The sequence below is a fragment of the Chenopodium album genome, chromosome 1, assembly GCF_948465745.1.
Source record: "Chenopodium album chromosome 1, dcCheAlbu1.1, whole genome shotgun sequence".
Lineage (NCBI taxonomy): Eukaryota > Viridiplantae > Streptophyta > Magnoliopsida > Caryophyllales > Amaranthaceae > Chenopodium > Chenopodium album.
In genome coordinates this window covers 89,654,768-89,795,576 of record NC_137834.1, presented here as the reverse complement: position 1 = coordinate 89,795,576, position 140,809 = coordinate 89,654,768, and the positions used below count along the sequence as shown (strand labels likewise).

General features: G+C 34.4%; 15 protein-coding genes, 1 long non-coding RNA gene and 3 pseudogenes across 27 annotated transcripts in view; 11 read left to right on the top strand and 8 right to left on the bottom strand.

Moving 5' to 3' along the window:
* LOC145626198 (kinesin-like protein KIN-14R) overlaps positions 1–2,484 on the bottom strand; it is a 6,328-nt pseudogene extending 3,844 nt beyond the window's left edge. Inside the window, exons 1-4 of the transcript XR_014110971.1 lie at positions 2,115–2,484; positions 789–1,355; positions 624–691; positions 353–536 (exon numbers count right to left, since the gene is read on the bottom strand). The product of XR_014110971.1 is annotated as a kinesin-like protein KIN-14R (transcript). The remainder of the gene's footprint in view (positions 1–352; positions 537–623; positions 692–788; positions 1,356–2,114) is intronic.
* Positions 2,485–3,743: 1,259 nt separating this feature from the next.
* LOC145562513 (methylmalonate-semialdehyde dehydrogenase [acylating], mitochondrial-like) lies at positions 3,744–17,102 on the top strand. Of its 3 annotated transcripts, none has more exons than XM_081622823.1 (20): positions 3,744–3,867; positions 4,893–5,446; positions 6,412–6,479; positions 6,609–6,683; positions 6,763–6,924; positions 7,002–7,080; positions 7,206–7,360; positions 8,031–8,094; positions 9,812–9,891; positions 10,116–10,181; positions 10,982–11,032; positions 12,071–12,222; positions 12,355–12,445; positions 12,719–12,799; positions 14,446–14,523; positions 14,626–14,661; positions 14,773–14,816; positions 15,072–15,150; positions 15,255–15,342; positions 15,827–17,102. In XM_081622823.1, exons 2-20 carry the CDS (start codon positions 4,930–4,932, stop codon positions 16,681–16,683), a joined length of 2,823 nt encoding a protein of 940 aa, XP_081478949.1. In that variant the 5' UTR covers positions 3,744–3,867; positions 4,893–4,929; the 3' UTR covers positions 16,684–17,102. The 3 variants fall into 3 exon arrangements, with proteins under 3 accessions (XP_081478949.1, XP_081478941.1, XP_081478954.1); XM_081622815.1 differs by having other exon boundaries at positions 15,824–17,102; XM_081622828.1 differs by lacking the exon at positions 12,719–12,799 and having other exon boundaries at positions 15,824–17,102.
* A 96-nt stretch (positions 17,103–17,198) lies between these two features.
* On the top strand, positions 17,199–20,378 carry LOC145562533 (uncharacterized). 2 transcript variants are annotated; one of them, XM_081622844.1, is made up of 5 exons: positions 17,199–17,629; positions 17,971–18,274; positions 18,935–18,985; positions 19,528–19,827; positions 20,313–20,378. In XM_081622844.1, the coding sequence occupies exons 1-5, from the start codon at positions 17,334–17,336 to the stop codon at positions 20,361–20,363; spliced, it is 1,002 nt and encodes a 333-aa protein (XP_081478970.1). In that variant the 5' UTR covers positions 17,199–17,333; the 3' UTR covers positions 20,364–20,378. The 2 variants fall into 2 exon arrangements, with proteins under 2 accessions (XP_081478970.1, XP_081478965.1); XM_081622839.1 differs by lacking the exon at positions 20,313–20,378 and having other exon boundaries at positions 17,200–17,629; positions 19,528–20,112.
* A 1,138-nt stretch (positions 20,379–21,516) lies between these two features.
* Positions 21,517–23,439, top strand: LOC145562544 (uncharacterized). The gene is made up of 5 exons (XM_081622856.1): positions 21,517–21,669; positions 22,348–22,404; positions 22,573–22,656; positions 22,748–22,914; positions 23,120–23,439. Exons 1-5 carry the CDS (start codon positions 21,651–21,653, stop codon positions 23,213–23,215), a joined length of 423 nt encoding a protein of 140 aa, XP_081478982.1. The 5' UTR covers positions 21,517–21,650; the 3' UTR covers positions 23,216–23,439.
* A 962-nt stretch (positions 23,440–24,401) lies between these two features.
* LOC145562503 (dynamin-related protein 3B-like) lies at positions 24,402–33,991 on the top strand. The gene is made up of 20 exons (XM_081622805.1): positions 24,402–25,059; positions 25,790–26,072; positions 26,299–26,327; positions 26,412–26,513; positions 26,627–26,695; positions 26,818–26,877; positions 26,944–27,057; positions 28,144–28,192; positions 28,364–28,473; positions 28,653–28,745; positions 29,180–29,272; positions 29,376–29,513; positions 30,314–30,427; positions 30,524–30,643; positions 30,839–30,881; positions 32,386–32,525; positions 32,612–32,758; positions 32,896–32,948; positions 33,082–33,181; positions 33,516–33,991. Exons 1-20 carry the CDS (start codon positions 24,679–24,681, stop codon positions 33,642–33,644), a joined length of 2,367 nt encoding a protein of 788 aa, XP_081478931.1. The 5' UTR covers positions 24,402–24,678; the 3' UTR covers positions 33,645–33,991.
* A 6,591-nt stretch (positions 33,992–40,582) lies between these two features.
* On the top strand, positions 40,583–42,433 carry LOC145638707 (uncharacterized). The gene has a single exon (XM_081689705.1). It carries the CDS (start codon positions 40,583–40,585, stop codon positions 42,431–42,433), a length of 1,851 nt encoding a protein of 616 aa, XP_081545831.1.
* Positions 42,434–44,160: 1,727 nt separating this feature from the next.
* LOC145626187 (uncharacterized) lies at positions 44,161–45,815 on the bottom strand. The gene is made up of 3 exons (XM_081678620.1): positions 45,612–45,815; positions 45,290–45,430; positions 44,161–44,579 (listed from the first exon to the last, which is right to left on the bottom strand). The coding sequence occupies exons 1-3, from the start codon at positions 45,665–45,667 to the stop codon at positions 44,372–44,374; spliced, it is 405 nt and encodes a 134-aa protein (XP_081534746.1). The 5' UTR covers positions 45,668–45,815; the 3' UTR covers positions 44,161–44,371.
* An 8,331-nt stretch (positions 45,816–54,146) lies between these two features.
* LOC145626177 (uncharacterized) lies at positions 54,147–55,474 on the top strand. The gene is made up of 3 exons (XM_081678614.1): positions 54,147–54,251; positions 54,861–54,974; positions 55,240–55,474. Exons 1-3 carry the CDS (start codon positions 54,208–54,210, stop codon positions 55,418–55,420), a joined length of 339 nt encoding a protein of 112 aa, XP_081534740.1. The 5' UTR covers positions 54,147–54,207; the 3' UTR covers positions 55,421–55,474.
* A 14,350-nt stretch (positions 55,475–69,824) lies between these two features.
* On the bottom strand, positions 69,825–70,268 carry LOC145626166 (uncharacterized). The gene is made up of 3 exons (XR_014110969.1): positions 70,209–70,268; positions 69,944–70,007; positions 69,825–69,854 (listed from the first exon to the last, which is right to left on the bottom strand). It is a non-coding gene; the product is annotated as an uncharacterized LOC145626166 (long non-coding RNA).
* Positions 70,269–76,881: 6,613 nt separating this feature from the next.
* Positions 76,882–82,062, top strand: LOC145626150 (putative glycosyltransferase At5g03795). The gene is made up of 6 exons (XM_081678613.1): positions 76,882–77,096; positions 77,185–77,466; positions 78,759–79,045; positions 80,512–80,744; positions 80,998–81,155; positions 81,726–82,062. Exons 1-6 carry the CDS (start codon positions 76,953–76,955, stop codon positions 81,825–81,827), a joined length of 1,206 nt encoding a protein of 401 aa, XP_081534739.1. The 5' UTR covers positions 76,882–76,952; the 3' UTR covers positions 81,828–82,062.
* A 1,083-nt stretch (positions 82,063–83,145) lies between these two features.
* Positions 83,146–90,680, top strand: LOC145626134 (2-oxoglutarate-dependent dioxygenase 21, chloroplastic-like). Its single transcript, XM_081678612.1, has 7 exons — positions 83,146–83,299; positions 84,797–84,902; positions 85,860–86,087; positions 86,169–86,710; positions 87,200–87,447; positions 89,137–90,060; positions 90,583–90,680. The coding sequence occupies exons 4-6, from the start codon at positions 86,378–86,380 to the stop codon at positions 89,714–89,716; spliced, it is 1,161 nt and encodes a 386-aa protein (XP_081534738.1). The 5' UTR covers positions 83,146–83,299; positions 84,797–84,902; positions 85,860–86,087; positions 86,169–86,377; the 3' UTR covers positions 89,717–90,060; positions 90,583–90,680.
* Positions 90,575–93,453, top strand: LOC145626118 (2-oxoglutarate-dependent dioxygenase 21, chloroplastic-like). Its single transcript, XM_081678611.1, has 4 exons — positions 90,575–90,808; positions 91,346–91,593; positions 92,787–92,910; positions 93,010–93,453. Exons 1-4 carry the CDS (start codon positions 90,575–90,577, stop codon positions 93,361–93,363), a joined length of 960 nt encoding a protein of 319 aa, XP_081534737.1. The 3' UTR covers positions 93,364–93,453.
* A 2,462-nt stretch (positions 93,454–95,915) lies between these two features.
* Positions 95,916–100,015, top strand: LOC145562492 (1-deoxy-D-xylulose-5-phosphate synthase 2, chloroplastic-like). Its single transcript, XM_081622796.1, has 10 exons — positions 95,916–96,248; positions 96,469–96,645; positions 96,859–97,023; positions 97,443–97,593; positions 97,679–97,950; positions 98,043–98,316; positions 98,423–98,730; positions 98,815–99,096; positions 99,234–99,518; positions 99,629–100,015. The coding sequence occupies exons 1-10, from the start codon at positions 96,159–96,161 to the stop codon at positions 99,770–99,772; spliced, it is 2,148 nt and encodes a 715-aa protein (XP_081478922.1). The 5' UTR covers positions 95,916–96,158; the 3' UTR covers positions 99,773–100,015.
* On the bottom strand, positions 98,950–103,064 carry LOC145562473 (pentatricopeptide repeat-containing protein At5g65570 pseudogene; annotated as a pseudogene). 3 transcript variants are annotated; one of them, XR_014094389.1, is made up of 2 exons: positions 100,686–103,064; positions 98,950–99,070 (listed from the first exon to the last, which is right to left on the bottom strand). The product of XR_014094389.1 is annotated as a pentatricopeptide repeat-containing protein At5g65570 pseudogene, transcript variant X2 (transcript). The 3 variants fall into 3 exon arrangements; XR_014094391.1 differs by lacking the exon at positions 98,950–99,070 and adding an exon at positions 99,902–99,913; XR_014094388.1 differs by lacking the exon at positions 98,950–99,070 and adding an exon at positions 100,390–100,526.
* An 11,472-nt stretch (positions 103,065–114,536) lies between these two features.
* Positions 114,537–118,422, bottom strand: LOC145626102 (KH domain-containing protein HEN4-like). The gene is made up of 4 exons (XM_081678610.1): positions 118,316–118,422; positions 118,132–118,211; positions 115,529–115,640; positions 114,537–114,980 (listed from the first exon to the last, which is right to left on the bottom strand). Exons 1-4 carry the CDS (start codon positions 118,364–118,366, stop codon positions 114,831–114,833), a joined length of 393 nt encoding a protein of 130 aa, XP_081534736.1. The 5' UTR covers positions 118,367–118,422; the 3' UTR covers positions 114,537–114,830.
* Positions 118,423–119,878: 1,456 nt separating this feature from the next.
* On the bottom strand, positions 119,879–121,874 carry LOC145638699 (KH domain-containing protein HEN4-like). The gene is made up of 2 exons (XM_081689695.1): positions 121,362–121,874; positions 119,879–120,253 (listed from the first exon to the last, which is right to left on the bottom strand). Exons 1-2 carry the CDS (start codon positions 121,872–121,874, stop codon positions 119,879–119,881), a joined length of 888 nt encoding a protein of 295 aa, XP_081545821.1.
* A 2,806-nt stretch (positions 121,875–124,680) lies between these two features.
* LOC145562464 (RNA-binding KH domain-containing protein RCF3-like) lies at positions 124,681–130,569 on the bottom strand. Its single transcript, XM_081622759.1, has 7 exons — positions 129,975–130,569; positions 128,517–128,804; positions 127,546–127,785; positions 126,564–126,797; positions 126,396–126,478; positions 125,840–125,951; positions 124,681–125,180 (listed from the first exon to the last, which is right to left on the bottom strand). Exons 1-7 carry the CDS (start codon positions 130,488–130,490, stop codon positions 125,049–125,051), a joined length of 1,605 nt encoding a protein of 534 aa, XP_081478885.1. The 5' UTR covers positions 130,491–130,569; the 3' UTR covers positions 124,681–125,048.
* Positions 130,570–133,652: 3,083 nt separating this feature from the next.
* On the bottom strand, positions 133,653–139,521 carry LOC145562437 (uncharacterized). Of its 5 annotated transcripts, none has more exons than XM_081622742.1 (7): positions 138,961–139,521; positions 138,795–138,862; positions 137,546–138,291; positions 137,128–137,257; positions 136,253–136,599; positions 134,707–136,172; positions 133,653–134,586 (listed from the first exon to the last, which is right to left on the bottom strand). In XM_081622742.1, exons 1-4 carry the CDS (start codon positions 139,274–139,276, stop codon positions 137,176–137,178), a joined length of 1,212 nt encoding a protein of 403 aa, XP_081478868.1. In that variant the 5' UTR covers positions 139,277–139,521; the 3' UTR covers positions 133,653–134,586; positions 134,707–136,172; positions 136,253–136,599; positions 137,128–137,175. The 5 variants fall into 5 exon arrangements, with proteins under 5 accessions (XP_081478868.1, XP_081478860.1, XP_081478852.1 ...); XM_081622734.1 differs by having other exon boundaries at positions 133,653–135,532; positions 135,891–136,172; XM_081622726.1 differs by having other exon boundaries at positions 133,653–135,532; positions 136,042–136,172.
* On the top strand, positions 133,919–135,296 carry LOC145562428 (putative UDP-rhamnose:rhamnosyltransferase 1 pseudogene; annotated as a pseudogene).
* Positions 139,522–140,809: the final 1,288 nt, after the last annotated feature.

Sequence of the window (140,809 nt, the reverse complement as noted above, 5' to 3'; positions counted from 1 at the left end):
ATTTAAAATATTTGGAGAATATACTTGACTGAATAATCACAATATCAATTCATAATTTGCCAAAACCACACAGAAAATTATCAGCAGAAGGTTCATACATAAAACTCTCATTTATGAAAATTTTCAGTGAGTTGACATAAAATAAGGACTTAAAACTAAGAAGCAATATCACAATTTGTTTCAAACAAGAAAAAAGCACCGGAAGAATTACGAATCAGATACATGAAGATGCCAAAGTACTTTTTCATATATTGGACATCAGATGGCAGAAAAAATATATTAAGGTACAAATTTATAGTGTCCTGTTGTACTTAACATAATTCCATAAACAAGGGCTTTGTGAAGTTTTTACCTAGAGAATAAGACTTGAACACTCTGTTGTCGAGCTCCATTCTAACCTTTTCCAGCTGCTCGTTTGCTGCTGTCAAAGACATCCAGGCTTGATAGCATTCATCTGTTTTGCGCTGACACTGCTGACTTAATTCTTCTATCTTTTTCTCATACTTAGCTGTTGATTTAGGTCGCAAGCCCTTTTCCTGATGTGAAGTGTCATTACATGATTCAGAAATAGCAATAAAACCTTAACATTAGAAATCGAGAACTGCACTGTGCCCATTCATTACCTGAGCTAGAACTTCTATTTCAGCTGCACAATTCTGACACCTAAATACTTCATGTGTCACCTGAGAATCTATGTCCAAGTAGAAGTAAATATGATAAAATTAGAATCAGTTGCATCTTTGTGAAGTTAGATTTGGAATAACCCATAAATTCTAGGTGGAATCTACCTGCCAATTTTGGTGCTTTGCGAATGCAAATTCCACTAACTATTGGACTTCCACTAACACCTTCAAACCTTATTAGGATCATACCATCCTCCTTAACAGTGACTCTACAGTCAACTAGCCGAAGTGGCTTGTTTGCTCCAGCCACAGCAAATATATCAAAATCAGAGAGAACCTGCCAGTTTTATGACATTTAGAGCACAATTATTAGTACACTACAATGATTCAGCATAAAGAGGTCATATCAGAAAGATTTCAGGCTGAAACTTGCCTTCTCATCTTGAATCACGACGTTGAATACTCTCATTCCTCGAGGCCCATAGATATACATAATCTCAGCAAAATGAAGGTCAACAAAGTAATCCCCAGGGGGAAGATTGTTGAACTGGTAGCTAAAGTTCCCAAATCGTGCAGACTGATATACAAATGGGTAATCACCAGCCTCAATTATGCATTCATCTGTCCTTGTAACATCCCCGCCTAGATACTTATCATCCGCTGAAAATTCTACACCCGATTCTGCTTGACTTGAAGCCTCACAGCCAGCATTAACAAATGTGACAATGTCCTCTAGTTACAAAAGGCAAAGAGTCATCAGCAGATGAGGAGAAAATTCTCTAAGCCCTTAAACAATAATAATTGTATAATCACTATTAAATTTTCAATATTTCCTCTATACTATTGATGATTGTAAAAAAACTTTTGTTGGGTTGATATTAATTTTACGAAGGGAGAAAAAAACACTCTAGGGATACAGGGGAAAAAAACTTTTGTTGGGTTGATATTAATTCTTCATTCTAGGAATGGGAGCACAGTTTATCTCCTCCCCTCCTTCCCCTTCATCTCACCTCTCTAAATTTTTAGCAACAACAAAGTATTGAGAAATAAGTTTGAATGCTGATTTTTGTAGCATTAAACAGTATTTCCTAAAGAAAATAAAATTTCAGTTCAAAATACTTTCCTTTCAACCCAATCAGCATTACTAATCAAAGTAACTGAATCACATATACAGCTCAAATATACAAATTTGATGAAACATGTAGCATACAAATCATTCTTCTTATCCTTATTGAAATTCATTCATTTAGCTGTGTATCGCACGGGTTTAAAAGCTAGTCATGTACATTAATTACATAAATATAAACGATTTCATCAACCTTCAGACAGCATTTCCACTAGACATTTGACTAATTCATACAGTAAATTACAAACACCCCATTTATATTTATTTATTTAATAATTTCCAAATGTGATCACTTTAAATTAAAACCCAAGGAGCTAAAAAATAACCAACAATAATAATTGGGGAAAAAATAGAAAAACCCTAACCTGTACAACACGATCTTGAAAACCCATTTGGAACTAATTTCGAACTCGGGTCGCAAACCATAGAATCCCCAGAAAATTCTTGAAAATCGTTCATTTGGGAATCTTTAAATTCTTCAATTAGGGTTGTTTCGACCATAACATCTTGTTGGTGAATTTCAGGTGGATCTTCCTTCTCCCAATCCAAAACCCCAGAAGACGAAATGCCAGGGATTAGGGTTTCTTCGATTTGGGTAAATTCATCGAATTTGCAGTTTTCCATGAGAGAAAGAAAAAAAAAAAATCAAAAAATTGCTTGAATTATTGTTACTCAAAAATGTTGATGAAAATTTTCAAATTATGAATTTTGGAGATAAAAAGAGTAAGAAATGAGTCTTTTTTGGAGTTTCCTTTTTAGTGCGAAGGGTGTTCAAAATTTGCAATTTCGACCGTTGGAGAATGAAGATTGGCCGTTACATGGAGGTGATATAAAATAATGACAGACAAATCAGTAATGAATACGTTAGCGTTTCATGGAGGTGATGTAAAATAATGACAGCCAATTCGGTATGGGCCATACAGTTTCGGTAGATTTGGCCCTTTTGATTTTTCCTCACGGCCCTACCGAAAGGCCCAAAGACACATGGAACAAACTTGGAAGTTATTATCGGGTCGGGTGTAGGTTATTGTGTGTTGATGGATTTAGCCACTTAGTAACTTTAGGTCGGATTTGTGTGTAAGAGATTGTCAACTCTAATCAGAGCGCTATTAATCTACTATGTTAGAATCCTAAGTTAGTACGTAACATATTTATAGATTACTTTATTATAGGTGAAAAGTGATAATGTGATTACGACTAATCTTGTAAATTCAACATATATTGATCATGTACACATTTCATTTGAGAAGTTTATTCAAAATCTAACAAACTACACTTATCTTAGTCATTACCAAAATTGTGTTTGTTATGGTTGATGATGATCAATATGATAAAATAAGTTATAGATATTTGAGCAATTAGAGTTTCTTCTTGTAATGTATCAAAGAGGCCAAAATGAATGGCCTTTGTTTCAACTCCCATGGCTTTAACTTAACTTTCAAAGACCATTTCATAAAGAATTCCATAGTCTTATCACTTTATCTTTCTCATTAACACATGATTTCACTATTTTACTTTTTATTTTTAACCCTAATCAGTCAACAAAATACTAAAGAGGGTAAATTGTGCATGATGTATAGTTTAGTAACAAAGAGTAACCATTAGTCAATATATAGGATGAATAAATATATAGACATTTGTTAATTTTGCTAATATTTAAGGAAAATAACTTAGAAGATCTTAAATCACTTAAGACCCACAATATTGATAGTTCGACAGGGTGTAACAAATTTCTACATTATTTTTATGATTATAGGTTTTAAATATTTCCTTCGTTTCTTAATAATCGCAATAGTTTGACTGACACAATTGTCAATTACTTCATATGTATTGAAAAAAATTACGAAGTAATACAAAATGTTGCAATTATTATGAAACAAAAGTACTAATCATAGTTTATGACTTTCACATTGAGAGTGGTAAGTCATAAATGGAAAATGGTAAGTAGTAAATCAAATTTTAGAGTGTAAAAATCACTCATACCCTAAAAAAAAGAAAAAGAAAAAGAAAAAAAAAAAGTCTCACAAGTCAGTTCATTCTTCCTCAACATCCAAATTGCCCTCTCTATTCTCTGTCCCCCATTATCAGTCTTTTGTATGACTAATTTCTGATCATCAGGTAATAACTTCAATCTTCGTTACAATTGGAGTGCAAAACCATTAATATTTGCGTCAGAATTATAGTTTTAACACATGAATTTGATACATTTAATATTCTTAATTGAGGGCTTTTGTGTTCTTCATATTTGATGTTACGATTTTCTGCTGGGAAATTCTTCAATTGCCATTTCCAATTCGAATTGATTTATTAAAAGTTAGAATCTTTATTCTGTGGTATTGCTTATTTACACACAGTAGAAATGTAATATTGATGCGCATTTGTTTGCTTGATTGATCATTGTAATTACATTCTGGGTAGTAAATGTTATGATTTTTGTGAGAATGTAATACATATTATCACAATCAATTGTATTATTAGTTTATTATCATCATTATCATAAATTGTGGCCTTGTGGGTGTGTGGGCGACTTTTGAACTTTCTGATATGCTTAATGGGGTTGCCCTCTTGGAACCTTGTAATGGAGACAATGAAGTGGTACATGGTACTTTCTAGCTAGCCACACAATTGTTTTTTTCGGGAGCGGGGGCGAGGCGGGGAGGTGGGGGGACATAATGAAGGGCAATCACTAGTCCAGTAGCCCTGATCATAGCATTTCATGACCAGCTTTTATTTTGGTTGTGGAAGGAACATTTTAGTTATGTTCTCTGCTCCTAAAGAATTTATTCTTGTTAGAATCAAACCGGAACAAAAAGGATTCAGTCTAGATCACACCAAAACAATGAACTTATTTTCGTGTATTGATTATAAAATATTTGGAAATACACATCGAGAAAAATTTAACAAGATCCTACAATCCCACATTATAATGTTTTTTCGAATAAATTAGTTTTAAAATCTATTAAATTTAAGCCCAACTTAATTGTTGGCCCTCTGCCTATGACTCAGGAATGAAGTTGACTTTGCTTGTTGACTATTTTTTTTACTATAATTTCTCTAATGATGTGCTGGAGTTGTAGACTTATATGACTTTGTGAATGCTGCAATGGGAAAAACTTCCTTTTGATATATGCCTATGTTTGCAGAATTTTGCATAAATCTTAATCATCCATGTAAAGAGCCATGGAGAGCGTTCAGCCAAATGTGATGTGCCCTCCTCCACCTCGAACCTTCAAAGATAGAGAGGAACTTATTACATATGTTCGTGATTTTGGTGTGAGCCAGGGTTATGTGTTGACTATCAGGAAGTCTAAAAGAGACATCAATGTTGTCCTTGGCTGTGATAGAGGAGGAGGTCGTCGCAATAGACACAAGTCTGAGGCTCCTAAGCGCAAGAGAAAGGAAAACTCACGCCTCATAAACTGCCCTTTTGAGATCATCGGTAAAAAAGAAGAGGATGTTTGGGTGCTTAAGATTAGAAACGGAGAACACAACCATGAACCCTTAAAGGATATGTCAGAGCATAGATTTAGTCGTCGCTTCAATGAAGAAGAGGCTAGGCAAGTTAAGGAAATGATTGAGGCAGGTATAAAACCACGCCAAGTGCTTGAGACTCTGAAGCAAAGTAATCCACAACTTCAGTCCACCCCAAGGCATTTGTACAATCTCAAAACTAAAATTCGTGAAGGAAATTTCTCAGGTTCTACGCGATATTTTCTCATTGATATCTATGTTTTGTTGGTAGTTATGTCAAATGCACCTTGCACTTGGTAGCTCTCCTGGGCTTGACTTTTATGGCTGAATATAAGTTGATAACCTGCATGTTAAATTATTTTGAGCTATCTAATACTTATGCTTAATTTTTACAAGTGTCCAATGTCTGAAAATATGAGTCTGTTGGGGGTATTTTGTTGTTATCCTAGTGGACTGAAAGGTTTTGGCTTTTAAGTGTCTTCTATACTTTGTGCTTATTATTGTATTACGACATTAACATTATCAACTACTGTATAGTGCTTCATAGTTTTACAATAATATATATTAGGAAACAGTGTTAAGAATGAGGGCGCATAAAGTGAAGGAAATCTGCAAGAATTTTGGGGTGAAGACATTGCATTAAGCATGCTCATTTATGCATTTGAGATGTTAACCTCTGAAGCATACCTATATCAAGAAACTTTTATTTTTAGTGTAGGTACTATGAGTTAATGTTGTTAGTTATACAATTATGCTTATCATTGAAGTGAAAAAGCACAAGCTCATGTGCTATCATTGAAGTGAAAAGGCACAAGCTTATGTGATTAAGCACCCACGTGGTATTGGTAATTTGCTAACAATTTTATTATTTAAGTGATAATATGAGTAGATGATAGTGCTTTGTTGTATGGTAATTAGAATGGACGGTTTGACTTAGGCATGACAACATCACTACTATTTGTCCTTGATTTTACTGCCGACAATGTGAAATATTTTTGTGATGATGCCTTTTGTCTTTGGCAATTTTTTTTGAAGGGGTGTGGTGAAGGAAGGTTTGTTGGTGCATTTGTTTGAATGAAAGATCAGCTATCTGATTTACAATGTGATTCATAGGCAAATCATAGCAGCATAATTCAGGCTTGTTGAAGCAAAGACTCCTATGAATCTTACCTTATTATTTTTTTGGAACAGAAAGAAGTTTTAAGTCATGGAGGCCTAATGCATCTTCTGTAGGCACTTCCAGCGACAATGTGGAGCAAGTAAGGTCTCACCATAAAATATATGCTACTGTGTGTGCTTATAAGCTTGTAAATGGTCATAGTTTCCACAAGCAACTGCTAAAACAAAGTGTATCTTACAGAAAGCATTTTCTACTCCAACATTTGCAGATGAAGGTATCCAATTTAATTGGTGGAAAATTTGTGGAATCACAAGGAGTTGTCTTTGTTGATGTTATCAATCCTGTGAGTGTACATTTTCTGCTCGTGTTGCCTTCAGTTTCTTGTAGCCAGTCATGGTGACTAATTGTGCATCTTCAAGCAGGCAACTCAAGAGGTTGTGTCTCAAGTGCCTTCAACGACATTTGAAGAGTTTAAAGCTGCTGTTTTTTCAGCAAAAGAAGCTTTTCCTTTGTGGAAGAATATACCTGTTTTCACTCGACAGCGTATTATGATGAAACTCCAAGAGCTCATACACAGAGACAAAGTGAGGGTGCAAAATTTGTATGTTCGCCTTTTATTTTTATTTGATATTTAGTATTAATTATAAAGCTTCTTTTCCAGGAGAAGCTTGCCTTGATTATCAACACTGAACAGGGGAAGACAACAAAGAGTGCTCATGCTGATATCCTCCATTGGTTAGGTAAAGATTGTTATTTTGTTGCTTGAAAGAAAAGAATCACAACTCAGAACAGCTAATCTTTGTGTTGTTGTTTTTTTTTTTTTTTTTTTTTTAATTTTTTTTTATATATATATATATTCTTCTAGAGGTGCTTGAACATGCTTGTGAGATTACAACTGTACAATGGGGGGAGTTTATGGCTAATGCTTCTAATGCGACTGATATGTACTCCATCAGGGAACCTCTAGGTGTTTGTGCTGGGATATGCAATTCTAACTTCTCCTCTATGGTCCCCTTGCGGGTATGTTTTCAGTATTTTATATTCTTCTTGCATTAGTTGCTTGTCTGTGATGAATAATTGGGTAAGCATCAATCTAGCTACTTGGATACACTTTGTGAAACTGATTTTCACTAAGATGTGTTATATTAGGATAGACTTTATTCTTTACAGATATAGACAGCAGATGTTGAGGAGAGCATCCATCTGTTATGAAATTATAATAACTCAATAATCACAATTCAAGGAACATGAATCCTCTATTTTGTATCAAGCTAGCAAAAACATTTAAAATTTTAGAAATGTTGAGTGCTGACTCTTGAGCTCGCAGACATCACTTCCCCCTCAAAGGATGCGCTTTTGCAAATAGTAACCATTTAGTTTACCTTAATTGTGCTTTTTGATTAGTTAATTGCTATAGAATTACGGATACCTAACATCCTTAAACTTAAAGCTTGGTTATTTGAACATTTTATTCCCTTTTTTTTCATATCTTTTTTTAACTACGAATCTTATGATGATATCATATAAAAAACTTATTGACCTTTATCCCAATATTACTCTTCTCAGCTCCTTATCTGATCCTGCAAAACCTCTCACTTCACCATGTAAATATTAATCCAACATGCAACGAGTTTTGTTATCATGTCGAAATGTTGAGATTTTTCTTGAGCCATGTAGGTTTTTTTGGCAGATGTTCTTAGTTGCAGTTACATGTGGGAATACATTTGTCCTAAAGCCATCTGAGAAAAATCCAGGTGATTTGTTGCTCTTCTGCATTGTTATTACATTGTAATATTTTTGAAATTCAAGTGTTTTGGATAGAAAGCTTATAGATTTGTGCTATATATCCAGCAGAGTAGGAAATTGGCAAAAAGCTGTTTCTGATGATGATATTTAAGTGTACTGTTATGGTTGTGAGATTATTGCCTCTCAAAAATCCTGGACATACACAGAACTACTTAATGAAATAATGGATCTCTTTTACTACTGACATCATGTATATTCTTTTGGGCTTTTGAAACTTGATGAGTTGTAAATCTATCATAAGCTCTTAAGATGCTTTGCTTTATACACCTAACTGCGAACGATGTGATACTAAATTCAGGGTTATTAAAGTGGAGCATATGATTCAATTTATAATGAATATTGTATATCCTATGGTTTCTAAAGATGCTTCCATTAGCTTCTTAGGGTCAATTTATATTATCTTATTTTAAATTATTTTGTAGCAAAAGAAGTTCAGATAATTCAGCCAAAATTGTTTCAGATGAAGCAAAAAAGATAAGTTCAATAGTGAAAGTAAGTTAAGATAATACAAGTTTAGATATAGAATAATTTGAAAAAAACAAGGGAGTGGGTGTATTTGTCTGTTATTATGAGTCCTCAAGGATATTCAAGAAGGAGATTAAGTTATCATTAGGTGAGGAGAGGTCAAGGAGGGGATGTAGAGCTACCCTATTGATTTGGCTTTTGAGTTCCATTAAGGGTGAGCCTGCCACTTTATGCAAAAATCTTGGATGACTTGGTAGTCACCAGGATGATACTGGATGATTTCAGCGTGTCCTGTTTGCTGATGACATTGTTTTGGTGGATGAAAGATGAAAAGATTTCCAAGGCTGAAAATGTTAGTATAAGTTTAGAGTAATGCTTACAATCTCAGTAATTGTGTTAAGAGATATGAGATTTCTTTTGCGACTATTGTGATCAGTAAAGGTTTTGGTGAGTTAGGATTGGTAGAGAGATGTACTTTAGAAGGACTGCTTGAGATAGCTTAAATATCTGAGGATTCCAGAAGATACATAAAGTCACCACAACATTGTGGAAACATATTGAATTCATTGGAAAGTATTTGCTGGTGGCTCAAGGCGAGCTTACTTTACAGTGCAAAGGGACCATGGAGCAAGTTTTGGTCATAAGCTACTAATTTCGATGATAGGGATGCTTCATTTTATTTGTGGCTATACTAGAAATTTAGGAATTGATGAGCTCATTTGGGCATGGCTTTGACTTTTAGTACTGGAATGCTGAATGTGAGAGGCAACAATCAAGGTTGGGGCACTGCAACAAAGAGTGACAAAAAAAATTGAGACTACGGCCAAGTGCTTCACTTGAGTTCTCAACAGGTACATGCCAATACTTGAAACGTATTTATGGCACTCTAGGATATTATAATGGACATTTTTGGGGAGGTCTTTCCTCCTTTGGGTAATTTGGTGTTATAATCCTTATAGATTGTATGAAAAAATTCTTTTGCTCACCTTTTGAGTGCATGTTTACTCTCTGTTTCCAGAATACCCTTCTATCTACATTTTCTATCATCTTGATCTATCCACACCTTTCTTCACTACAAATTTACTGTTAGTTTACTATTATAAGGTGGCAGATAAATATTATCATTGGATGCTTGGTATTGTCTGTAATCCCAGTCATAGACTACTGTTAGATACATTCTTGCATTTTGTTTTATCCTAGGTGCTTCAATGAAGCTTGCAGCATTGGCCATAGAGGCAGGCTTTCCTAATGGAGTCTTAAATATTGTTCATGGAGGCAATGTAAGCTCCCCCCTCCCTCCCCCCCTCTCTCTCTCTCCCTCCCCCCCCCCCCCCCCCCCTCTCTCTCTCTCTCTGCAGGTTGTGATGCCAATAAAGGTCATCATGATAACTATTTCGTTTATGTGTGCCCTAGTTATTTATATTTCCTTTTATTACATATTTTGATTTCCTGATTTGGGTTCTTTAAACTAACCCAATTACTTGATGAAAAATTACTTGAACAGGACATCGTTAATTATGTATGTGATGATGACGATATAAAAGCCATATCATGTGTTGGCGCCTATAAGGTAATTTATTTCCTTAATGTTTGAGTAATGACTTCATTGGTTGTTTCAAGTTTCTCAGAATATCAGCAAATTCTGATAAGATGTTATAATTCAACATTAGTTTTTTCAGCTTTGAAGTGCCTGTATCTATTCACTGACCTCTTTGTGACATGCAACAAGATATTCTGTTCTTCCCTAGAGATATCATAGGTTGTTATTCTTCCTTTTAATGTTAGATGATGGGAAATTATGAGTTGGAATATGTGGTTTTATGAATCATTGGCCAGAACTCCAGAAGGTTTTTATTTGGTGTGTGTGTTTGTGATGACTGTGACTTTTGTGACTTGTGATCAAATAAATTCTGCTAGAAGTATTAATTGTCCAAACGGTTGTATTGTTAGCTCTTCCTAATTTGAATAATGAGTCCGAAGTCTTAATCCATTTGTGTAATCAAAGAACAGTGTTAGGCTTTATACAGAAGTCAAACGTCTTACAACCAATCAGAGGAAAGACAGTTAGCAGTCTTAGAAATCTTCCTAAAATATATAAAGACAGCTACTACACAATCATAGCATATAATTGTACTATACTAACGGCTGGCAGAAAATACAGAAACACATCCTGACATGCACATATTATTGGAATCCCTGGCTGGGCTTGACTGCATTTAAGTTGCGACTAGCTTCTATGCTTCTGTAGACTCTTATTGTTACAACCTCTATGACTTCTGTCTAATGTTCATTCTGCTTCTGCTACTCATTCAGTACACGTATTACATGTTTATTTACTACTCTTTTCTTTATAATTATCTTTTGTCTTAGGATTGTATGGACATATATGCTAAAGCAACTGTCAGAGGGAAACGTGTTGAGGTAAAAATTTCAACCTATATCTTAGCAAGTTATTTTTGTACTTGTCCACTCATCATTTTACTGTTGAAATGTGTCATATAAATAACAATATACGAAGTACTTCATAAGATTAACCTCTGTGTTACTGATTACTGAATCTAAGATGGCCAGTTTTCTTGGTCCAGGACATATCTGGTAACTTAATTTGTTTGTGTAGTGGTTTATTGATTTGTAACTTGTTAGAAATTGGATGTTGTGTATCACTCCCTTTGATTTAAAATTCTCACTCATTTGGTTTGGGCACATTTATTGAGGGAGTACAAGGTGGGCCATGTGTTTAAAAAATAAAAAATAAAACAGGATGAGTATTGTGCAATAAATTAAAATGGCAAATTTGGGTGAGTATTTTGCAATGAAGGAAGTATCTTGACTGTCTATCTAATTAATTAAAGAAAGATGCTCAGAAATTTCATGGCAACTGTTGACTGCAGATTTACATAAAATGATCTGAATAATGGACAGAATAAAATGCTATGAAATTGGATAAAGCATAGTTCGGATGGAAATTATCTCTTCTGCTAACCACTGAAAATGGATCTTATTAGACTTCCACAAACATTATCCAAACCTCTAGCTTTTATCCTGACACTGCATTTTGTTCAAAAAAATTGGGTTGATTAAATGATTGACACTTGTATGAGTTATATCACCATCTAATTTATACAAGCACAACTCCTAAAACTAGTGCTGGGCATACTCTATTATTAGTAATATTTTAAACATTGGACTTTATACTTGTCTTCTTTTTCTTACATTCCTTTATCTTTGAAAATGTTATATTGTGAGCCATAAGGCAACAACCTCGAAGTTAGTATTGACTAGTTTGGGTAAGACTTCATAAATTCTCGGGTTTATGGTTAAATAAAAAAATTATAATTTATTATTTAAATTGAATATAGTGTGCTCTCTGCAGTTCTGAAGGCAGAGATCTTATAATGTGCTTGTGAATTGTTATAGAATCTTGACTCTTCTTTCTACTGTTTTCCCATCTTTATGTAGGTCAATTCAGGGTCCAAAAATCAGGCTGTTGTCATGCCTGATGCATGCATGGATGCTACGCTTGATGCTTTGGTTGCTTCTGGATTTGTTGCTGCAGGAGATCCCTACATGTCACTCAGCTCAGTGATTTTTGTTGGAAACGCTACACCATGGTTTTGAAGCATTAATATTTTGTTTTTTTTATCTTTGTTCGTAGCATATATGATATATCTAGTTAGGCCAATGGCATAACATTCTTGAGCCAAAACATGACATACTGATGCAGGATTGCTGGAACATTTCAGGGAGAAAGAACTTGTCAAACGTGCTAAAACCCTAACAGTATCTGGAGGAACAGATACAGGAGCAGATGTGGGTCCAGTACTCAGCAAGGAGGTACGAACAAGTACTTGTTGTGCATGTTTACCTGTGGTTTGACTTCCTCTATATAAGTTGATATTTGTCACATTTAATCAACTTGTCTTTTTTTTGGTGTTTAACCTCACTATTCTGATGTATACAAATTTTACTGTATGATATATATATATATATATATATATATATATATATATATATATATATATATATATATATACACTTCACTTTTATTAACTTTATTCTATCCTCCTGTCACCCCTGTCAGACCAATGTGCTTGTGTAATGTTGCAGGTGAAGGATGGAATATGTAGATCAGTACAAACTGCTGTTGAAAGTGGCGCTAGACTTATTCTTGATGGAAGGGACATCATGGTACTGTCCCCATATTGTTTTGGGTAGGAATGGCAACGGATCGGATTTGGGTCGGATGTGGCTAAATCCGAATCCGATCCGTTTAGTAAACGGACCTTGGACTCGGATCCGAATCCGAGTCCGAATTGGAAAAATCCGAGTCCGAATCCGATCCGACTCGTAATTTTCGGATCCGAATCCGGTCCGCTTATACGGACCTCCGAAATGATCCGAATATTTTTATTTTATTTTTTGTAATGTCATATACCTATAATTGCTTGTATTGTCATACCAATTAAAGTATAAACATAACATATTTAAATTATAAACTAAGTTACATAACAAAATTATGCTACAAAACAAGCAAAGAATTGTCCCAATTTATAGAGCATATGCTTATACTCTCGGATTCGGACTCGGATCGGACTCCGTCGGACTTTGCGTAGGGTCCAAGTCCGATCCACTTCCTATTCGGATTCGGATCTATTTTATCGGATTCGTACTCGAACTAATTTTAAACGGATTCGAATCGGATTTTTTCCTTCGGATCGGATCGGATTCGAATCGAACTCGGATTAAATTGCCATCCCTAGTTTTGGGCTAATAATATTCTAGCTTGCATCTTCATCTTTGAAATATAAAGTTCTGTTGTGTAAATAAATGGATTAAGTACTTCAAGGCAGTCTCTACCGTAATAAGTCTCATGTTGGTAAGTATTGGCTACTTAGAGTCGAAAAAACGTAAACAAAGTATGTGTTTGGACTTTGAATGGATGTGGCAAGTCGCTTTAATGGATGATATTATCAAATCAGGTAAAACAACCTTTTCTGCCACAACCACTCTATTCTTTCCCAAAATCCCTAACCTTGGAATAACCGAATAACAACAATGAAGAAAATGGAGGGAAAATATGCATATGCTTGCAGCCTGGCATGAATTTGTTGTGGATACTTTATGGTCTTGGTACCTTTCATTTGAATCTGCACATATGTTAATCCAAAAGAATTTTGGATTTTCAGGGAATAGGGACATTTGTGAATTCTTTCCTCAGTGATTTAAGAATTGGCTGCTTGAAAAGATGTTTGCATAGTCTCTATATTCAAACTACTCTCATCAAGATCTTAGTAGTTTTACTTTCTAGTGTAACTCTCTTTTCTTTCTTGCCCCCCTTTCTCCCTGTAGTGTAGCGCTTTCATTTACCTTCATCAAGATCGATCACATAAATGCCAACATCTATTCTCATTATCTGCTTTCATATACTAGATATGGAAACAATGAAATCTCAATTTGCAGTTGTGTGCTTATCTTTGACTCGGTTAACTGGGGGATAGGTTGGTGTTGTACATGTACTGCTCTGAAGCATGCCTCAGTGAACATCTGCTGATTTTATTTTATCGTTAACCAACTACAATAATTATTCTACCTCATTTCTGCTCCTCCTTGTGCTCCATTTCCATTCGGTGACTGAGTTCATTGTTGATTCCTGAAGCTGTCCTGTATTGATGAGTGTCAATTTGAGTTGAGGGAATATGCTGCATATATCTTGGGTGTACAATTGCTTTTAATGAATCACATGCTTACATCTAACTGTTACTAATCTTTATCGGGATCACTGTATAGTGTTTACAGTCTTTCTGAAGAATTGTAAATTTTTTGGTTGTTCCCAGGTTCCAGGATATGAGGGTGGAAATTTTGTTGGCCCGACTATCTTGAGTGACGTCACAACTAGTATGGAGTGTTTTAAGGTGCCTGTATCATTGCACCCTCCTCTATGCTAATTGTGTTAAATTAAGAATTGCTATTTGGATTTTCTTTTGTATAATAGTATTCAATTTTTTCATTTCCAGGAAGATATTTTTGGACCAGTATTGCTATGTACACAGGTAACATTTGGTGACTTAAAAATTTTTCTTCTCTTTCAATTTTTCCACCTGCTATGGAGTAATAAGGGTATTACCTTTTCTTTGTGGCATTTCAAATTTGTTTGAATGCAGGTCCACAGTTTAGAAGATGCCGTAGCCATCATCAACCGGCACAAGTACTTCTCAGCTCTCTTTTGCATTATCAGCTTTTGTTGAAGTTTGGGTTTTCCAGTTTAGTTTCACTATTTGGTTTATCCAGCTTTTATTGAAGATGGTTTGCTTTATGTCTGGATTTATATTTGATACCTAGTCATTCAAAGTAGTTATCTGATGATTGCATCTTGATGGAGGCTCTGAGGTAGAAACTTTTAAAGATATAGCTCAGTATATTGTTAAAGCTCTTCATCCAAAGTATTGTTTGCCTCGTTTAGGTTTGGGAATGGAGCATCTATTTTTACTACATCTGGCATTGCGGCAAGGAAGTTTCAGAATATTGTTGAAGTAGGGTTGGTAAGCTCCTGTCTTATTTGTGAAACCAAAATCGGCCTGCTTAATGTTCATGTTTCTTGGCCATTGCCAAATTTACCTGCTACAATGCTCTATGATTGACTCAGATTGGGATCAATGTTCCTGTTCCGTTTCCATTGACAAATTCTTCAGCTGGATCAACAGAATCCTATGCAGGCAATATCAATTTTCATGGTCTCTATCTGTCTTTTTTCCTTAACCCTTTCCCCATACTCTCTTTCCCCCTTGTATTTACACCGCACTCTTCTACCCCCATCCCTTACACCTGATGTGAATGCACTAGTATATATAACTAAGTTTGTGTTTGGGTCATAGGTAACAGTTTAAACTGAAATTTCTTTTCTACGGAAGTTTTGGTTTCAAAGTACATTTCCTTAGAAAAAGGAAAAAAGAAACTGAGGGGGAGAGGATGGAAGAGAGAAGAGAAAGGTGAGGCTATGGAGGAATATATTGCATTCCTTACACGAGGAAAATATTTTCAACCACTGTAATAAACAACCTAATAATAATACTTTTCACCCCTTAAAAAACCCAATCGACTTCTTGTCGAGTAAAGGAAAATCTATGTTTTTGTATGCTAAGCTCCTTAGGCTGCTCTCAGACTACATAACTGATTCATTTTTTGTTTTTGTTTCAACTTTAATAAAAAAAAAAGTAGGGAAAGCAGGTATTCATTTCTATACACAGGTGAAGATAGTTGCACAACAATGGAGGGACCTAACCTCCAAAGGAATCTTATCAAGCAAAACCTTGACATCTGAGGAGGGAGCATCAAATCAAGCTGACCTTCCAGTGACCGTGTCTTCATCATCAGATACAGATTCTTTCAGCCATGAACCCTCGGATTCAGTCCCAAAATCATCACGAGAAATTACAGATCTGAAAAGGCCAGTAAATGGACCTTCCATTCAAAATGACCTGTCCTGCACTGCAACATCAATGTCATTTGCTAGCACATCCGGAGTGAATATACCTCAAACATCTACATTCACTGAGGTGTATCCCTCCACAACTCAGGGCCTCGACAATCTTTCCATGGATCTAAGTGCAGAGAGAGGAAATTTGTCAATGGAGTCTCAAAGGAATAATCTAGACCCACAGTTGCTTGTTACTTCTGAGAGTAGTTACATGTCAATGGTATCGCATGAGATGGGACTTATTTATGAATCTGAAAGAGCTTATACAGCTGCAGCTACAATTTCTGAGCAAATGTCTGTACCTACAATGAGTGTGAAGATTGAACCAACTCCGAGGTTGTCACATATGCCTGCAATGCCCCCAAGGGCTTGTGGTCACCCTATGGTTGGGGATACTAGTCATGAGACTCATGACCAAGCACCATCATCGGTATTACGTACAATAGAGAGTGTGATGATTGAACCAGCAAATCAGAGGTTGTCATATATGCCTACAATGCCCCAAAGGGCTTGTGATCTAAACCCTGTGGTTGGGGATACTAGTCATGACCAAGCCCCATCATCGGTATTGCCCTCTTGTGAAAGAACAAACTTTTAGCATTAGGCATTCAGCTTCATAGATTGTGTAGAACAGGAGACTTGACATTAGATTTTATTGTTGATTCTTAACCAAGTTATTCACAGAAATTGAACGTCCTTCTTGGGTGAAAGGGAGAGGACTGCGCTTTGGTAACATTTATTAAACGCTGATTATCATGTTGCCATCTCCTAGAGTCCCAGTCTCCCACCATTGCTGTCCAAACACACCATAACTGTATGTTATATAACCTTGTTTTGATTTGAGTAATGGTACCCACTCTTGTGGTTTTTATCTTAGAAGAAAACAGGTGAGATATGAAAATATGATCATCGACTCATTTTCTCATTGAAACATTTTTCTATCAACCAAATATATCAATCTCTATGTACTCCGTATACTAATTAGTTTTTAGTTTTTGTTTATGGCAGTCGTATACAAATAAGTTAAGTTCGGTTATTTTTGTATTGATTCAATTAAAGCAAAGTGACATTCAATTTTCCATTGATATTTTAAAGAGCTTACATTTCGCCAAACCATGTTATTTGATCGTACATACGCCTCTACCATTTTATTTGCATTATGCAAGTGTTGTTAGAAACTGAGTGACTAAAACAGTCAATTCTCCTGGAGAAAGAGAGAGAAAAGTCAGAATTTAGTGATTTGGTAAGATGCAATGCACAAGCTCAAACTGGTATTCCACTTCCTACAAACTTCAAGTAGCAAAAGTTGCCCCTAATATAAAAACATCAAATTACCAGACAAGAATACAGAGAATAAAAGCTTGTCACAATCTTAAAAATGGCAGCAATTGCTTACTCACTGAGTCAACTCGTTCACCACCAACTGCAAAATCAATCACCAGCACTTCAAACCCATTTGTGAAGCATTGCGTAAAGCTCCGTCAGAGTTCTTCTTATCGTCACTCTCATGGTTCTGTGCTTGTCGTTGGCACTACCCTTATCAGGTCATTTTTCTTCCATCAATTTTCAATTTCCTCTGTATTTTAGGGTTGTAATTCTGTGTAAATCGTGGTTTTTTTTTTTAATCTGGGTTTGATTAAATTTGACCTGGAATTTGAAATTATGAAATGGGTATTTCTAATTTTAAATTTTATTAAGTTTGGTATAATTTGTGTTTTGTTGAAATTGACCTGAAATTTGCAAGTTTTGAAATGGGAAATCACTAATTCTGATTCTATCCAATTTTGTTCTTAATTTGAATGATAAATGCAATGCTAATTTGTTCAAATTAGACCAATTTAGTGTCCTGAATTTTGTGGGAATTTTGCAAATTATTTGTACACAGGGAAATTCATGAGTTTCATAAGTTGAAACAAGAGCAAAAAATGGCAGTAGAATGTCTATTTGTGCTTGATAAAGCTGAAATTCCTGAAGGATTATGTGATGTGCCTGGAGAGAGAGTGTATGTGAGCTCTTTGGTGATGAAAAAGCTTTCTGGGGTTCAGTCAACTGAATCAATTGAAGTTATAGCTCTCATGAAGATGCCTAATTGTTTTACGGATTTGAGTGATGATCGTCTCGAGGTGGATTGTACAAGATGGTTTCGTTGTGCCGGTACTCATCGAATTCTAGTCCTTGAAGGGATTCAGGTTTTGATTTGGTGCTTGCTCTCTTAGTTTGTTTACTAGGGTAACTTTTTGTTGCACATGGAGCCTTTGAAATTTCTACATCCTCCTCCAATAATGAAATGTGTTAAATTCCACCACATTTTTTTTTTGTCCTGGTTTAATCATTAGATAATTTTTACTATCTGCTAGAATCATTCATCAAGAATTAAACTGTCTTTTAAGTTTCAAAACTGTCTTTTAAGTTTCAAAACTGTCATATGTCAAAATAAATTACTCAAGAACTGGGATTTTGGTGAGCCAGTTAATGTATATATTTGGTGTAAAAATATATACTAGTAGTTCAATTTTTAGAGTTTCTTGATGTGCCTATGGTATAAGAATGAGAGCAACCTACTATCAACCCTGTTTCAAGTACTGCGATAATGGATTGAGATTTCGCTGTTTTTTTTTTTTTTTTTTTTTGTGTTTCTTTATATTTCTGCCATTTCAAATCTATCAAACTTTTACCTTAGTAAATCAATGGATGATCTATATAATAGTGTGTCTGGCTTGGTGTGTATACTTAAGTTTTCCTACGTGGTGCCTTTTCTTGGTATTACCATTCAATCTATCAAGTGTAATGTGCAGTTTTCACTGTTTGACTACCTGGTCTTAACTTCTGTAACTTGATGGTTGATGCAGGATCCAGGGAACCTTGGTACATTGCTTAGATCGGCCCTGGCATTCAAATGGGTAAGTGACTATACATCATTATGTGCTTCTAACTTTACCTCTTATGTGTGGTTGCCAAAGGTTTAATTGTTGTAAAGAAGAATAAATAAAAATTGTGAATATTATATAAATTTCCAGTTTATCTGTTTCAAGTACTGCAAAAATTGTGAATATAGATTTCCAGTTTACCTATTATCAACCCTGTTTTATAATTTCACAGTGCATGTAATTAGCAACGTCTGCTTCACACTTTATAGATGTAGCATGTAGCTGGTCATGAATAGTTTTCATAGTTGGTCATGCCAAAGTAATGAAAATGCAATTGAAAAACCAACCCGCTTTTTTCATTTTAAGATTTCCAGCTTACCTGAACATATGTGCAGTATTAAGTTTCTTATTCTTTAATTAAATTGTAGATTTGGGACTGAAATACTATAGAAACTTTTGTACTTCTTCTTCTATTTTAAACAGGAAAAAAGGAACTACAGCATTTAGTTATCAACCTATAGAAGAACATATGTAAATATTTGTTTTCATGTTTAACAGAATGGTGTTTCCTGCAGAATGGTGTTTTCCTGCTTCCTGGATGCTGTGATCCTTTCAATGAGAAGGCATTCAGGGCTAGCAGAGGTGCTCCGTTTCAGCTTCCCCTAGTTTCGGGAAATTGGGCACATCTTGAAGCTTTTAGCAATGAAGTTCAAGTGAAGATGTTTGCTGGTCACCCTGCCAGTAGCAATGGATCTAAGCCTGTTCATAAGTTGTCCCAAAGGCTTGCACATTCTCTGGCTGATACGCCATTATGTTTAGTTCTAGGCAGCGAGGGTAGTGGTCTTACGGAGAGAGCAAGGGAATTCTGTGAACTGGTAAGTATACCAATGGCTGATAATTTTGAGTCTCTTAATGTCGCAGTGGCAGGTGGAATATTTATGTTTATGCTACAATCTGAGTTAGAGGTTGCCCAGACTTGATTTCAGATGCAAGTCTCTAGTAGACCGGTGCCTTAGTTCCACATGCGCAGCTTAGAGTAACTAAGTGAGAGAGAAGTTAGAAATGAGTGAACTATATTGTAGAAGCAGTAATTGTGATCCACGAGTTAAACAACATGACTACTTTCATTGATTGATTTGCCATGGTCTTTGGTATACAAAGATGCTTTATTGCTCTTCGTTATAGGGGCACTTCCACCAATGATTGATCACCAATTCAAGTACGTCTAATAATGCTTAATAGTCTTGGACTTAGAGACACCCTTTATAAAAGAAAGATTATTCCTTTTAATCAATAATCTTTGTACTTTTTGTTCTGCTTATCCGGAATCTCACAATTACTTATTTCTTACTTGTGATAGGGCCAAAGAAATTTGGAACCACACTTTAACCCAAAGCTGATTGTCCGGTGAACTTCCACCTACAGACTTAAACGACATTATCTACGCTTCGGAAAAACAACTCCTCCCTTCGAGAGGTTATCTTCCTTTTATGGAGTATTTGGAAAGAACGAAACTCTATTATTTTTAAGAATGAGACTCTTGACATCCCTAGAACCTTCCACCAAGCGCAATTTGCGTTCAAAGAGTGGAATTATCGCATTCTCGTAGATACTCTTTTTAACTTCGGGGTCTCTAATGTAGAAATCCCAAACCCATCATCTTTCTTACCCAAACCACCCTAACCCACAATTAGTTGCATGGGAAGCTCCTCCTCTCGACTCTTTCAAACTCAACTTCGACGATTCGGTAAAAAACAATTTAGCAGCAGTAGGAGTCATCATCAGAGACAGTGACGGTAAATCCATTGCAGCACAAGCTTTCAACCTTAGAACCACCAACGTCTTTGTAGCTGAAGCTTTAAGGGAATTATGCTCGCCCTCCAACAAGGATTACAAGATCTTTAAATTGAAGGGGACATTCTCCTCGTTGTCAACGCAATGAACGATATTTGGTCGACCTCGTGGCAAATTGATCATGTTATAGCGATATCAAATCTTATTTCGCAGATTTCCCCATTGGAAAATTCGGCATGTCTACAGAGTAGCAAATTGGATTACAAATGTTGACCATCTTGTCATCGACAAATTAGATATTTCTTTTTGTACCTCTTCAATGTTCAGCTTTATACCCCATTCTCACCTCAAATGCTTTAGGATCGCGCCCTCGTGAGGAGGGGGTCCTAATTCTTTTCTTTTTTTTCAACCTTACAACAAACAAACCAAAAAAAAAAAAAAAAGTGAGGTACATAAAAAATGATATAATCATATCACATTCAAAATTTGAATATTACGAACATAATTATTAATTCTTTAAAAAAAAATACAGTAGTATTAAAAAAAATGAATGCATATGCTTTCAGGCCATGATTCACGCAAGTAGATTAATCTGAACCAAAAAACGAACTCATCTAATTTCCAATTTCTTGTACAATAAGACACTACACTTAAAAGAAAGAAAGAAAGAAAAAGATAAATACGGATTATTCCTTTGACATATTCTAGAACCAAAGTGGGCCGTTGAATATATAGAAGCTGGGCCCAAATCCATTAGAATAGTGCGAACTTCTGACCCTCTCATTATATAAGACTCTCTCTCCTCATTTCAAAAGCATTTCACAACTCCTCAAAACGCCGACGTTAAGCTCTCCCTCTCCTCCAGAACCTTCTTCTTCGTTTGCTTCATTTCTTCATCGCAATCATGCCTCGTCGTTCTGGTGGTACTTTCTCTTTCTCTCTCCTCTTTCCTTTTGTTTTCCCCTTTATTTTTATTTATGTTTTTACCGTATTTTAGGAATTAGGGTTTTTATTTTTCATCTAGAGTACAATTCCATTTTAAATTTTTAGGGTTTTTTTGTTACTTATTTGTCAACGCTTTAATGGAAGTAGAAATTGATACTGAATATTAGATGATTGAGATTAATTTGTATATTTTGTTGAAGTTTAATTTGTAATTCGTTATGGCATAATTTTGTATTGTCAATGGCGAGAATCAGATGAAGTTGGATGTTTTGACATGATTTTATTAGGGTTTGATGAATTGTAATCTAATTGTATGAGATGAGCTTAATTAGGGTTATTATGATCTCAGCTGGATTGTGTGAAAATTTTTAACTGTTTTAAGGGGGTAATCTAATCTATAAATTAGGTATCCTTTGATTTGGTTTTCTCATCTTTGCGGAAGATAGCTGTAGAAATGAAATGTCTGCGCAATTATAAATCTGTAACTCTTTTTGAACGTTAGAAATGTGTATGTTGAGATTGAACCTGGTTAATTTCTGTTGCTCAGATGTTCTGCGTTTAATATCTTCGTGCGAAGACTGATACTCTTGTTCAGTGACGTGTTTTGAATTGGATTTGTTTTAATAGTATCTAGTTGTTTTTCTTTGTTGAATCAGGAGGAAGATCTGCTCCTCGTCCTGCTGCTCGGCCAGTTCGTAACCCTCCTCAGCCAGGTACATTGGCTTTCTTCTCTGGATTCAAATTACTTATCCCTTTTTGAATAACTCAAGTAGAACTTGCGATAATCAACTGAAGTTAACTGTAGTAGCTGGCATCGAAATGCTAATTTGTAGTTTTTACTCTCTTGTATGCACTGCTCACTTGTGGTTAATTATTTGCAGCTCGCCAGGCTCCTCCACCTGCCCCTGCTCCTGCTTCCAGCGGCGGATCTATGCTTGGGGGTCTCGGTGCCACTATAGCTCAGGGTATGCAAGTTATTTTGTAGAATGGTAGCATGAAAATATTAAGGGCTTATTCTCAAATTTCTTATTTGTTTTCTTGTTCTTGCTTCTGTAGGTGTTGCCTTTGGAACTGGTAGTGCCGTTGCACACAGGGCTGTGGATGCTATTGTTGGTCCTCGCACAATCCAACATGATACTGTTGTTAATGAGGCAGCTGCTCCAGCTTCTGTTAACAACAGTATTGGTGATGCTTGTGGAATCCATAACAAGGCCTTCCAAGATGTATGTTATTTTCTCGCTTTACTTAGAAGTTTGATATTATTAAAGAATCTAGCTGGATTTTTATCTAACTACATCAATTAGCGACAGACCATTTCCTATTCAACGATGCGGAGTAATATTTTTTAACTGCTGAAAAATGAAGTAAACAAGGTTGTGATTGTAGGCTGCTTGCCAATCTCATTTTTGGTAATTTTTCAATGTGCAGTGCCTGAACAATTTTGGGAGTGAAATCAGCAGATGCCAGTTCTACCTTGATATGTTGAGCGAATGCCGCAAGAACTCTGGTTCTATTAATGCTTGAAGTCTCTTCGGATTGTTTTTTATGACGAAATTCTTGAGACTATTGAAGCTCAAAACTTTTAGTGGTGGTTTATATATTTAGTACTGGTGGGCTGATGCCTATTGTTATGCCACTTTTTAAATGCTTTGATGTCTATGGTATTGGTGACTCCTATTCATAGCCTGGTGGATGTTTCAGATGCTACCAAGCTTTGTGATTGAATAAAGGTCTCTTTGAACTTTCTATATTGTTTGTTACGAGTACATGGCTTTACATTCACAATGAGTTGACTGTTTTAGTGTTTTTGAGTGTTCATGACTTGCTTTCACAATGGGTCGACTGTCGTGTAGCTGCCTTCTCATTCCAACATTCAAGGTCTTCTGCACTTCTGTTTTGATTCGCCTGGAGCTTAAATGCTCAATATATTCATTTTTGTCAATCACAATTTTACAAGACACGAGGTTTTCTAGTGCTAAAGAAAATATACTCGTACTTTGGAGTATGAGAGTGTTTGGTCATCTGATTATTTACCCCTTCTTTTTGGGTGAATTCTAAGGTTATATTCCGTAAAAGGCAATTTTGTGCCAATATTGGGATTAAAGCTTATACTTTCTCCATCCCTAATATTTTGCCCTATTTGACTTCCACAATCTTCTAAGTTATAAATAAAAAAAATTAGGCACAGAGGGAGGGAGTATGTACAAAGTTTTTGAGTTCAATTTTATGATTTAGCTTTCCTTTTCCTTGAAAAAGAAATGTTTATGATTATAAAAGTCTTTCACTTAATCATAAACATTTCTTTTTGATGTTTTTGATTAATGTTTTATATTTTAACTAATTTATTGAAATATTTATTTGTTACTCGTAGACATTAGTTAAAGATACAAGTCAAAGCCGTTAAAGTCAAAGCCGTTAAATAAAGAGTGCAAAAGTCATACTATTGCAATTAAAAAAAATAGTATGGATTATTTTGTTGAGTTAAATAATGAATATGGATTAGGAGTATTTTGTTCCATTTTAAAATGTTTAATTCTATTGCAAATTTGAAATACTCCGTAATAAATTTTGATTATCAATTCAAATTACATCTTCATTAATAATGGAAGTCATTAAATTTCAATTTCTTCAAAAAAAAAAAAAAAAAAAAAAAGTCATTAAATTTCAAAATTAAAACTATTAAATCTCTCCACAGAAATTAAACCAAAATTATTTTTTTCTTGTATGAAAAGCAATTGAAACAACAACCTATTACCTATCTAACTCTAACTGAAAAAACAAACTGATCCTTCGGAGCCCAATCTTTTTACCCGCGAATTAATCAACACATTTTTGTTTGGAGAGCACGAAATCAATCCACCACATTTCACCAGAATTCCTCTTCTTCCTTCTTTCTCTTTCCTCTGACTCAAAACTCTCAATTTTTTAACCTAGGGTTTTCAATTTATCAATTTCCAGCTCAATTCAATTAATAAAGCTCTGCAACAATGGCGGAAGAAGACGAACAACCGCAATCGCCGCCGCAAAAAGCTTCATCATTAGGGCAAACACTTATACCAGTGGTGAACAAGCTTCAAGATATCTGCTCACAATCTGGCGTTTCGATTCCGATCAATTTGCCGCAAGTTGCGGTTGTCGGGAGTCAAAGTAGCGGTAAATCGAGCGTCATTGAAGCTCTTGTTGGCCGTGATTTTCTTCCTAGAGGTCCTGATGTTGTTACTCGGAGACCGCTTATGTTGCAGCTTATTCAAACTAAGGTTAATAATGGCGGTGCTGATGGTGGCGTCGGCGAAGTGGAGTACGGCGAGTTCTTGCATTTACCTGGCAGGAAGTTCTATGATTTCTCTGAAATTCGAAATGAAATTCAGGTATATTAATTTAATTTAGTTTTGATTAATTTTTATTTTTAGGATATTTTGTATTGTGTAATTATTATTGATTTATTGTTTTGCTGATATTTGGCAAATTTGTTGTAATTTTGTATGATTTGAACTTAGGAGGATTGTTGCTTGCTTATAGGGACCTAAAATGGTAGTATAAGAATCGAACAAAGTTATTGTCCGAATCTCTCATCGCTATTGTGTATGTGACTATTATTTCCAAATGGAGAAATTTCTAGTTGATTTGTTGTAGAAGACATTTAATATGCCACTACTGTCGAGGCTTTTCTGTTAGTCTAGCATATTGAGAATTAAGAGGGGAAGGACAATGTAGTACTGTGGGCAGAAATCTACCAAAGTGGTTGTGGTTGTCTTCTTCATATCATAAAACTTATCTATGCTTTGGTATAGAGAATCGTTAGCAAAATAACCATTGCTATTCTTGGGCTTGTTTCATGGCTTGACAGTGGCAAAGCTACATTCCTGGGACTTGTTTTTGTTTTTCATAACTCTCTCGCTAGTCGCTTACCTTCAGGATCACAATCAACTAATGGCACTATCTGCCTTCTCATGTCCCATCCCTATTATCTACACTTCTCATTTGCTTATCGCCATGTTTATCTCTGGGTCTCAAAAAACATGACCACATGTCCACATCCACTTTTGGCTGTTAGTTATGTACTAATTGTTGGGAATTTCTCTTGTCTCAATCATTTAGGCCGAAACTGAAAGGGAAGCAGGAGGCAATAGGGGCATCTCAGAGAAAACAATTCGTTTAAAAATCTACTCTCCCAATGTTCTTGACATCACTTTGATAGATTTGCCTGGAATAACAAGAGTTCCAGTTGGTGACCAGCCTTCTGATATTGAGGCACGAATCCGCACAATGATAATGAAATACATACGACATCCTAGCTGCCTGATATTGGCTGTTACCCCAGCAAACTCTGATTTAGCCAATTCTGATGCTCTTCAAATAGCAGGGAATGCTGATCCTGATGGTAAGCTTGCTTTGCTTGTTTCTCTTTTTTTCGGGTCTTTGATGTTGTCAAAAGAAATATTTGCTTGATGTTGTATATTATAAATCCATCATCACTTATGTATACTTTTCTTTCAATCAAATGAGTACAAGCGGATTGGAGTATTTCTGTAGTCATGTTGTTTCACCACTTTTTACTCTATACTTCCTACATTTGCTTAGCTATTTCCTTTTTTTCTTGTTTCCAGGGAAGCGGACTATTGGCGTTATTACAAAGGTTTAACTGAGCTTGATACAATATGTTATTTATTTTGTCATTGCAAAGTGGAAGTATTTTACATTCTCTACCCTTTGGTTTCAGTTGGATATCATGGATAGGGGTACTGATGCCCGTAATTTATTACTTGGGAAAGTTATTCCTCTTCAACTTGGTTATGTAGGAGTGGTTAACCGCAGCCAAGAGGTAATGCTTTTGTTATGTAAAAATAAACTTGGAAATTTACATTGACTTTACGAGTTTTGGGTTCTGTGGTGCCATTTAGAAGTTGTTGGTCACATTCTTCGTTTGATGAGCAGGACATTATGCGCAATCGCAGCATAAAGGATGCCCTGGCAGCCGAAGAGAGATTTTTCCGCTCCCATCCTGTATGATTAAAGTTTTGAATTTCATTTCGTTCTATAGTGGTGGAGTCTGTTTGGATCCACACTCTTTCACAAAATTTAATGGCTGTCTGGACCTTAGTATCAATACTTATCTTGTTTTGCAGGAATATGTTAATCTAGCCGATCGTTGTGGAGTTCCACAATTAGCAAAGAAGTTGAACCAGGTTCTTATCTTGACATTATGATCTATTCTCTTAGGTGTGAATTTTGCTGACTGCCTTTATTTATAGATTTTGGTCCAACATATCAGAGAATGTCTTCCGGCATTAAAGTCAGCGATAAGCTCACAGCTGGTCACTGTGACAAAGGAATATGCAAGCTATGGAGAGACTCCTGATACAAGAGTAAGCTCTCCTCCTTTTGTTGGTTCTTATATATATTATTTTATGTTTAAATTCAGTCAAAAGGAGACTAAGGTGGTGTCAAGCCTATAATAGGGTTATGTACAAAATCATCAAGCTGTTGAACATGAGAAAGTAGCATTTAGAGAAAGCCTAATGCATTCATTTTCTTATCATATTTACAAAATGCTAAAAGATAATAGCGCTCACAATGAAGCACATGGCTCCAGTCACAAAAACCTCTCTATAACAGCGCGAAGCCTAATTTAATTATCATATTCTTTCTTTCCGCATATGTAGGAGTTCAACTTCAACAACCCATCAATCCATTAACCTTTTATTATCGTGCTTCTGACTCATCTTTGACATTGATTTGCTTAAACAACCTAGGACATATTGACAAAACCTGCATCTACTAGTGAAGCTGAATTTCTCTTTGAGAAAAGCTTTGGTAGGGACTTTTTCTTTTCCAATGGCCAGGGAAGAAATTGTTCTACTTCTTTGCACATCATAGAATTTCTTTAATAGAATACGGCATCACATTTATAGTGTATTAGGTTCTTGTGTTGCTTATAGTCCTATACCTAACTTCTCATTTGCACTTTCAATACAAGAGAATCATATCTTGTCATATCATTAGACCACCTGCACAACTTTGGGTGCTTGGTGAGATGTATACAACCTTCTTAGTTTCCCAGTTTTATTAAGTATTTGCAAAAAGGACGGTTTGTTATTAGAATTTAGACCAATTGATAATGTAAAATAAGACGCATCTGACTATTATATCCAAAGTAACAATGAATTTAATAAGAACAGTTTGATGCTATGATGAATTTTCTTCTTCAATTCATTTCTACCCCCCCCCCCCCCCCCCCCCTCTCTCTCTCCTTTTACAAGTTGAGCTTGATGGAAATTGGATAATATACCTATTTCACATATTGTTTTCTCATTGTCATAGGTATCAGCTAGCTAAAAAACCGTGATGACTATAATTAAGCTGACATAATTTCTTTTAGATGCTTTTGATATATGTGCTGCAATTTCTGTAATCTCAATTCATAATTGTTTCTATGTTCCTATGTGCTGCAGGCTGGCCAAGGAACTCTCCTGCTTAACATCCTGTCCAAATATGCTGAAGGTTTGGATTGACATGTCATTTCTTTTATCATTGAAATTTAACTATCTGTTATTAAAATGCAGTTATATTGTTCACACTTCACAGTGTCATTGCTATCTTCACCTGAACATTGTTTTGTTTCATTCAATTTTCTGCCCTTCAGAGACTCATACATTGGTTTGCTTATGACAGCATTTTCTTCTTTGGTGGAGGGGAAAAGTGAAGAAATTTCAACCTCTGAGCTGTCTGGTGGTGCACGAATTCATTATATTTTCCAGTCTATCTTTGTAAAGAGTCTGGAGGTAAGTACTCTTTTCTTTGTGTGTACTGTGTCTGAAAACTTATTTGGACAATGAATTCTATGATCCCATTGACTTAAATTAGCCAGATCTTTCTGCAATGATGTATGCACTACAAATCACCCATTTCCCCGGTAAAGTGGTAATGTCTAATGTAGTAATGTTTATAAATGACCATGTAGGATGTTGATCCATGTGATGGATTGCCAGATGAAGATATTCGAACTGCGATTCATAATGCAAGGGGTCCAAGATCTGCTGTATTTGCTGCAGAGGTTAATCTCCTCTTTTTACTGTTTAATGGATACCTTTTGTTTTAGATTTCAGATCCCCACCCATGTCAACTTTTACCAGGATAAATAAGTACAATGTTTGCTTTTACCACTGGGCTTTTCCAGTTTTGAACCTAGTGATAGACTTTCAAAATTATTTTTTTAATTTTTATTTATTTTTTTATTTAGTTTTATTTTATGGGCATTAGAAGGCACTTCATTTCTCCTTTCCTACTCCAATTCCTTAGAATAATGACTGGCATTTGCAAAGGCAAAGATGTAAAAGTTATTTGAGCTGTATAAGTTCGTGTTTTTTTACTCAAGTTAATGGATGTTGGAACTTGGAAATGCATACAACCCTTCTGTTTTATACTTGTATATATGCTGCCTTATTCTGCTGTTTAGCTCTTTAATTGCTAAGTATAATGATACTACAGGTTCCTTTTGAAGTTCTTGTCCGAAGACAAATAGGCCGCTTATCAGACCCTAGCATACAGTGTGCTCAGTTTATTTACAATGAATTAGTAAAAGTAAGGAGCCCTTCGTTGTTGTCTAAGACAGTTATATCCATTTGTTTAAGTTATATCTGGCAGCCTAATTATAGCAAGCTTTATTGTGGTGAATAATTTTTAGATGAGCCATTCATCCATGGTTAATGAGCTGCAACGTTACCCTGTCCTCAGAAAACGGGTCGATGAGGTTGTGGGAAGATTTTTGCGGGAAAACCTCAATCCTGCAGAGAGCATTATAAGACACCTTATTGAAATGGAGGTATGTTGATAGCACAATCTTGATTGTGCGAAGTATTGTTATGGGCATGCCAAAATTGAAGTTAAAAAGGAAATTTCTTTGGTTTGTTACCATATATCTAATTTAATTTCTTTAATTTAAATCACTGATGCATGCCCTCAAGTTTTATGTTTAAATAACTTGTCTGATGAATTGGCAAGGTCACGTCAGCTAATTTGATTCACGCTGCTATGAGCCAAGCAGTCAACTAACAGGTGTAGAGTGTAGACTGCTGAACATTTTGCCCCTATTATGAGTGCATGTTTATATGTTATACGAATGTTTTTTTTTTTGGGCTCAAAACATGATGAAATGTAATGAATTCTTACTGTAGAATTGTAAAATTACTCAATCCCTATATAGTTTTTGTTTCAAACGCTTTGTGCTACTGGGAAGGAGGATAAACGATTAAACAACAGCTTAAGTGAGAGATTCTTGCAACATCTATTGAGGTCAAATGAAGATTTCTGTTTCTACTTGTTTTTTTAATTCAATAGTTTGATAATCATTGTACTAACTATTAAGACCATCAAAGGTATCCTTTATGAAACTTAAATTTATGGCTGATTGGTGCTCAGCTGCTCACTGTTCAGGCACTGTGTGTTTTCCCTGCCTTTATTCTTCCTCGTGTTCTTTTGAGATGAGTATTTTGATCTTATATATTGCTGTCAAACCTCATGGTGTTGGATCTCCTTGCTGATAAAAAAAAAAAGAAAAAGTAATCTGCCTTTTGAATTATGATGCTAGAAATACTCACATTTAAATACAAATGTGTTTTGCAGATGGATTACATAAACACTTCCCACCCAAACTTTATAGGTGGAAGCAGAGCGCTAGAAATGGCTCAGCAGCAAATTAGGTCATCAATGGTAGTTGTACCAGTGTCTAGACAAAGGGTATCGATTTCCATCTTTCATTTATGGATGCCATTTGTCCCTGTAACCGTTTGCTATATAAATTTCATTATTATGATTTCTGGGATTCTGGATCAGGATGGTGGTGATTCTGACATGACTCAAGTTTCTGAAAGGAGTTCAAGATCTAGAGCTATTGTGAGGTCACCAGCAAATGGCTTTATTAAGCCACCAGCCAATGGAGTGATATCAGATCAGGTGCAATTTTTTCCTTCCTGATTTGTACTTCTTGATGCTAAAAGTTTTGCCTTGTGTCTTTTGAAAAAAGCGTAGGGAAGAACTCCATGTTTCTTTTATAGACTATGGAACGAGCGGAACTTAGTTTTGTTATTGCTTTCTTGATTCCATGTATGGAATACACTCTCAACCTTTTTCATCTGTTTGATTGAATAGGGAGTTCGAGCAAATACAGAAGCAGATAGAAATCGGCCTACTGGTAAGCTTCCCCCCCCCCCCCCCCCACCCCCCTTCGCTTTTTTTTTTTTTTTTTTTTTTGGTGGTTTACAGTATGCTGGTAATTATTTTCTTCCTTCTAGCAATGTTTGTATCCAGTCTTTTATTGTTGTGAACTTGTGAATAGTGCAAGAATCACAGAATTAGGGTGTCATGCATGGTCACTGGTCAGTAGGTGTGTGGGAGGGTGGTATTATGGTTTATCAGTGTGCCGAAATGTGCATTCATAATTACAAATCTCTTTTTGTGGATCCTTTTGGGAATGTGTTGTAGATGCAGCGATGCTGGTTACTTAGCTAAGTTGTCAAAGAGGATATCTTAAACCGGCTTTTGTGCTGATAAATGATGCTAATGCAGTAATATTTCCTGTAGAAAAAATTTGAACTTTGATACTGATCTATTAGATTTTAGCTATTGTACTATTGAAGTACCCAGGGCCGGCCCGGAGGGGTAGGCCTCGAGTGCGACCGCCTAGGGCCCATGCCAAAAAGGGGCCCAAAAATTCAAAAAAAAAAAAATCAATTTGCATAGCTGTAGAATTTAAACTGTCTAAACTGTAGTTTTTACTCGTTAAAAAATAAGCTACTTTTAAAAAAGATAATAAATGCATTTAGTTAGCAATTAATATTAAATTACTTAGATGTCAATTAGGTGGAGATAATTATGCAATATAACCTCTTCTAATCTTCCGATTTTTATGAGTATCTGTTTCAAAATATTAATCTTTTCAATTACACCGTTTCATATTTATTCAATTACCGAAATATTATGCAAAGTTATTACTCTAGTATTGTGTATGGAGACTTACTATTCAAATAATTTAAGTTATTTTCATTGTCTTATATTTAAAGCTATTGCGTGTAAAAAAATTTGTTTACGTAAGGGGCCCTTTTCTTACATTATGCCTAGGGCCCATAAATTTCTAGGAACGGGGCTGGAAGTACAAGTACCCAGTGTCTTGTTAAGAAAAAATTCTACATGGTAGAGACATTATTTAGAGACTTAGTTCAAACAGTAATCGGAGAGATTGACTGTGCAGTTGAGAGTAGTTTCCACATTGTACTGTGACCATATTCTCAATGTTATCCTTATGTATAACCTTTGGGCATGTTTTCTGACGGGTAAGATGCAGTTTGACATGCTAAAAATTTTCTGGCTTTGCAAGGCTGCGTAAAGACTGGGTTAGAGTCCAAGCCCAAGTTCGCCTCGAGTAGAATTGTACTTTATAGTTCTTCCGTGTCAGGGGATTTAATGCCGTGTGATAGAAAGTGTTGGGGGGGGGGGGGGGTGGGGGGAAGGTGCTAGATGATTGTTTGGGTCCATAGGACCTGATGTAATGATGAGTTAGCGATTACCTGTCAAGGATTAATGATAACAACTCCATGCTTTAGCTTATGAGTAATGAGACGGAGACCCATATACCAATGATCAACGTGAGTGCATCTTACAATATATTCTTCTTTTAATTATTATAAGTGTCATTACAGGTAGCTCCATCTGGGGTATTTCATCCATCTTCAGTGGGACTGAGAACCAACCATCTACTCGTGAAGCTCCTAAAAGTATTGCACAAAGGGAACCTGCATACAACATTGATCATGCACCTTCCACCATTCATCTAAGAGAGGTGCATTATATGGCTTTTGTCTCTTTTACATTGACTACATTTGTTAAGAGCATGCTATCTTACATCTTCGTTTTATTTTATGTCAGCCTCCTACAATCTTGAGATCTTCGGAGACTCTTTCAGAGCAAGAAGCTACAGAGATAGCTGCTACTAAATTGTTATTATCATCTTACTTTGACATTGTGAGGAAAATTATTGAGGATTCAGTGCCCAAGGCTATTATGCACTTCTTGGTTGGTGATTATGACCAATACCTTCCTTTATGCTAGTATCAATTTTCATACGTGAAATGAAGCCGTAGCTGTTACTGCTACTTGTACAATTTAAAATCTTGTTCTCATTTTGGGCAATCTCTATATGTTCTTATCAGGTCAACCACACAAAACGTGAGCTGCACAATGTTTTAATTCAAAAACTTTACAGGTAAATTAACTTTTCAGCTGCTTATGCATTGTTTTGGAACACTAATGTGTTCCTCTTTTGCAATCCTTCTTGTGCCAATGATGACAATGTTTTAGCTTGCCTAAGTTATGGTTTATTTATATGGTTTTTGCAGAGAAAAACTATTCGAAGAGATGCTGCAGGAACCTGGAGAAGTGTCAGCTAAGAGAAAACACGCTCGAGAGACTCTCCGAGTTCTTCAACAGGCTTTTCAGGTTAGTTTTGTGGAACTCTTTTTGTAATAATAATACACAAGAGCTCATCTGTTAATGGTATTCGAATGCAATTTCACAGAACATAGTTTTTAGTTTCACATACTCGTATTAAGTTGCACATTTCTATTATACTTGTTGGGCATGTTGGCTATGACATGGTTTGCTGAAGCTCTGTTAGATGTGCAAAGCTAAATTATTCGCTACCCTTTTAACTAGTTAGAAAAAGCTACCCTTTTCATAAAATTGGAGACAAATTTCTGTATGCTAAATGAGCTTTAGTTGACTAATCAAAATCTATTCTCTTTATGACGTTATTTACTTGCTTTGTTTGTAGACATTGGATGAATTACCTCTTGAAGCAGAGACGATTGAAAGAGGATATAGCTTGGGTACCGACTCAATTGGATTACCAAGGACTCATGGGTTACCACCTACATCCTCTTATAACACGAATTTCTATTGACAAGTTAATGTTTTTTTTTTTGGTTTTCTGGATTGATGGTTTTCTCACCATTGTCAGTGTCAGTTCTCAATGCTCTTATATTCTATAGAGCTGGAGCAAATCATTCATTGATACGCACAAGAAATCACGCTTCTTTTTTGAGCTCACAAAGTTGTGAATCCCAGGTTCTCTTGAGGAGCCTTGACAAGCAAGAACACGTTGCTCCTGTCGAATCATAGGTGCTCGGTACATATTGATTTTTTTGTTATTTTACAATTCATAAATGAAAGGGGAAATAATAAGTTGTAAGTTTTGATAAATGATCGATCAGTGTGTTTTCTATAGCTTCAATCATTCAATTACGAATATGTGTTTGAGCCCCATTAAAAAGGTTTTCTTGAAGTGTAACTTTAAAGTTTAAAGCAAGCCAAAGTTGGCAACTGACAAGGCGACCATCCTTAAAGCTTGATAAAGCATTTTTTTTATTGTATACCCTCCGTTTCATAATAATCACAATTATTTGACCAACACTGTGTTAAATTACCAATGCACAAAACCATAAATACAAAGTACAATATCTTAATCTAAAAATATTTTGCATATATTGGTAAACAAAAAATCATAATTAATATAAAAGTTAAATAATTGCAAGTTTATTAAAAGTATTTGTCAAAAAAAAAAAAAAAAAATGTTTATTAAAAGTGTTAAATATGGAAGAGAAAATAAAGAGAGATGAGGGAAGATTGTTACGTTGTATTTTATATTCCAGGTAGTACTGGATATATATAATGTACATTTCCTAGGGTTCCATCAATGGATAAGACTAAATACCCAACTCTAGAATATTCTAGATTGTACATGGGATAATAGTCATCCATATTTAGATATTATCATAACAAAAAGTAGTTTTTTTTTTTTTTTTTGGTTAAATACTGATGAAATGTTGATCTTGAAAACTAAAAAAAATGAAGACATGGGCTTAATTTGGAACAAAAAAGTATTTCGTACAATACTATGTCTTTTCATTTATACAAGACTAGTAAATGTACTCATGCGTATCAAAAAGTCAATTTTTTTTTTTTTTTTTTTTGAGGCAATTGACAATTGTGCATTTGTTGGTCATTTGTATCAAAAAGTCAATTGTGCTCCATATTGGATTGTTAACTACTACTCCATGGTGGTGAATTTGTAATCTATTTCTTTTAAAGCTTAATTATAGTTTCTAGTTAGAGTGTGTTCAAATTTACTGAATTGAATTGAACAAAGGTGAAATGAATATTATATGAGAGAAGAAAATTAGGAGCTGAACTTAAACTGATTGGAGCTTAAACTCAACCGAACTGAAATTAAGCTGAAGTGATCAAAAGACCTTTAGAGGTGTAACAATTCTCAATCTTCTTTAATCTTTAATATTATAAGATCAATCAACCGTATCTCTAATATATTTTATCTTGTACTCCTGGTTTTTTTTTTTTTTTTTTTTTTTTTTTTTTTTTTTTTTTTAACAATTGATACTCCTTAGGCCCTGTTCTCATTGACTGAACTGAACTGAACTGAATTGAACTGAGCTGAACTGAACTGAAATGAAATGAATATTTTATAAGAGAAGGAAATTAGGAGCGGAGCTAAGCTGAGCTGAATTGAGCTGAACTGGACTGAACTGGACTGAATTTCAACGTAAGAGAACAGACCCTTACTTCCTTAGCTTTAGAAGAACAAGTAAAATGAAATAGAAAGTAAATAGTTAAATACTCGTAAATGAATAAGAGTGTCGTTGACTATGTGTAGCTTTGACGTTGATGTGCTAATTGATTGACGATGTAGTGCTTGCTGTGATTGGTGGCTTGGTTCTCCTCATTTACTAATTGCTGAAACGTTTTGGTTCTCTATAGTAGAAACGCAAAGATTTTTTTTTTCTTTTCTTTTATTATATTATTATTATTATTATTATTATTATTATTATTATTATTATTATTATTATTATTATTATTATTATTATTTATTTTTATTTTTTTATTGAAAACCAGAAACGCAAAGACAATTACTATATAACTATATAATTTTATACTTTGATTGCCCAGCAAGACTAAAATACAACCTTGTCTGGTTAAAAAAATGAGAAAATTGAAAATCCATGGGATTTTTGTTAAGAGGTTTGTTTAGTTAACTATAAAAAGTGAAATATGCAAGAATTACAAATTCATGGCAATTTTTCAGTTCCTATAAAATGTAGGAATTAAATTACCAAGGGCCTTTCTGGTAATTCAAATTCCCATAATTTGCAAATTCCTTTATAGCAACCAAACAAAATTATGCAATTTCTATGAAATTGAATGTGGAAATTTAATTCCAATGAAAAGCAATTGCCTACAAAAATAAGTTCTCATATCAACCAAACATTATCTGACCTTAATTGTTGTAGAGTGGAGATAGATAAGAAAACTGATTTTTATTAATTTTTTTAATTTTTTTTATCCATGAAATCCTACTAGTTTAACCCTTAAAATCAATGACAAACTTAAGGATTCATTGATACGTATGTAGCATGTATGGAGTAGTCAAATTTCCTTCATGCATGTATACTCCGTAATATTTAAACTTAAATTTGAACTTTTAAATTCCACCAAAAAATGTAAAGATTTTATAACTTTTTTTTTTTAATAATTTTTTATGAGTTGTTTGGTTTGTTAAATTAAAATGGATTGGTATATAAAATCTTATCTTAATAATAATAATCTAAATTTAAGGTAAGTCGCTCGAAATGCCAAAGTGAAACAAGTTTTAACCTCAAAACATGTAAAAGTTGAGGTCTAATGTAGAATTTTGTCTATTTCTCATTTTCTCGTGCAAAAAATAATTAATTGTCTGAACATATGTATATGTATATGAGAAAATAGAAAGAAAAAAAAAAAAAAAAAAAAAAAAACAATTTTAAGAGTTAAAGACATTGGCAACAACAAATAATCAACACTCAACAATAATAATGCTTATTATTACTCCGTAAAAGACAAAACCAAAGGTATCATATTAGTAATAATAATACGTACAATCATGCATAAGCATATAAACTTCGGCATACCCTCCACACTGTACTCCTTTAACACACACATTTAGTAAAGATAAATGATACATCAATAACAAGTCAAGGTTGTTATAAAAGGCTTATTAGGCTTCTTTGACAACAACCACCTCATCGCCGGAGGCAGAAATCTCACACCTGCAGCCATTGCCGCACTCGAAAAAGACTTTCCCGGCATCAGGGCCTTCAGTCTTTACGAAGCTACATGTATACCCTTCTTTGCAAACACAGAATCCTCCCTCAGTCTCTACTTTGCTAGACTCATCACTGCAGTTTTTTTTTAAAAATAAATTAAGCTTATTAATTAAATTACTTTTCAAGTGTACGCTTATTGTTATTTTACAATAGCTACGTAAGGTAATAAGGTAAGGCACGCAATAGTTATTGTGTTACATGTACAATCAACGAAATAAGTATTTTAAAAATGTTATTAGGTACAAGTATGAATATGTACGTACGTGATGCAAACACAGCTTTCGGAGCATTTGGTGAAATGCTCGCCAGCGGTAAGAAGTTCAGGTTCTTCAATCTTTTTGATCACGCAAGTCCATCCCGGGGCACATTTGCAGCATGAGTTTCTGTTCAGTAGGAAAAATTAATACACATACATAATTTAATTAATTTAATATGTAAATTAAAATATACACACAAATATAAACAAATGTAGCTCAAGTATATAATTTGTCCAAGAATTCACGTAATAATATTGCTTAAAAATTGTATTTATAAAATAAAATAAAAAAAAGGGTCACATTACGTACCCAACAGCTTCACCAGGTGGGCAGCAAACCTTTGATGCTTCCATTATATAAATAAACTTAATTGGCAGCTTCTTAAATCTCTTTTAATAAGTAGTTAACTTCTTTAGTGTTAAGATTAATTTAAATTGATAAGCTAATTAAGCTGCAATTGCTCCCTATTTATAGAATCCAAAATTTGATGTAAACATTACAAATGGCAGATTGGTAGCGCACTACTGTGATCGAAGAACTTGTCTAATTTAATTAAACTCTCACGATGTACCCTACTAATTAAATGGTATCTTCCTTTTTGGTCCTTTTCTTGCGTTTTTTTTAGAATAAATTGAAACGACAATTATTATCTATCTGATAATTAATTCTAATATTAATTGCTATAGCACCTTATGATCGATCATCAAGATGTATTTTTTTTTAATAGTTAAAGAAATGTTAATAGTTTAAAACTATGTATTGATACAAACCTAACAAGATCTTATTAGGAAATATGAACACAATTGTAAGTATAAGCAGTAATATATATATTTACAAACTTTGACCATTGAAAAAAAAAATGTTAAGGACATTAACTCATTAAGAAATGATGAAATATTCAAAAATTTTGTCAGACGCGGGTCTGGGCCGCACCCGCAAACCAAGAGAGAGAGTCCACTTCACAAGTCCAAGGAGATTCCATCCCAAAACCATATGGCAATAGGAGGAGTAGCCCCTTAACCTTATAAAGTGTTAAGGCTCTCTTCTTCAACCAATGTGGGACACTTACATGTGGTGACACTTGAGAGGTTTATTCTTCAACACTCCCCCTCACATGTAAGGTCCCTTTTAACTTTGTCTCATGTGATTTTTCGGGCTAGAGTGCTTCTTCACTCCCGGCCCCCTCACACGGACCTACTCTTGGCCTAGTAAACTTTAGCATTTAAGGTCCTATATCGTGGGTCTGGCTCTGATACCATGTCAAACGCGGGTCTGGGCCGCACCCGCAAACCAAGAGAGAGAGTTCACTTCACAAGTCCAAGGAGGTTCCATCCCAAAACCATATGGCAATCAGAGGAGTAGCCCCTTAGCCTTATAAAGTGTTTAACACTCTCTTCTTCAACCAATGTGGGACACTTACATGTGGTGACACTAGAGAGGTTTATTCTTCAACAATTTTGTACTTGCAATTTAAATTTCTACCATAACTATTGATTTTTACAAAAATGCAAACATAATAAATCTTGCCATATTCATAATTATAGTCACCAAACATGACACAAAAATAGAGAGGTAAAAGATAGCTTGTTTATAATTTTTTTTTTTTTTAAAAAAAAATATTCAAATTGATAGTTATAAGTGACTAATAATATGTCGAAGAAAAGGTTTGATTTTTTCTTAATTAGTTCACTTATTTTATTTTATTTAAATTTATTGAATTATTTTATTTCTCTCTCTAACGCCAACCCCCACAAAAATCCAAAAAAAATAACCCAAAAACCCGATCAATTGGGACTGCCTAGATGGAAATATTCATGGTAAGCCTCAAACCCTCTTTAGTCTATAGTTTATGTAGTTTTTTCATAGTTTATTGGTCAATAAGTGAGTCTCTCTTTATGAGAGTTTGTGAGTCTCTCTTTATGAGAGTTGTTTCTCCCCTTCTATGGAGTTTTTTTGTTTTAGGGTCTATTGGTCAAGGGAGACGAAGATAGCAAATCTTCGGCAACAGAACTATTATTTCTCCTTTGATGCTACACGAATTTGTGAGATTGCTGTATTTTGGAAAGATGCAACGGCGTCATCAATGGTTTACAACCTGTTCTTGGATAAGTTAGTAGATTAGAAGAAAAATATGTTTCTAATGTGAGATATGTTCTTTGTAATCTTTACATGATTTCTATAAGTGTCGTTTGGCTTGTTTAATTTATGCTATTTCTATGGTTTCCCCTCAAAAAAAATTGAATTATTTTAGTTTTAATTTGAAATTATTAACCCTTATCAACCAACGTCAACATTGCCAAAAGGATGACTTGTATGTGTAGTTGTGTGAAATATACAAATCATCGTTGGCTCCTTGTCAACCTAACAAAAAGTAAACCCCTAAATTTAATTTTTAAAATTCTGTCAAAGCTAAGTATGGAGTAAGATATAAAAAATAAAATATCCCAACAAAAGAAACGTACTACGCATTATTATTAATTTAAAAAACGTAATGAAACGAAACGCCAAGTTCTTTTTCCGTAATATATAAACGTCCATTTTTTTTAGCAATAAAAACGTCCAATTGATGTACTTTAATTTTGCTAGTCTGGCCAACTGAAATTGTCAAACATACATATACATACCATACTTTGAATCGATGATGATCCAAATTTCATTCTTTAAAATTGCCGTTTTTTTCTTAGTTTCAACAAAAACTACGAAACCCGTTTCTCTTTCTAGCCGCCCTTTAAGAAACGGACCCCTGCTTCAACTGCGTCTTCTCCGTGCAACATTCATCGTGATTACTGATTCGTGATTTTTTGTAAGGTAACTTTTTTTTTTTAATCTTAATGTCATCTTTCTCCACAAATGTTATCATGTTAACTTGCAGTTTTGATTTTGGTTTAATCATACTGTATTTGCAATTTCTATTTTTTATATTTTCAACAATGAAATTTAATTAAGGAAATGGTGGCAACTCTGTTAATAATTCATTTTTCCATGACATTGTAAGTGATCACTTAGAACTCATATCTGATGTTTTTAGAGAATTAGACTATATTCTGTTCATGATATTGTATTATCTCTATCCCAATTTAGTTGCCTCATTTTTCATTTTCGTCCGTCCCAATTTTTTTTTTTTTTTTTTTTTTGGTGTCCTGTCCTAAATTATGGGTGAGATTTTTTTCCTCTATTATTTTACAATTAAAGTGCAGTTAGAGACATGCCGCACATTTGAGAGCAAGGGACGGAGGGAATATTAATTTTTTATTGCATTACGAAGTACTTTTTAATACTTCTTAAAAAGCGTGTAAAATGCCATTAGGGCAATGAAATTGGGACAGGGGAAGTGATAGTTTAGTATTAGTTAATTAGTACCTATGTTACTTTTTAAAAAGGGTTGTGTTCTTATTTGTGTAAATTTGGCAGTTATCAGTAACAGAAAAATGCCTGCAGAATCTGAAAAATGGGGGTGGAAACATGTAAGTGTGTTTGGAGGGTTTGATAGAGGGAGTGGTACTAAAAGGTGGAAATGCAACCACTGTAATCAACGTTACAACGGGTCTTATTCGCGTGTTAGAGCCCATCTTCTTGGATACAATGGGTTGGGTGTCAAGCCTTGTCCTGCAATTGATAATTCTGTAAGAGAAACATTTAGTGTATTTGAGAAGGATCGTGTAGCTAAGAAGCTTATGAAGAAGAAGGGAGTTTCTTCTAGTCAAAACACTATGACAAAGTACACTGTTGGAGTTAGCCAACAGACTGAACCTGTGGATGATATTGTGGCAAGGTTCTTTTATGTGGATGGAGTGAATGTCAACGTCGTGAATTCAGCCTACTTTAGGGAAATGGTAAAAACTGTGGGTGCTTTCGGTCCTAGCTATGAGCTCCCTTCGATGGAACATTTATCAGGCTCTTTGCTGAGTAAAGAGAAAGTCAGATTAGAGAAAGCCTTGGCATTAGCTAGAGAATCCTGGCCTAACACAGGGTGCACAATACTATGTGTGAATCGTCTGGATGGTTCACTCGGATGCTTCTGTGTTAACTTTTTTGTAGCGAGTCCTAGAGGTGTTATGTTCTTGAAAGAGGTGGACATCATTGAGGGAGATGTACCAGATAATCTTTTCATCAATGAGCTTACCAATGTGATTGCTGAGGTAGGTTCTTCGAATGTGTTTCAGGTCATAACTCGTTTAGATGTGCAAGTTAGTGATGTTTTCGAGTCAGTGATATTATCCAAGTTCCCTAATATCTTCTGGTCTCACTGCACTTCACATTCTGTTCTTCTGTTGATGGAGGAGATGGCTAATCTTGATTGCATGAAGGATGTAGTTTCAACTGCTAGTGAGATTGAGAGGTGTGTTTCTGCTTTTCGGAGTTCATCTTCTTGCACAAATATAGATGTTCTTAAGGGATCCAGAGACCAAGTCTCACAAAAGTTTGCACCCTCTTTTTCCCTGGTTAGGAAGATTCTTGAAATAAAATCAACTTTGTATGACTTAGTTGTTAGAGAAGAGTGGAAGCAATGGAGACTTCAGAATTCTCAGGAGGTCGGATTCAATGTTGAAGCAATCATAGCAAGGGATGATTTTTGGGGTCGGGCAAACTTAATGGTAGAGGTGTTTGAACCCTTCATGAGACTTCTTGCAACAATTGACGTCGATAAATCTATGGGGGATGTTTATAATTGGCAGATTATGTCACTAGAATCCTTGAGGAGTAAAGGAATAAAAGATGAGCTGTTGTTGAATCAGGTGGAATTGCTTATAGAAAACAGGTGGGATAAGTTATTTTCTCCACTTCATGGAGCAGCTTATATGTTGCATCCTAAACATTTTGGGAAAGGCCAGAACAAGAACAAGTGTCTAATGAGGGCTTGGAATGCCACACTTGAGAGATATGAGTCTGGGTTCGAGTCTAGGAGAGTGCTAAGAGAAGAGCTAGGTGTGTACTGGAGAGCAGAAGTATCTTTTGGAGAAGAGGATGCTGCAGACTGTAGAAATAACATGGAGCCAGTTACATGGTGGGAGAACTTTGGATTCGAGACACCACATCTTCAGACATTAGCCATTAAGATTTTGAGTCAGATTCCTAGTGCAGCAATTATGTGTGAGGAAAGCTGGCAATTGTGCGATAGCATGCCATGTAGGGATGCTGTTGAAAAGCTGGGATTTGGATCAGATCAAGCGAAGGATTATGTGTTTGTACGGAATAATCTGAAACTTCAGGCCCTCAGGCATCGGAAGGTGGGTGGTCAATCTGGCTTGGGGTGTGGAAATTGGGGCATATGTTGTTGAGCTTTGTATCCTATATTCCTATTACATCATCAGTAGCACTGTAGCACATCAACTTCCAAAGCAAATCACGCTAATGATGTTACTGTGAGTAATCAAAATCTCTTTCTGTTTCTGTTCTTTTGTATCCACCAAATACTAATTTAGTTCTAGATTATTCAAAATTTAGCGTTAACAACTTCTTGTATGTTTGTTTACAGATGCAGATGGTTTGTTGGTGTACCAGTTTATGCCCAACGGCACTGCTGTTTGTTTCATTCTCATCAGCAGGAACTTTTCTTGCTGATTGTTGTGAATCATATGATGTACAGAATGGTCTGAATGTACTGTGAAGCCTTTTTGTAGTGTTTTAATGCTGCAGTAGTGCAACACAAATTTTCCTGAATGCAATTGTGTAAAGCTCTCATGACATATAGTCTGACTTGTGAAATCTTATTGTATACTAGTAATGATTCTTGTTGTAAATTCTATAATCATACACCTCAGTCCATTTCACAGCATTTCTCATATGATTTCCTCTGGCAGATAAAATAAACATGTTAATGAAACTTTTTGCTCTTTTAATTCAGATTTTTTGCTGGTTCAAATGTATCATAAATTAAAGAAACTCTTTGCTCTTTGATTTCAGATGAATTTTGTAAGGAACTGGATTTTCTTAATTAATGATTTACATTTGAACCAACAAACATGACAGGAACTCAATATCTGAAACTGACTCAGATAACTACTTTTAAATTTGTTTCTTGTGCATGATGTATATGAGCATGAATTTTCGCTCTTTTTTGCTTAGAATTCCCCATCTGAGCTGCTCTTCTATTTTGGATATTGATTGTATATTCTGATGGTCTGCTCACAGTAAGCAGGACTCAGGACAAATGAAAATGACATATTTCTGCAAAGAAACCTTGATCATGCTGGGAGCATATTGTAAAGGCCGACATTGATTAGGTGGTATAGGATATTATATGATTTAGGCAAGGACAGATTTCAAGTATTTCTATGAAGTTTAAGATAGAGTCATATATACGCAAATCCAGTGCTAAACTAGTAAACATCTTACTCGATGTAGAAGAGACAAAGAGTGTTACTTTTTACTCCTATCTTTGTTTGAATTACGTGTGTACAGTATATCAGAAATTCAGAAGAGTTATTTTCAAACATCTAATGATTTTTCATTAAAAGAAAGTTGAAATTCGCGGAGGGTAGATCTTTCTTTTGTAATCAAATGGTCCTTATGCAAGGCTGCAAGCAATTTCTTTCAAAATGTCTAGTATTTACTTCCTTGTGGTTGAACAGTTTCTGCAACACATTTGCAGATCGATGAAGCCTTGATTTGTTCGAATTTTGTTGGTTAAGAAATTAAACCACATTCATATTGTATACGGCCTTTTCTATTCAGCCTTGTATAGTTGTACTGCTGTATACCACGCTGAAGCCTTACTGTAAATCAAACTAATGTATTTCAGGCTGAAGAAAGTCATCTTAATTTGTCAGTCATAGCTTATGCACAAACCTCTTAACCTTAATTCAATTTGTCTATAACAGTATTATAAGCATTACTGTGTTTATCAACATAGATTATGAGACGAAGGTGTTCACTCGAATCACTACATGCCTAACAGCCCAAGCTCTGAGGTACTCTTTTTTTCTTTCAGACAAAAGCAGTCATATAACAATTTACTGTAAAGTTCTATATAAGCCAATTGTTTCAAGTAGTTTTAGCAACGATGTAGGACTATGAGGAGTTTTATATAACAACAGCAAGTCATTCTGCCAACAAGTACAAGATTCACAGTCTATTGACAGCTACAGATTACTATTACAGGCATACAGCTTCATGTAACACTAGATTAAAACCAACATAAACTACAGACATAAAATTATTGTGGTGCAAATTATAAACTCCTTCAAATTAAACATTCTAATTAGACAGTACAACAATCAGGCATCCTTGAGAATAACAGCTTCAGATCCGGAAGCAGGAACCTCACATGCGCAGCCATTGCCACACTCGTAAAACACTTTACCAGCATCAGGGCCTTCAGTTTTTGTGATGGTGCATGCATACCCTTCTCCACAATAGCAAAATGCCCCTGCAGTCTCTACTACTTGTTTTCCTCCTGATGATCCCTCTTTTTTCGAGTCATCCCTGCATATTTAATTTATTAATTTCAGCTACATAAGTTTTAAACTTGTAATCTAAGACCATCATCATCTATCAGTGATCTCTTCAATATAAAGATGTAGTAATATAAATAACCAATTTGAGACTATTATATAAAGTTATAAACATTAATTTGATGCATGTTTAATTTCTCAGTTTTGATCTATATATATACACACCTTCCATTATAAACACAAGTACACAACAACTATCAGTAGATTATTTACTCATAAATTGAAATACATGAAATCATACAATAAAATGTAGTTGTAGATATGAATTTGAGAAAAAAAAAAAAAAAAAAAAAAAAAAAAAAAAAAAAACTCCACTCATCCAACAAGAATCTTCATAAATATTGTCCTAATTAACTGCTGGTATTAATTACACCCTCCATATGATTGTGATAATAAACATATCTAAAAAAAAAATCTTAATAATACTGTAGTTTTGTTGAATTAATACATTATCCATCATTTTATTTAAGTAGTGACACAGAATATTTAATCATCAATCATTACTCTATGACGGATTATTTTCATATTTAACAATCACTTATAATTTGTTTAATTTAAACTAGTAACGTGACAATTTAACCAGACTGGAGAGAGTATATGCCGGGGATATTAAGTAATATTCAATATACTGAAAGATGATGATTATTAAGAAAAATATTAAGGAAAAAATAAAATAATTACGTGATGCAAATACAGCTTCCTTCAACGCAGTTGTAGAAAGGCTTGACATCGGTTTGAGGCTCCTCGATTTTTCGGATCACACAAGTCCACCCTGGCCCACACTTGCAGTATGCTTTGTCATTTGAAGGAACATTACTAGTCCTGATATTAAAAATAAAAAACACCAAAAGATCAGCAATAATCAGCTCATAATAATAATTACTCGTAGTATAGCACCCGTACGATACACAGTTCATTAAATCATGCAGAAAAAAATTAAGTAAAATTGAATGAAGTTAGGAAAAAAAAAAAATTGAAGAAGTGAGGGAGAAAAATAACAAACCCACAAGATTTACCACTACCAGGTGGGCAGCAGCTCTTGGTTTCTTTTCCTTCCATAACTAAATTTGCTTTTTAGCTCAATTAATCAATAATTTTTATTATTTTTTTTCTAAATTAGTCTCTAATCTTTGAAATGATATGAAGGAGATAGGTTTTTGTTCTCTCTTTCTTATAGACGTACAATTTCCAGATGAAACTTCCTTCCACCTCACTTCCACCTAAGTATAAAATTAAATATATTTTTCAGGAGACCCACCTAAAGAAGTGGACTGTTTGTCCTCATTAATTATTAAATTTATGGGCTTGCCCCAGTTTATCTCCTAGATAAACATTTGATGTTTATCAAGGGGTATATCTGTAATTTTCTATATAAAATGAAGGACATTTTTGTAAATTGCACTATAATTCATCTTCTTCCTCAATGTTACTTCACGCACATCCATGGATCTCTTCTTCCTCCTTCCTTCACCCACCTCCATTACAAGCATCTGTTTCTTCCTTCGACACCTTCATCTTCTTCGTCAAGCTATGTCAATGACTTCTCCGACACCGACATCACCATTTTCGGCGGCTTCGCCGCTGAATTAAACGAAAACCCTAATTAAAAAGGGAGGAATATAGGGTATGGTTAACCCTTAGAGGGTAGGTGAGCTTTCCTCCTCCATTGAAGCTAAGCTTTTTTTTTTCTGGGATTGCTTTTGAGCTTTTGTTCGTCATTGATGATGAAGCAAGAAGCTGAGAATTCACGTGAAATGTAGCAGTGAACTAATTATTTTTATTTTTGCACAACTATCAAAGCAATTTAATTACCCAATTGTCACTAGATAAACATTGTTTGTTTATCTAGGAGATAAACTTGAATTTTCTCTAATTTTATAATCTAATTTGGGTAACATTAAATACTATAGTACATGTAATTTTATTTTTATTCTTATTATAGTTATTTGTAGCTCATAGGATGCCACAAAATTAGTCATGGGTTCTAACTTCTTAATGTAATTATTGATAGTTTTGTCCTAGTTGTTGATAATACTTTAATTAATGGTGTATATTTAACATTTTAACCTAACTTAGTATTTTCTTTGTTTTATACATTTGTAATGATTTGACATTTACATTGTTCACATTTATGTTTGACAATCTTTAAAGATTGATACAATTACACAAAAGGCAAAATTAATCAAGTGAGATTTTGTTATATTTGTCTACAACCCGTCTTGTGTGCAGCCGATCACACCGTGTGGCCACTTAAAGTAACCTTATAACATTGATTAAGTAACCCTTATAATACCGATCGAGTAACGCTTATAACACTGACTGAGTAACGCCTATAACACTGATGAACTAACCCCTTTTAATACCGACCAAGCTAACTAACCTCCATTACACTAGCAAGGTAACCCCTATAACACTGATTGAATAACTTTATAACAAGAACGAAGTAACCCCTTTAATACTGACGCAATTAACCCCCATTACACTAGTAAAGTAACCCATATAACACTGACTAAGTAACTCTATAACAAGGACGAAATAACTCCTTTAATATTGACCAACTAACTCCATTACACTAGTTAGTTCACCATCGTTTTTCCTTTTCTTTAAAACGAGACAATTAGTCACAATTCACGTGTTGGTTTTTGGTGAACACTGTCATCTCATATCGATCAGTATTTCGCAAGATTCTTTTGATAAAGTTATCGTGACCTTCACTCATCACTGCATGCCTACAACGCTGTGATAGCCAATTAACTAGAGATTAGCGAAACGTTTCATCCCCCCAAAGTGATTTGCTAAACTTTTGCCACGCATTGGTTTGTTCCTTTGACAATTTAGGTTTTGTGTTTTTTGATCAAGGCATATAATATGTGGGGTCATCTCACCCGTCAATTGTCGGACAAGTGTCATTAAAGTGAAAACGTTTTTTTTTTAATCTTCAAAGAAACGCTTTTCAATTGCTGGATATAAATTTCTCTAAACTATAGTACTCCGTAAATCTATTCTTAAGCTAGATTTTCTGGAGATCTTCCACAATTCTTAATAAGTACAAAATTCAATTACTATCGTTACATATTAGTCGCAACTTTGTAATATTTTATGTCTTATAAACAATATGCTAAAGTTGCAATTAATATATAACGAAGGTAATACAAAAGTTTTTTTTCTCTTTTTTTTTTTTTTTTATTTGACAATGGTTCAACAAATAAACAAATAATGACACATCCTGAAGTCTTAAATAAATAAACAAATTAATCCTCTATATTAAGATTTTAGAAAAGTAATTAATCCATTTTCTTATTCGATAAAGCTTAGGTTATGAGATACAAACCCTACTAGAGGCACTTAGGGGTGGGATTCCCTTACCCTTCCTCCCCCCCCCCCCTCCCCCAAGTCCCCCACTCTCAAAATGTCTAGCCCGCTATCCCGGGCTAAAAGGATCTGTGAGAGGTTCCGCCCCGGTAGAGCCCGCTATCAAGGCATATAATTGTTTGATGACAGGGTATAAAAATACAATTATTTCATAAGTTTATATTATATATGGAGTACTTCGTATTTAAAAAAAAAAATTATCATCCTTAATATACTAACTGATTTGACAAAGTATGGATGTATAAGTGATTCCGAACAAATTAGGTTTTCTTTCATGACAATATATAATACTCGTATTAGACGAATGTCGGAACAAACACTAGTATAATTTTATACAGTTAAAGTTTATGTTTTTTATTTGTTATATCTCAAAGTAATCCTTTATTAATTTATAAATAATAAATAAAAAAATAAAGGGAAATTATCTCATGCAAATTGGATTCGAGCTGGTTTATTTTAGGCATTGAACCAATAGAAAGTGGGAATTCAATTTGCCTTTTCTCTTAACTAAACAGCCATAATTAACAATTTTTAACATAGTTTTATCGTTTAAATTAAATTAATTGTGTTTGTGTCCATTTGCAGGTAACCTAGTCTTCATTTGTACTCTAATAATTAAATTATAAATTATAGAGTTAATGAATAAGATTTGCAATGACCCAATTAGACTATTAGAGGTTTCCTTAAAGTAAAATTTTTAATGTAGAAAAAAACGTTTTTTTTTATAATACCAACCATATATGATACATATAATTATTTATGTTCTCTAAAAATATATATATATATATATTTATGAATTTTATATTATAAGATTCCATAATGTCTTAGCAATTTGATGGGCATTAAACAGTAGTGCTTGTCAACTTGTCTGGTCCTAATTGGTACATATATATACGGTACTAGTTAATATTTTATACGAGTATTTTGCATGGATTTGGATGATGAAACGTTTCGTATTATTTTTTTTTTTTCTATAAACGTTTCCGTGTCTGGTGGAAATTTGATCAACTTCAATGTGGTTATAATCAAATTGATTGTCGGCACTGATTTATAATGTGTCAAGTACTCAAAAATCTAGCTCACAGATTTCTATTCAATTACTAATCATCTCTTTTCTTTTTTCTTTTTTTTTTTTTTTGGTTGGCGAACAATTACTAATCTTAAAATTGTTTTAATTGCACTATACAACTGTCACGTCTAATACTTTGTGATTGAAATTAAACTAATGATAATTCTGTGCTAGTATTGTTAAAAGAATTATTATTATTAAACTAATTTTGATTGGCTAATTTGATTTATTTTTAATATTTTTTTTTGAAAGAATTTATTTTTTAATATCTAAATTAACTATAAATCATTTATCTAATTTTTAAAATTCATCTATTAATTTTGAAATAATTTTTGGACTTTTTAAAAATAATTTTCCTAATTAATTTGCAAAATTTAGGTTTTATTATTACTAAAATTATAAAATAATTCATAAATTATTTATGAAAATATAAAAAAATTTAAAAATATTTTTAATTAATTTTGACAAAAAAAGGATAAATAAAAAAACCAGCTAGTAATAAAAGTTTAGTTAAATGATAGTTATTTGAAGGATGATGAATTGATGACCATAGAATTTAATCTTGCATGAAATTAAGGAATATCATCAAATAAGTAACCCAGCAAAATTACTACTTTGTATTCCATATGATTAACCAAACCAAGGCATTTGTGGACATTGTGGTCCAAAATGGTAGCCTGTTAAGGAAGTTTATGACCTATCCGAATTGACAAATTATAAGATTAAATGTGGCTCTCATTTGAGAGCGGATGTAAGGAAAATGATCTATATACATTGAAATATTGAATAGGGTATATTTTTTTAAAAAGGGAGAATGACACTATTCTCATTTAAGATTGATGGGCTACTATATATTTAATTTCACGGGGCCTTGTAAGTTTTTAGATAGATGGAAAATATTTAGTTTATATGTGGTCAAACTCTCCTATAATGTGGATTCATGTATTGCCTAATAATCTTTTAAATACTAAGAGTTTTTGAAGCTAATCTTTTGGGAGTGAAAAAAAAAGGAAAGGAAAGAGAGTGTCTTGCATCTAACGTGCGTGTCTAGGTACTAAAAAACTACTCCGTAGCTCACTACTCACAGCATGCATGTAGTAATCTTAGAATTGTCTTGATTGCACTCTATAACTTTGTATGTGATTATGATTATTTAAGGGGGGATGCATGTGTCACGTAAATGCATGTAGTGTTTGAAACAAGTAACCACTCAAAGATACATGTGTAAGATATTAACATTATGTCTAACATTATATTGTACGTGATTGCATGAGGCAGGGGTTAGGAAATCTATCCAAAATGGCCCTGAAAAGTTTTGTGACCTGTTTAGATTGCAAGATAAAGGTGACTCTCAATTAATTTGGAGTGTAAAGAAAAAGAAAAATCCACATTTGAACTGCTAATGTATAAGATTGGTGGAATACTTCATTTATCACCAGCAGCATTTAGTTTAAGATTTTATATGGCTAAACTCTTAATGTTTTATTGTAGCCTTTGTAGGCATGTGTAGTATATACTTCGTATTAAGTGAGATAAAACTCTATTAGGCTGAGCTCATATGTGTATGACCCATAATTCTTGTTTTATACAAATAGTTATATTATTTGATCAATCAAATTGCATTGCTTTTTTTTTTTTCCCCATTTTAATCAATTATTCCTTAAACGTTAAAATTGTATCACAACAAGCTCAATACTGAAACAAATGAAATTATAAGTAAGTTTAGTAGTCTTAGTTGAGGATCGGAGCATTTTATTTCAAAAAAAAAAAAAGTTGAGGATCGGAGCATATATAGAAGCTAGAGCAATCTTCGATTGAAACGATTTATTCCTCTTTTTTTTTTTGACAAAAAAACGATTTATTCCTTAATTTACTACTACTAAAGAAAATTTTCTTTCACGGTATTAAATCACTTCGTAAGTATATCATTTCAAATACGGAGTAACACGGAGTACACTATCAGAATAACATTGCATCTAACACCTTCTTAAATATGTGAATTACAATTAACAACAGCTAATATACGTTTTAAATCTACGTAGTAACCAATATTTCGCTTATCATATGAAACTCGTTTAATTTCTACATGGAGTACAAGTTTCGATCTCTAGTAAAATAGAAACGTAAATAAAAAAAAAACGTTTCTTACATTAGTATGTGCCAAGATTTCAGTGAAGTATCCGTTTATAAATTGACAAATTGAGGCTTAAATTGGCCTTTATACTATATTACAGAAGTGGCCGAAATCACTTGGATCAATTTGTGGATGGGTGTGCTTTAATTTAGAGAAACGTTTCGTTTTTTGGTACAAAAAAACGGCTTTCATTTCACGTGAACCAATAGGACACAAGTTTCTGAAAACTGTACATGTACCGAGTACTATATATTATTCTCAATTGGGAATTCTCTACAAATATTGTGCAATTTTGTATATAGAAAATCATGGATAATATCTTTATCTTTATCTTTATCTTCTTTATTAGTGTAATAACGTACTACTTCCATGAGGCAAGTTGTTGAAAGAGGCCAGTGTTTGGACGTTGGAAATTCATTTGATACTACAAAGATAATAAATGTTAAAATCATTAAGAAACGTATGTATAGTACGTGTTAAAAAAAAAACAATCAATTACGCATGATCTAATTGTAACATAGGGATTACTAACTATTGCGGAATAAAGATTAAAGAATAATCGCAAATGAACTGTGAATTAGGGCAGGGGACTAAGGAAACATAACATAATTATAGCTATGGCCTATGGTAGTGATGGTACATCTCATACTATATATGATCTAGTGAAAGAACAAACTAGAGAAAGTATTTTGACTATTATTAGACCCATTCAACATATCTATCAAGCAACAAATCGAACAGTAGATGGAATTATCAATGTAAAACTTTAAATCTATAATAGTGAAGATCTTCTAGTGTATAAAAACTCTAATTTGTTACAGAACTAACAATTATCTCTTATGGTACATTAATTAGAAAGACCCTTCGTGATGAAATGAGCTCCCTAATATTTATTCTTCGTATTCTTTCCATAAAACATTTAAAAAAAATTCAACTAGCTGTAAAAGAGAAACGTATTTATTTGAAGAACATTACGTACTAAATTTTATTTTTGAGTAAAAAACATATGGTAAAATTTCTATTATAACTCTATATAAAAAAAATGTTAAAAAAAATAAAATTTGATGTACAAAATAGTGGTTGTCCAGTTGTCTGGCCCCAAATTTTGACAAACACAAATAAGAGAAATAAAGTATACGTTTTGTAACACTTTAAAAGAGGGAAACGTTTCGTTTAACACCAATTATGCAACACGTTTCCATTTCTGATGGAGATTCACCTGACTAGCTTAAAATCACTACATTATTATGTTTGTTGTCTTAAATATATAAAGAAAGAAACCATTACAATTACGTAAGTGATTGCGTTATGTTCTGATAGAATATATCTTTCCTTTGAATCGTTGACAGCTTGCCACATGAATTAGTAAGCAAGTTAAAAACTAAAAAAAAATTTGCAACTCGGTCCTTAGAAGGTTGAGCATGGGTGGAGCACCTAAACCAATATCTTTATCTGATTGGTTACTTAACAGTTAATACGTATGAGCCCGTCTTGTATGTGGCTAGCCACATCGTGTGACCACTTATAAAACAACACAGTAATCCATTTAACACACTGACCAAACAATCCTTGTAATACTGACTGAGTAACGTAACCCCCTATAACACTAACCGGGTAACCCCTTTAATTAATACTGATCAAATAACCCCTATTACACTACAAAGTAATCCATGCCACATGGTGTGGCCAGCCATATCTAAGATTTGTGATTTAGCCTAATACAATTAATAGTGATGATACCCATATGGCCATATATAACCACACCTAAATACCTAATAGTCGAACAACTAGAGTGAAAATTCTATCAACCACACTTATTTCAATATCAATATCAATTGGAGTACCTATGTTTTGAATTGAATAATATTAGGTCAAGTTCTATTAATTTTAATAAGCCCTACTTATTCAACTTTGCCCTTCAATTTTAATTTAAGTCTTTAATTCTTACATTGCTTATTTATAAAGTAACTTTAACGATAATATGATAAGTAGAGGTTCTATTATATACAACCTCAACTCCCCAAGGATTCCATATAAGGAGCCAAATTAAAAATGGCAATACAATAAATTGATCATATGTTGGTTTTACCAATCAAATCAACACGTGATTTTGTTATGTAGTGTGATTTTATTACGTAATTTTAAAAATTTTCAATTTAAGTAATATACTAATTGCTTATATGTAATCATGAACAGTTACATATGTCATTACTTTATTTTACTCGATTATTTTTCTGTATTAGAGGAAATCATTGCACAAGAGGTAAAGGTTGTAATATATGGTTAACAATAATAATTTTACCAAACATTTTTATATTCAACAAGCCAATATAGTCAAACATCCAATTCATCAACATCAGCTAAAGTTAGAAACAATCAACATAACAACCAAGAATCACTGGCTAATTACCAAACAAGGTGAAAGATAAAGATAGATGTATTCAATTCATTCATTTGTGAGTACGGGATATATAATTGGATTAAACTAATCATAATGGAGAAAGAAAAAAAATAAAAATATTATGGATCAATTGGGATGTCTTTATCTTGCATTGTTCAATAATGTACGTAAATTGACCTACTTATTAATACTTACAGTATAGTATAGTAGGCAAGAGACAACCCAATGACAAATAATACTTCATATTACGTATTTTCTAACAAATAATTAAGTGAATCTAAGTCACTTCTTGCTTATAGTTTTATTGAATGATTGTTAATCGAGTCTAAGAATAAATTTAATTAGAGACTAATTGACATGGGAAAGGACCTCTAAAAGAAAATTAAAAGAAAAAAATAAGGCTGAGAATAAAAATATTTATCTTGCTTGTGTATCGTATGCAATAATAATATACTCGTATAAATTAAATTAAAAAAAATAATTCAAATAGATCATGGCTTGGGGTCGTTCTTCTATAAAAGGAGAGTCTTCTCCATTCTCTTCTTCCCAAACAAAAATAACTAATTAAAGAGAGATTAATTAGTGAAGTAAATTATAAGAAAGAAAAGTGATAAATAATTATCATGGAGGGATCAAAGAGTTGTTGCCCACCTGGTGAAGCTAACAGGTAATCATACATACTATGTATTTATATTTCCATAAAATACTTTACTAATTAATACAAGTATTAACCATTATATATATGTATCTACAATTATATCTTTTAACAATTTTTACTACATGCATGATGTTAATTAGTAAAATTATACTCTTAGCTATATATAATCAACATATAGAATATCACTAAACATCTAACATTAATAGTTTTCTACATATATAGTGTAAAAAAAAAAAAAAAGAGAGAGAGAGAGAGTTTTAATCAGTAAATTAAAATCAATAAAAATAAGTTGTATTATTGTAATTAGTGTGAAAGTTGGGAAAAAGTAAGGGCATTTTAATTAGATAATTATAAATCTCTCTTGAGTTCAATAGTTAGCTTAATTATGGTGTCTATGATAGAAATAATAGAGATTAAAATTAGTAGATTATATTGTTTATATATATATTTCTCTTAGCTTGGCCACTCTTTAAGGATTTTAATTTATACTTGCTTAGGGCATATAGTGTAAGCTACAATATTATTGTTATTTTTTTCAATTCCCAAGTGAATTTGCTATTTGGTAATATAATTGATGCCTGTTATTTCATTAGTAATTCTAAAATTTTTTGTCAACAGCAAAGCATGCTGCAAGTGCGGGCCTGGGTGGACTTGTGTGATAAGAAAAATTGAAGACCCTCAACCTGATGCCAAGCCTTTCACCAACTGCAGTGATACCTGTGTCTGCATCATGTAGTTTTCAGATCACTCGTCTTATATGCATACTCCTAGTATTTCAAATAGGACATCAATCAATTAAGAACAAAGAGAGTACATAATAAACCTTGTAAAACCTAACTTGTATTGTACTTGTAAAACTTTGTAAATTCACGTGTACACATATATAATATCAAATATATTCTAGTGAACATAATAATTTTGATGAGATTTTATTAATTACTTTGATTAAAAAAAAAAAAATGAGTTGAACTTAATTGCTTGTATTTTATAATTGTAGGGATGAGTCAAAGAAAGTGGAGACTGAAGGAGGATACTGTGTATGTGGAGAAGGGTATGCTTGTAGTTTCACAAAAACAGAAGGTCCTGATGCTGGAAAAGTGTTCTTTGAATGTGGTAATGGTTGCAGATGTGAGGTTTCTGGTTCTGGTAATGAGGTTATTGTCCTCAAGGATGCATAATAACTTTAATGTGTAAGGGTTAGTGGAAACACATATACATGTACCAAATAAATGCTCATGTTGTAGTACATCATATGTACAAGTTGTATTAATTAGCATTTTGGGAGGCCACTAGCCAAATTTCAATATTGTGTGTTTGTGCGCGTTTTATTTCATTGAATAAGCATTGTTGTTGACACTCGATAGGGTGTAATTGTGTCATGTTGTTACACTCTTGTGCAATGTAATGTTACATTATTTGTTGTTGTGTGAAGTTTGATTTAACTCATCATTACGTACTTTGTCAGCTTTGTGGCTTGTCAAATTCTTACAAAAAAATATATAGAGATATTAATTAGCAATTAGTGCCTATGTAGATATTTTTGAAATAAAGTCTTGTATGTTTCCACATCAAGTCACAATTATTGCAGCATGTTATGGTTAATACTTTATACATAAACCTTAGCAAGCAATAGAAGGAAGAGAGAGGAAGTGGCACGGCTCCTTCACTATATACAAGTAATTACACTAAGAGCATGTTTTGTTCACCTAATTTTCAGTTACTTTAGGTCTAATAAGTTTAGATAACTTTATATAATTTCAAATAAGTTCAGTTTAGGAAAAATGAGTTTTGATAAGGTTAACCAATTACAAATTACAACTAAAATAAGGTTAACCAATTACAAATTACAACTAAAATAAGTTTTAAGCTCTAATAAGTTCAGATAAGATAATTTTATGTGAATAGAGCACACCCTACGGGTTTTTGTTAATGTTAATTGGTAAGTTATCATGCTAAAGGTGCACACAATAATGCAATAGCAACTAGCAAGGATAGGGAGTTGGGTGCGCAAATGGGTCTCTTTAGTTCTTGAAGGAAGTGAAAGTTCTCATTCTAATCCTCTTCCTATTCATACTTGGTTTTGCATTATTATGGGTAAAAGTATGGGGTCTTGAAAAGTTTAAACCTAGGAAAAAAGGACTTCACCTGATTCTTATTTTTTTTTTTATTCTTATTTATTGAAGAAGTAGTTGAATTTCCAACCTCTCTTCATTTCAGAATTAAAATACTAAAACAACCTAAGATCAACATGATATATGCCATAAGGTCAATAATCATTGATTCACTAGTAAATTCATGCAATTTTAGAATCCAAAACCTTTTGCACAATGTCACTCATTTTTATTGGTTGATAATTAATAGTATGCATTAAAAAATTTGAATATAAAATGGTGAAATAGAGTTTTGATATTAGGTGATAGAAAGATAAGTCTTACAATATTAAGATGGAAAAATACACTTTAATAATTCCAACTATGGACGATTTACCTACAATAATCCCAACTAACATTTATTCTACAATAATCCCAACTATTGGGTCAGTTTTCCTCCAGCAGTCCCAAAAACCGGTTACCTGCTGAGAGGGTAAACTTTTTTTTTTTTGTTTTTTAAATGCCACATGTCATCACATGATTGGCTTATTTAAAAAATAAAAAAAAAGAAAAAAAAAAACAAAAATCGAATCAGCCAACCCAGCCAACCACCGCCGTTCCCAGCCACCCACAGCCAATCGGAACTGGCCGACCACCTCCCTAACTTCCCGAAAATGGCCGGTCGGCCCTCCCTACCCTCGAAACACACACCCCCGATCAACCCCAACTCCCTAAAACCACTCTCCTCCCTTACAACCCCTTCGCCGGAAAATCAATTCAAAAAAAAAATAAAAAATCAACCACTCCTCCTCCCTTCCTACACCCTTGAAACTTCCCATGGGGGCGAATTCGAGGGTTGGGGAAAGAAGGAGGGTCGTTTTTGAGGGTTAGGGGAGACGGATGGCCATTTTTCGAGGGGTTGGGGGTTGGCCCTAGTGTTTTGCTGTGGCACAAAGGTATTTTGGTGCGATTTAGGGCCGCTGCCGGTGGTTTCACGGCCAAGTTTAGGTGTTTTGGCCGGTTTCGGGGGTGCGGCTGGTCTTAGGAGTCGTTTCCGGCGTGGGTGGCTGGAGAAGGTGGTGTTTTAGGGTTGCAACAGGAGGTGGAGGTGGTGGTTAAGGGCTGGAATGGTGGCTGCCGGATTTTTTTTTGGTTTTTTTTTTTTTGTTTTTTTTTTAATTTTTTTAGAACCACTCACACGCTGACACGTGTCAAACAACCTTCAATAATAGGTTGTTGACTTTTGTTGACCGGTTTGGGAATGCTGGAGGAAAACTGACCTAATAGTTGGGATTATTGTAGAATAAGCGTTAGTTGGGATTATTGTAGGTAAATCGCCCATAGTTGGAATTATTAAAGTGTATTTTTCCTATTAAGATACAACAATAGACATATTTAAATGGATTTGCATAAGCGACAAAATTTCTTTGGTAACAATGTACTTTTTAAATTTCTCAGTGGTGAATTACGAAAAATCTTATTATTGTTGGTAACTTGAACTTTTTATATTAAGCTAAATATTTGACTTTTTTTTGGCTTGGAAATAAATTCATCGGAATTGGAAATTTCCATTGAGTAATTCAATGAATTACAACCTGAATTGACCATGAAAAGCAAGCAAGAATCGCTGCCAAAAACTCGAAACCGAAACTTGAAGTTCAATTTAATCTGCTTAAACTACTCGCTCATGAGGCGATTAAAAAGCGAGATGAGAGTGTGATTCAAAGAGATGAGGTGATTAAGGAGAGATATAATGTGATTAATTAGGGCAAATGAGAAACTGAGTAATGAGTTGGTGTCGTTGATGTCGAAGGACATAAAAGGTATAGAGGAAAGGCGTCGGGGTTAGATTGGTTGGTTGCTGGCAAGGGGAAAGTTTGGGTGGCTGGGAACAGTGGTTGGGATACGGCAATGGAGGTCGTGGTTGGTGGTTTGGGCGTTTGGGGTTTAATTTTAGGTTGAGAGGTTGAGGTTTTTTCTATTAAGTAATTTAATTATTTAAAAATAAAATAAATTAACCATGGTTAGTGAGTTTATATTAATATAGCTATTATCATTGGTAATCAAAAATTCTAATTTAACGATAATCATAATTTTTTTTTGCAATTCACCACTGAGAAAATTTAAAAGTATAGCGTTTCCAAAGAGAATTTCTCTAAAATAAAAGCCAAAATAAGCAATAAAAGTTGCATTACTAGTAGTTACAATATTCCCTCACCATATTTTAAGATTTAATGTAAATGTGACATACTTGTAATTTTTTAGAAAGTAAGAAAAAATGTTTAAAAATTAAATGAACTTTACACTTGGTGGATTTAGCTTTGATGAATAATTTATGTTTTTCTCATTTATATTCGCTGACTTTGCCTTAACACATGATGTTTAAGGATGAGTGAGATGGTTCAGGGCACTATTTATGACTTCCAAGGCCCATGGGGAACCCATGAAAATACTTGGATGCATAATCTCGCCGGGTAAAAAAAAATGGTATACGGAAGCAAAATATGAAGTCTATAATGCATGAAATCGGAGCATTTTAAGAGGTGTCGAGACCCGGTGTCAGAAATTCACGAAACACTACGGGATGCATCTTGGGATCATATAACATTGTTTCAAGTTTTCGACCCTATATGACCATTATTATTCGGTTACGTAAAGGCGTGTACGAAAACGGGTAAATTCGCTGCTTAAAAGCAAATTGGATGGTTCCACCCACCCAATTGGACTCCTAGAGAGTATTAGGGACCATGCATGGTAAACATCTCGACAAATTATATATTCGGGCAAAAAAAAAACAAAAATTTCCAAAATTGAAAGTTTTTATCTTCACTTTTTGAGCAATTTTGGATGTTTCGAGACCCAGTGTTGAAAAGTCTTAAGATAGTAGGGGATATATCCCAGTGTCATATAATGTCATTTGGAATTATATATGATCATTATATAAATATTCGTGGTAGGCTTGAGTTTATTAAATCGGTGCAAGTTGTAAACAAGTAAATTGACCGTTTAAAGACAAATACATGGTTCCACTCGCCCAATTAGACTCTCGGAGGATATTAGGGTCTATTGTAAACATCTCGACAATTTTAATTTTCGAGCAAAAAAAGTCCAAAATTTCCAAAATTGAAGGCTATTTATTCACGTTTTTTGAGCAATTTTGGAAGTTTCGGGACCCGGTGTCGAAAAGTCTTGAAATACTAAAGGATACATCTCAGGGTCAGATAATGTCATTTGGAACCATATGTGACCATTAGATGATGTCATAAATGTCTATGGAAGACTTGAGTTGATGAAATCGTTGCATGTTGTAAACGAGTAAATTGACCGTTTAAAGGCAAATTTTATGGTTTCATCGCATCCACCCAATTGGACTCCCATAAGGTATTAAAGTCCATGGTAAAAATCTCGAAAATTTTTAATTTCGAGCTAAAAAAGTCAAAAAATTTTAAAATTGAAGGCTATTATTCACGCTTTTTGAGAAATTTTGAAAGTTTCTGCACTCGACGTCGAAAAGTCTTGAGATACCAAGGGATACATCTCAGGGTCATATAATGCCGTTTGGAACCATATGTGACCATTATATGTTGTCATAAATGTCTGTGGTAGGCTTGAGTTTATGAAGTCGTTGCAAGTTATAAACGGGTAAAGTGACCGTTTAAAAACAAATTGGATGGTTCCACCCACCCAATTGGACTCTCGGAGGATATTAGGGACTATGGAAAACATCTCGACAACTTTTATTTCCGAGCCAAAAAAGTAAAAAATTCCAAAATTGAAGTCTATTATCCACGCTTTTTAAGCAATTTGGAGGTTTCGAAACCCGGTAAAGAAAAGTCTTGATATATTAAGGGATAAATCTCAGGGTCATATTATAATGCCGTTTGGAACCATATGTGACAATTATATGTTGTCATAAATATCCGTGGTAGGTTTGAGTTTATGAAATCGTTGCAAGTTACAAACGGGTAAATTGACCGTTTAATGGCAAATTGGATAGTTCCACCCACCCAATTGGACTCTCGGAGGATATTAGGGACTATGGTAAGCATCTCGGCAATTTTTATTTTCGAGCCAAAAAAAGTCAAAAATTTCCAAATTTAAAGTCTATTATCCACGCTTTTTAAGCAATTTTGGAGGTTTCGAGATCCGGTAAAGAAAAGTCCTGATAAACTTAGGGATACATCTCAAGGTCATATAATTCCGTTTGGAACCATATGTGACAATTATATGTTGTCATAAATGTCCGTAGTAGGCTTGAGTTTATGAAATCGTTGCAAGTTATAAACGGGTAAATTGACCGTTTAAAGGCAAATTGGATGGTTCCACCCACCCAATTGGACTCTTGGAGGATATTAAAGACTATATATGGTAAACATCTTGACAATTTTTAATTCCGAGCCAAAAAAAGTAAAAAATTTCAAAAATTAAAGTCTATTATCCACGCTTTTGAGCAATTTTGGAGGTTTCGAGACCCGGTAAAGAAAAGTCTTGATATACTAAGGGATACATCTAAGGTCATATAATGCCATTTGGAACCATATGTGACCATTATATGTTGTCATAAATGTCCGTGGTGGGTTTGAGTTTATGAAATCGTTGCAAGTTACAAACGGGTAAATTGACCGTTTAATGGCAACTATTATGGTTCCACCAACCTAATTGGAATCTCGGAGGATATTAGGGACTATGATAAACATTTCGACAATTTTTATTTCCAAACCAAAAAAAGTCAAATATTTCCAAAATTGAAGTCTATTATCCACGTTTTTTGAGCAATTTTGGAGGTTTCGAGAACCGGTAAAGTAAAGTCTTGATATACTAGTTGATACATCTCAAGGTCATATAATGTCGTTTGGAACCATATGTGACCATTATATGTTGTCATAAATGTCCGTGGTAGGCTTGAATTTATGAAATTGGTGCAAGTTATAAACGGATAAATTGACCATTTAAAGGCAAATTGGATGGTTCCACCCACCCAATTGGAATCTCGGAGGATATTAGAGACTATGTTAAACATCTCAGCAATTTTTATTTTCGAGCCAAAAAAAAGTAAAAAAATTCCAAAATTGAAGTCTATTATCCACGTTTTTTGAGCAATTTTGGAGGTTTTGAGACCCGGTAAAGAAAAGTCTTGATATACTAAGGGATACATCTTAGGGTCACATCTTAGGGTCATATAATGCCATTTGGAAACATATGTGACCATTATTTGTTGTCATAAATGTCCGTGGTAGGCTTGAGTTTATGAAATGGTTGCAAGTTATAAACGGGTAAATTGATCGTTTAAAGGCAAATTGGATGGTTCCACCCACCCAATTGGACTCTCAGAGGATATTAGCGACTATGGTAAACAACTCGGCAATTTTTATTTTCAAGCCAAAAAAAAGTCAAATATTTCCAAAATTAAAGTCTATTATTATCCACGCTTTTTGAGCAATTTTGGAGGTTTCGAGAACCGGTAAAAAAAATGTCTTGATATACTAAGGGATACATCTTAGGGTCATATAATTCCATTTGGGACCATAGGTGACCATTATATAATGTCATAAATGTCCGTGGTAGGCTTGAGTTTATAAAATCGAGGCAAGTTGAAAACGGGTAAATTGACCGTTTAAAGGCAAATATGATGGTTCCACCAACCCAATTAGACTCTCGGAGGATATTATGGACTATGGTAAACATCTCGAAATTTTTTATTTCTGAGCCAAAAAAAGTCAAAAATTTCCAAAATTAAAGTCTATTATCCACGCTTTTTTAGCAATTTTAGAGGTTTCAAGACTCGGTAATTTAAAGAAAAGTCTTGATATTCTAAGGGATATATCTTAGGGTCATATAATGCCATTTGGAACGATACGTGACCATTATATGTTGTCATAAAATTCCGTGGTAGGCTTGGGTTTATAAAATCGAGGCAAGTTGTAAACGGGTAAATTGACCGTTTAAAGGCAAATCGGATAGTTCCACCCACCCAATTGGACTCTCGGAGGATATTAGAGACTATGGTAAGCATCTCGGCAATTTTATTTTCGAGCAAAAAAAAGTCAAAATTTTTCCAAAATTGAAGTCTATTATCCATGTTTTTTGAGCAATTTTGGAGGTTTCGAGGCCCGGTAAAGAATGGTCTTGATATACTTAGGGATACATCTCAGGGTCATATAATTCCGTTTGGAACCATATGTGACAATTATATGTTGTCATAAATGTCCATGGTAGGCTTGAGTTTATGAAATCGTTGCAAGTTATAAACAGGTAAATTGACCGTTTAAAGGTAAATTGGATGGTTCCACCCACCCAATTGGACTCTCGGAGGATATTAGGGACTATGGTAAATATATCGGCAATTTTTATTTCCGCGCCAAAAAAAGTCAAAAACTTCCAATATTGAAGTCTATTATCCACGTTTTTGAGCAATTTTGGAGGGTTCGAGACCCGGTAAATAAATGTCTTAATATATTATGGGATACATCTCAGTGTCATATAATGCCGTTTGGAACCATATGTGACAATTATATGCTTTCATAAATGTACGTGGTAGGCTTGAGTTTATGAAATCGTTGCAAGTTATAAACGGGTAAATTGACCGTTTATAGGCAAATTGGATGGTTCCACCACCCAATTGGACTCTAAGAGGATATTAGGGACTATGGTAAACATATCGGCAATTTTTATTTTTGAGCTAAAAAAGTCAAAAATTCTCAAAATTGTAATATATTATCCCCGCTTTTTGAGCAATTTTGGAGGTTTCGAGACCCAGTATTAAAAAGTCCTTTATATACTAAGGGATACATCTCAAGGTCATATAATACCATTTGGAACCATATGACCCTTATATGTTGTCAAAAAATGTCTGTGGTAGACTTGAGTTTATGAAATCGGTGTAAGTTATAAATGGGTAAATTGAACGTCACTACAAGAAAAACACCTTTCCGTGGTGATGTGTCCATTTTATATGGTATTTTACCCCTCGTCCCTTGGTCATAATTAGTAGTGTTTTTGGCTCTTTAGAGCCACTTTTATTACTAATAGGTGTTTTCCAATGTTTTCGTAGATTTGGTTGACTTTTGCAGGGATTTATGCTTTTGGAGTATTTTCCCGAGATATTTTGGAGCAATCACGAGTATTGGAGAAACACGACCACTTTTGGAGCCCAAGACCGGTGAGAGCCGGTGATTAAGGGCTCGGTAATCGGGATACCGAGGTATATGGACCGAGTGATCAAGACCCTAAGTGGATATCCGGATTGGGCCGAAGAAATAAGCCCAATCGAAGCTCCGAGCCTCGAGGTGAAGCAAGAACCCGATCGGGCAGCTTAGCTCGATCGGGCAAGGCACGCAAGTGTGCTGGTGCGTGGCCAAAGGCGCGCCCGATCGGGTGAGATGCTAGCTCGATCGAGCGCGGCACATCAGTAGGAGCATAGCAAAAAAGGCGCGCCCGATCGAGCGGCCTCTAGCCCGATCGGGCGCGTGTTTCTGGAAGGGCTCTTTTGTCGAGCAATTAGTTTCTAATTAGGAGTTGTTTTTAGTTTTGTTTAAGTACGTTTTTAGGACGATTATTATCTTCTCTTCCTCTTCTCTTAACCTCTTTCTCTTAGACTTTCTCTCTCTACTTAGTATTTTTCTCTCTTAAATTCTCTCTAAACTCTTGTTCTTAATATTTCCTTTAATTCCAGATTTACTTTGGTACAATTTCTTCCCTTTTTAATTTCAGCTATTTTAATTGTTTTCTTGTTTATGCTTTTAATTATTTATTTGATTGGTTTAGTTATGATGATTAGTGAGTAGTTTAATTCTAGGGTTTATGGGGATCCATAATTAATATGAAGGGATAGTTTGTTATTATTGATTGTTGATATTGCATGATAATTTCCTATTGAATTGTTTTAATTCTTTGCAATTAGATTATGAATCGAGCAGATGTAATTTGATTGTGAATGTTTAGCAATATTGAATTGATGAATCGAGCAGATGTTGATTTAATATTAAAGGCTATTTTTAATAGGAACTTAGGTCTAGTAAATTGCGAGAGCCTGTTAGATCTATGCTGATTAATAAATTGCGAGAGCCTGTTAATCATGTTATCTGTGCATTGTTAATTAGTAATTACTTCGTTCTATCCCGGAATATTAATTATTGGTGAACCTGTGACCCTAGGTTCCCTTATTATTGATTCCTTTCTCCCTAAACTTATTCTTTGTAGTATAGAATTCATACTTAAAAATATTGGTTACTTAGATAATTTAGAGTATAATAATTAATTAGAATTAAAAAGACTTGTTTTCCTGTGGAGTTCGACCCTACTTCCCTATCTACCTTAGTTAGTGATTTAGGTAATTATTTTTAATTTTTTTTTTTTTTGAGTTGAAAATATCCATGCTTATGTCACTACAAGAATTATATAATTTTTATGCAGCACCTAACTACTGTAGTTGTCAACGTCTTTGTCATGAAAATCTTGAATGCCCTTATAGTGAGTTTTTTGTGCGTGCTCCGGATGATTTTAGAGTCTTTCCATATACATATGATCATATTCGGAAACGATTAGTTGCTAATGAAAGTTATTGGAAGGCTCTTGATGAAAAAGTCTATGGACACTATAATAATATGAATGTTATTGAGGATGAAGAACCATCGGTTATAGAATTTGTGGTTGAAAAATCATTGGTTGACGAATCGGTGATTGAAAAATCATTAGTTGTAGAAACGGTAGTTGATAATTCCTTTGTTGATGATGAGGTTATTTGTGAGGGTAAAATTTTAAAGTCATTATTAAATGATAAAGACAATGACTACCTCCATGTTCGTTCTATTAATTCTAAATTTTTAGCAGAGGAAGTAGAAGGTTGTGGTGTATTTTCATCTCCCTCTTTTGATTTTTCTTTTTACCTTGAGTTCTCTTTATGTACTCCTAACTTTTTCTTTGCAGGGATAAATGTGCTTGCTATTAAGCCCTATATAGTGCTTAATGAAATGTTTGCAGGAGCGTTTGATAAGTTACTCAAGGCATTGAATTCTTCCGATTGAGAGAAGGAGTATGATCAAGCGGGACCTTGATAAACTAGCGCTTTGCGGGAGGCAACCCGTATTTTGTTGATTTTTATTTAGTTTTTTTTATTTATTTATTTGTTTGTGTGTTTTCTTTTTGTTTTGTTTTAGAGAGGTAGAGGAGAGTATATCTTATATTTGTGGGAGTGTGATTTTGTGCACGGATACTAGAAAAGTTGAGAAAAGATCGAAGGGCTAAAGGAATCCCGGGGCAATTAGCAGCAGCAAGCTGCCCCGTCAAATCAGTAGCACGGGCCCGATCGGGCAGAGCTCGCCCGATCGGGCGCGCGTACGCGTCAGCAAACTACGTCAACTTCGACATGCCATAACTTTTGCGTTTCTTATCCGATTTTTGCGTGTGACCTGTCGTTGGAAAGCTCTTCAAGTATAGTTTCCAATGCAATTAGAATCACTGTATTATCATTTATACATCAAAATTTATGATCAGAATAGTGCACCTGACTCAAATTTGAACTTTTTCCCACTAACACTTTGTTTCTTTCTTGCCCAATTTTGTTCCAAAGAGATGCATTGCAATCCTCGAGGCTTTGGTGACATTGATGTGGTGATGATGAAGAGTAATCACCTTGACTACTAGCTTCCCTTTAAGACAATGAGGACATTGTCTGATTTAGCTTGGGGGGAGGTTCTCGTGTTCGTATGGTACATCTTTCACTCTCTCTCTCTTCTCTTTTTATTTTTATTTTTCTTAGTATAGATTTTATTACTTTCTTAGGTTAGTTTTGTTCCAATGAATTGTAAATCATGCTTCCCTGTGCCCCTTACTTGAGAAAAATTGTTTTGATTCCTGGTATTTGATGATAAGCATTGTGGATTAGTTGATCATGATTTGATGTTTGATTGCCTTGAAACCTTAACATGCGTCAATTTTGTCCAACTACTTGTGAATATAGTGCTTGACTAGTTGATTTGGTAAGGAATGTGTGATAGTTCCATAGTTCCTGGTATGTCAAGGAATTTGAGTATTGGTTTGCTACTATTAGTAATATTTATATGATTCATTATTATGCACATTGAGGAGGACGAAGGCATTTGTTCTTTTAGGTAGCCTCCAGATATTGTAGATACATTTGTTCCCTTCTTGCTACCCAAGTTGTTGCCTTGACCTTTTGTTGTTTATTAGCCGCATTACAAGCCTATTTTTCCCCATTGGTTACTAGTCCCAAGCTTGGCTTGGGGGAGCTATTAGTGAGTGAGGTGAGGGAGTTTGTAGTGTGCTTATTATTTGCACAATTTGGGTGGGTTTTTGAGAAGTTGTTTTGTTGTTGATCATGTTTATTTTTGATGAGTTTGAGAGTTATATTTTCTTGAAAAAATAAAGCATGATGTTATGAAAAAATAGAAGTTCAAAGAAAAAAAAATGTGAAAAAATAAGTGAACTTCGAAAGGAAAAAATGTTCTAATGTTCTATTTGGAGGTTGATCAAAGGAAAAAAAAAGAGCTTCAATGAAAAATTCAAGTTTGGAAAATAAAGTTTGTTTATTCACTCTACTTCTTCATTATTATATTTTATGAGTGAAATTGTAAGAGTTGGGTTTATTTATTATGATTGGAGTATATTTGGTTGTTGTTGGAGTTGGTTATGTATGATCACTATTTATTTTGATCATGGGTTTTATTAGGATATGGCTCCTTTAAGCATAGCTTTACTCTCACTTGTTCCCAAATGATTCTTACCCTTTACCCTAGCCTTACATTACGAGCTTTAAAGACCTTCCGACCTTTGTGCATAGAATTGTATGAATGTGAAAGTTTTGCTTATCAATGCAAGTTATGATTTGGCATATTTCGAGTCGACTAGTAGGATGAGCGTTCAATGTTTTTTATACACACGAGAGTGTGAGTTGGGAGGGCATTGTTCACATTAAAGGGGTTGGATGGAGAGCGATCGAGTACATCTTTTACTCGCCACATAAATGAGAGTTGAGTGTGTGAGCACTAGTCTTGAATTCTATATGCTCTTGTGGTTTGCTCTGTTTGACAATTGTTAGGGAAGATTGGTAATTAGAGGGATTTGATTGGTTGATTTTGAGACATGTTTATTTGATTTACCCTGGATCGTTTGTGCTTGATTTTTACTTTTTGGGGTGAAGCATATTTATTGATTCATTGATGAGATCTTTGCTTAGGGACAAGCAAAGGTTTGGCTTGGGGGAGTTTGATGTGTCCATTTTATATGGTATTTTACCCCCGCCCCTTGGTCATAATTAGTAGTGTTTTTGGCTCTTTAGAGCCACTTTTATTACTAATCGATGTTTTCCAGTGTTTTCGTAGATTTGGTTGACTTTTGCAGGGATTTATGCTTTTGGAGTATTTTCCCGAGATATTTTGGAGCAATCACGAGTATTGGAGAAACACGACCACTTTTGGAGCCCAAGACCGGTGAGAGCCGGTGATTAAGGGCTCGGTAATCGGGATACCGAGGTATATGGACCGAGTGATCAAGACCCTAACTGGATATCCGAATTGGGCCGAAGAAATAAGCCCAATCGAAGCTCCGAGCCTCGAGGTGAAGCAAGGGCCCGATCGGGCAGCTTAGCTCGATCGGGCAAGGCACGCAAGTGTGCTGGTGCGTGGCCAAAGGCGCGCCCGATCGGGTGAGATGCTAGCTTGATCGGGCGCGGCACATCAGTAGGAGCATAGCAAAAAAGGCGCGCCCGATCGGGCGGCCTCTAGCCCGATCGGGCGCGTGTTTCTGGAAGGGCTCTTTTGTCGAGCAATTAGTTTCTAATTAGGAGTTGTTTTTAGTTTTGTTTAAGTACGTTTTTAGGACGATTATTATCTTCTCTTCCTCTTCTCTTAACCTCTTTCTCTTAGACTTTCTTTCTCTACGACTTTCTTTCTCTACTTAGTATTTTTCTCTCTCTTAAATTCTCTCTAAACTCTTGTTCTTAATATTTCCTTTAATTCCAGATTTACTTTGGTACAATTTCTTCCCTTTTTAATTTCAGCTATTTTAATTGTTTTCTTGTTTATGCTTTTAATTATTTATTTGATTGGTTTAGTTATGATGATTAGTGAGTAGTTTAATTCTAGGGTTTATGGGGATCCATAATTAATATGAAGGGATAGTTTGTTATTATTGATTGTTGATATTGCATGATAATTTCCTATTGAATTGTTTTAATTCTTTGCAATTAGATTATGAATCGAGCAGATGTAATTTGATTGTGAATGTTTAGCAATATTGAATTGATGAATCGAGCAGATGTTGATTTAATATTAAAGGCTATTTTTAATAGGAACTTAGGTCTAGTAAATTGCGAGAGCCTGTTAGATCTATGCTGATTAATAAATTGCGAGAGCCTGTTAATCATGTTATCTGTGCATTGTTAATTAGTAATTACTTCGTTCTATCCCGGAATATTAATTATTGGTGAACCTGTGACCCTAGGTTCCCTTATTATTGATTCTTTTCTCCCTAAACTTATTCTTCGTAGTATAGAATTCATACTTAAAAATATTGGTTACTTAGATAATTTAGAGTATAATAATTAATTAGAATTAAAAAGACCTGTTTCCCTGTGGAGTTCGACCCTACTTCCCTATCTACCTTAGTTAGTGATTTAGGTAATTATTTTTTATTAGGGGATACGACTTTACCCTGTCACGTGGCGATTATAATAACGTTTAGTATCGATTGTTTATGCCACAAAAACTTTCCCCAACAAAAGACTATTCGATACAAGATCCCCCGCTGCCTTAGCCTTTGGTAGCGCTTTTTGCATTCGTTGGGGTTGATCCTTATATTCGATACGAAAAACTAGATCCAAGCGTGATGAATACTGTAGCGATTATAATCGTTGTAAAAGCCTAATCATACCTCAACTGAGATCACATATGATAGCGATTGTAATCGAGGCTATTGCTTTATGGTTGCGTTTGTAATCGACATTATTTGTTAGTTACCGTAGTGATTACAAACACCACCGTTGAAACTTATCGTAGCGAATACAATTGTTACTATTTGTATCTATTGTGGCGAATGAATCGATACATTTGGTAATTTTGGTGGCACTTACAATCAACACTAGTGTTTAATTATAGTGTCAAAAGCAATCGACACTATTTAGTTTTTATTGTAGCGACTAGAATCGATACTAATAGTACTTATTATAGTGTGAAGGATTGACATTATTAGTCTTCTCGGACTGAGAAAGCGGAACTGCTATCTGTAACAAGTATTTGTAATCAATATTATAGAAGTCATAAAATTCATATTATAAGTTTCCACACTCAAAATTATTATTACATTAAAATAAATATTATAGATCATGATTCCAAAGTATTAACAAATATCACTTCAAATAGTGCAAAGAAAAAAATAATTCCAGTCAGTAAATGAAAACAAATACACTAACAAGAAAAATGTAACAACTACTTAGTATATAATAGTGTAGATAATGTAAAAATTCCCTAAAGAGAGTCGAACTTCATCATATCCAATTTATAATCATCTGCATATAAAAGAGGCAAAAATAAGTTTATTGATACAACTTTAGAGAGATGGAATATGCACTTTAACTTATTATAAAATATTTGTTACCTGATGCCAACAAAAGCATTTGCCGATCAAGTTGTCATGACTAGCCGGTAAAATCGTCATCATCCTATATCATCAAGCCATTGTGATTTGTCAAATTTTCAAACATCTTTAAATAGATAACTTACTTTTATCAATATTTAGAGACAACTTGAAACATGAAAGGTACAACTCTAACTTATTAAGTAAACACTAATTATTAATCAAGGTCAAAGGCAAGCAATCCAACAAAGTAGCTTTGATTAGTAAGATAGATTAAATAACTTACCAATTCATCTACATTGGCTCCCTCTTGAGATGATGGTTTTTTTGGCAGAGTATTTGTTAGTCTCTCATGCATCTGTTTCATGTCTTCCTTTGCCTTCTCATGCATTTCTTTCAATTCTTTTTGATGTTTTTCTTGTATCACCTTAATTCTCGCCTCAATTAAATTCTCAAATTGCACATTGTCACAATTATTTGAAGAAATCAAACGTAATTGACTAGCTGATGAGTTATCTCTTATAATAGACGAACTAACTCCAAAACCAACTCCACGCAGTTTGCCATACTTTTCTGGCTTATTAATAACTTGATCATATATATCACCCGACCATGCAATTCTTCCTTCAGATTGTTCAACACCACCAGGAATTTCAGCTAGTTTTTCTTTCATCAACTCCTACATTATTGAATCTTTTACAGTTTTGCAATAGTATGTAAAAAAAATATTGTAAGTAGGAGTGTTTTGAATGGTTCACTTACAACAGCTTTAGCTGATTCTTCATCTATCTTTTTTTTATCCTTTGTCTTTCTATCCTTATGAGTATCAATATAAATTTGTGCTCGAGAAGGCTCCACACCATTAATAGTCTGAAATCAGTAACAAAATTCTATAATGAGATAATTTTCTAAGTAAAAGCAAAAGTAAAAAGAAATTAAAAAAACTCATTATAAAACCTTTTCTGCTCTTCTGCGAGCAAAACTCTTCCTTCCAGAACAATGAGGCATTTTTTGTTTCAATTGGTTGTTCTTATTCATAGTTGCACGCCTCTAATGAATATCAAAAACACATATTCACAAGTAAGAATATTAACAAAGTTTACTATATAGCTCACAAGTAACAATAATATAGCCTTAAAAAAATAGCATAATATAACATAGTGGACTATGTTTTAAACTAATTAACATGCAGAATGATTTTTCAAAAATTTTGACAGCATCTCCACATAAAATGGGTAAACTAAATTTATTAAACATGATAGCAGTCCTGCATTTTATATATCCAACAAACAACCAGTACAATATTTCCCAATATCACAACAAAATAAGATAAAAATAAAAAAATTACTCCAAACCAACACTAAAGGGACATAAAGTTAAATAGGAAAAGCATACCTTAGTCTTATCTTGTTCCCAATATGTAATTAATTTCAGCCATTGCTCGATAGGTACACGACCAGGCTCTAGTGCTAGCATAACTTTGTGTTTTTGCTACGACCATGACACCGCTATTTTGTGTCTTCTTATTCCTTTCATAATCCTTAGTACGAAATCTGTAACCATTATTTGTATCAAAGGCATGGAATCTCTTGGCAACATGCATTGGACCAGTTGCAAGTGCTTTAACATCATCTGAGATTCTATCATCACTTTTATTGCAAGGATCATTCACCTAATAAATAAATTAAAAAAATAAAATCATTAAACTATGCTTATTAGGTGATCTAGCTAATCTATTTATTAAAAAAAATAATCAACACTTACAAAATTTTTCAACTAGTCACTAAATTGTTCATTATGCATACGATCTAACTGAAGTTGTGTTGGGCGGCTTCGTCGATGAATTCTCTTCAAAAAGGCTATGTGCTCACTGAATAATTCTAAAAAGTTAATAAATTTGAAGTTAATGAATTAAAAGTAAAAATATGGTTGAGTAACAGGGGCTCATACTCTCTTAAAGCTTCAATTTCCTTGCAATCAGAATTAAAAAGCACATATCTATGTGCCTGAACCTCTTGTCTTTCATCCATCATAAATCCTTCAATTTTTCCATAAGGTTGCCCAGTTGAAGCAAAAAGATCAGAAACTTCAGTAGGTTCATCACTAGCTAAAGCATTAGATCTAGTTGAACGGTTTACTCTTCCATCAACATCAGCCATGTATCTTGAGCAGTATGTTAAGCATTCTTGTAGAAGATACCCACTTGCAATTGAACCTTCAGGACATGCTTTACTTCTCACATATGAACTAAGAGTTGATAAGTATCTACATATAATTTAAAAGAAAATTTAGATAAAAGATTGTAAAAATAAAACATAAATTAAAAAAAAAAATTGAAAACTAATAACAATAGAAGGATAAAATGCATTAGTTACCTCTCAATAGGATACATCCAACGATAATGGACTGGACCGACAATTATAGCCTCATCAGCTAAATGCACCACCAAATGCACCATTATTGTAAAGAATGTTGGGGGAAATATTTTCTCCATATTACAAAGTGTTATAACGACCTTTGACTTAATATCGGTTAATTCTTGCACAATGAGTGTTTTTTAGCATAATACTCGGAAAAAGTCACACAGCTCAATCAACACCGAGGCCACTTTTTCAGTTACACTTTCTCGCATAGCAAGAGGAAGAAATAATTGCATCAACACATGGCAATCATGGCTTTTAAGCCCACTTAACTTTCGCTTCATTACACATCGGGAAATGTTTGATGCATAACCATCTGGAAATTTAACATTATCCAAAACCTCACAGAAACGATCTTTTGCCGAATTACTTAAGTTATAAGGAGCAAGAGGCAAATAATATTTTCCCTTACTACGTTCAACAGGCCACAAATGTTTTCTTACTCCAATCTCTTTTAAAGTACGACGAGCTTTCAAGTTGTCCTTTGATTTTTTTGGAACATTCAAAAGAGTATTAATTATATTGTCACACACATTTTTCTCTATGTGCATCACATCAAGATTATGACGCAATTGGACATCCTTCTAATAAGGAAGTTAAAAGAAAATGCTTAATTTTTTCCATGTTTTTTCTTTCACGCCATCAATCTGGCCTGCATGAGTTTTTCCAAGGGTAAAAGAAACATTCTTTAATTGTTCTAGCACATCATATCCAGATGGTGGACTAGGAGCTTGTCTATGTTCTTTGGTATTGTCAAAAGATTTTTCATCATCTCGATACTTATGATCTAAATCAAGATGCATTCGAGTGCCTAAATAACAACACTTTCCACTATTTTTGTATCTCTTAGACCACGTATGCTCATTACAACAAGGACACGCATTTTTACCATATACACACCAACCAGATAAGTTGCCATAAGCAGGAAAATCATTAATCGTCCAAAGAAGGGAAGCATGCATTTGAAAAGTTTCCTTGTTATAAGCATCATATGTGGGCACCCCTACCTCCCATAGCATTTTTAACTCATCTATAAGAGGCTGCAAGTAAATGTCAATATTATTCACTGAAGCTTTAGGGCCAGGTATTAGGAGTGAAAGCATAAGAAATGGCTTCTTCATGCACAACCATGGTGGCAAGTTATATGCCATTAAAATTACTGGCCATGTACTATGAGTGCTTCTCTTTTCACCAAATGGATTAAAACCATCAGTTGCCAATCCTAAAACACCCTCTTCTTCCAAGCTTCAGTATCAGCAGGATGCCTTAAAACACCCTCTTCTTTTTGGCGATCTTTGTCATGCCATATCATTTCTTCGGCAGTTTTAGATGAAATGTATAATCTTTGGAGCTTTGGTGTTAAAGGAAAATATCTTAAAACCTTAATCGGAAATTAAGAGAAAAGGCATTTAAGAATCAAACAAATACAAAAAAAGAAGATAAAAGTTGCTTCCTCTAATATCTTTGTTATATTAAGTTGTAAGTAGTACTTGCACTCGTTAGAATTGAAGAATTATATCCTAAAAATGTACTCCCTCCGTGTTTTTTAATGTGCTACACCAAGAAGATGCGCCTGTTTTATTTTTAAAGCATTACACTTTGATTTTTTTGGGCAAAAAGTTACATTTCAATCTCTCCTTTCATAGTTCCCACCCAAACCCACTACTACTTTTCTTATTTTTTCTTTCTTACCATATTTATTACTTTGTATTAAAATATTAGCCTCACTATTTTTCTTTTACAAAATCTTAATACTATAACTACCCCACTTACATCTTAATTTATTTTAAGTAATCAAATTACCAAAAATTATATGCCGTTAAAAGTTTAACACAATGAGCAAAGCTTTTTTTTTTTTTTTTTTTTTTTTTACTTCGTATCAACTATTATTATTATTTTTTAGCTTTTGTCTTGATTATAGTTATATAATTGAATTAGTCATATACACCTTGAGAAGGTTAACTACTGATATGAATGTTCTTTCACACAATTTGAAAGCTTAAATCTTCTACAGTTTAAAAAATTTTCATTGTCTACTAGCAAGCTATTAAGTTTTATAATATGAACCATATAACATAAAGCAAATTAAACAAATAACAACCACTACCAAACAAAGTAATGAAATATAATCAACACTTACAAAATTTTCAATAACTTCATACAAAACAACAACATATAATTAATTGAACTTTAGAGTTAAGCGCAACTTACAAAAAAAAAATTTGCCGCAACGATAAACTTTAGAGCTTCCAACAATTAAGCCAAAAGAATCTGACAATCAAAAATCAAGAACATGTATAGTCCATTAGTGGAATGAACCGCATAAATCTACTTAATAACAACCAGTACAAACATCTATTTGTAATCAAATATAAAAAAAACCATGAAATATCATAAACTTTAATATACAAAGTTCTTAAATTTCAATGTGACAAATGTAAGTAGTTTCAATTTTAAGACCAGTTGCAAATTTGTGTGATTAGCGTATTTCTTTTATGGTTAATTCTGTAAAAATATCAAATTTCTATACTCTGAAAAATTAAGGGACAATTAATTACTTGAATTCTTACCAAAATTATACATTCAAGCAATGAATTGATCGAAAATCAATTTACAGAGAGAAGAATTGAGGTAGCAGCATGCAATTATCTTATATCATGAATTCACGAATTAAAATAATAAAAAAAGTTGATAATTCAAGTATCAAATTCAATCTTTTACCTGAATCGCTTCTCGAATTTGAAGATCCAAGAGGTAAATTGATCGAGAATTAGATTGCATGTAGAAGAATTGGGGGTTTTTAAAAGGAATAGAGGTTTAGTTTTGCTTAACTGGTGAAATGTGAATCAAACTTAGTAAAACCTAATACTAAAAAAACCCAAATAAATTTTCACGCAAAAATAATTTTTAGTGGGCGGGAGTTCTGTGGTAAAGTCCGGGAAACCAAAAAAAATTTGGGGAAATTTTTAAAGGAAAAAAAATCTCTTATAAGATTTTTAGTGTCGATTCTTGGGTTTAATGTAGCGATTGTCAATTGATACAATATCCATTCTGAGCAATAACTAGAGAATAAAGTGGGACTATTGAAATTTGGTTTTTTGTACTGATTTTATTGGGGTTAATGTGGCGATTATTATGTGATACGATATCCTTTATTGTTTCCCAAACATCAGTTACATATCGTAGCGAATCTAAAATCACTACGAAATAAACAACGAATTGAATTGAATGCGCGGGGTGACTGACTCCTAAACAACGATAAAATTTTTTATAAAGTAACAAGAATGAGTTATGAACTTGTGATTCTATTTTGAAATTCATGAAATTTTGAAATATAATGTTGTCATACAAGTGTAATAATGTGATGTGACTTGACTATAATGATGTCATAAAATTATATTGAAGTGATGTGATTTGAATGTAATGATGTTATATGAAAATAATGATGTCATATTATGTAATTATATTTATAATGATATGATTTCATAATATGATGTGACTTGACTATAGTAATGTCATAAAAGTATTATTATGTTATATAAGTGATGTCATATGACCATAATAGTGATGATTTGACAATAGTAATGGGAAAGAACACATGATATGATGTGATGATTAATTTGACAATTGTAACTATGGATAATCATATTACTATTCACATGTGTATTGATTGATACGATGTTATGTGTTGATTGATAGATTTAAGCAAATCATGTTTGTAATGTAAGTATCATACTCCGTATTTTATCTCATGTAAACAATCACCGATAACACAAATTGTCCTTTAATCACCCTATTCTAAGATCCATCACCACATTCTCGGTCCTGGTCCTAAATCTTACAATGAGGGAAATATGGGATGTAAAAAGTGTCAAAAACCCACCCCATTTATTCCCAACCTTTCCCCTGGAATGTTTAAGCAAATTTTTATATTTTTTTAATTATCGCTTTTTTCCTGTATTTTTTTTTTCCTTTGGGGCCCTCAAAAAATATTTTTTGAAAATATAAAGTGTCAAAATGTAGATCAATACCATTCTTGGATTCCACAAAAAATAAAAAGGATGTTAATATCACATTTTCACAAATTTTGACCCGTTAATGTACACTCAATTTAACTTATATTTGCCAAATTTAACATATTTTTGTTTAACTTCCTTTTACTAAAATTTTTCTTAGCTTAATTATTTTATTTATTTTCTTTTACTCAAATTATTTTGTAAATAGTAATTCAAAAACACAGAGTAAAACAAATTCTTAGTAACAACTTTTTTTTCTTTTTTCTTTTTAACAAAATTCTTAGTGATAACACCTAAAATGTGGTAGTCCTCCAACCCTTTTTGGTAAGTTATATGAAAATTCCAAAGATAGAAGCCCAAATCAAGGTCCAGCCCACCATCTCATATAATCAATCCCAAAGCCCAATAGACAAATTTCATCAGCCCAACCCATTAAGTTACAAAAAGGGAAATTAATCAAATATAACAACTCACGCGCCTTCAAAAAAGCACGTGCATCACCGACTTTCTCTCTGACACACAAAAACAACAACAAATACACACTCAAAAGAAAACGCATCACTCTGAATCACACTCTCCGTTAACGCGCCACCCATGACGGCGGCGAAACCACCGCAATCATCATCAATGGTCACCATTAGAGGATCTCTGCTAACCCTAGCAATTCTCACTCTCATCTCCTTCACTTTTCTCTCTCTTAAATCTCTCCACTCTCCTTCCTCCTCTCCTCCCACCACGGTAAGCTCACTTTCTCTCTCCTCCATTTTCTCTCTCCTCTACTTTCTCTCTCTAACCTGAATTTCCTGTTTCTGTGTTGTTCGAGAAGGTTCTGAACGTGGTGGAGGAGAGAGAAGATGCGTCGGAAGCGTATCATTCTTCGGAGATCTTTAGGTTGAATTACGAGGAAATGGAGAGGAGGTTTAAGGTTTATATTTATCCTGATGGTGATCCGAATACGTTTTATCAAACTCCGAGGAAGCTCACTGGGAAGTACTCCAGTGAAGGTTACTTCTTCCAGAATATTCGAGAAAGTGGGTTTCGAACTGAGGATCCTGATGAAGCTCATCTCTTCTTTATTCCTATTTCCTGCCATAAGATGCGTGGCAAGGTATTCTTTTCTACATTCTAATTTTGTGTTTGTGTTTAATTGTTAATTTGAAGTCATTCATTTGGATTGCAAGTTGTAATCATCTGAAATTTTGGAGGTTTTATGTTTGGATTAAATTGTTTGGAATTTGAACAAATTATTGTATTTGAATTGATTTTGGTGAACAGTAAGAAAAGTGAGGATGATTATCAGGAGAATTTTGGCAAATTCTTGTGCTGGATTTACTTTGTGAATTAGAAGTTCAAAGTGAATGAAATTTGTAGTTAAGAGTGTTGAGATAGTGAAAACTTAACAGTTTACAAAGTGAGATTCGAGTTTGTGCGATATGATCTGTCGTTTCAGGCTGGAAGAGTTGAGCAATAATGGTTAAATAAGTGTCACTTGTAGTTTGTATAACAATGAATCACTGTGAGTCTGTGGTTTATGGCAAATTATATGGAGTTCTTTTGATTGTAGCAAATTGGCCACGTCAAATTGTAGCACTTGTAGAAATGTAGGTTCATTCAACCAATGAATCAAAGCCTTTATCCCATAAGTGGTACTTGTAGAAATGTAGGTAAAAAGGAAATTTATATTGATGTTCTGTAAGAATGTTACTGGCATAGTTGTGCAAGCACGGAAAAGGAGATATGGATTTTTGTATTCAGGATTATTGGGCACTTTGTTTGGATAGAAAAGAAGGAAAAGAAGGGGAGGGAAGAGAAAGGAAAGGGAGGGTAAAGGTGAGATCCATTTCCCCTCCAAATCTCTGCAATTTTGGAGTTTGTGCTTCTTAAAGAGAGGGAAAAAGGATCCCTTTCCTCCCCCAATTCTGTACCCAAACAAGAGAAATTGTCCTCCTCCCTTTCTCTTCTCTTCTTTTCCTTGTATTTCCTTCTATCCAAACTAACGGTGTGTTTGGATAAAAATATGGAAAGAAAAGAAAAGGAGGTGAGGGAAGAAAGATGAGTTTTCCTTTTCCAATTGTTGGTGAGATCAATTTCTTATAATTTAATCCCTTCATTTCTCTCCCCTTCAATTCTCTTCTTTCCTCATTTCTTATCCAAATATAAGATAATTAATCCCTCCATTTACCTTCCCTTCCTTTCCCTCCTTTTTCTTCAATCCAAACAAAGTGTAAGTGAGACTAGTTATGTGTCATTTATCTGTTAACCTGCTTTGGTTTTGTTTTCTTTCCTCTTTGTTAGTGTTGCGGATTATGCCAAACTAAGGCAAATGTGTTCATTTGCCAATAGACGTCTGATAAACTATATGATCCCTATAATGAGTCATTTGTGCATTATACTACGCAGGGGACTTCATATGAAAACATGACTATAATTGTCAAGGACTATGTTGAGGGCTTAATAGCCAAGTATCCTTACTGGAATAGAACGTTGGGAGCTGATCACTTTTTGGTTACTTGTCATGATGTTGGAGTGAGAGCATTTGAAGGGTTGCCATTTCTTATAAAGAATTCTATTCGAGTAGTGTGTTCCCCAAGTTATGATGTAGGATTCATCCCTCACAAAGATGTTGCTTTGCCACAAGTACTACAGCCCTTTGCTCTTCCTGCTGGAGGAAATGACATAGAAAACAGGTTGGTGAAAGTCTGTTAGTTAATTTCTTGTTGTTGTTACTCTTCATATCACCTTTCTTTGTAACCCTCCCCCCTTACCACTTTCCCCTCTCTCTCTCAAAAAAAAAAAAAAAAAAAAAAGAAAAGAAAAGAAAAAAAACCTACTGCTCGTGTTTTTTATGTCCTGGTTTGTATAGGGTTTTCAAATTTAATTTGGGTTTTCTCTATGGTAATTTTGATATCGATCTAGTAACTTGTGTATTTGTTATCAAACCTGGAAGTGGAAGTTAACAGTTGTGGAGCTCCGGACTGGTCAATCATGGAAAATCAATAAGTGGCCTGGACTCAAACCAAACAATATTGAAGATGTATGAATTTGTAAATATTTATAAATTACCCTGGGCTTTTCTGTTACCTATCTCAACTTCGGACAAAAATGTTGTTTATTTGTCCAAGTCTCATAGCAAATGACCAGAGCAGGTTTTGCATCTAGGCACGGGAGATTTTGGAAGAACATTTAGTTTCTAGTTGAGATTCAATTTATGTTCCCAGGCTTTAATTAAAAGGTGTACCTAGGTATCTTTGATTGGCAGAACTTGATATGCAAAATCCAACATTAATAGTTGAAAAAAGGCGGGGCGGAACTAATTTGTGAAAAAATGACCCTAAAAATCACTAAATGTGAGTGGTGTTGGAATAAATGTCCTTGAGTGTTCCATCACAAAGATAATTTGCAAGGGGAGTAATGGAGGAATGTTGTACATTCCAATGTGGTTGTTCTCTCTTCAGTATTAGTCATACTCATATGTGCAAAACACATATATGGGAGTCGTCACTCCTCGGTCCTCACATGTGAGTGTCCTTTTAACTATGCACATTGGATAGGTATAAAGAAAAATTTCCTTTGGGGTTGGGTACCTTATCATTCTCAAATCCTTATCCAGTAAACAAGCCAAGTAGCCAACCTTTGCTATGACGCCATGTTTAATTCTAGATGTAGTGGATTCGCAAGAAGTCCTGTTGCTCCTCTACGCCTTCTCATATACGTATCAGCTGTGTCATCCTAACAAGGACTTTAAACAGACAGTGAAAAGAACAACATTTTAGATTCAAGTGCTGGCAAGTTTCGGTTGCAAAACAGTAGAAAACGAAAGGAAGACATTTGTTTGTGAATATCAAGGGGTGGGATATTTACTTCTGAACTCTGAAGTTTTTCATATTGCTCCACTTGGTGAATTAGTGCTAATTAATCTCTCTGTTTTGAATTGCTAATCTGTACGGGTCCATCTAAGACATTGAATGAATTTCATTGGAGCCAATATAGGGTAAATTTTTTTTATGGCTAGCAGGCTAGGGATAAGATAGCATAAATTTGTGCCTTAAAAATCCTGCCTATTTTAGTAATCTGGTGGGCTTTGTTATATTTATTATTGTCTGGGTCATCTTTGTGCAGAATATCTGTAACTAACAGAAATTACACTTTGCAGGACAAACCTTGGATTTTGGGCAGGCCATCGTAACTCTAAAATTAGAGTCATATTGGCCAGAGTCTGGGAGAATGACACAGAACTTGATATATCTAACAACAGAATAAATAGGGCTATTGGGCCTTTGGTATATCAGAAGAGGTTTTATAGGAATAAGTTTTGCATATGCCCTGGTGGCTCTCAAGTTAACAGTGCTCGTATAACAGACTCAATCCATTATGGATGTGTTCCTGGTAAGTTTTTTCTGTATCAATTGTATGGGTTGTGGGAATGGTTAATATTGTATGTATTCACATCACCTAATATACTCAGAAAAATAGTGTGACCTTGATAGTTAATGTGCACTACTTCATGTTAAGCTTCTGTCTCAACACAACATCTTAGGTCTCAGATGATTGTTTTAGTTAAGCCTTACTGCAGCTTATGCAGTGACCTGGCTTAAGAAGTTTTAAAGTTAAAGTTTCTGTTTGTCTCTCTTTTCTGCAGTTATTATATCAGATTACTACGATCTGCCTTTTAACGACATTCTTGATTGGCGAAAATTTGCTGTTGTGCTGAGGGAGAGGGATGTCTACCATCTCAAGCAAATTCTTAAGGCCATAACAGACGCAGAATTTAAACGGCTTCATGAGAATTTAGTCAAGGTAATGATTTTATGCTGGCTGAAATTTTGACATTAAACTGAATCTGACAGCTTTAGGAACCCTTGTGAGCGTGTTGTTCTCTGTTTATGTTGTTCTGGTTAAACATTCTCTGAAACTCTAAAAGTGGATCTTCCTGAAGCCATTTGTTTTATATGACACAGCTATGATTTATAGTTTTTAGGTATATACTTGATGCTACTTGCAGTTAGTCTCCCTTTATTAGTCATGATGTTAATGAAGCAGGGTAGAACCTGGCTTTGTAGATTTGAAGAATGTTACTCCGTAATTCGGAAGAAAAACTTGAGTGCTACACAAATAAGCTGAGAAGATAGAAGGAGGAGAGGGGGGGGGGGGGGGGGGGGGGGGGGGGGGGAAGGGAATATGGCATCTTCTTTACTCACTTGAAAATCAGCATAAACTATGAAGGTCTTTGTGATTATCATCACTAGCTGTTCAGTTCCAGGTTATATCCCACAATGATATGTGATGATAAGAAAAGGGCAAAGATACACGTTTATTTATACACCAGGATTTGCAATTTTTGAAATTCTTTTAATCCTTTTGTATCAGGTACAAAAGCATTTTCAATGGAACACCCCTCCTATCAAGTATGATGCTTTCCATATGGTTATGTATGAACTCTGGCTTCGGCACCACGTTATCAAGTACTGAGTTTTTTTTGACACGTTATAAAGTATTTCTTTCACCTCCTGTTTGTACACTCGATAGATACCAGACCAGTCTCGAAGATCAAAGGAAAGTGATGCCTAACTGCCATGCCTGCCAATTCTGTAGCTCTGTAAATTATGACCTACTGTTTTGTTATACAACAATACTCTATCTTATATGTAGGATGTATCAAAATTTCTAAGTTTATGGCGTTGTTCATTCATTTAGTAATCCTTCATTCATCTTTAATCTTTTTGCTCTATTTCTTGCTTAATTATAATCTCATTCTTAACCATCTAGCCACGTGAATTTTTACAATCTCATACTTGCTTGAAGTTAACAGCTTAAATGCAGGAGCGACGTTCAGACTGGTTAGTTATCTTTGTACAAGCTGTTTTCCTTGTGTTTAGACTGGTGGACTGCCCATGGATGATCGCTACTGTTACTACTATTATTGTACAAATTTTCAAGCTTGTAACATAAAAAGCTCTATAATATGTATCCTGATACTACTATGCTCACTTAAGCTTCCTATTTTGAAAATTGGATTTCATTTCCATGGTGCTTTTGGATTTAGCTTAATTGTTGAGAATCAAATTCATATAAAAATCTAGAGGTGGTGATCTATCAAATTCATACTCAACTGTTAGATTGGAGTGGCTCTTTCTTTAAAGGTGCTCTTGTCCTTAAGTCTAAATTTTAACTTTTTTTTAATAAGTTAGTGTGAGACAGTCTCATTGAAAACAAGATTAGTGCATCCTCGTTACTATAAGATTTTATTATATAAAATGTCATTACTCCATAACTAATAATCATACTTTTTTGTTTTGGTGCACATGATTTGCAAGCCAATCCGTGGCTCGATTTCTTCTCAATAGACATGATGAACTTCGACTTGCCAACTATCGTCTTACCAATAATCATACTTTGTAGTATAATAATGTAAGATCTCTTCCAAGTAAACAAAATCTATATATTTCATTCTCATATTCATTTAAGATTTCTTAACCAACGAGAGTTGGCGCAAGTGGTAATCAACTTGATATTTCTTAAGGAAGATCTCGAATTCGAGCCTCACCGCATCTTGTCGAATCCCAATGTAGTTGCAGCTAAGCACGGGCAAATCGGGTGGATAACCAGTTTTATTTTATTTTATTTTTTAATTTAGTGACAAGTGGTAATTATATGAGATAACTTTGCACTGTTCATATGTAAAACACCAACATCAAAACCGCTATTGGTAATAAGTGTTTCATCCACAATTTTACCTCTTTATCCCATTTCTGTCAACTAGATAAAACTGGGACAGTCTCATCAGTGCTCAAAAATTTATGATTGATGATGAAACCACTTTCCCGCCATGTTCTAGTGTCGCCAAATTGTTCATCTTTAAAGTGCATTAATCAGATTCAAGGCTGTATTTGGATTATCTTTTTAAGAATTCGAACAAGTTATGTTATTCAAGCGATTTGTAGGTAACTAATTCTTCTCACAAATTATACTTGTATAATGTTGCCCAGAATCCTAATTTTTCAAATTATGTTCTATAATTTGTAATTTTTCAGCTCTTTTGATTTCATCTTGTTGTTCTGAATTTTTTTATTGCATTGAATCTAATTCCCATTTTACTTGCTATAAAACCTTGTATTATGCTATGATTTATGAACATATCTGTGTTATTACAAAATTTGTCAACTTTGAACATTAATTTTGTTATAGTATGAATGATGTGTTTGTAATCTTACTGAAATGTTTCATATATGAAAACTATGGCACTTATAGTATCATTAAATTGATAAAATTGTTGGACAAATTTGTGGTCAAACTTATTAAGCTTATTGAAGTGAGGTCAATTGGAAATAACCAATCATGAATGCAAGGGTAAGATTGTGTACATCCGACCCTCCCCTGACAAAATTGTTTGACTAATTTGTGGTGGAAGTTAGTAAGCTTATTGAATTAATGTCAATTGGGAAAAATTAACCAATATGTGATCACAAGGGTAAAATTGTGTACATCCGACCCATCTCCCCTTCCATACCATGCTCAAAACAGGAGCTTGGTGTGAACAATCGGGGTAGTATAGTTATACTAACGCTGTTGTGGTCACCATCAATTTTGAGAGTCAAAAGTGACGTTTTGCTTTGAGGACGTGATAGGTTTTTGAATCTGTGTTTGCTGGATGTTGGTATTGAGTATATATCTTGACATATCTTCTCAACTTATCTTTAGTTTTAGCTCTAGAAAAGGCAGGAAGCATATTGTGCGATATCTTGTATTTGTATGAGTATGATTTTTGGTTGGACAATTTTTTTCGTGATGCTATGAGGGGGTGGGGGTGTTCACGTTGTTGGAGCTTACGAATCATTTCATTACCACTTTACAAATTACAACTGTTGATGAATGGGAAATCAAATTCAAGTGTGGTTAATATTCTGATGCATTCTGCTAATCAATTGCACAACAGAAGCTATTTTAAATTTTTACGTTAAATGATTGGTGGAAGAGTCATTACAGAAAATGAGGGAAAACAAATGAATACATTGCCAGAATTGGTATCTAAATGGTTGATGCTTCTCACCTTGGTGGTTTGCATATTCTTATATTAATTTCTTTTCTGTTTTGTCAGATATAATATGTGGAAGTTGAATACTAGAACTTGATTTAGGCAAATGCTACAAATGTTCACCAGAACTCTGTATTTGATTGTTCTGTCTTTATTCTTCCAAGCCCCTTGGCCTTGGCATTGATCTTCCCTACATATGAAGCATTATGGAAGTTTCTTTAATAAGCTACCTTCTGTTCATGTAAAGAAAGTTTACATCGAACTTGGGATCTGTTGTGATTTTTTGCTGGTTGTACTGTAAATGCCTTAAATAATGGATCATATATGATATTTTTGGCTATGATTGTAGCTTATATCCACTGTTGAGTTGTTAGTTTTGAATTATTATTGTGCGTCTTTGTGTTAGGTAACTTACCTTGGGTTCTAAAATGCTTCCATTGAAGTATGACAATCCATTTAGTCACATGTTAGCTCTGGAAGTGGAACTCTGGGATCAAGCATCGGAGTCTCTTGTAAGTTACACTTATCCAACTTCTTTTAAATACCTTCAAAAGTTGCCCATGTGACGTGAGAAGATAGGCAAATACCCTCAACTATTTCTGTCTGTATTTTAATGTTTTTGAGCTATGAGGTTCCATTTGTTATGTATACTTTTCCATCGGAAAAAGGCTTTGTTCCATTATGAACAATTGTAAACAAACAAACACCAATATAGACTGAAACACCAATATGTAAGTAACCAATGTGATGCATGCTGCATGCATCATTAAAATAATGGTATGGTAAGTAATAATGGGTGAGGAGTTTGGCCGTTTGGGTTTTAATAACTCTGACACCTTAATAGGAACCCAGGATGCTAAGATGCCAAGTTGGTGACTACATAGTTCTGCATTAGTCACATTATTGAATCAAACTCATTCTCGGAACTTTATAGAGCTATTTGCATGGTCATTATGGCTCTAAATCAACTTATATGACCCATGGGACCCCTCCATACATTTAGCTCAATTTTGTGAAAGTTTCCCGAAGTTGGTCCGAAATCATGAATTATAACCTTTAGTTTTGGATGATTTTTTTTACTTTTCCGAACCAGAATGGAAAGCACTCGGGGTGCTTCACATAGACCCCATGTCTACCCGGGAGGCCATTTTGGTGATTGAAACCATCCAATTTGTCTGTAAATTCTCAATTTAGCTAATTTCAGATGCACCTCCCTTAATTAACTAAAGGCCATCACAGGCCTTTATGTGACTGACTAGTGGTTGTACATGGTTCCAAACAATATTGTATGACCCTAGGATGTAGTTTGTACCATATTTGAGTTTTTCGTCGCAGATTTTAAAATTTCCAAATTTCTTATGATGAAAAAGGCTACATATGCAATTATGCAAGCCACGATTCATCAATTCGGCATGAAGTATTAAATTAAATCTGCTTTGTCAGCTTATTTATTTCTTTTGATTTTACAGCGCCGGAATTCTGCATGACAGTGGTTTGATTGAAAGTGTGAGAAGAGTGTAGAAATGCATTGGATGAGAAGTTAGGCATTGGTTGAAATGCTCAACTCATGCCTAGGGAAGAAGCTTTGCTGGGGAAAACATTGGGCATCACGTCATAATACTGGTTTCGGCTATGCCCGGTGGGCTGGTATTATTCCCGGTATTTTTCTTATCCTGAGTCAATCATGGAAGAAAAAGGTGAAGTTTGTCATGTTGTACATGTACTGATGTCAGTTTCTAGATTCATTACCTTACAACATTGCCACACTCCTTGACCAGGTGCAAGCAACTATGTTGTACAGTCAAGTTTTACATTTTCTAATCAACAAACAACTTAAAGCATTCGATCAAAGGAGTAAGCCTGGAATTAAACTATGTCTATCAATCATGCATGGTTAAGGCGGCTTGAAGTTTGTTGTTTACAAGTTATATGATCATCATGTAACTCTTCATATTACCTTTCTATAAATAGTATCTTTTTGCTAACTATGTATTTCATTCTTTTGTTAATTGTTACTCAAAACATTTTTTTTTTGCTCTTTTTTTTTTTTATTTTTTTTCCTTTTTTTGTTCGCTTATATTCCCTCATGGAAAGTGACATGTGCTTTCAATGTTTTAACACTGGACAAAGTGCACAAGAAAAGGGACCGACACATGTTCCAAAGTGCTATGAGGTTCCCTCCTCTGAACGTCCCAGCTTGAGTTCACCCGAAGCTCAGATTCCTGTCGTTGACCTGGCTGGATTGCGAATGGGCCCTACTCACTGCTTAGCTGTCATTGAAAGCATTGGACAAGCTTGCAAGCGCTTCGGATGTTACCATGTAAACCTAATTTTCTTTATATTTTGTGTGAAAATTAGATTTATTGGCCCACTCTCCTATATATATGATTTTATTTCGTGCATTTGTGTATTAGCCAAATATCCAGCTGCTACATCCCTAATTTAATTTTTTTTACTAAGTCAAAGGATAGTGATCTGATTTAGGTGAGAAATTTTAAGGTCTTTATTTTTGTACAGCCAAAGAATAGTGACTTAAGTGAGACTTTTAGTGTTAAAGACTTAGTAAAGACTTAAAGCTCAGCTTAAAGTTTTTTGTTCAACATATTTCAGGAAAAGTTCTTCTAAAGGCTTAAGATAGTTAACGTCTATATGCATTTTCTAAAGTTTGATGGGCAAAACTTCCAGCAAGGGGGATCAGCCTGTAATAAGACTTTAATTAGCATGCCCATATTTTGCATTTTTGGGTGAAAAGCTAAATTAATAATCTACATTGTTGTACATGATACACTAAGAGAATATTGTGCTGCAGGTTGTTAATCATGGCATTGACCAGTCAATCTTAGACAAAGCACTTGGTGCTGCAGATGAGTTTTTTCACTTACCTGCTGATGAAAAATTGAAGTTTATGTCGAAGGATGTACACAAACCAGTGAGGTATGGGACAAGTCTCAAGGATGGTGTTGATAAGATTCAATTTTGGAGAGTTTTCCTTAAACATTATGCAAATCCCTTGAACGACTGGGTTCAGTCTTGGCCTGAGAATCCACCTGCTTACAGGTATGTTATCTAATATTTATTTTGTGAATTGCATCATTATAAAGTATTACCTATTATTTAGGATATATATTATGCAAGCACCTGATTTGTGTAGATAGTGCTTAATATACCTTTTTATGTATGAAGTGAAAGACGAATGCAGTGTTGTAATTGCTTACGAAGTATGTTGCTCATAGTCTTCCTAAGACATGAATTGTATGTTCATTTATGTCATGAATTCAGCTTCCATGTTTCTGATAAAAATGCTACTTGATTAATCAATCAATAAATTAGTTTAAAAGATAGACATAAAATTCAGCATGGAAAAAAGAACAAGGAAAATGAAACTGTTTATCCATACATGTTTCTTTAGCTCCGTCACTATTTAATTGCATACTCAATGCATGTGGCTTCCTTTTTTATTTATTTATTTATTTACTATAAGTGGTATTTGTGACCTCATGTCTTGGTTTGAGGGTTACGTTAGAGTACAGAAAATGCCATGAAAGCGGGTTTAGATGCAAGATAACATTAAACAAATGCTCCTCCATCTGTGCTGAAATTCATGAATGAATTCAGCATGGGAAAAAAAGAAGCTTGTTTCAAAACCATAAGCAGAAATTGACCCCCTTTCTCTAATACTAAAATATATAAGCAAATGCGTATGCGTATGCATATGCGTATGCGTATACTTCAGCATCTATTCAAAAGAAGAAGATCAGCATTTACATCAGCTTGGTGTCTGGTTGATTTTTCTAATGTTATTTAAAATATTTTATATTTTATATTTTTTTATTTTTTGAGGGAATGTTTTGTGGATCGATATCAATAATAAAGATAATCATGTGCATGTGTCTCTCTTTATTTTGCCTTGCCTAATTGCCTTAAACCCGATTCCAGAAGTGACCTCGGAGGGAGAAAAAAAAAAACCCTAATTTCAGGAATTTATCTTTGCCTAAATTTTTTGTATACATTCCTGCAGTCTTGCAGTATTGCCTCATTTGTTAAAATTTGGAGTTTTCTATTTGGATTTTGTACTCATTTGTCTTATATCTTGGGGGTGCAAATTTGCTGCAACACTCGCTGTTGACTTATTTCTTTGTGGGTGTGAATTTGCTGCAAAACTTGTTTCCTTATACAATTAATACTCCTGCCCCTAAAATAATTACCGTGTTAGCTTTTGGTCTTCCTCACAAAGATTAAGAAAAGTGGTTACATATGACTAAAAATGATGAAAGTGGATAACAAAAAAGTGTAAGAAATGAGTATAAAGTGGGGGGCCTAAGTGCGCATTGTTATGATCCCAAACCATATTAAAGTAGGGGATTATCTAGGAGAGGGATGTACGCTCGTTGCCTTATGGTTTATAATACTTAGCACGTAATACTGGTAGTAGCCATCATACTTGATTTGTTGATTTTGATATATGAATATATGGTCACTCGTAGCCTTATACTACTAAGCAGTAAGCACGTAGTAGTAGCCATCATACATTCATACTTGATTTTGATATATGATCTTTTTACTGATTATTATCTTACTACTGATTTATAAACATAAACTTTTACATTAAACTTTATTGTAGCCATTGCAATAGTAAGAACTACACCACCGCGGATAGGAAAATTCTGAGATTAAGAAAGTAACTTTATTTCTTTTTCATGACTACAAAAAAATTGTGGCCTTTGTAAAACTTATCATGATTGATAGGGGAGACATGGGAGCATACTCTTCAAAAGTGCAAAAACTAGCAGTGGAATTAGCAGGAGCTACCACAGAGAGTCTTGGCTTGGGTTCCAAGTATCTGAGTGAGAAGATGGAAGAAGGCATGCAGGTAATAACCACAAACTGTTACCCACCTTGTCCTCAACCTCGTCTCACGCTTGGGTTGCCTCCACATTCGGATTACAGCTGCTTGACCATCCTACTTCAGAGCTCTCCAGGGCTTGAAGTCATGGACATGCAAGACGGTGGCTCTTGGAAACTTGTGCCCTACATTAGTGGTGCCCTGCTAGTTCACATTGGAGATCATTTTGAGGTTTTGAGCAATGGGTTGTACAAAAGTGAGGTACATAGGGCTGTTCTTAATTCCCAGAACACTAGGATATCCATTGCAAGCTTTCACAGTAAGGGGTTGCTTGAGAAGATGGAGCCTGCTCTTGAGTTGGTGGATGCAAATCATCCCAAGGCATACAAGGGAAGTAGCTTCAAGGATTTCTTGGATTTTCTAAGTTCTAATGATGTTGGGCAAGGGAAAATATGCTTCCTGGACACCCTTAAAATAAAATAGTTAGCCTATCCTTTAAAGTAAAATAGTAAGCCTATCCTTTATAGTCAGCCATATATTTCGAAATTAAGTTTTTACCGCCCATCTCTTTTTTTTTTCTTTTTTCTTTTTTCTTTTTTTTTTTTTTAAATAATGATATTATAAAAAATACGCAGTACTGTTTCCATTCCATAATGTTCTGCCCACATTTTGTTTTAGTTCATTCCATGAAGTTTTACTCATTTAACATACTCTTTTGCTGTTTTGCATGGCCATAATGTAATGAACGCTGGGGATTCCTGTGTCAATGATTTTATAAATATCTGAAAGGTGCATATGCGCAAGTTGTGAATTTGTCATATACTAATGTGAGTAATGTAGCCAGATTCAGTATGTTACATCATTCCTATACTCCCAGATCAGGTGCGATCAGTTTCATGTACACAATAGTTGCAATATTACTCAATCTTATGTATGATTAATTTAAGATATATTTTAAGGCAAATACAGAATCACATAGGTCAATAATTTTAAGTGAACATATTCTGTTTATAGAAAGTGACAATATTTGTTTAATAAAAGCATACTGTCTTATTGTGAAATTTACATCATACAGTTTAAAAAGGTAAATTTTGGATGCTAGCTTAGCTTAAGCTGCATGAATTTATCATTAAGCATGGTTGTGGTTTATAATTGTAACTTTTCTTAGACCCTTACAAGAGCATGACTACGTTAGAGTAATTTTCTATATATATAGCAATCTATTCTTCAAACTATATTTTTCATTTCCATATAAATCTCTTTGTCTCAAATTGTTACTTAGTTGAACATATTCATTTCATCTCTAAAATACATATACATATATACTTAACCTAGGTGATCATGGAAAGTGATAGGTACTTTCAAACTTATAGCACTGGACAAAGTGCACAAGAGAGGAAATTGTCACATGTCCCAGAGTGCTATGAGGTTCCTCCCTCTCAACAACCCACCTTGAACTCACCCCAAGCTCATGTTCCTGTGGTTGATTTGGCTGGATTTCGAATCAGCCCCATTCACCGGTCTGCTGTCATTCAAAGCATCCGCAAAGCATGTGTCCATTTTGGAATTTTCCAAGTAAGTAAACCTATTATGATAGATTTTGTCCTATACGATATCATTTTTGGGCGTCATTTAATTTTTTAAGAAAAAACCAGGGATGACATTCAAGATTTGCTTGCAGATCAATTATTCATCATGTGGTGACTTTTATTGAGAATTGGATTTACATTTTACGACTTTTATATGGTACAATATTGATAATTCTTATATGCATCTATATACTTATGCTAATATTATTATCCTGCCTCACTACTTGGTCACTCTTACGTATGTAACTGTACATTATTTGAGCAGTGGAAACTATGTTGAACAAAGCCAGGTTCTTTATTCAGCTCACAATATACCATAATATGTGGTGAAAGAGAGAAACAATGGGGTTGTTCATAGTTGTATATATTGATCAACAGATCATTATATAACTTGCAACTTTGCAAATGGATCTCATGAATTGTTTTGTGGTCTGATACTATATTTATGGTGGTCCTGTCAAGTAAGGATGTTAAAGCATCAAAGACCTTTACTTATTACATACAAATGGATATGTATGTGCAGGTTGTTAATCATGGCATAGACCAGACGGTCCTGAACAAAGCACTTGGTGCCGTGGATGGGTTTTTCCGATTGCCTGCAAATGAGAAACTGAAGTTTATGTCAAATGATGTTCACAAACCAGTGAGGTATGGGACGAGCCTCAAGGATGGCGTTGATAAGATTCAATTTTGGAGGGTGTTTTTAAAACTGTATGCGAATCCCTTGGAAAATTGGGTTCAGTCTTGGCCTGAGAATCCACCAACTTACAGGTATATTATCTGAATTATCTTAATACTCTAAATGGCATAAACTCAAACTACCACGTTACCATGCTGAAGGCTAATCTGTGTACATACCCACATTAAAAATACACCATAGGAAAATTCAAGTTGTCCATATCAAGTCTGTTTTAGCCCAAAAGAAAGAAGATAATTAACAACAAGAGTTGCAATGCATGTGTGACTCTAGATTCGAATTTCTATTGCTTGTGGGACATAAGATATTATTTGTGACCTCATGCATTTGACTGTCTGAGTTTTGAGGGGTTATTTTGAGCACAGAAAATTCCAGGCAAAGAGTTTAGATCAAATAAATGCTCCTTTGTATGCACTGAAATTCATGTATCTATGCATGAATTTTGGAAATAAATAAACCAATCTATTATCAACCATTAATAAACTTAAGCTACTCTTATTCTAATGTTAATTTGGCAATGTCTAACAGAAACATATACAAGCACAAGCACATGAACCTAGTTCGTCATGTTCTAGAAAGATAAACAAGGGCACTAATTACATCTGTTTGGATCTATATGATGTTTTTAATGTCTTCTGATAATAGAATTTTATTATTTAAAGAAAATAATTCATGCACTTGTCTTTATATAGAGAGAGCCTTGATTTCATAGGTAACCTCATAGGGGGCAAGGGGGTGTAAAAGTAACTCTCATAAGGCATCCTTTACTTTGCTGTTAGGGTATTTCAGTTATCCATTGCATGCTCCAACAGACATGAAAGTGCCTTCGGAACTTAGGAAATCGTGTTAAGATTGATTCGGTAGGCACAGTAATAAACGATGGTAAAACTGATAATGATAGATTCCGAAGAGATCTGATGTAATACACCTAGGAGTTTAGGACCTTAGAGGTGGGATAGCATTTTGTAATGATGCATGGTTGCATGAACGTTCTCATGGGATTTTATTTGCAAAATCACCATTACCACCTCTTGTTAGTACCTAACAAACGAGTTGTTAAAATTTTAGGGTATGAGTGAAAATTTTCAATTAAGGAGTTTATCATTTGCCTAAATATGTATGCTGTTATACTCCTGCAACATTTCTATGTGAAATAATTCGAAATTATTATACATTTATACCAAATGTCAACAATTAGAGCATGTTATCTTTAGCCTTCATATTATATGATCCTTTGGTTAATTTCCATCTATGCATTTGATAACAGGGAAAACATGGGAGCATATACTTCAAAAGTGCAAAAATTAGCAGTGGATTTAGCAGGAGCTATCACAGAGAGTCTTGGTTTGGGTCCAACGTATCTGAGTGACAAAATAGGAGAAGGCATGCAGGTAATTACCTCAAACTGCTACCCGCCGTGTCCTCAACCTCGTCTCACACTTGGATTGCCTCCTCATTCTGATTACAGCTGCTTGACCATCCTCTTACAGGATTCTCTCGGGCTTGAAATCGTTGACAAGCAAGATGGCTCGTGGAAACTCGTGCCCAACATCAATGGTGCCCTGGTAGTCCACATAGGAGATCATTTTGAGGTGTTAAGCAATGGGCTGTACAAAAGTGTGGTGCATAGAGCTATCGTTAACTCACAGAAGACTAGGATATCCATTGCAAGCCTCCATAGTTTGGGGTTGGATGAGAAAATGGAGCCTGCTCCTGAGTTGGAAGATGCGGATCATCCCAAGGCATACAAGGAAAGTAGCTTTAAGGATTTCTTGGATTTTCTTAGTGTTAATGATATTGGTCAAGGGAAAATCTGTTTCCTTGACACCCTTAAAATAGTATAATGTAGAACTAAAATATATCGTTCCTGTCTTAAGAAACTTTTTATTGGATTTATCTTTTATATAATTGTTACACCATAACATTAGGCCTGCTACTCCCTTCATTCCTAAGATTGCACCATTTGACTTTTCATAGTTTGAAAGGTAAATATCTTTGTTTTTGTACGCTTAAAAATATTTTAGTAGTTTCATGAACAATACTTTGGGGCATTGGATTTTTTTTTTTTTTTTTTTTTTTTGGCCACAAAGCGCGAATCAAGATCAATGAAGTTAAAATTCTAAGATCAAACATTGAATTGAATCTAACAAGATCTCACGTATTTGTAATATTTCGTTTTGCTCAAAATTTAAAATTTTAACCCAAAAAATTACTATGAGGGACGAAGGAATGAAGGACGGTAAGAGTACAAAGTATAAAATATAAATGTCAACGAGCAACGTGAAAGTTACTACATATGGGCCAAAGACCATAGTTATTGTAATGTAAACAGTTTGCAAATTTTCTAATTCCCTGCAAATGAGATTACTAGTTCTTGGTTGTTAAAGTACGTACATATTAATTACAGGTCTGTTGATCCAAATGGAAATGTTATTCAATGATATTGATATGTCCTGAGTACTGAGTAGGCAAATTGTCATAATTCAGTGTAGTCTACTCTAAACGTGGTAAAACTAAAGAACAAATTGAATTTTATTGTATATATGAAGTTATGAACAACACATTTTGACCCTTGACCTTGACTACCAAAGCATTTTGTGAAATTTCTAAGTAATATTGGTGGGGCCATCTTCCAAACCGATTTAAATACCCCCTCTCATTAATAAAAGATAGTCTCTTAGCTTACTACGTATTTTATCTAAGTATCTCATTTAAGCCAAAAAGCTATCATAAACAACCGTCCAAGTAATCACTGTATGGGACACTTGACATTTTTGTGAAAAAAATTCTCTCCAAAAAGCTTTTTTTTTTGGAAACAAAAAAGCTAAATTTTTTAATTCTTTTAATAATTTTTTTTTTTATGTATATATTTAACACATAAGAATTTAAAGGGTAGATATTAATAAATTCAAATTTAAAAAAAAAAAAAAAAATGTGTTACGGAGTACATAAGTAATTTAATTTCAATTGACTATTATTATCAATAAATCTTACTCTATAAATCCGTGCATTGCTATAATCACTATTAATGCCATTTTGGATTGATGATAATCCAAGAATTAGATGTATAATTACGGTTCAAAAATTGGATGACTAATTAGTACTCCCTCCGTCCCTAAATTACATTCCTCTTTCTCTCTATTATGTGAGGAATAAATGCTAGAAAGAGGAATGTAATTTAGGGACGGAGGGAGTATTCAATAATGAAGTAATTCTGGGCTTTCTTTGATGGAGCATGGAATACCGTGGCTGAAATTGATTCCGAGTACCGCTTTACGCCAAGAACTTACAATTAATACAGTAAATAAAAACGTTTTCCATGACTAGCGTGTAGTGTACCCACTCAATATACTCATCCGTTTTTTTTTTTTTTTTTTTTTTTTACCTACGAAATATCCAATTTTTTAAATGCACCACTGTAATTGTAAATAACTCTGCATAAGTGCATAATAAAAATGTGAATATCAAGATGGTTTTTCCTCATTTCCTCATATAGACTATAGAGTAACTATGTATTTCCTTACATGTTGTAAATTGGTACGTCATTTGAAAACAGAAGGAGGATATCTCTTTACGAGAGTAGATAAAAGCAATTATTGATGTATGATGTACTAATAGTTGTTTTAATAATGATTATTATAGTAATATTTAATTTTTCTTTATAGGAAGAAGAATTGTATCCAAATTTTAGATGGGTCAACCCAACCTAACCCCAAAAGTTTTGACAGCTCACGATTCTAGTAAATATTTTGGTATTTAGTCGTAGTCTCTAACATCAATATATATTGTAGTACATATATGGAGAAGAAACCAAATTTGTTTGGTAAAGTTAGTGAAAAACTCATCTTATGACTTAAATACTTCTATTCTCACGCCGTAAATTGCATAGAGTAACTAATAATTGCTGTAAAATGATGTACAGTATAATTTATATTAAGATGTACAATTCCCGTCAAAAAAAATATTAAGATGTACAATCGAGGTTTAAATATTGTAATAGCTGCATAATTTATGTAACTGTTGTAAAATTATGATTGAAATATGAAATTTTTTTTTTTTTTTTTTTGACGGGGATTGAAATGTGAAATTAGAATTGCAACACATCACATCTACACTCCATTCATATTTACCCAATCAATTTTTGTTCGTATGATAGCTATAAAAAGTCTGTATAAAAACCCTACCACATGTAACGATGTCCCAATCTTTTGAAAGAAAAAATAAAGTTTTCTTCTTAATAGTCAGCATAACATTAACACACAATAGTCATGGTCTTAATTATTGGCAGATTTCATACTAATAATTGCAATTAATTGTAATAAATAGCTTATGCTCATCAAAAAAAAAAAAAAAAAAATACTCGTATTGATTTTGAAATTGTTGTAATTAGTTTTGAGTGTAAAACACAAACCCAGCCTTCCCATATCATAGTCAACATTAAATCCCCGGAAAAAGACAGAGTATGCAGTTAGTTCTCTCCTTCATCACATGGATAAATAAGTACATTATATAAATTATCTTGTCACCCTTGTTCATCAAACATTCACTCACCCAGACAAAATATCAAAGTTTGTTTAAATCACATTGGAGTTTTAGACTTTCAGTAGTAGTAAAATAAAGCAGAAGCTTAGCTGCTGCAATGGCGGTCAGAGGAGCTGCAGTGACACCAAAGTCAGTTCTGCCAACGAATCTAACGCCTTCTTTCAGAAACAAAACTCACTCGAAGCAGGTTTGCAATTACTATTGTATATTTGTATTATTACTTTCACCTTAAACTTCGATTTTATTCTGTTCATGATCATATTGTACATATAGGAGATTTCCTAGAAGCGTTTACAGCAGAAACAATATAAGTGTTGTCATTGCACTGTAAAGATTTATACTGTATCAGAAATGTGACGATTAAATTGACATACTGTACAACAAAAATAATGGTGTAATTTTTGCAGATTTCTGTGAAAGTTTCGGCTAGCAGCTCAGACAAGCATGATCAAAGTAGTAACTCTAGTAAGTCAATCAGAAAAGAAAGAAATGGCTGGAAAATCGATTTCACCGGAGATAAACCACCCACCCCATTGTTAAACACTATCAACTATCCTTTGCATATGAAAAACCTGTCTACTCAGGTAAGACAAAGATTCTAATTTCTGGCTTTCTGCTGTTATTGATTCTCACCGCTTCCTGTAACCGACAGGATCACTGAAAACAATGCAGTTAGCTAGAGATGCATAATTTTATTTGTTATTAGCTTATTTTACAGCAAAAGATGAGCATGAAATCAGGCCCCTAAAAGATTATGTCCCCCTCCACCCTTTGCTAATGAAATGCTTGTTGTTCAGGATCTTGAACAACTTGGTGCAGAAATAAGAGCTGAACTTGTTTACTCAGTGGCAAAGACAGGCGGGCACCTTAGTTCTAGCTTAGGGGTGGTGGATTTAACAGTAGCTCTACATCATGTATTCAACACCCCTGAAGACAAGATTATATGGGATGTTGGTCATCAGGTGAGAATTTTGGAATATAATGATTTGCTTTAAAAAAAAAATTGGAAAAAATTCAACTGAAGTTCATTTTCCATTTAAAATCAGGTTTTGAAATTCATTTTCCTTTGTTTGTTGCATTACCAAAATGTTAAAGAAAATTGGGAAATGGGAAATGAGGGGAGGTTAAGAAAGGTTAGGCTTTGGGAAACTATTTTGGCAATTTGCATTTCACAATCTTATAAAATCATTTTACCCCTTCACAACCAAATGTTGATTTATTAGGACAATGATTTTCTAGGAGAATAATTTTCTTGATTTCTTCCCATCACAACACAGCATAAAGTTATACAGCAGGAAAGTCAAGTTGCTCGACGATAGACAACCTATCTTTCCTCAATAAATGCAAAGTTGACGAAACAAAACTGTAATGAATTTTGCAGGCATACGCACATAAAATTCTAACAGGAAGAAGATCTAAGATGCACACAATAAGGAAGACCTCAGGAATTGCAGGGTTTCCTAAAAGAGAAGAGAGTATCTATGATGCTTTTGGTGCAGGGCATAGTTCTACTAGCATATCTGCTGGTCTTGGTATGGTATTTTCATATTAGAGCACTGTAGTTTATCAGAAATACAAAGCTTGTCACTTTACTGAAGAAATTATACAAGTTTGCAGGTATGGCAGTTGCAAGAGATCTTTTAGGAAAAAAGAATAATGTTATATCAGTGATTGGGGATGGAGCAATGACTGCAGGGCAGGCATATGAGGCTTTAAATAATGCAGGGTTCCTTGACACTAACCTGATTGTCATATTGAATGACAATAAGCAGGTTTCGTTGCCCACTGCAACACTTGATGGCCCTGCAACTCCTGTCGGGGCACTCAGTAGAACACTAGCAAAGCTTCAAGCATCTCCAAATTTCCGGAAATTACGTGAAGCAGCCAAGGTAAACATAAAGCCCGGTAATAACTTCAATGAGTTAGCATTTTTCTTCATTTGAAGAAGCTGATATCTGACTTGTATTCTTCTATTGTTAAGGGCATAACAAAGCAGATTGGAGGGAAAACACACATGGTTGCATCAAAAGTTGATGAATATGCAAGAGGCATGATTAGTAGTGCAGGATCAACTCTGTTTGAGGAACTTGGTTTATACTACATCGGACCTGTGGACGGGCATAGCATGGTAGACCTAATCACCATATTGAAGCAAGTCAAAGAAATTCCAGCACCAGGACCAGTTCTAATTCACGTAGTGACTGAGAAAGGAAAGGGTTATCCACCAGCAGAAGGAGCATCTGATAAAATGCATGGTGAGACTGCAAACTGAAACTATATCTCCTCACATAATAAAGAAGTGAACTTACATATGATTAACTGGACTGAAACTTCCGTTGCTCTTGCAATCAATCTTTTTAGGAGTTGTAAAATTTGATCCCAGATCAGGGGAGCAATTCAAGTCCAAATCCCCAACACAGTCATATACGCGGTACTTTGCCGAGTCGTTGATAAAAGAAGCTGAAGGAGATGAGAAGATTGTGGCTGTTCATGCTGCAATGGGTGGAGGAACAGGTTTAAATTATTTCCAAAAGAGATTTCCAGATCGCTGCTTTGACGTGGGTATAGCAGAACAACATGCAGTAACATTTGCAGCAGGTTTGGCTACCGAGGGCCTCAAGCCTTTTTGCACCATCTACTCATCATTTCTACAGAGAGGATATGATCAGGTGAAACATCATATTGGTCAAATAAAAAACTAAAAACCCTTACTTTCACAGTTCCCCTGCTAATAGCTTGTCGCATATATGCAGGTAATACATGATGTAGATCTTCAGAAACTGCCAGTCAGATTTGCAATGGATAGAGCAGGTTTAGTGGGTGGAGATGGACCAACCCATTGTGGTGCATTCGATATCACCTACATGGCCTGTTTGCCTAATATGGTTGTCATGGCTCCATCAGATGAAGCAGAGCTGATGCACATGGTTGCAACTGCAGCAGCTATTGATGACAGACCAAGTTGTTTCAGGTACCCGAGGGGAAATGGGATAGGAGTTGCCCTTCCTCCTGGAAATAAAGGAACACCACTTGAGGTTAGCACCAAAAACAACCACCTTGAAATTTAGTGAGAGCAAAAATATATGTACAGGATTAATACATCCAGAATATTATACTTCGTATATACTTGAGCACTACTAATTATTTGCATCTACCTTCAATACTTGAACAGGTTGGAAAGGGAAGAATATTGAAAGAGGGGTGCAGGGTAGCACTGCTGGGATATGGAACTATTGTGCAAAAGTGCCTAGAAGCCTCAGTTTTGCTAAAATTTTGGGACATCTCAGTGACAGTAGCTGATGCAAGGTTCTGCAAACCTCTTGATGGTGATCTTATTAAACACCTAGCAAATGAACATGAAACACTTATAGTTGTTGAAGAGGGTTCTATAGGAGGTTTTTCATCTCATGTGTCGCACTTCCTCGGTCTGAATGGTATTTTGGACGGATCTCTTAAGGTGATTTTACAGCAAAGATATGAATACTGAATTCCTCTGTCACACTTTTTTTTATTATTATTTTTTTTTTCCTATGCTTCTTTAGACTCACCCCATCTCATTCTACACAGCTAAGAGCAATCATCCTTCCTGATAGATACATTGACCATGGAGACTACGAAGATCAGTTGGAAGAAGCAGGATTGACTTCAAAACATATAGCTGCAACTGTGCTGTCAATGTTGGGAAAGCAAAAGGAAGCTCTAACACTTTAGGTTCAGAAAATAGGTGCACAGAAACAAGTTACCATCACATGTAAATCTATATATCTTGGCAGATTCAGTTGTGGAATACCTAGAACATATTGTGGCCAATTTTGATGGTTTACCATGTTTGTCTTTGCCAATGTGCCCTTCCTAGCATAAACAAGACATGTATTATACTTGTATTAAACACAGACACTACAAGAGATTAAGAAGAAGAAAAAAAGTAAAAGAATAATCATGTGTCATAAAAGTTTTTGATAATTGAATATAGAAACTACAAGTACTCCATAGGTTTTCCAGCAAGGAACAATGATGATACTCCCGGATAAGTAGCACAAAAATGGCATGATTTGGTCTACAATAGTCTTCAACTGTAGGATTTAAAATCTATAAGAGGTGTGATTGTCTCATCTTGATGCTAGGATTGGCTTGGGGTACTTCCCAGTGAAGGGAGGGGCAGGGATCTTGGTCACACATTAAATATAACATCCTACCAAGATATTGGCATGCGAACAAATATAAGGTCAGATTTTATTTGTATATCCTTCTGATATTGCATTCCCTTCTGATTTTTCGCCTCATCTATCTATGATAAGTGCATTGGGTAGGTTACTTTAGTCAATTAAGTGACAGGACGGAAAGTGTTTGGGACCCAAAGTGGGACAAAGGTTAACTACCATTTTGGGATTTGAAACTCCAGTTCCTCACAATGCTTTTAAACAGAAATCCAACACAAACACAACAATTCTCCATTCTTGCTCCCCTGAAAATATAAGTAGGTTAACAGGTCAATTTTAAAAGCCCTTTTAGGTGACTAGTTGAAAACAAAAAAGCCACATATAGTCAGTAATGGCACTTAAAGGTACAATAAAAATATAATACAGCCTAGGGGGACCATAATATACAGAACTGAATACCATACCTCTTTATTTGGAGCCCTTGCTCAAAAACACACAATGGTTGACTGAACTTCATGCAGCACCGCAAGAGCTAGCTAGGGTAGATCAATTAGCAGTGTGGGCTGATGCGACAGGTGTTCATTCAATTTGTGAGATCACATAGCACTTTTCTACCTTCACTTACCAATCTTGTAATGATTAGATCACCAATAATCTTTGCAAGAGCAAACCCCATCCTTAAAATGGTGAAATCTCTTGGTATCTCTGGCAATTATCTCTCTCCCGACTACTTTTGTAACTAACTTTATCCAAGCATGGCAATCCCCACAAACTTTCAAATTTTTGTAAATCCTAATGCAGCTGGTTTTCCCAGAGGTCTTCCATAGGGAAAAGGCTATGGCTAGTTTCTCACTGTGATAGTACAAGGACCGCTCCTTCTCCTTCTCATTCAGGTTCTGTAGCACAAACTCAGTAGCTGGAACATACCCCAACTCCTTAACTTTCTTCATCAGTTCCTTTATTATACAATCTATTTCTTTAAAATTTGGTTGGGAGCAATTCCCTGCCATGAAAGTGTGAACCTCTCCGCCTATGATCACCCAGCTCATAGCAGGACTCTTTTTCAGTCTATTCTCTCTCATCAAAGACTTTACACAAATAACCTGATTCCAGTCACCTTTTGATGCATAAAGATTGGAGGATAGAACTAAGCTTCCCTCGTCTTTAGGAGACAGCTCAATTACTTTATTAAATATCCTCCCTGCCATAGTAATGTCTCCATGGAGTCTACAAGCACTCAGCAGAGTCCTCCACAAAACAATATCTGGATTATCAGCTTGATTTATTAGTGCTTCTGCCTCCTGAAGCCTTCCAGCACGTCCATAAATATCTACCATGCAAGCATAATGTTCTTTAGTTATCCGAATATTACGATAGCCAAAAAAAGAATCAAAGATGCGACGGCCTTCATCAACCAGCCCTGCATTGTCGCATGCTAACAGAACACTAACGAGGGTAACGTCATTGGGTTCAAGCCCCAAGTCATTCATTTGCTGAAAAAGCTCAAGTGTTTTGTGTTCAAAACCATTCTGAGCATAAGCATACATCATTGTGTTCACAAGCACCAGATCACGGGCAAACAAGCCATCATAAACCAGCTTAGCAAGTTCCACACAGCCACACCTCCCATAGAAATCAATCAGAGCAGCACCAATAAACTTATTTAAGTGTAAGCCTAATTTTAGTATAATGGTGTGGATTTGTTTCCCTTGGTCAAGTGTTGCAAGGTTGGAACATGCAACAAGAGCCCCAGACATGGTAAAACAGTTTGGAAGTACAGAGCTGCGCATCATTTGACAAAATTTGGATAGGGCAACTTCCTCTCTACCATTCTGCGAAAGACCAACAATAAGGGATGTCCAAGTCACCAAGTTTGGGTTAACAAGATGCTCAAAAACCTTAAGTGCATCATCAACCATGCCACATTTCGAGTACATGGTCAGAAGTGAAGTCTGCGGAGAAACTCCAAACTCATGACCACATTTGATTATAAACCCATGTATTAACATGCCAAGACATGAATGCTTCAAGTTACCACAACTCACCAATAAGCTCGTAAAAGTGTACTCATTCGCCTTAACTCCTTCCTTAATCATCTGATTAAAAGCCTTCATTGCTTCACAATCTTCCCCATTTTGAACATAGCCAACAACTAAAGTAGTAAACAAGATCACATCTTTCTCCACAACTCGATCCACTACCAAGTGAGCATTCCTCATTTGACCAAGCTTGGCATACATATCAACAAGGGCACTTCCAACAAACACATTTGAAACCTCCAACCCCAAAACAACCGCTTTCCCATGAGCTTTCTTGCCATCACAAACAAGACCCAGATCAGAAAACGCTTTCAAGACACAGGACAACGTAAAATCATCCGGACAAACTCCCTCCACCGCCATCCGTTTATACAAAGCCACGGCTTCAGGACTCCTCTTTTGCCTAATATAGCAAGAAATCATGGCATTCCAAGCAACTACATGTCTCTGAGGCAATTCGTCGAACAGTTGGTGTGCATAAACAAGGTTGCCAAGTTTTAAATACGCATTCATGAGCTTATTGCCTAATCTTAGGTAAGGAAAACCTTGATTTCTCATATGGGTATGAATGCTTCTGATTTCTTCTGTAGAATTTGAATTTTGGATGAGAGAGATGTAGTTCTCTGAAACATGTTTGAGGTTTGTGCCATTTGAATGCAATGAAAAGGCCAATTGTTCTAGGATTTGGGTTGAAGATGAAGTTGTTTTTCCAATGATTTGTTGGGTTTTAGTTTGATTGAAAGTGTTGGTTTGTAGAGCTCTCACAAATTTGGAAGATTTCCAAGGTTTTACCCGCCATATCATGACTTGTTGGTTTATGGCCTCAAGTTGTTCATTCTTGTCTGCATTAACCAGAGTGTAGTTGACTTAATTGCAACACGCACTTTATTACGATATCCTTCCTTACCTTATAAAAAGTAGGAGATTGCGCCTATGAATACTGCCCAGACGTATATACCCTTCAAAATGTTTGTTTACGTTCTTACCGCATATATAATTGCTTACATTTATGTCCTTCCACGTGTACAGATGTAATAATGAGTGTTGAGCTTTTCCACTCCTTATAATTATACACTTTTATATTATTTATTTATATTATAGGTAAATATATTATAGGTAAATTTAAAGTTCACCAATATTACGATATTGCATTGTTGAATAATTGCATAGATGTGTTCCAAAAAAAAAAAAAGTTGTAAACAACTGAAAAAGCCGTGCATGAAAAATGAAAAGTTTAAACACAACCCAATATACACATTCCATTAATTTATCAAATTATTTACTCTAAAACCCAATGTCGTGTAGTGTTTAAACACAATCCAATATAAACATTAAGAAAGGGCAAACCACTCTGCGCGCAACGCGCGCGTTAGCTGCCCTAGTTTAAGAAAAGTAGACCTCATATAATATACTCCGTAATACACTTAAATATGGTTAAAAGGTCGTTAGGGATATAATCAAGTAGGTCATGTGCTTTGAATAAAGATAAAGACTTGAACTGAACCTGACTCAAACCTGAGAATGACCTGACTTGATTTTAACCCGCAAATTATAAACTTGAACCGAACCCGACTCGAACCCGAGAATTACCTAAACCCGTTTTAACCCGTGAAAACCCGAATTAAACCCGACCTACTGTTCACCCGACCCGAATATAACTCAACCTGTTATTAACCCGACCTAAACCCTAACCCGATAAGAAGTATAATCCAACGTGTCACGACTCAAACATGCCCAACCTAAAACCCGACCAGCACAGGTTATGGAATTAATCCAAATTGACCCGACTCAAACCCGACCTGTTTACCCGAATTGACAGCTCTACCCGAAACCTCCAAAATTTCTCAAAAACGTGGATATTAGCCTTCAATATTGGAATTTTTTGACTTTTTTTCACCCGCAAATAAAAATTGTTGAAATGTTTACCATGGTCCCTAATAGTCTAATACCCTCCGGGAGTCCAATTAGCTGGGTGGAACCATCCAATTTGCCTTTAAACAACTTATTTATCGGTTTACAACTTGCACTGGTTTCATTAACTCAAGCTTACCATGAACATTTATGACAACATATAATGATCATATATGGATCCAAACGGCATTATATAACCCCGAGATGTATCCCCTAAAATCTCGATGCTTTTCGACACCGGGCCCCGAAACATTCAAAATTTCTCAAAAAGCGTGGATATAAAAATTGCCCGGATATAAAAATTGCCGAAATGTTTACCATGGTCCCAAATACCGTCCGGGAGTCCAATTGGGTGGGTGGAACCATCCAATTTGCCTTTAAACGACCAATTTACCAGTTTACAACTTACATCGATTTCAGTAATTTTAGCCAACCACGAACATTTATGACCACAAATAATGATCATAAATGGTTCCAAACGACATTATATGACCCTGAAATATATTTCCTAAAATCTCAAGTCTTTTAGACACCTCCAAAATTTCTCAAAAAACGTGGATATTAGCCTTCAATTTTGGAATTTTTTGACTTTTTTTCGTCCGTACATAAAAATTGCCGAAATGTTTACCATGGTCCTAATATCATTCGGGAGTACAATTGGATGGGTAGAATTGAACCATCAAATTTGCCTTTAAACGGCCAATTTACCGATTTACAACTTGCACCGATTTCATTAACTCAAGCCTACAACGAACATTTATGACAACATATAATGATCATATATGGTTCCAAAAGGCATTATATGAGCCCGAGATGTATCCCCTAAAATCTCAAGGATTTTCGACACCGGATCTCGAAACCTCCAAAATTTCTCAAAAACCGTGGATAAATAGCCTTAAAATATGGAATTTTTTTACTTTTTTTTTTCACCTGTAAATAAAAATTGCCGAAATGTTTACCATTGTCCCTAATAGGCTAATACCCTCCGGGAGTCCAATTAGGTGGATGAAACCATCCAATTTGCCTTTAAAAAGTGAATTTATCGGTTTACAACTTGAACCGATTTCATTAACTCAAGCCTACCACAAACATTTATGTCAACATCTAATGATCATTTATGGTTTAAAACAGTATTATATGACCCCGAGATGTATCCCCTAAAATCTCAAATCTTTTCAAAACCAGGCTCCGAAACCTCAAAAATTTCTGAAAAAACGTGGATATTAGCCTTCAATTTTGGATTTTTTTTTCGCCCGAAAATAAAAAATTTCGAAATGTTTACCACGGTTCCTAATACCCTCTAGAGGTCCAATAGGGTGGGTGGAAGCATCCAATTTATCTTTAAACGACCAATTTACCGGTTTACTATTTGTAGCGATTTTATTAATTCAAGCCTACAACGAACATTTATGACAACAAATAATGATCATATATGGTTCCAAAAAGAATTATATGACCCCTAGATGTATCCCCTAAAATCTCAAATTTTTTCAAAACCAGGCTTCGAAACCTCAAAAAATTCTAAAAAAGCGTGGATATTAGCCTTCAATTTTGGAATTTTTTGACTTTTTTTCGCCCAAAAATAAAAATTTTCGAAATGTTTACCATGGTTCCTAATACCCTCTAAGGGTCCAATAGGGTGGGTGGAAGCATCCAATTTATCTTCAACGACCAATTTACCGGTTTACTATTTGTACCGATTTTATTAACTCAAGCCTACAATGAACATTTATGACAAAAAATAATGATCATATATGGTTCCAAAAAACATTATATGACCCCTAGATGTATCCCCTAAAATTTCAAGACTTTTCGACACCAGGACCCGAAACCTTCAAAAATCGTGGATATTAGTCTTAAATTTTGGAATTTTTTGACTTTTTTTTTTTTGCTCGGAAATAAAAATTTCCGAAATGTTTACCACGGTCCCTAATACCCTCCAGGAGTCCAATTGGGTGTGTGGAACCATTCAATTTGCTTTTAAACGACCAATTTACCGGTTTACAACTTTCACTTATTTCATTAACACAAACCTACCACGAACATTTATGACAACATATAATGGTCATTTATGGTTTCAAACGTCATTATATGACCCCGAGATGTATCTAATAAGATCTTATTTATTTTCGATACCAGGCCCCAAAAACTTCGGAATTTCTCAAAAAACGTGGATATTAGCCTTCAATTTTGGAAAATTTTGACTTTTTTCGCCCAAAAATAAAAATTGCCGAAATGGTTACCATGGTTCCTAATACCCTCTGGGGGGTCCAATAGGGTGGGTGGAAGCAACCAATTTGCCTTTAAACGACCAATTTACTGTTGGTTTACAAAGAACTTGCACCGATTTCATTAACTCAAGCTTACCACGAACATTTATGACGATATATAATGATCATATATGGATCCAAACGACATTATATGACCCCGAAATGTATCCCCTAAAATCTCGATGCTTTTCAACATCGGGCTCCGAAACATTCAAAATTTCTCAAAAAGCGTGGATATTAGTCTTCAATTTTAGAATTTTTTGACCTTTTTTGCCTGGATAAAAAATTTCCGAAATGTTTTCCATGGTCCCAAATTCCCTCCGGGAGTCCAATTGGGTGGGTGGAACCATCCAATTTGCCTTTAAACGACCAATTTACTGGTTTACAACTTACACCGATTTTAGTAATTCAAGCCTAACACAAACATTTATGACCACAAATAATGATCATAAATGGTTCCAAACGACATTATATGACCCCTAAATATATTCCCTAAAATTTCAAGTCTTTTCGACACCGGGACCCGAAACCTCCAAAAATTCTCAAAAAACGTGGATATTAGCCTTCAATTTTGGAATTTTTTTACTTTTTTTCGTCCGTAAATTAAAATTGCCGAAATGTTTTTCATGGTACCTAATATCCTCCAGGAGTACAATTGGATGGGTGGAACCATCCAATTTGCCTTTAAACGGCCAATTTACTGTTTTACACCTTGCAATGATTTCATTAACTCAAGCCTACAACGAACATTTATGTCAACATATAATGAATATATGTGGTTCTAAACGGCATTATATGACCCAGAGATGTATCCCCTAAAATCTCAATGATTTTCGACACCGGGCCTCGAAACTCTAAAATTTCTCAAAAACCGTGGATAATAGCCTTAAATTTTGGAATTTTTTGACTTTTTTTTTCGCTTGTAAATAAAAATTGCCGAAATATTTACCAAGGTCCCTAATACCCTCCGGGAGTCCAATTAGGTGGGTGAAACCCATCCAATTTGCCTTTAAATAGTGAACTTGTCGGTTTACCAATTGCACCGATTTCATTAACTCAAGCCTACCACGAACATTTATGACAACATCTTATGATCATTTATGGTTTAAAACAGTATTATATGACCCCAAGATGTATCCCCTAAAATCTCAAATCTTTTCGACACCGGGCCCTGAAAACTCAAAATTTTCTCAAAAAGCGTGGATATGCCTTCAATTTTGGAAATTTTTTACTTTTATTCATCCGAAAATAAAAATTGCCGAAATGTTTACCATGGTTCCTTATACCATCTGGGTGTCAAATAGGGTGGGTGGAAGCATCCAATTTGTCTTTAAATGACCAATTTACTTGTTTACAAGGAACTTGCACCGATTTCATTAACTCAACCTTACCACGAACATTTATGACAACATATAATGATCATAAATGGATACAAACGGCATTATATGACCCCGAGATTTAACCCCTAAAATCTCGATGCTTTTCGACACCTGGCCCAGAAACATTTGAAATTTCTCAAAAAGCGTGGATATTAGCCTTCAATTTTGGAATTTTTTTACTTTTTTCGCTCGGATATAAAAATTGTCGAAATGTTTACCATGGTTCCTAATACCCTCTGAAGGTCCAATAGGGTGGTTGGAAGCATCCAATTTGCCTTTAAACGACCAATTTACTGGTTTACAACTTGCACCGATTTCATTAACTCAAGCTTACCACGAACATTTATGACAACATATAATGATCATATATGGTTCACAACGGCATTATATGACCCATAGACGTATCCCCTAAAATCTCAAGGATTTTCGACACATGGGCCTCGAAACCTCCAAAATTTCTCAAAAACCGTGGATAATAGCCTTAAAATTTGGAATTTTTTGCCTTTTATTTCGCCTATAAATAAAAATTGTCGAAATGTTTACCATGGTACCTAATACCCTCCGTGGGTCCAATTAGGTGGGTGGAACCATCCAATTTGCCTTTAAATAGTGAATTTATCGGTTTATAACTTCCACCGATTTCATTACCTCAGGCCTACCACAAACATTTATGACAACATCTAATTATCATTTATGGTTTAAAACAGTATTATATGACTCCGAGATGTATCCCCTAAAATCTCAAATCTATTTGACACCGGGCTCCGAAACCTCAAAAATTTCTCAAAAAGCGTGGATAGTCTTCAATTTTGGAATTTTTTGACTTTTTTTCGCCCGAAAATAAAAATTGCCAAAATGTTTACCTTGTTTCCTAATACCCTCCAATAGTCCAATTAGGTGGGTAGAACCATCCAATTTGCATTTAAACGACCAATTTACCGATAAAACTTGCATTTATTTCATTAACTCAAACCTTCCACGAACATTTATGACAACATATAATGCTCATTTGTGGTTTCAAACGTCATTAAATGACCCTGAAATTTATCTAATAAAATCTCATTTCTTTTCGACACCTAGCCCCAAAACCTTCGAAATTTCTCAAAAATCGTGGATATTAGCTTTCAATTTTGGAATTTTTTGACTTTTTTTGCCAAAAATAAAAATTGCCGAAATGTTTACCATGGTTCCTTATACCCTCTGTGGGTCTAATAGAGTGGGTGGAAGCATCCAATTTGCCTTAAACGACAAATTTAGCGGTTTAAAACTTGCACCGATTTCATTAACTCAAGCCTTTCAACGAACATTTATGACAACAAATAATGATCACATTTTGTTCCAAACAACATCATATGACCCCGAGATGCATTCCCTAGAATTTCGAGACTTTTAGACACTGGGCCCTGAAAACTCCAAAATTTTCTCAAAAAACGTGGATGTTTTTTACTTTTAGACACAGGGCCTTCAATTTTGGATGTTTTTGACTTATTTTCGCCCGGAAATAAATTTTTTTCGAAATGTTTACCATTGTCCATAATACCCTCTGGGCGTCCAATTGGGTGGGTGGAACTATCCAATTTGCCTTTAAACAGCCAATTTACCAGTTTACAACTTCATTGATTTCATTAACTCAAGCCTACCATGAACATTTATGACAACATATGATGATCATATATGGTTCCAAATGGAATTATATGACCCCGAGATGTATTCCTTAGGATTTCAATACTTTTCGACACCGGGCCCGAAACCACCAAAATTTCGCAAAATTCGTAGATATTAGATTTTCAATTTTGGAATTTTTTGACTTTTATTCACCCGGAAATAAAAATTGCCGTAATTTTTACAATGGTCCCTAATACCCTTCGGGAGTACACCTGGCTGGGTGGAAGTGTAGAACCATCCAATTTGCCTTTAAATAACCGATTTACCGGTTTACAAGTTGCACCGATTTCATTAATTCAAGCCTACCACGAACATTTATGAAAACATCTAATGATGATTTATGGTTTAAAATAGTATTATATGACCCCGAGATGTATTCCATAAAATCTCAAATCTTTTCGACACCGGGCCTCGAAACCTCAAAAATTTCTAAAAAAGCGTGGATATTAGCCTTCAATTTTGGAATTTTTTGTCTTTTTTCGCCCGAAAATAAAAATTGCCGAAATGTTTACCATGGTTCCTAATACCCTCTGATATTCTAATTAGGTGGGTGGAACCATCCAATTTGCATCTAAACGGCCAATTTACCGGTTTACAACTTGCACTTGTTTCATTAACTCAAGCCTACCACGAACATTTATGACAACATATAATGGTTATTTATTGTTTCAAATGTCATTATATGACCCTGAGATATGTCTAATAAAATGTCATTTCTTTTCGACACTTGGTCCCAAAACATTTGAAATTTCTCAAATAGCGTGGATAATAGCCTTCAATTTTGGAATTTTTTGACTTTTTTTCGCCCGAAAATAAAATTTGCCAAAATATTTACCATGGTTCCTAATACCCTCTAGGGGTCCAATAGGGTGGGTGGAAGCATCCAATTTGCCTTTAAACGACCGATTTACTGGTTTACAACGAACTTGCACCGATTTCATTAACTCAAGCTTACCACGAACATTTTTGATAACATATAATGATCACTTATGGATCCAAACGACATTATATGACCTCGAGATATATTCCCTAGAATTTCAAGACTTTTAGACACCGGGCCCGAAAACTCCAAAATTTCTAAAAAAACGTGGATATTTGCCATCAATTTTGGATGTTTTTGACATATTTTCCGCCCGGAAATAAAAAATTGTCAAAATGTTTACCATGGTCCATAATACCCTCCAGGCGTCCAATTGGGTGGGTGGAACTATCCAATTTGCCTTTAAACGTCCAATTTACTAGTTTACAACTTCTTTGATTTCATCAACTCAAGCCTACCACGAACATTTATGACAACATATGATGATCATATATGGTTCCAAATGGCATTATATGACCCCGAGATGTATTCCCTAGAATTTCAATACTTTTTGACATCGGGCCCGAAACCTCTAAAATTTCGCAAAATTTATGGATATTAGATTTCAATTTTGGAATTTTTTGACTTTTATTCGCCCGAAAAAAAAAATTGCCGTAATGTTTACAATGGTCCCTAATACCCTTCGGGAGTACACATGGCTGGCGGAAATGTAGAACCATCCAATTTGCCATTAAATAGCTGATTTACCGGTTTACAAGTTGCACCGATTCATTAACTCAAGCCTACCACGAACATTTATGACGACATCTAATGATCATTTATGGTTTAAAACAGTATTATATGACCCTGAGATGTATCCCCTAAAATCTCAAATCTTTTCGATACCGGGCCCCGAAACCTCAAAAATTTCTAAAAAGCGTGGATATTAGCCTTCAATTTTGTAATTTTTTGACTTTTTTCACACGAAAATAAAAATTGCCGAAATTTTTACCACGGTTCCTAATACCCTCCGGCATTCCAATTAGGTGGGTGGAATCATTCAATTTGCATTTAAACCACCTATTAACCGATTTACAACTTACACCGATTTCATTAACTCAAGCCTATAACGAACATTTATGACAACAAATAATGATCACATAATTTTGTTCCAAACGGAATTATATGACCCTGAGATGTATCCCCTAAAATATTAATACTTTTCTACACCGGGCCCTGAAACCTCCAAAAATTTTCAAAAAGCGTGGATAATTGGATATTAGCCTTCAATTTTTAAATTTTTTTTATTTTTTTTTCACCCGGAAAGAAAAATTGCCAAATGTTTACCATGGTCCCTAATAATCTCCGGGATTCCAATTGGGTGGGTGGAACCATCCAATTTGCCTTTAAATGACTAAATTACCAGTTTACAACTTACACCAATTTCATTAATTCAAGCCTACCACAAACATTTATGACAACAAATAGTGATCATATATGCCAATACTTTACCTAAAAAACTTAATATGAGAATATTAAACCTAATAAGAGAATATTCTACCTACTCTATCATAATCTAGTAAAACTACCTTGAAACATTATTTTTTAAAAAAAATAAAAAAGAACAAAATTCATTATCATGCAAATATTATTTATTTATCTTTATTTTAAAAATATTAATATTTATGTTGCGTTCTTTTCAATAATATAAATAAAAATAAAAAAATCTTACTTCTGATTTTTTTTTTTTTAGCGTATTACTTATGAAATATAAAAAATTTTCTAAAGTTGCAACTAAAAAAAAAAAAAATCAGAGGTAGTATTTATATTTATACTCGTAGCACCTTTCACAAAGAGCCACTCTCAAAACCCCCCAAGAAACAATTCATTTAATATACGAATTATGTTGCATTGTCGTAATTACTAATAAAATATGGTGTATAAAGAATTGAAATAAATTTAATTTTTTCATATTCCATTTTAGCTAATATTTTTCTTTTCGTAGATTTAGCTATTACAATCTGACATACATATTTAATTTTTTATTAGAAACAATATACATATTTAATTTTATGCATAAGAAAGATTTCTTTTTGTTTCAATATTCCAATGTTATAAAATTTTCTTTTTAGGCAACTGGAGGTTGTATTAGATTTTGTTTAAAAATTCCCCAAAAATTATCACAACTAGATATAAGCCCGTTACGGTTTTTAAATATTTCATTTAATTTTTTTTTTTTGTAATTTCTTAATATTTTTTGTTTTTATTTCCTATTTTATTATTTTAACATTAATTTAAGGTAAAATATTTTGTTAAGTTTTAAATGATTCTTATTCAAATTTTACGTATATAGAACTTGAATTTATAAATTGAAATAAATATTATCTTATTCATCGGATAGTTAGATAAAATCATTAAATCAAAATATATTTTTTAATTTCTAATTATTTGTTAAAATAATATAAATCTAAAAGATAATATAAAAAATAATTTTTGTTTTTTTCAATTCTCAAATTTCATTTGTTAATTTTTTCTTAAATGGGGATTGGAAATTTAAATTCTAAATTAATATATAAATCTAATTTTTCACTGGTCAAAATATTACTTTTGCTTATGTGGCGTGCGATGCACGAATTTTATATACATTTTGTATATAAATATTTTTTTTGGTGATCTCTTAATTTTTTTCTTGCATTATAAATTTTAAAATTTTGTATGAAAATATCATATCATTAGACATTTACATAAAACCATTAACATCAAATGATAATTTATATTTTTTAAATATCAAAATATAATTTTTAGTTTTTTAAATAATATAAATCCTAATATCTAAAGATAATTTTTAGTTTTGTAACAAATAAAAATGATAAAATTTAGTGTTCTTAAATAATTAAAATCTTAATAAATTACTATTCGTCATTTTTTACCTACGTGGCAAAAATTTAAGATTTCATTCGTCACTTTTGTTTAGGTGGCGATTGATTTTTTTAAATCTAAAATAAAATAGAAATCTATTTTTTAATTGGTCGAAAATATAACTTTTCTTATGTGGCGCTCCCAATGCTCTCCAAAAATGTCTACTTTATTTATATATATTAGATTGTTTGATCCACTTAAGTTAAATATAATAATATTATATATTTTTCCCTAAATATTCTCTTCCACACAGTAAAATCTATGTTATCACGGAGTATATATTTTTATTCTCTTCCACACGATAAAAGATATGTAATATATTTAAAACAATATTTACTTAAAATTTTAGTTAAGAAATATGATTAGAAAGTAGGATGAAATAAAATAGAAAGAAATGTAGCATGTACATGATATATGGAATATAGAATACTCCCTCCATCCTTTTATTATATGCCTATTTATCATTTACACGATAATTAAAAAAGTTAAAGATTCTTTAAAACTAACTAATAATTGGAGTATAAATATGCATGAGGGGTTAGAGAGATATAGAAAGAAAATGTGATTGGGAATTAAGAGAGAAAAAGTATTGAAAATTATGTTAAAGTAAAAACAAAAAAAAAATGACAAATCATAAAAAAAAAAAAGAGAATAATATTGTAAAAAAGTACAACCTATAAATAAAAGCATACACTTAATTTTGATGACCCAAAAAAAGAATATAGGCATAACCATCTCCAATGGTGAGACTCAAGTGAATATTTTTGGAAGAGAGTATTTTTTACAATGTATATCAATAAGTTGGTATCTAAACTTAGCAACTCTAAAATAAAGTTGTCAAGTTTAGATACTCAACTTTGAGTCTCATTTGACAAAAAAAATGTGAATCCCTTGTTAATATTCTAACATATTTTGTAGTTTATTTAATTTTACTTTTTTTTTTTTAATCTTACAATATTTGATATTATATATAAAAAAAAATGGATTTAGTATGCCATAAGTTGAAAGTGACATTTGTATATTTTAGAGAGTCTCACCATTAGAAAATTAGACTTCACATGAGTTGCTAAATTGAAAAGTGAGTATGGTATCACCATTGGAGGTAAAAAAAACAACTCATTTTGTATTTCAATACTCAAAATTAGTCTCACTATAAGAGATGGTCTAATAAAAGGACAGTGAGAATAATATTTTTTTTTTTTTAGAAAACTTCATCAAAAAAAAAAAAAAAAAAAACGTAAAAAGATTTGTCAAAGTCATTTTTGTAAGTTATTGCCAGCGTGTTTTTAGTATATAGTTATTGATGATTGATGGAACCACATTTAAACTCTTGATTTGTTGTTCAAACTTACATAGTTTAATAGAATGCGTTTCCTAACATCAATATTCTTGCATAGTTTCCTAACTAACCAAATTTTACGTTGCTTTCACCTAGAGATCATAGTGTACAACTAAACACTCCTGACGCCTTGATTGTTTAAGCAAGCATCCCATTCCTTCTTATACTATGAAAATTTGACTAGCAACTTCCGAATCACTTCCCAGCTAACATATACAGGAGACATGCAAACTATCTACATTACATACACAAAATATTGTAGATTTTGTAACAAGCATGAAAGGCCTATTACTTAATGATCACACAATCACGGTTGCTCATTATAAAGCCATAAAGCATGCTCTTTGCTGCCAGGGTTTGATTAGGGGTCCCGCATATGATAACCTTACCATCGGTTCCAGGAGAAGGATCATGAACAATGACAGTTGCACCTGAAATCTGGTCCAAATAACAATTAGGTCAATATGATAGTTTCTGATCAATGCAAGTAAGCATCAGCTTAGCACTAATGTAGAACTACACTACTGCGCCAACAAAAGCAAAAACATATAATAGAAGTAATTATGAACATTTTCGTGGGACGACAAATGGAAAAGCTCAGAATAGTAGATCCCAGACCTTAAGTGATTCTTGGGAAACAGATGTCAGAAAGGATCAGACAGCACGAGTCATCAAAAGGATTTTAAAAACAAGATTTTTAAGAAGTTACATATTCCAAAAGCACTTAAAAGTGTAGATACGAAGAGGTAGTGACCAGAAATCTTTGCGATAGTTACTGAAGGTCCTTTCACAGTTAAAGTTTAGACTCCAAGCACCTATCTTTTGACATAAATTTGACATAAAGCAAAATGCATAATGCAGAAATACAGCATCCTAGGCTCCTAGCTAATTACCTCAAGATACTATTTTGTTTAAATCACCCTTCCCAAATTCCACTGCACCACACACCCCCAATGAAAGTAAGAGTCTAGATATAGGCTGATTACCTGTCTCAGACGAAACAAATTAGCACCACCTTCACCATACACAAGACCAAATACATGAGCAGGAACCACAATTTCGACTTCCGTATTTCTGATGACAGAACACTCGTCCCCACTGCACAAGCAGGTAGCTCAAAAGCATTAAAAAAGGAAATTGAGAAACAAAATTTTTGCTCAATATACTTGCAATTTCCATACCCTTGCCACTTATTTAAACGCACAGAAAAAATCAAGATAATACAATACAGAGTAGTTTGTAAATATCCAATATGGCTGTTTCATTATGAATATCACATCATTAACAGATAAACCAACACAATCACAATTTCTTCATTCAGAAAATACTAGCATTTTGTTTAATCACATCACCCAAAAGCCCACTTCAGACAGTTGCTACCATCAAATCATCCAGTAACAGCAATTAGTACAACTCATATATATACAGTCAATTAAGTAAACTAAGGCATCAATCAAGAATACACGGATCTAATTGACTCACACAAGCAAGAGTGTGTTAGGATAAAAAAAAAATAGTGATGATGACAGATGTGACTGTTGTTTCAAGCACTGGCAAAGAAAAGGAGATAAAAACCCTTCAAATATTTTTTTTGTTCAATTCAGCTTATTTAACTAGTTAAAAGCTAATTTCAGCAAAAACATATAAGATTCATATGTATCCGCTTATCAGGTTATACAACAGATGAAAAGATCAAATCACATCAGACAAAAAAATACTTCCTCTGCCACTGCCTCCCTTTCACCTATATGCCACCACCAATCATAACCTTCATCCTCCATCGCCTGTAGTTTCCACCTCCATCATTGCAAGTTTGGCCTCCTTTTGCAAAAAATGGTACAAACTTGATTTATACAAATAGTACTATTTCATGAATATTTCATGCAGTACAAGTGTTTAGGAGGAGAGTAGTTAGCTGATAAATTTATATTACACTTACAGATCTCATATTTTTCATTGAGGTGGTGTTTTGATTACTGGCTGGAATGGATGAAAGAGGTGATGGTGACCATGCTTTTAATTAATGAGAAATGCAATGGAAAGCCGGGTTGGATTGACTATTTTAGGTGGTGCAGGGGTTACACAGTGGTGGTGGTAGGGAAGAAGATGGCAATCAATAAGGATATGGGTGGAGGAAGGGTGAGGTGGTGGTGCTAGTTGTGACATTTGCAATGGTGGTGGGACTGCAGGGAGACGGTTGTAGTACTGTCACCAGTGGCTGGGCAAGGGTGCAACAGTGTACAAGCTAAGTCTTAAGGAATGAGGGGAACAAAAGAAACAAAATAAGTGGTAAAACTAAGTTGGGGGGGGGGGGGAAGAGAGGGAAAAACTAAAGAAGGATCTCCATATGGATTTTATTGATTTAGAGAAGGCATATGACAAGGTGCCAAGAGAGGTTCTTTGGTGGGCAATGTTGAAGAAAGGTATTCCACGAAGGTACGAGGACCTGGTTAAGAATATGTATTGGGATGTGTTAACAAATGTAAGGACATATGGAGGGTTGACAAAGTTTTCCCTATTACAATTGGATTGCATCAAGGGTCTGCATTAAGGCCGTTTCATTTTGCAACGATTCTAGATGAAGAAACAAGGCCAATTCAAGATGAGGTTCCATGGTGTTTGCGGATGATATTGTTTTGGTGGATGAAACTAAAAATAGGGTTGATGCCAAATTGGAGCAATGGAGGCAAAGGTTGGAATCTAGAGGGTTTAAGCTAAGTCGGAGCAAAACTGAATATTTGATATGCCGCTTTGGTATACATAAGAGAACAAGTGATGATGTAGTGAACTTGGACAAAAAGGATTTGACCGTGAGTGAATGATTTAAATATCTTGGGTAGATCATCCAAAAAAATGGTGACCTTGATCAAGACGTGGCCCACATGATTAAGTCAAGGTGGCTTAAATGGAGAGCGGCCACAGTAGTGTTATGTGACCAAAGCATTCCTTTACTGTTAAAGGGAAATTCCGTAGTACTACCAAAAGATCAGTGTTGCTCTATGGTACAAAATGTTGGGCTTCTAAGAAGAAGCACATTAAAAGGATGGATGTTACAAAATGCGAATGTTAAGATGGATGTATAGGAACACACTAAGAGATAAAATCAAAAATGAGGTTATTTGCAAGAAAATGGGTGTCGCAGGCATTGCAGACAAACTAATGGAAAATCATTTGCATTGGTTCGAGCACGTAAGACGGAGACTCGAGGGTGCACCGGTACAAAGGGTGGAAGAGTGGGACGACGGAGAGGTTAAACGAGGGAGAAGGAGAACTAAAATGACTTGGTTGGGAGGAGTTAGGAAGGATATGAAGCATATGGATTTGCATGAAAATGAGGTATTCGATCGTAAGGGATGGAGGAAGAAGATTTTGTGGATGACTATACGGAATAATCACTTTTGGTTCATATAGCCGACCCCAATTATAGGATTAAGGCTTTGATTGATTGAAACTATACCAAAACACTTAGAAAGAAAAAGGAAGATAATAATTTCCTTAACATTCCAAAGTCTTTCAACTGCCCTTAAGACTAGTGATTTACACGATTTACAAGAAAGAGCTATATTGATGAGATCCATATACTACTGACCTGCCAAATTCTGAGCTGCAAGATGGCATAAAATCACCTTGAATTTTCTTTAATGTAGTTTGAGAATGTCCAGATGAGCACTGCAATCAACAACCACCTAAATGCTTAAGTTTAAGTGCAACTTAATGAATAATGACAGATGACAAATATAATAGTAATGAGATTTTAGTTCTGGTGACAGAACCATGGATGATGAAGAAATGTCTGTATCATAAGAAATTGCAAGGCTATCCATTTCACTTGACAAGGTAGTTGTTGCCTGGACATGAGGAGACCGACCATAAAGTGTGTGTGGTAGAAGAGGTCTGACGGAAAATATGCTTTCCCTCAGCGTCCATGTGACTTGAAGCAGACAAGTATGCACATCAGAATATTCACCAACTATCTACAAAAAGGTATTGTGTTCAATCTTAGGGAATTATATATGTCGACAAGGTATATGCAGTGCATATATCATAATCTATATGCTTTAAAAGTGTAATATCATGCTTATTGAATTTAACAGAAGAAACTGATGCTAGGAATCTCACCTTCTTAATACTTAACTCGTGAATTGAAAGAAAGAAAAAAATGATAAAGTATGTGCATTGATAAGAAGCACGAAAAACAAAAGAGATGACTAATAAATTTTGCCTTGGTATGCAGAGTATTGCCCTTTTTTGCTACTTTGCTATAGAAGTGCGCCCAGGATCGGGACGGATAATTAACACAATTTATGGTTCAAATAAAAATTGTCAGTAGCTTAGGGATAGCTATTCATGTCGTATATGGGGGACACAGTGAGCATGTTACATATTATCGAAAAATTATTGGTAACAGAAGAGAGCTTTCAGCAGCATTCACAAAGATCATGTATATAATGGCAAAAGAGAACTTGAGCATGTGTGAAACAGATGATGTTGATCACCCAAGATGAACAATCAGAATGAAAATGACACAGCATAGGCATCATCCTTCACAGACAGATAATCATACCTGTATAGTTTTCTTACCCGCTAAAGTAGCAGAAGTACACTGACTGTCTAATATTTGCACTTCAGCACCAGCAGTATCTTTCATATCCAACATGTTGACTTGGCTACATGAAATCAGGAGTTTTGCAGTCACAGAATCTCCTCTATTCGGACCTGCATGCCCAGATCCTGAGGCAGCTTCCACTAATCTTGTGAAAACACGGAGAGTAGCTTCTTGGGCTGGGGAATACTGACATTCCTTTTTCTAGAAATACAAACCGCCATGCATAAGACAAGAAACTTATCAGAGATCAAGCTCACACAAGTCTCTTACCCAAAAACACAAGGCTGAATATGCATAGCTTGTAAACTTACTTAGGCCTAAAATAAAAATTAATAGCAATACAACAACAGCAGAAGCAAAGATAAGAGGATTTGAAAAGAAAAAAAAAAATTCCCATTTTTGGTAATTTACACTCCGTGGATGGATTTACCTCAATATCATCACACCCTTTACTTGTAAATTTTACATTTCTACAAGACTTGATGAAAGAAGGAACTCTAAAAGACATTAATCATTATACTTGTATATTTTGAAATGCAAGTAGGGGATTTATCTAAGCGTAATCCAAGTACAACTTATCATTTCGGCATATTGAAACAAGTTGCTGAAATGATAATAATAGAATATCAAATTCTAAAGTGTTAAAAATCTAGGATAGTAGTATATATAATAAAACCATGCAAAACTTAAAAGAGACAAGAAGGAACCAGAGTATATATCAAAAATGTTATTAACGAACCTCCATAGCAGACACCATAATCACACACTCATCACTACCCACTACTGGGTCTATCACTTCTATACGAGTTCCTGTTTCCCTTTTTAGGGCTTTCATTATGCTCCCTCCCCAGTCAATCAAACCATCAGCCGCATAAGTGGGGCAAAGCAGCCTGAAAGCCACTTCTTTGGTCCCCGCAGCCACACAACTTTGGCCACTGTCTCCAGCATCTGTATCAATGCTTAGATGTTTTTGTGCATGCAGATCATGTGATACCCCATCGGAAACTGGACCACAAAATTGACTTATAGCTCTTGAACTGTTTCCTTGAAGACAGTATGTAACAGCAAGCAGTGCCTTTCTAGTAGCCAAGGAATCACCTGTAATCTGTAACACAGAAGTGCATCTGAAGAATCAGTCAAAAAAAAGAACTTATGACCAGATCTTATTAGCACAACAAAAAACAGGCTCAGTCACATAGACACGAGTTCACCACATTTTACAAAAATAAAAATAAGAAGAAAAAAAATTAACAAGTGATGTTTCTCAAGCAAATCAAGGTTTGAGGTAAAATTTGAAGCATTTAAAAAATCGGTAATTCTCTTCTGAACTATAATGGAAGTATGGTCAAAACTATTTAGCCATGAAGGTCCAAAGTTGACATGTTGATACTTGATACCATTAAAGGTTAATATGGGCCAGCATTTTCTGTCCCTAACTGAAGTCTGAATGCAATTTTAGTGACTTTTGTGAGCTGAAAACAATTGTTTTCTCCTCTTCAAACAGCAACAACAGAATATATACCACTCTATTTAAAAATTCCCAAAATGGTTTGCTATGTGTTTGACAAAAAAGCAATGTTGCCAATATATGAGTTTACACATATCATCAACTACAACCGATATTATACATGAATTTGTTCAAACAAATAACCCAAAACCAAATCAACATGATGCACAGCAACTAGAATAAACTCTACAATCATTTTACAAATTGTTCAAATTATAATCACCTTTCTTTGAAAAAATCTAACATTAGTGTCTTTGTATCATCTCATTGCAAAAATAATTTACTCTGTCTGTTCCATAATAATTGACACGCATAGACTTTTTCATAACTTTGTTTGTCAATTATATATCGTAAAATGTATCTTTATACTACGAGTAGTATTTATCTTATTGTATACTTTTGGATTATCAAGTTGGGAAGACAATTGGGACCAACATCCAAGTCCCTACTTCCCAATTCTAAAAATGAACACGGATAAACAGATTAATTATACCTTGAAAACATAAATCATTGTACACTAACACTATCAGTCTTAAATTCTTAAACCTAACCATGGGGTCGGCAACATCAACCAAAATTTAACGAACAAAATTAACTAAAATTTAGGCGTGGATCACAAGAATACTAATCATGGATTATAAAAAGATTCCTAATTACACTAATTCTACATCAAATTAAACAAAACAAAAAGTAGAAAAACATAAACCTGAATCAAATCATTAGAAATATCAGCACAAAGAGGATGCTCATCCAAAGGCAAAACCCTAATAGTTGCACCCACAATTCCAACCAACGACTTAATCTTCTCTTCTCCCTTCACCGTCAACAACCGGCAACTCCGGTAACCCTCCGCCGTATTCTCTTCCAGAATCTCCCAAACCCTAAACACCGCCAACTGCGCCGACGAAACCTCGAACTTTCTCTCTCCTCCACCGCCATTACCATCCCTCAAAACGAGAGTCTTATCCAAGTTTCCAGGTCCGACGATGTTGACGATACGCTCGTCGCACCCAGAAAGTGGGTCTTCCACGCGAAGTAAAGAGAGACCGGTTTCACGTGAAATCTTCTGAGACATGGCACCGCCGTGTCCAATGACGGCGCTGCCGGCTTGTACGGGGGAGAGAAGGCGGAATGCCACGTGTCCTTGAGGGGGTTTGAGGTGGGGTTTACGGGTGGTGTTCCCGGGTTTTCCGGTGGGTTTTTTCTGGGTTTTTTTCATGGTTTTGAAATCCAGAATTGTGGAGTAGAGATGGAAATGAAAGGAAGCGTATGTCAGGGAGACTGAAAAGATAGGTGATCAGCAGAAATTAAGGACGTGATATAAAATGCGCGGGAAGTGTGATATAGGAACTTTTTTTTTTTTAAGGTTCAAAATATTTGTCTTCCAAAGTTTGGAAATTATTTTTTCATATTAGGATAACTTATTTTTTATTTTTTTTTTTATTTTTTTTTTCTTGTACTCGTACTAAAGTTTAACTGTATATCAGTCGGAAAATAAATGTAGTAGTGACATGTATATCTATATCTATACTAATATTTATACTAATCATATCATATCATATCATATAACTAATATATAAAGCTAAACTTTTAGTCAGGTCACGAGGCAGAGACACTTGGCATTCTAACTTTTCGCCAAGTGTCGTGCCACCTTGGATAGATTTAAATAAACTTCATATGATAAAAAAAAAAACCCGTTTAATTAAGTGTCGCGCCACCTTAGATATATTTCATAAGATAAAATAATTAGGTAAGAATTCTATTTTCAATCAAACTAGGATAGAATTTTAGAATAAGATTATTAGTTTAGAGTTATATTTTCGATAAAATACCAAATAATAAATTTATAATTAGGCCACAAGACAACATCATTTAGCATTTTAATTTTTCGCCAAGTATCGTACCACGTTGGATAAACATAGATTGACTTTGTAGAAAAAAAAGTTAATTTAGAATTCTATTTTCAATTTAAAAGTTAATTTATAATTCTATTTTAAAGTTAAAAGTTAATTTTATCTTAAAAGTCCATAAACTACCCGGGCATCGCTGGGGCACAAAACTAGTAACTAATATATAAAGCTAAACTTTTAGCCAGGCGACGAGGTAGCGACATTTGGCGTTCTAACTTTTCGCCAAGTGTCGCGCCACGTATGATAGAGTTATATATTATTCAATTTGTAGGATAAAAAAGTTAATTTAAAATTCTATTTTCAATCAAATTTGGATAGAATTTTAGGATAAAATTGTTACTTTAGAGTTTTATTTTCGATAAAGTACCAATATTTCATATGTATAAATTAAATTATAATTTTATTAAAAAAAATTATAACACTCATAAATTATCATATAAATTTATTTTTTGTATCATAGTATTTTTTTGGAGCGAAGGAATTAGCTCAAAATGCACCACATCCATTATATATAATATATTTTAATCAATTAAAACAATATAATTTACAATCTAATATAATTTTATTACTGTGTGTAGACCTGTCAATCGGGTCGGGTCACGAGTCATTTCGGACAGGGTCATTATTTCAGGTTACGGGTCAAGAAATGTTTTTCACCAATGTTATTATTATTAGTCATTACATGCCTACTATATTAAATCATCACAAAAACACATCAATTCCTAACTAATTTTGTATCAATGATATGTTTTAAAATTTGAAATATAGATTAAAAATTTAGCTTAAAATTCAATAAACAACCCGGGCATCGCACGGGCACAAAACTAGCCTCATATAACTACTATATAAAGCTAAACTTTTAGCCAGGTCACGAGGCATCGACACTTGGCGTTTCAACTTTTCGCCAAGTGCGTTGGATATATTTAAATAGACAATTAAAAAGTTAATTTAAAATTCTATTTGGATATAATTTTAGGATAAATTGTTAGTTTAGAGTTTTATTTTCAATAAAATATCAATATTTCAGAGGTACAAATTGAATTATAATTTTGTTAAAAAATTTCGATTAAATATAGCAAATCGTCATAAAAGCACATCAATTTCTAACTAAATTTGTATGAATGATAAAATTAAAAATTTGACATATAGATTAAAATTTTATCTTCAATAAACAACTAGGGCATCGCATGGGGTACAAAACTAGTAACTAATATATAAAGCTAAACTTTTAGTCGGGTCACGAGGCAACGACACTTGGTGTTCCAACATTTCGCCAAGTGTCGTGCCACGTTGGATATATTTAGATAGACTTCCGAGGATAAAAAAAAATTAGTTTAAAATTTTGTTTTCAATCAAATTTGGATAGAATTTTAGGTTAAAATTGTTACTTGAGAGTTTTATTTTCGATAAAATACCAATATTAGTTTTATTTTCGATAAAATACCAATATTTCATATGTATAAATTTAATTATAATTTTATTCAAAAAAATATTAGATTATAACTTTTAAAAAAATACCAATATTATTATTAGTCATTTACATGCCTACTACTACATAGTTTAAATCGTCACAAAAGCACGTCAATTTCTAACTGATTTCGTATTAGAAATTTAGAGATCGGATATATTTTGAAATTTGATATATAGATTAAAATTTATCTAAAAATTTAATAAACAAACCGGGCATCACACGGGGCACAAAACTAGTATTTAATAACAGGAAACTTTACAAGAAATTTAGATAGCCACATGTCTTTTTGAGTTTTCTTTATTTTTTTTTCAAAATAAATCTCTTGCTTTATTACTTGATGTTTATCTTTTAAGCCTTTTAGTTATTTTGTTCTTTTTGGTTGGTAAGTGAAAACGTTTTATATTTGAATGATTTGGTATAAGATTTAGATGTATGTAACATGGATGCGGGTAACTAGAATTTTTTCATTATTAAAGTGGTTAAATGTAAGGTAAGATCACTTTTTAGAGTTCTAGAGTTTGGCTTATGGAATATGGATGTATGTAATAATAAGATCATTTTGCCTTTTATTTTACCCTCAGATCTCTAATTTTCCTTTGAATTTGTATCCTATATTCACCCATTCATTGATTTACAAATGTTTTCTATTTCTATAGAAATTTATGCCAACAATGAAGCTTATAATTTACGACGAAAAGATTAGTCAATAAGGTTACAAACTAGTTTCACCAGGTAGCATTAGCTAAAGCCTACATTGAACACTGGTTAGTGGTAGGAGTAACATTTCTAAAGCAAGCATTACGACCATTAACTAAAGAGGCCACCCCCTTTCTAATTGTAAACTTGCAACAATATACATGAAGTACTCTGCTACTCTCTGTATTGGCTCCCTCGAGTGGAAAATATCCTGGCTTTCTACATTGACACACTTAGCAAAAGAATATTCACTCCTATCTTATTTACAGAGATCAGCGGGTATCTGCACAAGCGTGATAGCAACAGCCTTTGACAGTCATCGATCAACCATAATAAACGCCTGAAGGAGGCTCTGAGCTGCTAAAGTCTGATCAGGTGTCCCGGATATTAAAACCTTACGATCACTCGCCGGGCAATGATCCTGCACTTCAACTTTTGCTCCTGAAATCTGAGCCAACGACATGCAAGATATCAATACTCAATATTGTCCAGCAGTAATAATGAAGGGAACCTATTTTTCTAATTAAATAACCCATGGCCAACAGGAAACCAAGTCACCAAACTAAGTTCACCTTCATTTGTCATATCCTATGGGAAATTAAAAGGGTAAATCACAACCAACACGAACCGACAAGCAGAGCTGTAAATCACCCAAATTCCGGGAGGATTCCACTTCCACCCAGGTGGATCAGGGCCCGACATAAGCAGCCTATACATATCTCATCAGAAAATTACTCTCTATCAACTAACATGCACAAATGACGCATGGGTAGTAAAATATATGGAGACTAGAAGTTTGAGCATCAATTCAAATGAGATTTTTTTGTCAAAGATAGGTGGCTTAAATTCTTGGAAGGCAATCCCATGTGAAATAAGCACCAAACAATCAAGCAGTGAGCTAAGGATTCCATAGTTCTCAAAATTCAAATGAGATTTATTGCCAAAAATAGGTTGCTTAAATTCTTGGAAGGCATTTCCACGTGAAAAGAAGCACCAAACAGGTAACCATGGAGCTAAGGATCCCATTCCATTAGACAACCATTGTCTTCTTACCATTTACTGCCCATTCCTATTTAGAAAAAGAATTAAGAATAGGACAATTATTACCGTTCGTATACGAGATAAATTACTGCCATCATCTCCAAAAGCAGAACTAAACACATCTGCTCGAACAGATATCTCCATCTTCGAATTTGTCACAATAACAGATCTGTTGATGCTGCACAATTAGCCAAATACATAAACAAACAGAGAAAGGCTCCCTTTATGATCACATCAACAACATATATTGATACACATTGTCCAGAAACAATCTTTTTCAAGCCATGAATCTGCTAGAAATGTCAACTATAATTGACATTTGTTCAGAACAATGTTATCATCTAATGAAGTTTTTTTATGCAGTACTCCTCACAAAAAAAGTCTCCATAAGATCGGAATGGCACAAATTAGCACAATAAGCAGCTAATATCAGAAAGGATATCAAAGCAAACTGAAAGCAAAAGGCTATACTGAAAGTTTTTAAGCATGTTACAAAATAAATTGAAAAACTGAAAACAATTATTGATGTCCCTGACAACTAGATCATCAGAAAGGATATCACACTCAATTGCCAAAAATATAAAAGCAATTAATCTAGCATGTAACAATATATATGACTAACCTGCCATATTCAGAATCAACAGTAACTGTCGTTAAATCTCTTGAATGTTCTATACTAGTAGAGCGGCTGTGTCCACTGGACAGCTGTAAGCATGCTCCACTTAAGACCCAGAATACAAAGACAATGGAAAACATAAAGGATAATGAACAAAAAATAGTCAATTATAACCTCAGATTGTAGAACCTTAGATGGCACGGAACCATTAGATTCTTCAGTAACTATACAGTCCTCCATATTCTTTGTTATAGCAGACATTTCGTTGAGACACTGAGGCAGATTGAATAACTTATGTGGAAGAAGAGGTGAGTTGTTCTTAACTGATATTGCATCAAAAACACACTCTCTCAGCATCCAACTGACTTGAAATAGAGCAATTTGCACACTAGCATACTCACCATCTATCTGCAAGCAGTGACCATAACCACATCACCTCGAGATTAGCTAGTCAAGCAAACAAAAAGATACCCTAAAAAACCTAACAGAAGACAGCAGAAAGCACGTAAGCAAGCAGGAATAAGTAGCTCAACTTAAAACAGCACAATCGATAGCATAGGTAAACAGTTTTAGAAAGCATTGCTAGCTGACCATAAGATCAAAAGTTTGGGGTATAAATGGTTAAACAATCGCATCTTCACATGAAAGACTAGCCACAAGGGCCTTACAGAACAAGAGAGTAGCTCTTTAGACTTAGAAGGACATACTACTAACAAGGCACCAACTAGTAGACAAAGAAATACCTAGCATTCCCTTGGAATATGACTGAGTTGTATTCACAGTCTCACTTCCCAAAAAAATGTGAGGTTTCCATGGGATCTATAAAAGGCTTGGTGTTTTTTATTTTATTTTATTTTATTTTATTTTATTTTATTTTATTTTTATTTTTTTTATGTACTCCATATAAATATTTCAGGTATGCAAATCCATACCCATCACATTGGAGTTGATTAGGAATGGGGCATGTAAAGTTTACAGGCAAACAAACTAGTAGAACATGACAGACATAATAGTATTCTTACATCTTAGCAGTTAGCAATGAAATCATAATGACCAAAACAAATTATATTAGCTGAACCATGCAATAGACATCTGAATTTTTTTTTATAAAAAATAATTATAGTCCAGAGAAGTGTAATCACCCTTCTAAGATCACCTGTATAATTTTATCGTCGGCAGAAGCACCAGCATGTGTGTAATTCTGTTCCAAAATTTGCAATGTAGCACCAGTTGCTTTCGGTATACAAGAAGTGATTGAATCCCTTAAAACATTTAGGTGACCAGATTGGCTGGGCTGGATCAGAAGTCTGGCAGATACATTCTCCCCTGATGACATTAATCCATTAAATACACGAACAAGAGCATTTTGTGCAGAGGAATGTTTTGATTTCCTGTTCTATAAGTGAGGAAACGAAGAAAGTATCAGTGAGAAATACAGATGAAACAGCAGTTCTCAGTCACCTTCTCCTCTAATTCTAAACCATTAAAATTCAGAAAATAAATCCTTCAAATTAACACTTTGGACATCCTCCAAGGCTCCAACATATAGCCTATATAGGAAGAGATACATGTCAACCAATAACCTGATAGCCTACACTATCCCGTATACTCGCCATCTTTTCTCTTGGCGAAGGAAAAATGAACTTAATTTGCATTGACTACTGCAGAAATACTATATTGGTGCATACATGCATGTGCTAGTGTTCAGAATTGCGGGAGTAAATGTACGAGCTTGAATCAGATGGATTAAAAAATTAGCTTGTATTTGCAGGTGATTATGTATTAAATGAGACTTGCGAGAGAGAGTGTACACGGATGAGAATATAGGATTCATTTCATGATTTATGCTGCACAAACATATGTAGTGTGGTCAGTTGGTCACCAACTCAACATACAATGAATTGATCAAATTAAAGTTCTTAGGCATTAATTATCTCAATGTCACTCAATCAAGATCAAATAATTAGCAAGATCAAACTAGGAATGACTTCATGTTATATAGACAACAAATCAAAGGCCACGAAATACTTAACAAGTCAAGAGGGTTTAAAACATGATTTAAAATTTAGAAATCTCAATTCACGGTATGTAAATTCCTCCAAAAAGGAAGAAAGTAAAAAACCACACCTCATAAGCAGAAATAGTGATGACACGCTCAACTCTGTTATCATCAGGAGCAGAAAGCAGTATAGAAGCCCCAGTTTCCTCCTCGAGAGCTTTCACTCTTCTACCTTTGAAGCCTATCACAGCACCAGCCGCCCCCCATGTACAAAGTAATTTGAAAACCACTTCTGCTACATCTCTTTCATTCACTGCAGGTGCTCCATTAGCTTCTGTGATTTGCAAAGTCCTCTGTTGAATATATCTCGAAACAGCTAACAGAGCTTTCTTTACAGCTAGGCTACCACCACTAATCTACAATGAAGAAAAATCACAGGTGATACAATCTGGTTATAAATATTCATCTCCTCTATAACTGTCACATTTCCCAACTCAACTAGCTAAGGGTTCATCATATTTCATATAAAATTAAGTGCCCTTTACAAAAATTTAAGTCGGAGACTCATAATCTATAACTTGTCAAAAATCGACCCGACCCAACCCAAACCAAATATTGTGGTTTTGGATAATATTATGTGACCCGCAACATGATCTTATTTGAAACCAAATAACCTGTTGGTAGGCTCAAGAATCAACATATTTATTGTTTAAGAAAAGCAAAGAAGATTGTTAGGGTTTTTCGACACAAAATACCTTTAGTTATTAGACAGTTACTATTGTAAAGTTTAACATGGTATTGGTCAGATTTCCACTGTTGTTGGATTTGGCTATAAATTAGTACTCCAAATGGTTAATAATTTGTTACAAGTATTTGACAAAGAGAAATTCCAAGTTTACCTCATGAAAGCTACAAATCAAGTGGCATATTTGGTTAGAATTCTTGTTGACTATATTCATCATTATTGATTGTATACTTACACTAGAATTTGCAACAAAATGTAATGCTCATTAGTCATTACACATCAAGAATGTGGCCCCAAATTTCCTACTACATATGTTTATATTGTACATATTATGAAAATGGCATGCATTCCAACCTAATGTTCACAAATATGCCCACTTATGGCCTGTTCTGTCCACTTCAATTTAACTCCAATTAGTTCAGTTCCTAATTTCCTTCTCTCATAAACAATTCATTTCAGCTCTATTCAATTTAGCCCCAATAAATCGGAATATGCCCTTAATTAGCTCTTTTTGTTAACCCAAATAGGTTCTAGTCATGCATACACACAACATACTCAAATAAACAAACATGTATATTCATAGTTATATGCAAAAGACATTCTAAAATCCCCCTAATTAGTCGAGTCGAACCCGAACTCAAAATCATTCTGCCATGAACCAGCATTGTTCAACCCGAACACGAAAATTATCATCAAGAAAATGACCCGAACTCAAACATCTCCCTCCAAACACAAATTTACAAAAATTGCAGAATCATGATCAATCCCAAACAGTTTATTAACCAAAAAACGTCAAAATTGCTATAAATTATAACAATTCAAAAAGAAAACTCTAAATTACCGCAATCAATTCATCATTAAAACTAGCACAAGGTAGAATCAACTCATTAGGCGGAAAAATGGAGATTTTCACACCATTCTCCTTGGCCGTCTTCTCAATTCTTTTCCCTCCAGCACCCATTACAGCTCCAACCAACCCAGGTCCCACCAGTAACTGACACGTCACCTTCCCACCATCAACCTCCGGTAAACCCACCTCCAGTATCCGGTCAAAAACCCTAATCAAACCCTCTTGCGCCGCCGAAACCGGCACCTCCAAGTTAGCAACCCGCACCTTCCGGTTAACGGTACTTCCCCCAATAACATGAATAAGGCGTTCTTTACAGGACGATGAAACGACGTCGTCAACACGAATTTTGGCGGAGGTTTCTCGTTCGAGGTTCTTGATGATACCACCGGCGTGACCGATGACGCCGCCGGCGACACGTGTAAGGCAAAGTAGCCGGAATTCGATGTTTTCCGGCGAAATTGTGGATTTGTAGAAGTGATTAGGTTTAGAATTTTTGGTGTTGGACATTACAGAAATTTGTCAAAATAATTCTAAGGGATTTTTTTATTATAATGTTAAGAACTACGGAGTATGAAGGTGGAGGGAGTGCGAACTGAGGAGAGAGAGAGAGAGTGCGCGTTTTAATGCCTCTTTGTTTAAATACGAGGACACGATAGATGACAATTATACCCCTCGAGTATTGTGATACCAAAATTTAGTTTGGGGACATTGTGGAATTCAAGGAAAGTGAGTGGAAGGGTCCGATGATACTTTGCCTCCTTTTTGCGGATAATAGTCTTTTTTGGAAACGAGTAAAGTTTCAGTATTTGATTCATTGGTAATGTCATTTTCGAATTTTTTTCTCTATTTAGATTATTTGTTACTTTATCTGCAGATGATAGTCTTTTTTCGAAATAGCTACGATAAAAGTATCTATATTTGATTCCTTGGTAATGTCATTTTCGAATAATAACGATTCTAGAGAAGTAAATCGTGTTAGTTACGTTTTATACGTCCAAAGCCATTTTAAATTCCTTATTTGAGAATTTCTATTAAGTTCTCGTAGTTATAGAAAAATGGAATTCCTATCGCTTGACTAGTTGACAATACAGCTTGTTTAATAAAGGATGGGAATTGAAAATAACTTTGTTATTTTAGATAAAAGGGGATAATAAGGGAGATATAGATTTTTCTTTTCACACATTATTCCTCCAAAATTATGATAAAGAATTCAGGAAATGGTACAGCTGGTATAAGTGTAAAAGTGTTAAAGTAAAATATGTGTGTAAATTATTTTTCACATATTATTTAGTGAATATATCTTGTATAAATATTTTTTAATAAATAATAATCAAGCCAAATTATTAACTTCATTCTATTCTAAATTTGTCTAAAACACACTTCATATCCTTAGAGGGTGTTTGTTTAGGGGGATAAAAGGGGTGGGACAAGATAAAAAATAGGGATGGAAGGAATGTAGTGTTTGTTTAGAGGGATGGAAATTATAAGGGGGTTAGGGATAGGGATTAAATCACCCACTTATCCCTCCATCTCTATAACTAAGGGGGTGGTATAAAGGGAAGGAATTAAAATGGGCTTTAAAAGACTAAATTACCCTTAATGAAATTGAAAAAGTAAGGAGAATGGTAGAAGTTAGTAAGGATATTTTTATAAATTTATTACTTATTCCTAATTTCTTTCCCCTACTTACCAAACATGGGATAAAGATTATTTATCCTTGTCCCACCCATCAATCCCCTATCTTTATCCTCCCTTCTTATCCCTCTTATTCTCATTCTTCCAACCAAACGCCCCGTTAATAGAAAAGGATGAGAAAAGAGGATAAAGTTAAGAATAATTAAGGACAGTTAAGTAATTTTCTTTACTTATCCTAATCAAATTCCAATTAAATAAAACAAGAGGAAACTCCATTCTTGATTTTATCTCATACTCTCACCTACTATTTCTCTATCATTATCTCATTTTTTTTTTTTTTTTATGATCCTTAATGATATTCCTCGTATCAAACGTTCTATTAAGAAAAATCATAAGAATGATAAAAGACTAGTCCTTACATTTAGTCTCAAAATTTCCTAAATTGAATTTATCCCGTTAAAAGTTTGACTTGTTTGGTGTTTCTAAGATAATATTTGTATTTATAATCTAATTATATATATATATATATATATATATATATATATATATATATATATATATATATATATATATATATATATATATATATATATATGCATTTTTTTAAGAGCATTTGGTGCGCCACATAAGAAATATTAAATTAAATAATTATATCGTCACCTATATAAAAGTAACGAATTAGATTTAATATATTTAAAGTTTAATGACACACTATGAGTACAAGAAATCAAAAAAATATAAGAAAAGATAAATGTCCAAAAAAAAAAATTTAATCAATTTCGCAACAATTTTTCATTTATTCGTAAATATATTGATTTATTTTATAAATGTACAGATTTAATTTATATCAATTTTATTTTTTCTAATATTTCACTGTACTGTGTGAATTTATCAAAATAAAAAGATATTGTATATATATAAAAAGAAAACAACCGCTAATGATTTAGAAATTAAAATATTAAAAATTAAAATTTACCTATTCAATCAAAGATTTTAGGTAACGGATGAAATATCATATTTACAATTTATTTATATTTAATAAATTAAATTACAATGAATAAATAATTAAAATTAAATTTTGGTAATTTTTTCTGAAATTATTAAATAAAATAGATCAAATAATTAAAACTGCATCGTACAGGCTTTCTAGTAGTAATTATATTTCTCAAACAATATATATATATATATATATATATATATATATATATATATATATATATATATATATATATATATATATATATATATATATATATATATATATATATATATATATATATATATATATATATATATATTGTTAATTGACAAGTAAGTTTTACGCAATTTATTCTAAAAACTTTTAATTTATCCCATTTTTGAAAAAAATTATGATTAAAAATTTAGAAAATTTAATTTCATTTGTTTTGTTGAAAAAATTGCAGGGAGAAAGTTGTGATTAATGAAATATACTATGTCAATTCCGTTTATCTCCGGTTTCAAATTTGCTTTGTAGACACATTTTTTTGCCCATTTATCAGATGTGATTATGGATAAAGCACAACAACATATTCTATGAATTACTGTTTTTTTATTTTATTTATTTATTTTTTCTTTAGGATTTTCTAGGTTTGTAATTAATCTAAAACTAGACTAACTCATTTTGCGTTGGAGTCCTGTTATAGAGGGCTAGAAGGTCACTAACTATTCTACCGTTTCTTTTGGTTGATTGATAAATTCAGAAAATCGGATCAAAATATTAAAGGATTAGAAAGATAGGTCAATAAATAGAAGCAGTCTTTGGGCCTATGCTCAAGGATGAAGATGGTTAGAATGTTAGATTCACAGAGAAGAATGTAGTGACCAAAGACGCTTGCACTGCCATCATGTTGTTAAGTTGGAAGTGCATAACAGACCAAGGATGGCTAAATAGGTATACTCTTTCAGAATGCAGCTCAGGTGTTGTTGTCACATGTATATGTACTTAAACACCTGTAATTTGTTCTAATCTTTAGTATATATGAACTACATATGGCAGAATAAAACTAGATAAGATGTCAGACAACAATACCCAAGACGTTGATTTTAGGTTCCCAGATTCTTAATTTCTTATCATACAAATGTAGAACTGCAGATAAACTCTCTATATAGTAATTCATATATATCTACGAGATGTTACATGCATACTCATCTAAACAGGTGTCCCTAGATAGAAAAACCAAAGAAATTCAGCGGCAAAGCATATCCACAAAGTTGTGTTCTCCCATTGCTTCAGTAATCTGTTATTTGCCCCTCTTTTTTCTCAAAGTATTGCAAGAGCCATGGATAATAAGGAGCTTCACATAGTAGTGTTCCCATGGCTAGCATTTGGCCACATGATACCATTCCTAGAGCTCTCAAAGCACTTGGCTACAAAGGGACATCGCATATCTTATGTGTCTGCTCCACGAAATCTTGAGCGCCTCTCTCCAAATATCCCCCAGAAATTGGTCCCCTTTATTGAGCTAGTCCCTCTTCCACTACCAAGAGTTGAAAAGCTGCCCCAAAATGCTGAAGCAACCTCAGACGTCCCCTTTGATGATGTTGAGTTACTCAAGAAAGCCTATGACAGTCTAAGTGAACCGATGGCTAGGTTTCTGGAAGCTGCTTCTCCAATTGATTGGATCATCTATGACTTCCCAAGCTATTGGCTGCCTCCAATTGCTGATAGACTGGGTGTCCGCAAAGTTTTCCTGTCTTTAATGAATGGCTGGAGCTCAGCAGCTTTTGGTCCATCGTCAAGTATGGTAAAAAATGGCGCTGGAACATGGAGTAACCCTCAAAGCCTGACTAGTCCACTCAAGTGGATTCCATTCAACAACAAAGTTGTCTACCGGTTTCACGAAGCAAAGAAGAGCATCAGTGCCACACAAAAAAATGCTTCTGGTGTTTCAGATATGTTCCGCAGTGGATCTTCAGTGCGTGACTGTGATGTCTTTGCTATACGTAGCTGCAGAGAGCTTGAAAATGAATATTTGCAACTTCTAGAAAAGCTTCACAGAAAGCCAGTGATTCCTGTAGGCTTGTTTCCAATCTCAGAGGAAGAGGGTAAAAGGGAAAATGATGATACCTGGCAATCAATAAAGGGTTGGCTGAACTCACACACAAATGATTCAGTGGTTTATGTAGCCCTAGGCAGCGAGTTATCTCCCAGTCAAAACGAAATCATCGAGTTGGCACTTCTTTTGGGCACTTCGGAAACAAGCATATAAACCACTGGAGCTTCCGGATGGGTTTGAAGAACGAACAAGAGATCAGGGTTTGGTTTGGACAAATTGGGCACCTCAAAGCCAAATATTGGCACATGACTCGGTGGGGGCTTTCTTGACACATTGTGGCTGGAGTTCTATAATAGAGGGACTTCAGTTTGGAAGACCACTAGTTATGCTACCATTTGTCTTGGACCAAGGATTAAACGCAAGAGTTATGGAAGAGAAAAAAGTTGGCATAGAAATACCAAGGAACAATGATGATGGATCATTCACTAAAAATTCAGTAGCACAATCACTGAAGATGGTGTTTGGGGACATACTTGGTAAGATCTACAGAGCTGAGGCAAAAAAATTGAGCAGAATGGTTTCGGATAGAAGCTTGCAGCAACATTATACGAAGACTTTCGAGAAGTACCTTTACAACAACAGATCCATACCTGAGACCTAGTGTAATCCTTGAGTAAGCCGATGATATCTATGTTTATAACCTAGTCAAAAGCAACTATTTCTTTTTTCTTTTCTTTTTTTTTTTTTTTTTTTTGAGATCCTTCGTCTTATCTTTAGGTGCCAATTGAGGATGTTTGTGTCCTTGTAGCATGTTCCATGCAATAATTGCATCCTCCAAATTGGTCAGCAATTACCAATTATCAATTTGCTAGGACAAAATTCAGGATCCCTTCTTCACTGACACAGAGCAAGAAACAGAATAACTGATTAGGTAGTGTTCAACCACTTCAGCTAACTAGGTTCAAACAACTATCTCATTGTTTTAGAGGTGCTATGTTAATTACAAATATCAACCAACAAATCAAATTTCACAGTGCATAAGTCAGCTAATTCAATAAATAAGTAGCCAAAAATCTAGTGCACAAGCTAGTAACTGTCGTTCAACCAAGCTCCAAAAGGCTAACATCATCCCAAATTTTCAATGTCGAGATAATCTCATGAGATTTCATAGCATGTAATTGTATTTAGATAGTGTAATATGCTAATACTAAGTATATTCGTGGATTTCTGTGGTACAATGCAGAGAGATTCTCACCGTTTTTTAGCAGAAACAAGTCATCAACTATACATAGAGGCATCTAGGGTCAGTTAAAAACTGTGTTGTGGCAGGTTGGGGGTAGTGAACCGGCTATGAGAATAATTGTGCATAGAAATTCATGTAGACGCATAGAATTGTGAAAGCTAACCCATCTATTTTGAAGGTGAAGTCAGCTTATTCTCATCCTGATTTTGCTTCAATGAGGAATCCCCACCCATCAATTCTTGGAAACCTTCTACCTTCACTGGTGGTGCCCTAACAGTCCCGATACTCATACTCCTGCATGAAAGAATCAAATTCAAAAAATTATCATATTATTCCTGTAGAAAGAATCCATCTCTACCCCTAGTATATCTTACGGCGATGGTATCTGCGGTATTTGCATGGAAGTTGGCTGTCTCATTTGATTGCCAGACGATCCCATGAACCTTTGAAAAACTTGCTGCTGCTGCTGCTGCTGCTGCTGCCGCCATTGAATCTGTTGGGCTTGTCTATTCATTGCATTAAATGAATTATTCTCCAAAGGTAATTCAGGTGGGTTCTCCAGCTTCACCTCAACCATGGGACGATCTTTCTCCATGCTCATAATAGGACGCGGAGAAGACGCTGTCCGCCGTTGAAATCTCTCCGGGTGCTGTTGTTGCTGTAAGGTCAGATTCTGAGGATGAACCATCTGAGGCATTTGTGGGTTTATTTGTCGGGGTATCTGCACAATTACCAATAGTTTAAATCCGTGAGTTGGAAACGAAGTTTTCCCGACATTAATTAGTGCAATGCTGGTAGAGAAGAGCCAATGTATAGATTATTAGAGTCCTTCCTAAGCTTGAAGGCCCAATTATTTGGAATTCTATAAAACTCGCAATATAAAGGTGATAAAATATCTGGTACATGGAATCCTGCACAAGCTAGTTTTTTTCAATGTTTTGGAAGAGAAATAATTTACCTTCTGCTAAAAATACTAAGTAGTTTAATATGATTACAGGATTTGGAGCTTTTATTTGACCACACAATCATCTTATATAGATTTGTTCTACCCTAAAATCCTTTTCTTTCATTTTGTGTGTGTGTGTGTGTGGGTGGGTGGGGGTGGTTCAAATCTAACTGTTAACTGTGATACTCATGGACAATGTAAAGCAGAATATTTCTTTGGTATCCATATACTTGCCAATGGACACAAGGCATTTTCAAGCAACTAGCAGGCGTACCTCACAGAATACAAATGTAAACAGCATACCTGTTGAGAGAGCTGAAGTGTATTCTGCTGTGGCGAGGGAAGCTGAGACTACATGCCCTGTACTTGCTGTGGAGTTTGCTGTGCAACGTTCCTAGTATCCTTCACATATTCGGCCAAACTGCCAAGGTTACTGCAGGATAAAAGGCAATTAGCATTTACATGTATACCAATATGCAGAGGTCATGCAAAAGAGCAGAAAATAATCTGTACAGGAAAATTCATAAAATCAAGATATGTTTGGATAATGACACGAAATCACAACCATCTATCAGCAATCAACAAAATGAGATAGAGAATGGATCCTGAAATACAGTGCCAGGAGGTATTCTCAACTCCAGGAAAAGGAGAGAGAGAGCTAACAAGAATCATATTTAAAACATGTACAATATATTTTCTGCACAATATTTCCTATGCTCACCTATTTCCTGTTACGTGGAGAAACATTCTAAACAGTTCCATTGCTGAACACTGCCTTTTGTAACTATCGGCAAGGACTTTCAATATGCTACCTAATTTAGAAATATGGCAGCTGAGAAACTGGGATAAGACCCGAACCGGAATTTCTGAGGCACCTTCAAATCCCGCCTTTGTTAAAACACCGGCAACCGCCCTCTTAGATATCTGCATTGCTTGTTCATGACCCAACTGTCTTCTGCTGCCATCCGACCGAACTTTTGTACGGGCTTGACCAGACCCCTGTTCTAGATACTCAGGCCTGATACCAAGCCTTTCAAGCATAATAGAACTCTTGGTTGTCACTTGAGGTAATTTATCAAGAACACCAAAAAATTCCACTTTCTGCTTATCATCACTTGATGTACTAGGTGCAACTGCACTATCTGGTACGCAATTCATCGTAAACATTGTTTCTGGAAAGAAATAAGTGCTGTCACTACCAGACTTATCTTCATCCAAAATTGCATTAGGTTGCATACTATTCTCAGAATTTCCAAATCCTCTGCTTTCATCCTCCTTGAACACTATTCTCCTCCTCTTATGCCTTTCCGTAACTTTCAGGTAATTCGACATTTCACTCGGATTACGTCTCTCAAGTTCTTGATTCGGAAATGATAGAGTGTATGGCTTGCTCATCCTGTAATTCTCAATAAATTGATGATACCATGTGTCCGGAAAATCTTCCTGTCTGAATCTCTGGGGTTGAACCTACACAGATCACAGTAAAGAATGCTTACATACGTCAACAACAGAGTGATCACTCCTATTAAACTGACCATTGTAAGCTCAATTTAAATTGCTTCATAAAAAATGTATGGCATGCTACAAAACTAAAAAGCGAATGGAGGACTTTAAAAATTCTACGCATGTGTTACCGCGATTCGCAAGAACAGAACAAGAGAAAGATGCAAACTTATTCCCCTAAAAGGAAATTAGCAGCCACATAGAAAGATGCAAACTTTTACCCCTAAAAGGAAATTAGCAGCCACATTTATATAATCCCAACAAAACCCCCAAATCATATCGCATATACACATGAATTTATTAAAATCAATATAAACCCTAGTCAATTCATACAAATCAGCATTATTACTGGAAACCCTAAACATATACAAATTCACTGAAACAATTGGCATTTAATCACAATCAAATCCAGTTTAACTAATCAACAATTCCAATTCGAGAAATCAATCTGAACAAATAACACAAACCTTAGAATCTCGCTGAGGAACACCATCCTCCAGGGTGAAATAAACATCATCAGCATGCAATTGCAAATCTTCCACAAATTAAAAACAAAAATCAACTCCAATCCAATCAAACAAATTAGGTCAAAATTGGGGGAATTGAATTAAATTAAATTAAATAAGAACTTACAATTGGGATTGAGAAGAGAAACGAGAGAAGACGAAGACGAAGAAGAAGAAGGAAGAGAAACATTGGAAGGAAGGAAGAGAGAGAAAGCGGCTTTATCAAAGAGAAGAGCGCGAACACGAAGCTGAAGTTGAATGTGAGACCTAGACTTTGACTTAGAGTCGTGGGAAGCCATGAAAGCATCCCAAGAAGAAGGAGAAGAGAGAAAGTGGACGAAAGTTGAGTATAGAGAATCGCCAAGCCATGTCCGCCATATCCCAGAGCTTTCGAGCTTTCTAGCTAGATCGTAGCCTTTTCCATCGTCGCCCAGAATTGACATTCTCTCTCTTCTTCTTTCTTCTTTCTTCTTTCTTCTTTCTTCTTTCTTCTGATTTAGTTATTGTTCACTGGTTACAAAGACTGCAGTCAATGGAGAGTGGAGAACATCAGAATTTGTTGAAAGTTTTTTTTAAGCAAACTTTGTGTTAATTCTTCTGGGACATAGTTGCAATTGATATTGTAAGGTTATGGACGTTAGAGGTGTTACAAAACGACTTGATCTGTAATTGACTTGGAAAGAAAAAAAATTCAAATTTTAAATTTTAACTAGACACGGTAATTTAATATGATTATAATTTAGAATAGAGCCGATTAGAATTTATCAAACCCGAACCAAACACCGAAATCGGCACATGTAGTTAATGTATGTAAAGTTAAAAGTAAAAATTACTATAAATCTTATGCAAATGCCTTATACTAAAATTTTATCTCAAGCCTATTTATACTAGAATTTACTTTCTCAATAAAAAAAATTATAAAAAAAAAAAAAAAAAAAAAAAAAAAAGAAAGAAAGAAAGACTACAACACTTGACTAGTTATCCTCGTAGCAAGATAGTTTAGTTACTCGTAATTAGCTTAAAGTTACTTCAAATTGGCTAATAATTACCCTATATTTGTTCCATATACAGCATACACTAATATAATTGCAAATAAATCGGTGGTACACAAAAGTTTTTCTAATAGGTATAAAAAAACGGTATTGATATATTAAGAGCTACCTATAAACATTACTCGTGTATTTTATAAATGGTTTAAATTTAGAACTTTTTGGCAAATCACACGAATGGTGTAATTAAGCTCTTTTTTTATTTTTTTTATTTATTTATTTTTTTTTTAATATTTGGTTATAAATTAGAAAGGCTAAGTAATGAAGAACCATTAGTAGCATTATGAAATTCATTGAATTCTAATTTAAGTTGTGTTATGCAAAACTAGGGTTAGGCCGGTAGCGGCTAGCTTTTAGTGATCAGTTAGCGAATAACTATCAATTAGTAGTGAGTGTGTAGATATCAACTATCAAATTAAAGTAACAATTAAGTAGACCTGATCAAAGTTGGTCCAGCCTAAAAAGAAAAGTAAGGTTTCAGTAGATGCTCAGGTTGACCTTTTTTTTTTAGTAAAAAATTTAAGTATTGAGCAGCCCATACATATTTAGATAAAAATTAGCCCTACTTGATTTTGGTCCAAAAAAGCCTACTATCTTTGGTCCAAAATATCGAGTTTGGGCATGATTTTTTAGGCTCAAAATAGGGCCACCTTTTTTTTTTAAGCCAAAGTCCAATCCTGCTCGACCCAACTCATGATTGACTCTATGATAATATGAGTGTTTGGTAAAATAGTGGTTGAAATTCTAAAATATATAAAACCCATACATATTGTTTATAAAGTAAACAAACTTTTACAAATGTTATCAGCTATGTTTGAAGACTGAAACAATGTTATATTCAATATTTGAGAAAAACTACCCAAACGCTATCAATACCACTAACCGCTACTGGAACCATTATCTTGCCAAATACTTTAACCTCTTCCC

Bases quoted from the DNA above. Each gene is read 5' to 3' on its own strand.
- LOC145626118 (XM_081678611.1), top strand. From the start codon at position 90,575: ATGGAAAGTGATAGGTACTTTCAAACTTATAGCACTGGACAAAGTGCA. The intron at 90,809-91,345 runs GTAAGTAAACCT...ATGTATGTGCAG, and splicing joins TCCATTTTGGAATTTTCCAA to GTTGTTAATCATGGCATAGA. The intron at 91,594-92,786 runs GTATATTATCTG...ATTTGATAACAG, and splicing joins GAGAATCCACCAACTTACAG to GGAAAACATGGGAGCATATA.
- LOC145562464 (XM_081622759.1), bottom strand. From the start codon at position 130,490: ATGTCCAACACCAAAAATTCTAAACCTAATCACTTCTACAAATCCACA. The intron at 127,786-128,516 runs GTGTGGTTTTTT...CCTCACTTATAG, and splicing joins TCACTATTTCTGCTTATGAG to AACAGGAAATCAAAACATTC. The intron at 126,798-127,545 runs GTGATCTTAGAA...CACTGCTTGCAG, and splicing joins CCGACGATAAAATTATACAG to ATAGATGGTGAGTATGCTAG.
- LOC145562492 (XM_081622796.1), top strand. From the start codon at position 96,159: ATGGCGGTCAGAGGAGCTGCAGTGACACCAAAGTCAGTTCTGCCAACG. The intron at 96,646-96,858 runs GTAAGACAAAGA...CTTGTTGTTCAG, and splicing joins TGAAAAACCTGTCTACTCAG to GATCTTGAACAACTTGGTGC. The intron at 99,097-99,233 runs GTTAGCACCAAA...ATACTTGAACAG, and splicing joins ATAAAGGAACACCACTTGAG to GTTGGAAAGGGAAGAATATT.
- LOC145562533 (XM_081622839.1), top strand. From the start codon at position 17,334: ATGCAATGCACAAGCTCAAACTGGTATTCCACTTCCTACAAACTTCAA. The intron at 17,630-17,970 runs GTCATTTTTCTT...ATTTGTACACAG, and splicing joins GTTGGCACTACCCTTATCAG to GGAAATTCATGAGTTTCATA. The intron at 18,986-19,527 runs GTAAGTGACTAT...TGTTTCCTGCAG, and splicing joins CGGCCCTGGCATTCAAATGG to AATGGTGTTTTCCTGCTTCC.
- LOC145626150 (XM_081678613.1), top strand. From the start codon at position 76,953: ATGACGGCGGCGAAACCACCGCAATCATCATCAATGGTCACCATTAGA. The intron at 77,097-77,184 runs GTAAGCTCACTT...TTGTTCGAGAAG, and splicing joins CCTCCTCTCCTCCCACCACG to GTTCTGAACGTGGTGGAGGA. The intron at 80,745-80,997 runs GTAAGTTTTTTC...TCTTTTCTGCAG, and splicing joins CCATTATGGATGTGTTCCTG to TTATTATATCAGATTACTAC.
- LOC145562437 (XM_081622716.1), bottom strand. From the start codon at position 139,276: ATGTCAATTCTGGGCGACGATGGAAAAGGCTACGATCTAGCTAGAAAG. The intron at 138,292-138,794 runs GTTTGTGTTATT...TGATCTGTGTAG, and splicing joins TTCCTCAGCGAGATTCTAAG to GTTCAACCCCAGAGATTCAG. The intron at 137,258-137,545 runs GTGAGCATAGGA...TTTATCCTGCAG, and splicing joins CTCCACGTAACAGGAAATAG to TAACCTTGGCAGTTTGGCCG.
- LOC145562544 (XM_081622856.1), top strand. The intron at 22,405-22,572 runs GTACATTGGCTT...AATTATTTGCAG, and splicing joins TCGTAACCCTCCTCAGCCAG to CTCGCCAGGCTCCTCCACCT. The intron at 22,657-22,747 runs GTATGCAAGTTA...TTGCTTCTGTAG, and splicing joins CGGTGCCACTATAGCTCAGG to GTGTTGCCTTTGGAACTGGT.
- LOC145626134 (XM_081678612.1), top strand. From the start codon at position 86,378: ATGTATTTCATTCTTTTGTTAATTGTTACTCAAAACATTTTTTTTTTG. The intron at 86,711-87,199 runs GTAAACCTAATT...ATTGTGCTGCAG, and splicing joins AGCGCTTCGGATGTTACCAT to GTTGTTAATCATGGCATTGA. The intron at 87,448-89,136 runs GTATGTTATCTA...CATGATTGATAG, and splicing joins GAGAATCCACCTGCTTACAG to GGGAGACATGGGAGCATACT.
- LOC145638699 (XM_081689695.1), bottom strand. From the start codon at position 121,874: ATGAAAAAAACCCAGAAAAAACCCACCGGAAAACCCGGGAACACCACC. The intron at 120,254-121,361 runs GTTTATGTTTTT...TCTGTGTTACAG, and splicing joins TTTCTAATGATTTGATTCAG to ATTACAGGTGATTCCTTGGC.
- LOC145638707 (XM_081689705.1), top strand. From the start codon at position 40,583: ATGCCTGCAGAATCTGAAAAATGGGGGTGGAAACATGTAAGTGTGTTT.
- LOC145562513 (XM_081622815.1), top strand. From the start codon at position 4,930: ATGGAGAGCGTTCAGCCAAATGTGATGTGCCCTCCTCCACCTCGAACC. The intron at 6,684-6,762 runs GTGAGTGTACAT...ATCTTCAAGCAG, and splicing joins TTGTTGATGTTATCAATCCT to GCAACTCAAGAGGTTGTGTC. The intron at 9,892-10,115 runs GTAAGCTCCCCC...TTACTTGAACAG, and splicing joins ATATTGTTCATGGAGGCAAT to GACATCGTTAATTATGTATG.
- LOC145562503 (XM_081622805.1), top strand. From the start codon at position 24,679: ATGGCGGAAGAAGACGAACAACCGCAATCGCCGCCGCAAAAAGCTTCA. The intron at 26,328-26,411 runs GTTTAACTGAGC...CTTTGGTTTCAG, and splicing joins CTATTGGCGTTATTACAAAG to TTGGATATCATGGATAGGGG. The intron at 32,526-32,611 runs GTGCATTATATG...ATTTTATGTCAG, and splicing joins CCACCATTCATCTAAGAGAG to CCTCCTACAATCTTGAGATC.
- LOC145626102 (XM_081678610.1), bottom strand. From the start codon at position 118,366: ATGGATAGCCTTGCAATTTCTTATGATACAGACATTTCTTCATCATCC. The intron at 118,212-118,315 runs GTTCTGTCACCA...TGTTGATTGCAG, and splicing joins ACATTTCTTCATCATCCATG to TGCTCATCTGGACATTCTCA. The intron at 115,641-118,131 runs GTCAGTAGTATA...CTGCTTGTGCAG, and splicing joins TGCAGCTCAGAATTTGGCAG to TGGGGACGAGTGTTCTGTCA.
- LOC145626187 (XM_081678620.1), bottom strand. From the start codon at position 45,667: ATGGAAGGAAAAGAAACCAAGAGCTGCTGCCCACCTGGTAGTGGTAAA. The intron at 45,431-45,611 runs GTTTGTTATTTT...TTTTAATATCAG, and splicing joins GGTAGTGGTAAATCTTGTGG to GACTAGTAATGTTCCTTCAA. The intron at 44,580-45,289 runs GTAATTATTTTA...TTAAATATGCAG, and splicing joins GGAAGCTGTATTTGCATCAC to GGATGACTCGAAAAAAGAGG.
- LOC145626177 (XM_081678614.1), top strand. From the start codon at position 54,208: ATGGAGGGATCAAAGAGTTGTTGCCCACCTGGTGAAGCTAACAG. The intron at 54,252-54,860 runs GTAATCATACAT...TTTTGTCAACAG, and splicing joins CCACCTGGTGAAGCTAACAG to CAAAGCATGCTGCAAGTGCG. The intron at 54,975-55,239 runs GTAGTTTTCAGA...TTATAATTGTAG, and splicing joins GATACCTGTGTCTGCATCAT to GGATGAGTCAAAGAAAGTGG.